Below are 144179 nucleotides of genomic sequence, written 5' to 3' on the forward strand. Positions count from 1 at the left end.
AGAGGCTTCCATTATTATCCCTCCTTACAGAAAGCAAACCAAAGTAGAGAAGGGTAAGTGTCTTGCCCAAGGTAACACGGTAGGAGCCAGCAGAGCCAGGATTCAAACTTTCACAAGACTTTGAATCTAGAGCTTGGAATCTGAATTATTGTTCTTCTGTCCTAGTTTCTTAACCCAACAGTCTTTTCCAAAAGGCATTTCTATTAACTTAGAGGACGTGGGGCAGACTCTGGCCATCTAAATCTAACTAGGTGAGTATAAAGCCTAGGTTGCCTCAGTGGTTAGACATTCAGGCTCTGGAGTTGGAAAGCTTTAATTCTAGCTCCATCGCCTCCTGGTCATGTGACCTTGGGCAAGTTCCTTAGCACCTTGGTGCCTCTCTAAAATGGGGGTTAGATTAGTTTTGTATCTCTCTCAAAGGCTTTTTCCTTTCTTTTCTTTTCTTTTTTTTTTTTTTTAAGATTAAGTGAATTAATGTATGCCAAGCTCTTAGACCAATGCCTGGTTTGTAGCAGATACCCAATAAATGATAGCTTCTATCAATGCCATTGTATAAGCCACTGCTTTCTGCTTCCAGTGTTTGCTTCTCCATCCTTGGTAGGATCTCAGGTGCGTAACCTTTGAGCTCTATTTTAGGTTGTCATATGAAATACGTACAAGATACTCATAAAACACTATCAATTGGCATTACTATTCTTCCTGAATTTACAGATGAGCAAATAGGCTCAGGATGCTTAGAAATTTTCCCAATGTCTTGGAATAACAAAATGGTAAAGCTGGGATTTGAACCTAGATTTGTCTGTCTCCCTAATGCTGAATGTTTCTACCTTTCTATATCATCAGACACATGGAAATAAAGGCTTGAATTTAGTTTGAAATTCCAATGGTTGTATCTTCAGGGGACTAAGAGATAAAATGTCAGCTGATGTTGAAATTGGCATCTGTTGAATTCTTGAATGCTTGAACTCATTCAGGTTCTTCCCCTCTCTCTTCTCCCAAAACAGGCACAACTAAAAAACTTAGAATTGTAATCAAGCTAACACTAAATTGCTTCCTTTCTGGATGATGGCCAATCCTTTCCCTGATAATAAAAAAAAGTCTTTCAGTCTCTGATTTCTCATTCTTTGTTTTTATGCTGTACGATGTGGCGGCTGTTAATATCATTATTCAAAATCCAGGTCTATCAATAATCAAACAATTACATTTATTATGTACATATTATGTGTCAAATGTGCTAAATTACCCATATATAATTTCATTTAATCCACTCAACAATCTTGGAAAACAGTGGTTCTCAACAGAGACAGTTTGGCCCCCCAGGGGATGTTTGGCAATTTCTGGAAAGAATTTTGATTGTTCCAACTGGAAGATGTACTGACATCTAGTGAGTACAAGCCAGGGATGCTGATAAACATTCTACGATGCACAGGACAACTCCTTACAACAAAGAATTATCTGGTACAAATGTCAATAGTGCAGAGCCTGAGAAATCCTGCTGTAAGTATTATGACCTCTGTTATAGATGAAGAAAGCTCACAGAGGTTAAGTAACTTGCCCAAGGTTATACAGCTTGTAAATGACAGAGCCATGCTTGGAACCTAGATGTATCTAACTCAGAGTCTGGGTTCCGCCCATAGAGAGGCAAAGAGAATTTCAGTTTAGAGAAGGTGAAGATTAGCACATATGTACCAAAACCGTAAAATTATTTTAAGGAATAATTAAACAAAAATACATCATTGTCAAATGGAATGTTTAGCAAAAGCTTCTGACCTTGCTATGATACCTGAAGTTAATGTCTAGAGTACTTGATATAGAGAAAGAAAATTGTAATCATGTCAGAAAAAGGGGGTCATTTTTTCTTTCATTTAATTGCTTTTTTTTTATTTCTGAAAATGTTGTTGCTGAATGTTAAAGCTTGAAAAAAGACATAGGCAAGCGGTAAAATTATTCAGGTTTCTGGGAAAAGAGGATCATCAAAAAATGTTCCATAATGGCTGCACTAAAAATAGACACATTATAATGGAACTCAAATTGATACCAAGAAAGTGTTCACATTATAGTGGTAAACTGCCTAAAATGCTAAACAATCTTTTAAATGAGTTAATCGCAGTTTAGAAAATATAAATAGAGCCTTTGACTTGTTAAAAAACAAGACTGCCTGCTTAGTGGGCTTATTTTAAAGAAACCGCTTTGCATTTTATTCCCGATTCAGTGAAATATAATGTACTAGGGCATGTATTTACAATCTTATAAATATTCTCATGTAAGCACTTTATAGAGACTGAACCCAAATATTTTAGATTTTTGTCTGTGAAGAGGAAATAATACTTCCTCTGAACTATACCCATAGTATTTCCATAGTAGAAAGTGTTAGAATATGGCAATGAAAGTATATGGAAAGTGAAGGACAAGTCAGATGTTACCCCTCTAATTTGAAACTTGGGGGACATATGGAAGGGTGATATTTTTAACTGCAGGGCTGGGTGAGGCTTCGAGGATGATGTATTTAGACCAAGAAGACTTGAAAAGTAATTCCCTGATCTCCTAGACCAGTTTATGGTGCCCCTATCAAGCACTTCTAGAACACCTGATAACTTGCTTTTCAGAGCGTTTACCAACATCGTTATTTTTGTTTATTATATGTTTCCTCTAGACTGTAAGCTTTGTGAGGACAGGGTTTGTGTCTAACTTCTGCAGTATTAGATATTTCCTTAATGAATTCCTGAATGTACAGGAACTTTCTCTTTTGATACAGGTAGTTTAGTTAAATAAGATCTATGGATAATACAAGAGCACCTAGATGGGAGAGGGAGTAGATGGATAGTTTGTGTACACAGAGAAGTAGGAATGGAGAGAATAGAGGAGAAAGGATGTAGACTGAAATCAGAAGTGGAATAAGAAGCTAAGGACAGATTCCCAAGGAGCATTCAGAGGGAAAGGCCACAAGAAAACAAAGGGCCCTATCTGAATATGTTTTGAACCCAAGGAAGTCCATAGAATGAGGTGAGCTGGGATCACAATGCTTTTCCTTTCCTCTGCCTAAAGTATGCTGTTCTCACCTCCTCTAGTCGAGATGTACTCAAAAAAGAGAGAGGACTCTCATCTGCCTCCCTCCTCTGCTTTTAAGGATCTTGTGATTCCATGGAGCCTACCTAGACAAACAAGGATAATCTCCCCATCTCAAGGTCTTTAACCTTAATCAAATCTGCAAAGTCTCTTCCTGCCATGTAAGTTAATGTATTCACAGGACATGGTCATCACTGGGGGGCCATTATTCTACCTACAACTGTCCTTGTAGTTAATATTACAAAACAGTAAAAAAAATTAATTGGATCTCTGGTGGTACATTTAAAAATTACTTCAAAGTAATATATGCGCATGGCTAAAAAAATAAAATGGTACTGAAGGGTTCACCCTACCTCCCAAGATCACCCTCTAGAAGTGACCACTTCTGCAACTTCAATTTTTAGTTATTCTGTGGTTAGCTCCACATCTGCAAACATTTGATGTTATTTCTTGACTTATCAACCTTGAAACTTTCTAGCGATGCTTTCCTATGAGTGATGAGGGTTTACCTCTCACTACTCTCACACCTGTCACCATTGCTCTTGCACCCTCCTAAAAAAGGGTTTGGGGAAGTAAATTTGTCAGTCCGTTAAGACTGGAAAGTTCTTTATCATTTCCTCCCGCTTGATTAATGGTTTGCCTGGGTAAAGAATTCTAAGTTGAAAAAATGATGTAGGCAGGAATTAAAATCACAAGCACTGATTCCTTTTTATTTGCAACACCAAATGGTTGGGCAATGCCTTCAAGGATCTGTGGGAAGGTTTTTTCAACTTTTCTCTCATATTTTCCTCTCTTTGTTTTCTTTTGTTTTTAACCTCTTGAAGAGTACCTGTTTTTATCTTTCAAATTTTTGATTAATTGTTTGATTTGGGAAATCATTCAATTAATTTCCAAAAGCACACTTTTGTTTCTTGCTTGTTCTTTTCTTATAACTTTGTGTTCTTGGTCTTTGGATACGATATTTTCTACCTAAGGATACTAAAGTTTTACTTAAAGGTCTCTTCTGCTTCCTGAATATTCTTTCTTTGTTTGGAGACAATTTTTTAAATTTGTCTTTGTCTTTGTTTACAGCCTTCACTCAGTTTTCTGGTGATCGTTCGTTGTCCATTTATATTTAAGACTGTGGGAATGATAAGGTTGATGGTGAGTTCTGTGTGTGAAAAAGACTTTTTGGCTGGAAATTTTACACTATAGTGAGAAGGATGTGAGCCAGCTGTCTTTTCTTTAGACAAATACCAGAAGGGGAAGGGCTTTGCTTTCTGGCACCAGCAGGAAATTCCTGACTACTGGTTATCCTGCATAAGAAGATAGGTGTCTGACTTTCATATACAGGTCTTCAATTAATCCCATTTTCAGCTCCACTTTCTCCTCCCTTTCTTCTACCTGCAGTCTCTAATCTCAAGAATCTCTATATTTTCTGCTTGGCAAGTTGTTTCCCTTATCTGTTGTATCCCCTTCTCTCTTATTTTGGGCTACAGCTTTAGCAGATGGCGTTCTTTCTCAATTTCCATGTTCTAGAAATGTGTTGAAGTACTTGTTTTTGGATGGTCCTACTCTTGTTCTTTTAATTATTGTGCTTTTGTAATTTTACATAATACTTTATTATAGTCTTATTGGGGTCCACAGAGGAAATGAAGATGAATAAATGGGCTGAATCTGCCATTTTGTGGTGGGGGAAAGTATAGGACTGTTAGTTAAAATTGCTTATGATTCTATTTATTCCCCTCCTATTTCATTTATCTTAGATCACTATCTTTTGGATTTTATCTGGAAAGGAGAGAAAGGGATGAGAACACATATAAATACCATCCTTAAGTCATTTGGAGCCATTAAAATTCATGGGTGACACCTTGCTTTTCAGTCATGCTATTGCCCTCACTTCCAATCAAATTAAAACTTTTTGAACACATCTAAGAATATAAAAGTTTCCTTGATTCTAATTCTTTGACCTTTTAAAACCTTTTATTTTTTCTGTAGAAATGTCTCAAATCTGGTGTTACAGTTTGATCAGGGAGAGAGAACCACTATTAATGATATGGAATAGATTTATTAGGGGGATTAGATCATACAAAGCTGTGGGAGCATCTGGAGACACAAAGGTCCAAAAGGTGATAGTTGGAGAATCAGAGAAAAGTCACTAATCGTCAAGAAGGGGACCTGCTGAAGTGTTTTCTGGAAGGCCTGTCTGCATATGGTGGTGGGCCTGAAGTCACTGTCGGTCAGCAGGACAAGTAGTTGAGCAAGAAATCTGGACCTGAAGTGGGGGAAGGAAAGTGCAAACTGGAATCCATGGGGACAAAGTGGAACTTGATAAGATAAATTGGAACTCATGTGGGCACAGGAAACCCTGTTTGACTCTCATGGCATCTAAGTTGGACAACACAGGTGACCTGAAGATGAAACTGGTGCTTTTCACCTGTTCTTGCACATGCACCTTGTCTCAGAAAATCTAGAGGAGCTCTGATGGGAGTTGAGTTGCTGTGGATCTGCTGCTGCTCCTTGTCAAGGAGGTGAGCAAGCAGGTCAGGGACAAGGTGCATGAGCTACAACAGAGTCTGGAGCACAATCTTAGCTCAGGCTGTCATTAGTTATCAGTTAGACATACTGACCTTGATGTTTCTGTTGGTTGTCCATGTGGACATGTTGGTTGGAAGTTGATGATTATGAACAGAGAGTATAATATTAGAGTCCTAAGGTTTTGAAGTAGAAGTATTCTGTATTGATAAGATTCAGAAAATAGAGAGGGGATTAAGATTACTAGATTTTAGGAGATTAAGAAACTACGAATCTAGCACTTTAGGCTATTGGGCAAGTCATCCGAATGCACATTGAGTCATACAATATGTTGATGAATATTATGAAAGACTGGTACCAAAACCATCCAAGTTAAGTATTGATCAATGGCAGTAGATGACAGAGAACAGGGGCTAGATAGCATGTCTCAAAGAGGAGAAGTTTGTTTGCTTTTATTAGAGGAAGATAGAGAAAAGACAATTTAAAACTAACATGAGGTGCTAGGAGAATGCCATTTCTCCTGTGGTAGGTATTCTATTTTGTCTTTCTTTGATGTTATGAACTTCATGTGGTTTAGAGGAGCTATCAATTTCGGTGTCCAGTCTCTCAAATCAGTAGAATGTATTGTCATGGCCCAGGCTGGGCCAACAGAACAGTATCCCCCAGAGATAGTAATTGAATCAAAGAATCATTATCCTATGCTATTTCAGCTAGAGCCCTTCTACACTGCAGATGTACTGCCTGTGAAGAGGGTAAAGATGATGTGGTAACAGGTTATCAGCAGCCATCTTGCCCACTGCCTAGAAGAAGATTGCAATAGGATCCTGAGAAAGCTAATTCAAGTGGAGACAAGTGGAAATGATGGCTGAAAGTTGGAGGGATATTTCTGATGTTTGTTTGTGTCTTTGAGAATACTTCTCTTCTCTTTCCTCTCCAGTTTTGTAAGTCTGTAAATAACTTTTTAAAAAAAATTTTACCTTAAGCTACATTTAAGTTTGGGTCTCTATTACTACCAACCAAAAGAGTATTAATTAATTACTTCTTCCTATACCCCATTACCACAGCCTTGGGCCATGTGACTTATGAGAGAACAAAGAGCCTCCTTAGAAGACTGTAGACAGAGGGGGATCCTCCAGGGAAAGTGAAGTTTCAGTTAAGACACGGAGCTACAGGAAGCTTGTTTACAGTGGGACGAGGCTTTAGAGGCCATGATGGAAAGGCTTGGAAGAGTGGGACGTGTGAGAAGGAGGGTGACAGATGACAACGTTCTCAATAAAGAGGGGCTTAAAATATATGAAACTTCTTTGAAATGATTAAAGTGCTATATATATAAGGTATAAAATCATCACTGTCATGACTTTTGTGACTGCATACATAATAAAAATGTAGTTCAGATTTTATTAGAATTGCCACTTGAATGAGGTATTTAAAATAGTCAAATTCATAGAAACAGAAAGAACGGTGGCTACCAAGGCCTTGGAGGAAGGGGAAATGGGGAATTATGTTTAATGGGTTATAGAGCTTCAGTTTTGCAAGATGAAAAAGTTCTGGAGATATGCTGTGTAACAATGTGATTTAAAATGGTTAAGATGATAAATTTTATGTTATTTTTTTAAACCACAATTTAAAAAATAATGAATTAGTTGAGCCAACGAAACTTGTATAACACTATGAAGAGTTAAAATATTGAAGAGTACCTGGAAATAAAGAAAATAATCAATTGTACCTAAAAAAAATACCAATGAGAAGAAGCTACATTTTCAGAGCAAGTACAATACTTGTTACTAAATATTGAGTTGTAGGTAGATTCTGCCTCAAGGAACTAAAATCTAAATTAGAGATGGAACTAGATCAAAGGTCAAGGAAGGAGACAGGAGAGAAAATATCACAGTTAATGACTAGCTGATGCCTTAGTAAAACAATAAAGAACAGACAATTGGAATCAAAGAAGTTGGACTCACTCTGGAATTTCAATGAAGGGGAAAGGAATGAATGGTTGAATGAATAATAAAACAGAAAAAGTCAGCTCCTGAGAAGATGATTGCTTCTTCAATATAATTGTCTCCATGAGAGTGTCCCCTTAGCAAACTCTAAGGGGAAATTTTGGGGACGATGTGCTGGATGTGAAGAGTGTCTGATTGCTAATCTTGCTGAGCCAGATAATATGTATTTTTTGCTTATAGTATTAAAATAAACTTCAAGAAATTTCTAGATTGTTTGAGCTGGATCTGCTCCAAGACGTCCATCTCCCTGTTTTACAAGTGAAATTTTACAGAACCTTGACTTGCTGTGATCTGGCCTTGATTTGTTCAAGTTCACCCAGCTGATGAATGACATAGTTAAATCCCAAGTCTTTGGATGTTAGTCTTGGTACTCTTCCCAAGTGTGAGTCTAGCTATCTGCCATGTTGTATTCCTGGAAATCGTTGTTCATCTTAGCACCACCACCACCGCTACCAGCAGCAGCAGTAGCATCATGGTCCTTGTTATCAAAAATTGCCAGCAGATGATAGTACAGGGGTTATTATTAAAGTTATAAGTAACCTTAGCACAAAATTAGGTAATCATATATCTTTTAATTTTCATATATTCTTGGATTAGAAGGAGTATTATAAGAGAAAGGGTACTATCCAAAATGATGAGTGTTGAATATCACTTCAAGAATTTATCTCAGAGATTCTCACAGTTTCGCTCAGTTCCAAATACCTTCTTACTCTATGTGTTATTTTGATTCTTGGAAAATATGCCATATATTATTGAACTGCCAGATTAGAAGCAGGCATGTAGCAGATTGAGTGATAATGCAATCTCTCCTACCTGATGGTTACTCTCTTTTCATGAGCAGGAGACCAAATATTCTTACCTGCCTTTCTGCCCTTCTCCCTTTCTTGACCCCTCTACCCTCTCCACCTAAGAACCCAAGTTGCCTGAGTTTAGGTTGAAGAAGCAAAACCATTCTATTTCTTGTGTTGTCTCCGAATTAACCTAGTGGATAGGGTGACCATATAATTTACCACTTACACTAAGATATTTTGAGTGAAATGGGAGCACTAATAAAATTACACTGTAATTATTGGCATAAGCAGTGATTGTCCTGGACAAATGGAATGTATGGTCACTCTCTTTGTACAGCAAGACAAGGTTTAATCTAACTCTGAGAGCATCTTTTCAGATCAAATCTAATCGTCTGTAAACATATGAAACAAAATGATGCAATTATGTTCAGAATTCTCAGAGATATAATATTCAAATATTTGGCAGTGGGTCTGTGAGCTGAGTTGTATTTCAGAGCCACCATTACTTCTAGAGATCTGGATGAAATTCACGTGGACATCATTAGTTAAGGTTTTTAATGTTTGTTTCGGATGAGCATTTAGATGTTTGCTTGTTAAATATTGTTATTGTATTTTTGTACAGCAAATAAGTGAAATAATTTGGGAACATGCTTAAGTATAAATAAGCAAGTAATACTTCTAATTCTGATATGAATTCATATCAGAAAACCTACAAATGATTATTGAATTATGTTTCTTATATTTACCTAAAAATTCAGATATTCAAAAATATTCAAAATAAGATTATTCAAATATCTTTCGAAAATCAGGTTATATCAGAATTATCCTTGGAAATGACATTTTAGAAATTATCTTTTGCCTTTGAACCCACAGATAGAGTAAATTAGGTTTTGTTAATAATTCCTAAATTTAAATCTTGTTGAATAAGAAACTAAATATTTTCAAGCTTCCATAGTGTAACATGTTTTTAATCCACTTTGGATCCAGAAAAATTACAGTTTAATCTTCAGTGCTTACTGTGATATTTTAATTTAGGGCATCTTTGGTACATAGGGAAGGAAGTCTTCCCAGATTCAGAAGGAATACCATTGACTTTTGGTTTTATTTGATGTTGTAGATGTGCCAAAAAGTTTAAAGAATAGAGGATTTTATATTTAGTTTAAAATTACAGTAACACCTTGCCAGTAATCTCTTTGGAACAGAGCCCTGAATTGGAATTATGTGGAAAAGGTTTCTAAGTTCTCTAAACAATTGTCACAAAACCTCTGCGCTAAATGTACGCCCTTAACAATTACTGATTCCACAACACTAAGCTTACTGACTTTTGCTTTAATATGTGTGTGTGTGTGTACCTTTACACACAAAGCTTCATCTGTTTTCTCTACAAATAGAAAATTAGGAACAGAAAACTAGAAGGCAAGGAAGAATAACAGTTAACAACGGAGACAGACTTAGTCTACATGCATTCTTAATGAGATCTATTCTTAATGAAGACTCTGAATCAGCAAGAAAAAATTAAATGATATCCACTAACCACTACTTAATAAGGGTATGATGTAATTTCTCTTAGAAAGAATTTCATTAAAATCAGCATATATGTTTTAAAAAAATGTTGGTATTTAAAGTAGTAGGCTTTACTATTGGGCAAAATTCACTGCCATTGAACACTTCATTCTTCCCTAAAGCTAAATAAATGAAATGGTTTTATAATATAGTTTATTTGAAAGATAGCATAAAATTATGCATACTATGTGATAAATGAGTATATAAAAATCTATCCTGATATAATTTCTCCCCAGAATGTTATTGCCTGGTGGGGTTCTCTGCTCACTGCAAGACATGCCAGTAGTCAGGAGGCAAGGTGGTAGGAGAGAAAGGGTTTCTTTATTATAGCTTGCTAGCAAGAGGGAAGATGGCCGACTCATGACAGAAAAAAACTGTCTTGCAGAACAAAGACTACAGGCCAGTTATATAGGGGCTGGTCTCCAGGTGGGGGAGGTGGTTGGTCTCTGGATGGGGCCTCCATGTGATCTCCAGGTGGGGGTAGACATCTGGTCCCAGTTCCTGATAGTCCTTTCTTTTACTGGCTATGCATCAGACACTGGAGCAACACTTATACCCGGCTCTTTCAGTTGTCATTGATGATGGCTGTCAGCATAGACTCTCTGCCTAGGGGTCATCACATTCCTAGAGAACTCAAAAGAACAAAGTTAGCATCTTTTTGAAGCTGGGAGGGGCCATAACATCTACAGAGCATGTCTGGGCTAATTAATCAGAGGTCGTTTAAAGCTACAATATAGTTTCTTTTCTACAATATGGCTTCCCTTATGTCAACCTTGTGTTGAGCTGGTATCAAGAACAGGTCTCTTTGGACTTGAATACTTAACACTGTGAGTCTGAGTGAGAGAGTGGGAAAATACAGTGTAATTCTGGTTCCCTTGACCCCAGTTTTATAGGACTGTTTTCAGCTGCTGCTTATTTGATGTGATATGTAATGTCATTCTGTATTACAAGATTCCAGAAGTGCTGTTTCAACATCACGTCCAAGTATATTTCCTCGTGAAGTTGATGAGGTTGAACTGGAGAACAGCTGTAGGTATGTGGAGGAAGTGGTAGATTAGCTGTTAAAAGGTAATAAGGAGACTGATGATTCATCTAGGTTTCAGTATTAAGAAAAACAGTACACTCTCCAGAAACAAAGAAAATAAGGAAACTGCTTTGTAAGAAGTAACAAGAGATTTTCACATATTGAGGTATATAGGGTCACTTGTCAAGTTCAAAACTGATCAGCTTGAACTAAAAAGCCCAATTTATAGCCTATCAAACATACATTGTACATCTGCTTATCCATTAAAGCAAAGAATGTACTCTCTCACGATAGGAAGGCATGCTTCCTCTCCCATGCCCTTTTGGTTATTGGTAACGCCTGGATTACTCCCTTTCCTGACGTCAGGGTCATGTTAATTTGCAACTGAATACCTCTTAGAAATTTCGGTGGAAACGTATCCTGGGTGTGTTTAATGTATGTTCTTTGTTCTAAAAAGGTATAAGACTGTACTGAAAAGTATACTTCTCCAGAATGCCTTTTAAGGCCTTCCCGGGTAATAATCCTCACTCTGGCTCATAATAAACTCACCCCAATTTTGATTTATAGATTGGTTATGGATTATTTGTGTCTACAGAAGTAACATATTACTGTATTATCCTCCCCATTCCCCCATTAATTTATTGTATTATTAAAATTGAGTTTTTAAAAACATTCATCTTTGAGATGGTGAAGAGAACAAGACAATATTGAAATAACTCTGGCCTGGGGCTAACACTGCCAGGATTCCATACTCCACACCAAACACTTTCTGGTTGACAAACCTCTTTTCTCACTCAAATTATGAATGAGTCATTGAGTTGTTGGTATACAACACTCTGAGTCATTTTGCTAGTGTGGAAATATGCAGTTCAGAGTTGTTTACGTTCTCTCCCTCCATTTCTTTTGGAGACATAAGCAAGCTGGACCGGGCTGGGAGGAATCTGTGGCCAGACATCTGTTTCCCTCTGCTGAAGCTAATCGCCTTGTGCTAGGATTGTTCCTTGGCTTTATTGCTATTGAGGTTTTAGCAGGAGATCCACTTGGCCAGGTGCTTGAGATTAATGAACACGGTCTACACGAAAGATGGAATATGCTTCCTTCTTTCAAGTGCGTCAGGCCCTGGGGAGCTGTGTGTAACCTAAGTGCCAGACTTCAGTCTCTGACGTAGAGGTGGTGGTAATTCATTGACCTCCCAAAGCGCTCAGCACTTCTTTCAGGTCTTAGGTCACAGAGTAGGTGTTGTGACCTCCCTGTTTTGCAAGGTGTGGTTCTTGCCATCATTTGTCTTTCATCTTCAGGACACACAAAAAGAGAGGAGTAGGAGTGAGGGGGTGGGGATAGGAAAGAGATTGCAACATATAAAATAACACATTCCTCTCTCATCTGATTCTTCATGCGGTAGGGGTGGAGCGATCTGAGAGGTTCATTTGTGGAAGTATTTTCAAATCCAAAGCATAACTCATGTCTTTGAAATGATAAAGTACTGCTTTGTAGATTATTCATTTATTTATTTTTGGTAAGGCACAGGGCATTATTGCTAATATTAGCCTCTTTCTCACTTGCTTTCATTTCATTACCATTTCTTGAGTCAGGAGGAAAGGAATATAGTTACAGTTAATACGCTGGGAATTTCACTTCTTGTTTTATCCATGTCGCAATCCTTAAGTGACTAACTGTTACATAACTTTGCCTGAGATGTCCTTCACTCCTTCTGTGTCTGGAAAAAGAACGTCTTTTTATCCTTTAAAGCAGAGACCAAGTGTCATTCTCCCAACCGGGGAGAACTTTGCTCTCACTTCTCGGCTCTTGAGATCACAGTGATGCTGCAGGTATGATGTTTATCACCTTAAATTTCAGTTAGTTACATTCAAATCCCTCCTTCTTACTAGAGAATGAGTCCTTCAAAGGTAGAGGCTCTGTTTTCTTCATTTGTACATCACCAGGGCCTCGAAGAATATCTAGTGCTTAGTAATGCCCAATAGATGTTAGTGTCAGAACAAGAACTGGTGTTCAGTTCGATATTAACACTAATTACACAATTAATTAACGTTAATTACACCAAGTTATTTCTGATATAGAAACCAACCGACAAAACGAAAAACAAACAAATAATTGTAGTCTTTATCACTTGCCTAATCTGCAACCTTTACTTAAGCATAGTTTTGTGTGGGGGTGAATGGAGCAAGACGGGATAGCACATGTTTCTGAGTTTACTTTCTGATTGTTCCTCAGACTTCAGTGTAAGTCTCTTAGGTCACGGACACCTGCATCATGGATACTGTGAAAACTTTAAATGTAAAAAATACAGGAGTTTCGGATGGAAGGTGTGAGTTGTTGGGATATTAGTGAGATAAACGGAATGAATAATGAATTTTGAAGGTGTTATGTGTTTGTCAAAACTCTGGCTAGAGGAATCAGAAAGAATTTTTCTCTGTCTTTATATAAAGCTATCTACTATTTATTGTATTTCTTCTCCTTTCCCTCCCACCCCTCCTTCTCCTTCTGCTGCTCTTTCTCCTCCTCCCTCTCTTCTTCCTCTTCCTTATTGTCTCTACATCTGTTTTATATGCTCCCCTTTTTATTCCTAGAGGTTCATTTTTAAGAAGTTAGCAATGGTGAGGGCAAGTCAGCGAATCAAATAAGGGAATGATTATGGGGAAATTAGTGCAATTCACATTACAGGAAAGAACTATTTCTCACTTGCTTTTATTTTTCTTGTTTCAAAAAATGCATTTATTTATTTTGACTAGACAATATGGTCACATCTTTCAAAATTCAAAACTAGAGAAGGGAACATAGAGAAAAATTTTCCTTCCGTGTCTGTCCCCTAGCCACTTGGTTCCCTTGGGACAGAAAGACAAGCTCAAGTTTCTTCGGTCTTTCCAGAGACATTTTCTGCATATACAAATAAACACACAAACACAGACATTCTTTTTCTCCTCTTTTACATAAATGAAAGTACATATTTTGCACTTTAACTTTTCTACACATTACTTATTTTACTTTAGTGGCTATGAGGCATTCTACCATATGGATGTACTGTAATACATTTAACCAGTTACTTATTGATGAATATTTAGGTTGTTCCCAATATTATTTTGTGACAAATTATGCTAAATAAATTACCTTGTACCTATGCCACTTCACACATGTTCAACTATTTCTTTATTCAAAAATGAAGGACCTATTCTAGGTCAGAGGGAATGAATGCTGATAATTTTGATGGATCTTGCCAAATGCCCTCTGCTAACCCTGATCCGTGAGTGGTGGGTTTTTAAGCTTCTTGATAGCTCCCAGTCTGATTCACAGAGTTTCTTTGAAGCATGAGTATAATTCTTTTTCTATTAAATATTCCATTAGCTAGTTATTAAGACAAGAAGCATTTGCTTTTTATGCTTTTATGATGTTTATTAAATTTTAATAAAGTAATCAAATGAAAGAACTGAATGTATGCTGGAGACTGTGTCCAAATGAACAGTAAAAAAAGATAGGATTCAATGGGTTCTTTTATTTATATGATATGGAACCGCTCATTGGAGGGTTTCATTTTACTGACTTGGCAAAATTAACTTATCATTTAGGCTTACACGGAAGTTCTTAATTTCAAAGTGGTCCAGAAAAAATATTATTTTATGTAGGTTTATTTTCATAGTTGTTTTCTATTTAGTTCAACAAGCATTAACTACCAAAATGTGCTAGACTCTACAAAGTTGGGAGAGGCAGAAACAAATATGACCGTCCCCCAAATTAGGGGCTCGTGGTCTAATAAATGGCATTTCAACAGGCTTCTAAAACTTACTTTAGTCAGAAGATATTGGAAGGATTTGCTTGTAATTTTAAAGATATTATTAAGACTATCTTTATATCTTTCAATGTCATAATGAAGTGAAGAAAATCTCAACCAGGAAACTCTCTCTGTTTCAATCAACCAACTGATAATTAGTCATGATTCTCTCCTTGGCATTTTGCAAATTGGATTATCTCTTTCAGTAGAACAACATAAAATGTGAGTTATAAAACTTTTCACTCCTTTTGACCTGGTAATTGTTACAATTAGGCAATTTTCTTATAATTTTGAAATAGTCAGTTGGTTTAGCTCAATCAATGAAATTAGCTACCTTTGAAGACAAAACAACTAGTTGAAAGAGCAATGTTTTTAATTTTTATGTTGTAGCCTTGCTCAGACCCTGCATCATCCTATTTATGAATTGATATTTATTGTATGATCAGATTGTAAACAGAATCCATGGACACTTGAAATTTATATATTACTTAATGTAAATTGATATTGATCCACTTAACTTAAAGTTTTTGTGAAATCCCTGTCTCTTGATTATGCAACGTTAGATTTTAATTTCTTATTCGATGACCTGTTTCCTCCATACTACTTAGTATCAATTTTGTCTCGCATTTACCTTGTAAATAGAAATCACAATATCATGATTTTGATTGTCTGCCGTTGTTATTGTCTTCCAACTTTGATTTTAGTACTATGATCTACTAGGGCCAGTTCAGGCTTCTTATTTCATAGTTAATTCATGCATTGAACAAATAATAATTAGGACTTACTATATGTCAAAATGATATGTGGATATTGAGATGGTAGCTAGATCTTGGGTTATAGAGCTTTTGTCATAGTGGAGAAGACAAAATAAACAACTAGACAAATAAGATAATTACAGATTTGAGTAGCTATTATAAAGGCACAACTATGAGATAAGAAATAAAGTACTTGAGGAAGCCACTAAATGGTCAGGGAAGACCTCTGAGGAGTTCACAGTTGACCACAGACCAGGAGTTTGAGCATGAACGGGCTCTGCAATTATCAGGAAGAGTAGTTTAGGCAGTGTAGACAGAGATAATAGATGTTAAGTCAGGAAAAAGAACTTGGCCCTTTCTGGGAAAAAGGTGAGAGTAAATGACTATCTGGAGACACACGGTTAGTTAGTGTTAGAAGTTGTAGGTCTCAGTCTGTATAATGTGGTCAAACACATCTGATAGAATGTAATAGTGATTCATCATTCATTTATTTAGTACACTCCACTGGAAATACAAAAATCAGAATAGCAAAACCACTGCCTTGACATCTGATATTGTCAGTAATTAAATTAATTTTTTTAAAGTTTATATTCTTATCATTTTCTTGATATTAAAACATTCACTTTGCCAAGGATAAAACACAAGATGAAATATTTGATCTTTGAATAGTATTTTTCCTAGGTACAAATAAGATTCCAATTGCCAATAGGTCATACACTTTGACTTTTAAAAATGCTAATGTATAAACTGGAAATCACACTATATATTATGCTTTACTTAGCCCCAGCTGAATGAGAGGTGGATATCTGATCCATGATGTGCCAATCAGATTGTTTAAGACTGAGAGACCATCACTTACGTGATGAAGGAGCTTAAACTGAAAGATTCAGTAGAGTGGGTGAGAGCCATTACATGCCAAAGCAGCAAAACTAGCTGAAATTTGGGGGGTAGTAGAGAAACCATATAAAGCACATAAAGCCAATTTACAGAAAGAAGCAAGATAATACAGCAAAAATGCAGAGAAGCAGCAATAAGACCATGTGGCTCATTGAGAAATAGAGTTGTGTGCTTCCAGATTTTCTAATCCTTATGTTGAGGATTGCTGCTAGATGCAGGCAAGAGGGACTCCTGCCACAGACCCTTTAAAGTACATGGGACCCGCATATTACAAACTCACACAAGAAAAATCAATTTGCTAAAGAACACAAGGACACCTCTGTCATTTGATAGCCAGTACTCCACACTGGCACAGCAAGACCCCAAATTCTGAACATCAACTCTTGTGACTCAACTCAATCCTAAGGGAAATGCTTCTCCACATCTCCTGCCCTATATCCTCGAAACTGTGTGAAAGCAGCTGTGCCGGTTGTGGTTGTTCCTCCTTGGTGTCAGGGATGGGTATTGTTTCAGAGTGTAGGGTAGGATTGGGCAAGTAGAAGCTCTTGGTAAGAGAAAAGACCAATTTACTTGTTCATTGTTTCTCTCAGTCAGCATGAGTGCAATAGATGTTTGCACAATAAAACGTGATTTACAATAATGTAAGATGTATATTTTCTTGTTTCTCTTCAAATGCTCCAATTTGTGACTCCCAAGGAATTCACAAATTAGTACAGTACTAGAAACAGTTGTGCATGGTGGGAAAGGATTATTTAATAAAATTAAGCAATTCATATTATTTATAAATGTATATAAATGTGAATTGTAACATACATGATACTGATTCTTTACATGACTGAGAGCTTATAGGTATTATTGAAAAAGATAATAAAAATCAAAATAGAAATGTTATGGGTTGACATTATAGAGTTAGTATGTTTTATAATATTTTCTGTGGAATTATAATTTTCATAAGCAATTCTATTACATTTTAAATTATAGTAGATGAAATCCTTGGTTATTTCTGAGTTATTGACAGTTTTTGTTGTCTCTGCCTCATAACAACAAAGTTTGTCCAAACTGAAATATACAAATATTTTATTTAAGAACTACAGTGACTTAAGTGTGGTTGTCTAATTTAGCATTACATTGATAAAACACGAATTAAGTGGACATTTTGACTGTAACAACATAATTAGCAATTTTGCTGAAACGAAAACAAGAATAAATTTTGTGGAATAAATGTATTATTTATTGCTTGCATGTGTCTCTATTTTATTAGTCATCTAAATGCGTGCCCTATCAGCAGGATACCCAGCTATGTACAATAATAATTAAACTAATTTGTCCATGATATTTTGCTAACCTTCAGTTATAACGAACCATAGGTTTACATTAAAAAAAAAGATCGTTTGTTAAGTAGATGGATTGAATATATTTTATTTACCAATTTATTATCTTATCACTTTCTCAATATTTGGTCCCCTACGGTATCTAACGTCTCCACTGTACTCTTGTGCCAGGTGCTATGGCTATCAGGGCTGGGCCTGCTTCTGTGACCTGCTTTTACTTTGTTTTTCGTTGAGATTTCTATTGTGTCCTTTTAACAATTTCCCATTTTTTTGATTTGGGCTGATTCGAGTGGGTTTCAACTTTTTGCACTAAAAAGTTTTATCTAAGACAGTCACAGAGGCACATACAGTTTCCCCTGTAAATGAAAAAATAAATTAATTCCCATTTAATTAAATTAAAAATCATGTAAATCTTAATCTACCAAATTCTGATTTCTATGTCCTGAGCCTTTTTAGAAATCACAACTTTTGAAAGAGACTAATGATCCTGTCAAGTTTATCAGTATACATGCTTCTGCTTCTCTGGATATTTAGACTTATTTTGAGTGTGCTCTAGGAATGGAGCAGATACAAAAAACAATAATTTTACTTTGAATTAAGCTCCATCAATTTAACAGAAGAAAACAGTCAGCCTCATGTATTAAGCGCATGAAGGAACAAATTGATGTTAGTGGTATTTCACTAGTACTTCAGACAGAAAACTAAACATTAGTAGAAAAGAACTTCATGTAAAACGTTAATGCTATTCAAAAAAGAAATCTCAACTCTTGTTTTTTAAAAAAATTTAAGCACTAACTTCAAGGTGAAAATCCAAGAGAAACATTTGTTTTATTTGTTTTTCTGGTCAAAAGCACATTGCTCATTGTTTGGAAAATATTCTCTAATTTAGACAATTTAGAGTCAGATAATTCTTAGACCTGGCAAGGTCTTTATTCAGGTCTGTGAGTCCATCCCCTCCTCTTATAGATGAAAAGATTGAGGCCTGGACTGCTAGACTGATTTGTCCAAAGTCACTCAGACCATGAATGGCCGCTTAAAGTCTCCTTTTGTTTGGGTCATTAGTTCTGTTTTCTTTCCCCTACAGAATACTTTCTCTGTAGCTTCTTTAAATAAAAGAAATTGAAAAAGGAAGTGATTACAATACAGAAGAAACAGGGCTAATGACCAATTTTAGAATCTATTCTGACCTTAATATTCATGAGGGCATTACTCTGAAACAGAAAAAAGAAAGTTTAAACAAAGGTACCTGGCATTAAATTCAGGTTTAATTATATTTTGATTCCACCTAATTCTATGCATTCATTCAGATGCGTTGCAGATATTCAGATTCTGTCATTTGGTGCCTGAATGCACGGAGAGTCAATCCTGATATGAAGATAGGATAGAATTTTCAAAGTTCTATGAAGTTTTGTTTTCCTGTGAAGTCACTATTTCAACCTCTTTCTTTTCCCTTCCTTCTCAGGGGAGTTGACCATTTTCTTGAACAGTTTTATCACGTCCTTCTGTCCAAGGTGACTCCTTGCACTTACACTTTGAAAGCCATTCACGTCTATGTTTTCAGGGACCTCATTTTTTTCTACTTTCTGTTTGTCTCTCCCTGGAAGCTCTTTCTCATCAACATTTAAATGTACTTACATTTCTCATATCATTAAATGCAAGCAACCAACCAACCTCCTCTATCCCACCAAATGGATATTCCCTCCCATCCATCTTCACTCTCCCCTTCTCCTGGGACCAAGCTATTCTAAAGACCAATGTCTAATCCCTGACTCTCCTTTCTCATGCCCCGTTCACTCCTTAATGCATTTCATCTCAAGTTGGCCCTCTCTCACCTAGCTCTAACCACTTATCCCAAATTCTTCATAGAAATTGCTCTCTACTGTTAACACTGGCTGCCTGCTTGCTAAATCCAAAAGAGGTTTTCAGTCCTTATCTTTCTTGATCTATAGAACCACAGAATGTCACATCTGGAAAAAATCCTCCATCTTCCATCATCTACTCCAGCCCCCTCAAACTATGGAGGTTAAAACTGGTGAGCAGAGAGTCAAGGCATTCTCCTTCCCAATCACTCTCAGCAGTGTCTCCACAGTCAAGGGAAAGAAAGGAAATGTCATTTTGCCAAAATACTCTTCATTCTCCATCTGCCCATTTCTCTACCGGGATAGCAATGAAAATTCATGATACTGAAGTGAGATGCTTTCAATAAGCGGTCAGGGTAAAAAGGACTTGTCTTTTGCATGTCTCATGAGTTTCATTTGTGAACCTCCTGGTAGCCAGTACTTTTTAGAAAGTGTGCCAGTAATTCTAGAATTTTAACATTATTTATTTTATGAAGAAGAATAGATATTGAAGAGCCAAGAAAAGTTTGACAGGAGTCAAACCTCTTTCTTAGAACTGATAACTCTCCTAAGTGGGTAATGCTGATATATCTGCATGAGCTAATTTTAATGATTTACACAGTAAAGAAGTAAAGATGCCTCTTGTTGCAGATGCGATCTCTCAGCCTGCTAGATAGGTTTCTGCTAGAAGAGGAAGAAGCTGTCTTCTCTGCCTCCTTCCTCCCTCCTCATAAAGAAGAGAGATGCTATCATTAACCTCTACTCGGGCCAGCCGGGATCTCTTCCTGTTAAAAGTCAAGTGCTTTTAAGTTCCACACTCATCTGGTGTTTCTCAGCTTCAGAAATTAGGTCAGCATTTAAATATAGAGCAACTCACTATTTAAAAGTTGAGAAGCTTTGGGGCCACGTCAAGCCTCGTCTCCATGAAGCATTCTTACTAGTTCTTACTAACATTATTTGATTAATATTATTTGAAATTTCCTCAGCATTCATGTATTCAGTTTGTACCACATATCAAATGTCAGCCCATATGTTGTCCTGGAGCTGCTTTCTAGTTTTTTCTTTTTTTTTTTCAGGTATGTTTCTTTGCCCACTTATCTGGTTGTATCCATGTAGAATTTGGAGTCCTTCCAACTAGGTGAATAAATATGGGCAATTTACTTACCTTTCCTAAAGCTTAATCTCCCCAGTGAGAATACTGTCACCTGCTTCACAGAGTTGTCAAGAGGATTGTCTGTTTCCAGCATGCTTGGCACATGGCAGGACTCTAACACATATTGATGTCCTTTCTTATCTCCCTCATTTCCCCTCTTCCCTCCCTTTCTCTCTCACAGAACCTATAGCCAAGTCACCTGTGGTCAGATGCTTCTTTTTACATCCTAATTGAGTGAATGAGTGTTACCATGGGCAGGTTAAAGTGGGGACTTACTTTGCATGGTAACATTGATAACTGCGTGTGTAACTTGGGACGGCTTGTTCTTTATGGTTCAACTGACTAGTTATATTATTCAATGTTTTCAAATAATATAATGAATTATTAATCTAAATTAGAGAGTGGTAGACCGGAACCCTGGATTTGTGCCCAGAGAATAGCTCTGCCACATTATAGGCATATGGTCACCTATCTGGGACAATGACTTTTTGTACACGTGCCATATGAAACTTTACAATTTCTGTTGACGTTCTGTCCTTCCTTTGTTTCTCTATTATTAATGACTTTTCTGCTCTTTTTTTTTTGACATATTTTACCTTAACTTATGCCCAATAAAACATTGCTGGAAAAATGAGCAAGATGAAGGAGTAGGTATATCTTGTTAGATGGTTTCATTAAGTGTTAAAGCTGGAGCCCTCTAAGGGCTGTCCACAGTCAGGATTCACAGCCTTTTACTGAAAGCCCAGTTTTGTCTCCATTCCTGTTTATAGAATATGAAATACCCAGTAAGGTAGACTTTGGGCATATATGGAGTGTGTGTAATCTCAGGGGTTCAGGAAGATTCTATATGTCCTTGAACACAATAAATATTTGCCATTCAGCTCCTGCAGGGCTGCCTTCCGTATATATCTGGTTTGAAATTCCTGGTAGTGAAATCCTCAGTAAATTCCTAATGATAAGTAATTTGTATCTATAGGGCTGCCTAAATTTGAGACACGACTAGTGATCTAACTTCTAGGTGAAAGCTTAGAAAGCTGTATTAATCTTCTCAAATATTCCCAGATACTAAAATTTTGTTGGTTAGAATCAATGACACTTCCAAAAAATATTTGTCTACTTAATAAATTATGTAATATGATCTAAATTATGAGAATATATATTTTGACCATTGAAGGTAATTCAGTTATTTTCAGACTAAATGGAAAAGTAAAAGGAGTCTGTAAACATTTTTTATTCAAATGAACCCTCATGCCAGTTGCTTACCACGGGGCTTAATGATAACAGGCCGGAGATTACTCTATGAAGGGTACACGGAAACCCTATACATATGGGGAAATTTATTTAGGACTTTTTCTGAGCACATTTGCCTGGTTAATGGATCAGATAGCGAGCTGCCATTTTGGACTCCTTGGCAGGATCAGATAAAGGATTGGTGAGCTTCAGTGGGGAAGGAGAGAGCAGGACCACAGCAGGGAAGGGGTTCGGTGAGGTCCTGGGGGGGGCATCAGAGGAGCTCCAGATGCTGGAAATTGGCCTATGGCAGTGCACTAGCAGAGTGGGGAGGAAAATTATCTGGGAGACAGGAATTATGGCTTGCTCCGGGCTCTGCATTAACCAGCTGTGTGATTTTAGATAAGCCACTAGCATTTTGGATAAAGCTTCCATTTCCTCGGTTATAAAATAATAGAGTCAGACCACTTAGACCATCTGTTCTACTGGTAACAATCTATGATTTTAAGAGTAGCTAATCCCTAGACCATATTCTCTATGTAACGAGAATGTTTCTCAAATGCCTAGGTGGAGCTGAGGAAATATCTATCTGTTGTTGTCTTATGAATATTGATCAAATTTACTTTCAAGTTCTGATTTTGTGTTTCTAAGTTGACTAGTAGCTCTATGTCAGTTTCACTTGTATCTACCTCTTCGTTGATGAGACATGATCTGAGGGTATTAAACATGACATAAATATTTTTGGAAATATACTGCATAATATTAAAACCTCCCTGTTTGGTAATTAGAAAATGCATATTAGAATTCTATTAACAATGATAAATTCTGGCCTCCATATTCTTAAAAAAAAAAAACTTATGTTGTTTTTATTGTGCATTATATTATACTTTCTTTTAACCTCATAACGCATGTTTTCACCAAAAGTGATGATAGAATAATAAGTGGTACAATATTATACCAGAGAATTTCAACACAAACACTTTTTCCTATTTTATGGTTATTAAATTTCTTGTTCTTTCTGTTTGGTTTGATTAAATACATATTACTCATATTAAGAATTCATATGCAGTGCCCTGGCTGTTTATATGATATGATTCCATATTAAAAATTATCCCTGAATTGAATAAGAAAATTCAGAGTACACATATCAAATATTAACTTAGAGATGAAATGCATTAAGTATGAAATTCAATCAAAAGAGATGTGAAATAGATATAGAAATCTACATGAAGTGAACATATGGAAGATTCTGGAGGAAAATGCTATAATTTCCTAAGCTGGAAGAAACACCAGCAGCTGGTTATGCTACTGGCACAGATGGAAAGAGATGACATTTTTCTAATAGATTGAAATATTCAAAGTCATAGAAAATTCCAGTAGATGAAGGAACCTTATAACCCATAATCTAAACCTGGTTAGAAACCATTACAGAGCTTTGAGAGAGAAAATGCAAAAGGAATTGGTCATAAAGAGTTACAGAAGCTGTTAGCCAAGTTTCCGGGCTCCATGGAAGATATTTCCTTTGACTACACTCCTGAACAGAAATGATGGATGAGGATTTCAACTGAAATTGAGCTCTACCAAGGGAGTGTGAGTGAGAGTAGGGCAGAGTTTTTAGGAGTTCAGCCCTCTTCTCTCTGTGGAATTAAGAAAAAAGAAATTGCAAGTGACCTGAAATTCAATGAGACAATGTGACTGTTTCAGTGAAAAAGTTCATCTGGTTCACAATGGAAAATAACTGAAATGGGATTTTTGCTGAAACAAGCAACGTTTATAACCACACAAGGTATTTAAAAAGAGCAAAAAGAAAAGCATTTTAAATAATTCTAGGAAAGTAAGATGTAACCGGAAAACCCAAGGCAATTCTTTGCGCGTTCCTCCTCAGGATGAGGAAGTTGTATTGCAGCAAAGAACAAGGTAACCAAGAAGGACCATTGGAAAGTGTGGAGGGCAGAGGTGCCGAGCCCTCTGCTCCTTTCCTGACCGTGACGCTGCAGCCTGGACGGAAGGGAAGCAGTTAGCCCAGCAGACATCCGGTTTTAGAAACAAAAATAATAAGACACAATTATTTTGAACTCCTTCTAGTCCAAACTCTTCTGAGGTCAGAGATTAGTGTTTCACAGGTGTCAGGAAAGGCAGTTCCAAAGCGTTCAGGAACTGTTGGTTAGAGCACGAGAGATTTAAAAACAAACAAACAAATTCCAACAGTCTACTTAACATAATGAGGTTATCGGCAAAACCAATGTTTTTCTTTCTTTAAAAATTATTGTATTGAGGTCATATTGTTTTATAACATTATGTAATTTCAACTGTACATTATTATATATCAGTTTCTGTATAGACTGCCTCTTGTCACCACCAATGGTCTAGATTTTATCTGCCACCATACACACGTGCCCCTTTAGCCCTTTTGCCCACACCCCAAACCCTCTTCCCCTCCGGTAACCACTAATCTGTTCTTTTTGTCCGTATATTTATCTTCCACATATGAGTGAAGTCATATGGTGTTTGTCGTTCTCTGTCTGGGTTATTTTGCTTAATATAATACCCTCAGGTTTCATCCATGTTGTTGCAAATGGGACGATTTTGTCTTTTTTACAAGTGAGTTAGTCTTCCATTGTATATGTGTATACCACATCTTCTTCATCCATTCATCATTTAATGGGCACTTGGGTTGCCTCCACGTCTTGGCTATTGTGATTAGTGCTGTGATGAACATAGGGGTGCATAAGTCTCTTTGTATTGTTATTTTCACATTCTTTGGATAAATACCCAGCAGTAGGATAGCTCAGGGATATGGTATTTCTATTTTTAACTTTTTGAGAAACCTCCATACTGTTTCCCATAGTGTCCACACCAGTTTGCCTTCCCACTGGCAGCGTGTGAGGGTTGCCTTTTCTCCACATCCTCTCCAACATTTGTTATTTTTGTCTTATTAATAATAGCCATTCTGACAGGTGTAAGGAAATATCTCATTGTAGTTTTGATTCGTGTGTCCCTAATAATTAGTAATGTTGAATATCTTTTCAAATGCCTGTTGGCCATCTGTATATCTTCTTAGGAAAAATGTTTGTTCATATCCTCTCCCTCTTTTTTTTTCTTTGGTGAGGAAGACTGGCCCTGAGCTACTATCTGTTGCCAATCTTCCTCCTTTTGCTTGAGGGAGATTGTCACTGAACCAACATCTGTTCCAGTCTCCCTCTATTTTGCATGTGGGACACTGCCATAGCATGGCTTGATGGGTGTTGTGTAGGTCTGTGCCTGGGATCCAGAATCTGTGAACCCGGGGCTGCCGGAGCAGACCTCACACACTTAACCACTTGCCACTGGGCTAGCCCCATCCTCTGCCCATTTTTCGATAGGGTTCTTTTCGTTTTCTTGTTGACCTGTGTGAGTTCTTTATATATTTTGGAGATTAACCCCTTGTTGGGTATATGATTTGCAAATATTTTCTCCCAGTTGGTGTGTTGTTTTCTCATTTTGTTCATGGTTTCCTTTGTCTTGCAGAAGCTTTGTAGTCTGAAGTAGTCCCATTTATTTATTCTTTCTTTTGTTTCCCTTGCCTGAGTAAACATGGTATTCGAAAAGATCCCACTAAGACTGATGTCAAAGAACATATACTACCTATATTTTCTTCTAGGTGTTTTATGGTTTGTCATCTTTCATTCAAGTCTTTAATCCATTTTGAGTTAATTTTGGTGAATGGTGTAAGACAATGGTCTATTTTCATTCTTTTGCTTGTTGCTGTCCACTTTTCCCAGCATCGTTTATTGACAAGACTTTCCTTTCTCCGTTGTATGTTCTTGGCTCCTTTGTGGAAAATCAGCTATACATAGATGTGTGGTTTTATTTTGGGGCTTTCAATTCTGTTCCATTGATCTGTGTGTCTTTTTGTGTCAGTACTATGCTGTTTTGATTACTATAGCTTTGTAGTATATTTTGAAGTCAGGGATTGTGATCTCTCCAGCTTTGTTCTTTTTTCTGAGGATTGCTTTGGCTATTTGGGTCTTTTGTTGTTCCATATAAATTTTAGGATTCTTTGTTCTATTTCTGTGAAGAATGTCATTGGGATCCTGATTGGTATTGCGTTGAATCTATAAATTGCTGTATCAGGTATGGACATTTTAACTATGTTCATTCTTCCAATCCATGAGCATGGAATATCTTTCCACTTCTTTATATCTTCTTCAATTTCTTTCAATATTATCTTATAGTTTTCTTTGTATGGGTCTTCTACCTCCTTGGTTAAGTTTACTCCTAGATATTTTATTTTTGTTGTGATTGTAAATTTGATTGTATTCTTGACTTCTCTTTCTGCTTGTTTGTTGTTAGTGTATAGAAATGCAACTGATTTTTGTAAGTTGATTTTGTACCCTGCAACTTTGCTGTAGTTGTTGATTATTTCTAACAGTTTTCTGGTGTATTCTTTAGGGTTTTCTATATATAGAATCATGTTGTCCACAAACAGTGAGGGCTTCACTTCTTCCTTGCCAATATGGATATCTTTTATCCCTTTTCTTTCCTAATTGCTCCGGTCAAAACCTCTAGTATTATGTTGAATAGGAGTGGTGAGAGTGGGCACCCTTTTCTTGTTCCTGATCTCAGAGGAATGGCTTTCAGTTTTTCACCATTAAGAATGATGTTGGCTGGGGGTTTGTTATGTGTGGTCTTTATTATGTTGAGATACTTTCCTTCTACACCCATTTTACTGAAAGTTTTTATTATAAACGGATGTTGGATCTTGTCAAATGCTTTCTCTCCATCTATTGAGATGATCATGTGATTTTTATTCCTCAGTTTGTTAATGTGGTGTAGCACATTGATTGATTTGCAGATGTTGAACCACTTGGTCATGGAATATGATCCTTTTAGTGTGTTACTGTACTCCATTTGCCAATATTTTGTTGAGTTATTTTGCATCTATGTTTATCAGTGATATTGGCCTATAATTTTCCTTCTTTGTGTTGTCCTTGTCCGGTTTTGGTATCAGGGTAATGTTGGCATCATAGAATGAGTTAGGAAGAGTTCCATCTTCAATTTTTGGAATAGTTTGAGAAGGATAGGTATTAAATCTTCTTTGAATGTTGGGTAGAATTCTCCAGAGAAGCCATCTGGTCTTGGAGTTTTGTCTTTTGGGAGGTTTTTGATTATTGTTTCAACCTCTTTACTTGTGATTGGTCTATTTAGATTCTCTATTTCTTCTTGATTCAATTGAGTCTAAGAGCTTAGACATTTCTTTTAGGTTATCCAATTTGTTGGCATATAGTTTTTCATAGTATTCTATTATAATCCTTTGTATTTCTGGGGTATCTGTTTTCATTTCTACTCTTTTTTTTTTTTTTTTTTTTTTGCTGAGGAAGACTTGCTCTGAGCTAACATCTGTGTCAATCTTTTTCTATTTTTTAATATGTGGGCAGCCAGCACAGCATGGCCACTATTAGAGAAGTGTAGGTCAATGCCTGGGAACCAATCCCAGGCTGCTAAAGTGGTGTATGTTGAAGTGAACCACTAGGTCACCAGAAGTGGCCCTCTCCTCTAACATTTTTAATTTAATTTATTTGAGCCTTCTCTCTTTTTTTTGTTAGTAAGTCTGACTAAGGGTTTGTTAATTTTGTTTATCTTCTCAAAGAATCAGCTCTTAGTTTCATTGATCCCTTCTATTGTTTTTTTAGTCTATATTTCATTTATTTCTGCTCTAATTTTAATTATTTTCCTCCTTTTTCTGACTTTGGGCTTTGCTTGTTCTTCTTTTTATAGTTCTGTTAGGTTTAGTTTAAGATTACTTATTTGAGATTTTTCTTGTTTGTTGAGGTGGGCCTGTATTGCTATAAATTTCCCTCTTAGTAACCACTTTTACTGCATCCTATAAGAGTCGACCTGTTGCATTTTCATTTTCATTTGTCTTCAGATATATTTTGATTTCTTCATTGATCCAATGGTTGTTCAGTAGCATGTTGTTTAGTCTCCATGTATTTGTGACTTTCCCAGCATTTTTCTTGTAGTTGATTTCTAGTATCATAGCCTTATGGTCAGAAAAGATGCTTGATATGATTTCAATCTTCTTAAATTTATTGAAGTTTGCGTTGTTCCCAAACATGGTTTATTTTTGAGACTGTTTCATGTGCACTTGAGGAGAATGTGTATTCTGTTGCTTTTGAATGGAATGTTCTCTATATATCTATTAAGTCCATCTGGTCTAGTATTTCATTTAAGGCCACTGTTTCCCTGTTGACTTTCTGTCTGGATGATCTATCCTTTGATGTAAGTGGGCTGTTGAGGTCCCCTACTATTATTGTGTTGCTGTTAATTTCTCCCTTTAGGTCTGTCAATAGTTGCTTTATACACTTTGGTGCTCCTGTGTTAGGTGCATATATATTCATATGTGTTATGTTCTCTTAATGGAATATCCCTTTTATCATTATATGCTGCCCCTCTCTGTCTTCCATTGTCTTTTTTATCTTAAAGTTGGCTTTGTCTGATATAAGTATGGCAACACCTGCTTTCTTTTGTTTGCCATTAGTTTGGAGTATCATCTTCCATCCCTTCGCTCTGAGCATACGTTTGTCTTTAGAGCTGAGATGTGTTTCCTGGAGGCAACATATTGTTGGATCTTGACTTTTAATTCATCCAGCCACTGTGTGTATTTTAACTGGAGAATTCAATCCATTTTCATTTGAGTGATTATTGATATATAAGGGCTTAAAATTGCCATTTTATCTCTTGTTTTCTGGTTGTTATATATTTCCATAGTTTCTTTTCCCTTGTATTTCTGACTGTCATTTCAGTTTGGTAGTTTTTTGTGATGGTTTTCTCAGTTTTATCTTCATTTATGGCTTGTGGCTCTGCTCTGATTTTTGTTTAGTGATTTGGTGACCATGAGGTTTGTACAAAAGATCTCATAGATGAGCTAGTCCATTTTCTGGTAGATCCTTGTCTCCATTAGCCTAAGTAGGTTCTATTCCTATCTTCTTCCCCTTCTGAGTTATTGTTGTCACAAGTTGTTCTTTTTGTGTTGTGAATTTGTGACTAAATCGAAGTGTTTATTGTTATTTTTGATGCTTTTCTTCCCTTTATCTTTTATGTTATAGTAAAGTGTTTATTAACTTGTTCTGATAGAGAGCTGCAGTCTTCTGATTTTGCCTGTCTATTTATCTCCTTTCTCAAGGTTTTGTAAATCTTTGCTTTTTAGTTTCTAAAAAGGGAGGGCTCCTTTCAACATTTCTTGAAAAGAAGGCCTAGTGGCAATGAACTGCCTCAGCTTTTGTTTATCTGGGAAAGTTTTTATTTCTCCATTGAATCTGATGGATGGTTTCACTGGATAGAGTATTCTTGGCTGGAAGTTTTGTCTTTCAATATTTTGAATATATCATTCCATTCTCTCCTAGCCTGTAAGGTCTCTGCTGAGAAAACTGCTCATAGCCTGATAGTGGTTCCTTTGTAGGCTATCTTCTGTGTTGTGGCCCTTAATATTTTTTCTTTGTCATTGACTTTACAAGTTTTACTATTATATGCCTTGTAGAAGGTCTTTCTGAATTGATGTAATTATAAGTTCTCTCCTCTTCATGTACTTGTAAGTCTACTTTCTTACCCAGGTTTGGGAACTTCTCAGCTATTTATTTTAACAAGCTCTCTGTTCCTTTCTCCCTCTGGAATATCTATAACCCTTATGTTGCTCTTCCTAATTGAGTCAGACATTTCTCGAAGAATTTCTTCATTTTTAAAAAATCTTAGTGCTCTCTCCTGCTCCATTTCTATATTTCTATCTTCTAATTCACTAATTCTGTCCTCCATAAGGTTAGTTCTACTTTTTATGGTTTCTAGATTACTTTTTGTCACATTAATTGTGTTCTTCATATCCAGAATTTCTGTATAATTCTTTTTAAGGTCTTTAATCTCTTTGGTGAAGTATTCCTTCTGCTCATTAATCTTATTCCTGAGCGTATTGAACTGTCTTTCTGAGTTTTCTTGTAACTCATTGAGTTTCTTTATGACAACTATTTTGAATTCTCTGTCATTTAGGTTGTAAAATTCTATGACTTTAGGATTGGTTCTGGGGACCTGTCATTTTCCTTCTCCTCTGAAGCGTTACTGCAGTTCCTCCTGGTGTTTGATGAATTGATCCTTTCCTGGCACATTTGTGGTAGTATCAGGTAGCAGATTCCACCTGCCACTGCTGGGGGGTGGGGCAGGAGCTGTGTTTTATGATCCACCCTGTCTGCTTGTACTTGTCCCAGTTGGGCCACTGTGCATTTGAGTGGGCTGGCTGCAGCTTCTCAGCAGGCTGCACTCACGTGGGCAAGGCTTCTGTGCTTGGCAGGCAGGTCACACATGTGCCTGCAGGTCCTCTGTGCTTGGCACGTGGGTTGCTCTCTTGCTGGCAGGGCTGGTGTGCTCTGCAGGGGACTGGCTGATCTGCTGCAGTGGGTGGGAAGGGTGCTTTCTTTCACATGGGCCGGCACTGGGGTCATGGGCAGTTCGGCTGAACTGCTGTGCTTCATGGGTGGGGCACCTTCACCAGGGCTGAGCTGCTGCTACTCAGTGGGGAGCGCTTCCCTGGGCGGGGCTGCTGCAACACAGTTGGTGCTCCTGCGGCCCAGCTACCACTCAGAATGTGTTCATGTGTTGGCTGGGCTGCTCCACCTCCACTTACAGTTGTGCCAGCTGCTGTGTGCGGATCTGCGACTTGAAGTGCTGCTGCCGGGGGGGCAAGGATTCATTCACCTAGTTCCACTGCTTCCCGGGGATCCAGTCCACCCACCTTCAGTTGTATGGCTGTGTGGATCTCTCAGGCATCCTGTTGTGGTGTGTAGGGAATTCTCTGTTGGTTAACGAATGTCTGTTACTTGTAACTTAGAAGGGTGAGACAAAGGGAACCACTCACTCCATCATGGTGCTGACATCATTCTTCTGGCTTTCTTTCAAAACCAATTTAAAAAATTTTTTTAGAATAACTTAAATATTCTCCCTAGTAAGTAGAGGAGCTGGGACTTAAACCAGGTAGTTTGGTTCCAAAGGCCATACTCATTACACTGCCTACCTTTTACTGACCATCTCTTAAACATCAACCTTCCTCAGGGTCCTGTGCTGGGCCCTACTTTATTCTCTATCCAGACTCTTTCTGGGAAATCCCATGCACCCCAGCACTTCAGTGACCACATGCTGATCATCTTCATATCTATATTTCTCTCTCAGATCTATCTCATGAGCTTTAGAGCTAAACATCCAACTACGTACTTGACAGCTCCACATGAATGTCCCACTGGCAACTCAGACTTAACCTGCAATAAAACAAACTCTTCATTTAACCCTTCCAAGCCCGTTATCAGATTTATAGCTCCTTCTGTGCTGCTGTGTGGGATCCCTGGTTATCACTATTTTGTTTTTCTTCCTTGTTCCATATATTCCTTTCCAATGTAGTGTATTTCTCTGATTTTGTGCTTTTAAATTTAGTTTTTACTTTTCTATTGTTTGGATATTTTGAAAGTCACCTTAAATCTGTTATGGAACAATAATAAGTGAACTAATAAATAAAATAAAGAACAAAAGCGAAATCTCCATGCAGAAGTGAGGGAGGATACATCCACAAGTTGTTATGATCTCTCCAGGAGATGGCGCTCACAGCATATTTTTGCTTTTAGGTTTTCAAACTGAGAAAAATTTCACAATTTCCTTATATGGATAATTCATTCAAAGCAGTATGATGTTTCATGTTTTATCATCTTTCAGATGGTCCTCTGGGCTACCAAAACGTGACCTAAATTCTTTGTGCTCTTATTACAGATGAAGATAGCGTTTGGGGGTAAAATTGCTAGAACAAAGTTTATGGTGAGAGGGTTTGTGTTATGAGGTGAGAGGAAGCACATACCTCAAAGCCTTTGATACTAAAATTCCAATCAACAGAAGTAATAACTTTATTATTATAGGATGGGAAACGTATAAGCCGGAAAGTAGAAGGGAAGATAGAGATTTTGTGGAGAGAGCTAACAACTGGACATATGTCTAGGGTTATCTGAAAAAACAGAGGTAAAACCCCATTGTAAGGGCCAGTACATAGTGTAGTCCTGGCACTTCACTTGTAAGATGTGTGATCTTGGGTAGGGTTTCTTCCCTCTCTGGAGTTTAGGTTACATCTCTTTAGAATCACAAAATTTAGCTGGATAATCTCTATGGATACCACAGTTTTAAAATTCTATGTTTACCAACAGAACTGCAGAGTAAGGGGGAAAGGTAATTGCAACTTCAACTGGTGAAAGATATAGGCTAAGAGAGCTTTCATGGCCATGTGAAAAGTTAGCTTACAAATTCTCGCACAGAACCAGTTTGTTGATGGATAGTAATTCTGGGTCAGTATTACTAACCCTGGCTTTATATAATGTTCACTGGGGAGAATTTTAAGTTATAGTAATGGCTGGGCCCCACCCAGAGCAACTACACAGAATCTCTGGAGGGTAGGGCCCAAATCTCAGTAGTTGTTAAAAAGTGCTCTTGGCACTTCTAGCCCACAAACAAGACTAAGAGCCACTGATTCAGATAATTTGAAAGACCATTAAAGCTTAAAACCTTTATTAGGGATAAACAATATTCTTAATACTAGCAAAAGGTGTAAGCACAAGCCTGGAGGGGAAAAGGATGCAAATGAAAATAAGAGAGTAAAAGAAGAAAGAGAGAGTAGAAGACATGGGGTATAAATCTGGGAAGAAAAATATACAAGAACAGATGGTCACATGGTAGGGATACTGCCAAACTCAAGTTGTTATTACATTTTGAAAACTTACTCCAATGAAGACAATTACTCCATTATAAAAAGAAGAAGAAACATTTTCCTTCACCCTTCATTCCATACCTTCGACTCCATTGTCACTGCTGGGAAATGAAAATCCTGAATGCGAGAAAGGTTGGGAGTGAGAAGTAACACAATTGCATTTTTATAACTTACATCATGTTCTCTGAAATCTCTCCTCTCCTCTTTCCAGATGGAAAAGGCTAAGTTTAAGGCACCTCTTTGCAGACAGAGTGATCTACCTATGGTCTCCTCCTTATTGAACTCTTTGTTGAATTAGATTGCAGGTGACTTTATGGTTCTCTAACTGATTTTAGTGTTATGTCCCAAATAAGTCTGCAAGGTTTTTGAGAAAAAGGATCATTTTTTTGGTTTCCTTCTCTCAAATTGCTTAGTTCAATCCTGGGTGGAGAGAATCTATTTGCTGCTTCATTCATTGAACTTGGAAACCTTAATAAAAAAGAAGAATCATATTGTGTGTGTGTGTCTTTCCTTGTAAACACATAATATTGCTCTGTTGGGGAATCTCATGCTCTAGAAAGTTTGTACTTGAGTGAGAATGCAGGGGAAACCTGTAATAATTTCTCAGAGAAAATAAGGGAAAATAAAAATTCTGTGTAAACTACATACTCACCCAAACACAGAGTTTTGTATATAATTTTTAAGGGGCTCATAATAGTCTTGAAGCCCATCTGTGGACTTCTATTGGGCCCTGGGTCGCAGGGTATACCCAAGAGGGATCTGGATTGGATGTACATACAAGTTTAGTGGCTGTCTTTGACTTGTTGAGTGAGTATACACTTAAGCGGTTTTGTATGTTTGACTGAATTTCTGTTGTGAAAGACACAGAAGCAGATTTGGACAAATGAAGAAAAATCGCCTGTTCTTGGGCAGGATGACTCAACATCATAAAGTTTGTCAGTTCTCCCTAAGTTAATTTAGAATTTTACTGTAATCCAATAAAAATACCAGCAACTATTTTTTAATGGAGCTAGACAAATTGATTCTAAAGTTCATATAAAAATTCAAGAATAGCCATGAAAACACTGAAAAGGTAAAACTACAAGAAGGACTAGCTCTACTAGACATTAAAACACACCACAAAGTTGCTATAATTAAGTCAATGTGATACTGGCTCATAAATAGACAAACAGACTAGAGGAGTAGAACATGAAAAAAAAAATCCAAAAATAGACACAGCACATGTGGAAATTCAGTACAAGATATATGTGGTATTTCAAATTATTGTAGGAAAGATGGACTTTATAGTAAATGGAGCTGAGGCAACTGGGTAACAACTTGGAGAAAAAAATAAAACTAGATACATACCTCATACTATACACAGGAATAAACTCCTGTACTAACCTAAACATACTAGAGACAAGAATACACGTGACAGGAACATAAATGTAAAAAAAACCCCACAAACCCTACAAGTAATGGAAGAAAACATAGGTAAATTCCTCTTTATCCTCAGTGTAGGAAAAGGCTTTTCTACTATATTCAAAATCTAGAAACAATAAATAAATTGGTACATTTGACTACATAAAAAGAAAATTATTTGCATGCATAGAATACCATTAACAAATTAAAAGATAATTGAGGGTGTTGCATGTAAGGAGATTGGTTGTTGATGCTCGGTCCTAAAAAGTAAAAAGCTGAACAGGGTGAAAAATCAATCACTCTTCTTGAATCCTTCAGAGAAGTGAGGACACAGGGAAAACTGCTTCTCCCATAACTGGAGAGACAGACAGGTGAATACAAGGAATCATAGCTTACTGGAACAGACTCACAGGACTCAGTTTTCTTAACAAGGCCTTCCCTCAGGAGAAATTAGTTAGCCAGAGGCTCAGGTTAATACCCTACTGGGGTATTATTAGAGACTAACTGACTTGGGGGAAAGGAAATACCCAAGTCCAACCCACTCTAGCCATCCTCTGCTACCTAAAAGAAGGGGGAAAAAAACCCTGAGAAACACTTGTGAAGTTCACAGTCCAGAGGCACATGTTCACTAAAAGACGGACCTCATCACAGGATTATAGAACACTTCTTTTCCCTTCACATTTTACCACCATAATACTAAATGCTTATTTACAGCAGTTCCTTTTATCCAGTACCTCATGTCTGGCTATCAAGAAAACATTACAAGGCATACCAAAAGGCAAAAAAATAGAATTTGGAGAGATGGAGTAAGCATCAGAACCAGTCATGGCAGGGATGTTGGGGTTATCAGTAGGAAACGTAAAATAGCTATGATTAATATGCCAAGGACTCTAATGGATAAAGTATACTGCATGCAAGAACAGATGGGCAATATAAACAGAGAGATGGAAAAACTAACAAAGAACCAAAAAGAAAGGCTAGAGATAAAAAAACACTGTAAGAGAAATGAAGAATGACTTTAATGGGCTTATTAGTAGACTGAATATGACTGAAGAAAGGCTCTCTGAGCTTGATGATATCTCCACAGGAATCTCCAAAACTGGAAAGCAAAGAAAACAAAGACTGGAAAGAAATAGAACAGAATATTCAAGGACTGTGAGACAACTACAAAAAGTATAATATTCATATAATGGGAATACCAGAAGGAGAAGAAAGAGAAAGGAACAGAGGAAATATTCAAAGTGGTAATGACTGAAAATTTCTCCATTTTAATGTCAGACATCAAACCACAGATCCAGGAAGCTCAGAGAACACTAAGTAAGAGAAGTGCAAAAAACTGCAGCTAGGCATACCGTATTCAAACTAGAGAAAATCAAAGATAAAGAAAAATCCTAAAAGAAACCAGAAGAAAACAACACCTTAACTGTAGAGGAATCAAAATAAGAATTACATCTGACTTCTCCTCAGAAACCATGCAAACAAGAAAACAGTGGAGTGAAATATTAAAGTGTTGATAGAAATAACCCACCAACCTAGAATTCTGTACCCTGCAAAGTTATCCTTCAAAAGTAAAGGAAAAATGAAGACTTTTGTGGACAAACAAAAATTGAGAGAATTTGTTGCCAGTAGACCTGCCTTGCAAGAAATATTAAAAGAACATCTTTAGAGAGAGGTAAAATAATGCAATCAAAAACTTGGATCTGCATAAAAGAAAGAAGAGCATAGAAGAAGGAATAATTGAGGATAAAATAAAAACTTTTATTTTTCTTGTTCTTATTGATCTAGCAACAGTTTGTTCAAAATAATAATAGCAACAACATATTTAATTATATACTTATGTATATATCATATATAGGTTTATATACGTTTATATCTAAGTAAAATGAATGACAACGATGATACAAGGGACAGAGGGGAGAATTAAGATTACTCTGTATTATCATAAGATGCTCACACTGCCCATGAAGTGGTATAGTGTTATTTGAAAGAGGACTTTGATTAATTGTAAATGTATAATGCAAACTCTAGGGCAACCAGTAAAAAAAATAAGGTAGAACTGATATGCTAAGAAAGGTGAGAAAATTGAATGATATAAAATGCTCAATTAAAGCAATAAAAGCCAGAAAAATATTGGAAGACAGAAATAGGAACAAAGAACAAGAGCAACAAATAGAAAACAGTAACAAATATGGTCGATATTAATCCAACTACATCAATAATCACTTTGAACATCAATGGTCTACGTGCACCAATTAAAAGACAGAGGTTGTGAGAGTGAATCAGAAACAGGACTCAGCTGTATGTTGTCTACAAGAAACCCACTTTAAATATAAAGACACATATAGATTAAAATTGAATGGGTGGAGAAAAACAAACTCTCGGTTTTGATAACTGTACAATGGTTATGAAAGTGCTAACATCTGAGAAACTGGGTGAAGGGCATATGTAATATGTTGTAATATTTTTGCAACTTTTTCTATGAGATTATTTCAAATTGAAAAATTAGAAGATAAAAATAATTAATGAAATAATTAAATATATCTGCATAACATGAAAATTTTTTTAATATCCTGTTGCTTTTTGAAGCTTATTAAACTGTGCTAACATTTACAATGGTTCACTTTAAAAATATTCTCAATTTTAAACGAAATAATTTAGAAAGCTTCAAGCACTTATCTGCAAATAAAAAATTAAAAAGGTGAATTTTTGAAACATGTAATCAATTAATTAACAGGTTGAAAACAAAGAATGTATATGTTCTGAAAGAAACCTGAGGAACTTGGTAAATTTCGGAAAAAAGATTTTTGTCTTCTAAAAGTATCCAGTAAAATCAATGAACTACATGGTATAAATAAATGTTTCAAAAATGTCTTTTCTTTTAGCCAGAAAATAACATTTTGTAAAACATTTAAATGACAGTTTGAACACCTCTACTTAGGCCATTTCAAAGGCTGTTTTCAATTGAACATAGCTGTTCAAATGGTCCCAATTAAAAAAAAAATTGCAGCTGAAATGAGCCAATTTAGCTCTGATAAATATTGTTTTCAACCCAAGACGTGTTAAACTTGTCGATTTTAACAGCAGATTGCCAAACTGATGCAATTATGTGGTCACTGTAAACTACTTATAAAAAAAAGAAAAACAGAGGTGCATTCGCTGGGAGAACATCTCTGAAAAATCCATCAAAGGATTTTCATTTTTCTCTGGTATGATATTTGGATGCCATAATATGCAGTTATTTGGGAGTTTTTTGGATTATCAAGTATAAAGTTGTTCTGAACAGCTTTGCCTATAACTAGAATTTATAAGCTCTGTCTTGACATCTTTCCTGTAACACATATTTATTTGAAGACAGAGTACACTATAACTAGCGACTAATAGGAGGCTTTGTCTTTCTTCTGCTTCATTCTTTAATTACAGAAATAGTTATAATTACAGGTGAACATTGGAAACTTAACAAATAGTGGTTTTATTTATCCTAGAGGCACACTTAGCCTTCTACATCCGTGCAGTAGTCCTAAGGGTGAATTATCCTCTTTTATTTTACTTTCTCTCCTCCTTAGTGCCTCAATTGTTGCTGCTTTTACTATTTCATGGCTCAGTTTTAGACGTTAAAGACTGTCTTTAACCTATGACTCCTGCCCTTTTGACCAGGCATTTCCACACGTATTCTGTCTTTGCCCTTTAGTTCCCTGTGAAGGACTCTGGTTTGGCTTCATGTCATTGGCTATCTTAGAATTTATTTGGATTACATACTTGCAGTACTAAACTGCTCCTTGAAGTCCAAGTTGGTCTACCTTAGCCATGATAAAGGGAAGATTCTGACAAGCAGGGTGATTACGGAACCATCTAAATAGGACTTTCTAGAGCACGGATGTCAGGTTGGAAAAAGTGGATCTTCATTACATCGTGAGCCTCTTCACTAGGATAGCCTCAGATTGTGTAACCACTTTAAAGGCATAGCCTTGGTACTGCTCTATCAGCCCTCACAAAGCCAGATGCTCTATAAAAGCTATGCATTTTCAAGGCAAAAGGTAGGAGGCCCCAAACTCCAACTATCAAAGTTCCCCAGCTGGCACTTTTGAGGTAGACAGTGCCATTGCTGCAATGGTACAATGTCAGTGGAAGCCACTCCAGATCTTCACTCCAGAGCCAATGCATTGTCCTGGAGAATCCATATCCCATTTAATGTTGTCTTAGGTCAGCAGATCTGTATTCCTGGAATTCCTAAGGGCTAATGAAGGAGCCAAAAGGTATGAACCAGAATAGAGACTCATTCACTCTGGCCTAAGAAAATGCAATTGAGATATTCACAGTGTAAAAGAAAAATTGCACTGGATACTTGTTAAAAACAGCAGGAAACTTTCTATTCAAGACTATTGCAATGGGGGTCAATTGAATTCAACCCCAGGCCATTTGTGTTTGCTGATTTACCCAGGTAGGCTTCTACTCTCTCAGAGACTGGGAGACAGAGGAACTATCTTCCCAGATGTTTACATTTCTGTGAAAAGATTTACATTTCAAAGGCACAGAGAAAGAATTTACAATTGCAAATTTTCTAAAGTAAATGCTCTAAGTAAAGGGAAGTCAAGGGCCTATAGTCAGGAAGAAAGTGTCTAAAATTAAGTCAAGCTGAGAGGATCATTAGGCCATCTTGGTCAACAGGGGAGAGGAGTCTCCAGGGAACCATGAAAGTACCCAGGAGAGAGGAAGTTTCACACCCTTGCTAGGCCCAGAGAAGACCAAGCACTAGTCAATTAAGAACTTCTTGCCTGCTTTCTTCTTCTCTCTTGAGAAAGAGTTGATGTTTTAACTGTTTTTATCCAATTTTGAAGAGTCTGGCCCAGAAGGCTTCTCAATGGAAGAGGAAGTGGAAAATCATGCCAAGCATCGAGTTTGCTGTGGGCCAATCCTAAAATGTTACCCGAGATTGCTTCTTTCTCACTTCCATTTATACATTTTCAGATTGAATCTCACCTCTTTGTTCTTCCAGCCATCTTACTTGTCCTGGAAGTCATCCAGCATCTCTCCCTCAGTCCACTCTGTCAAAAAGAGAAGGGGACACAATTTGAATTAATTATTTATTAAGGGTAAGAATTCAGTGATGACAATTGAAAAATAAAGATAAGACATCACAACGCTAAGAACTCAAAGAAGCTTCTGGGAAGCAAGACTGGCAGCTTGTTATTGCTGGGGTAGAGTGTGAGAATTTGGTGACTTTCAATTCAACATCACATGTTAGATCATTAGCAACAACCACCTCCTGTGTTTGGTCTTCTGGCTGTTGGTAGTTCACCCTTCTTTTTCGAGGGAGCAATACTGGATATTGAGAAAGCCTAGTAAAATATCCAGTGCCTTCTGAAAATAGTGTAGCTTGTCAAGTAGCTATCAGGATATTAAAAGAGAAGGTTATTGATCCTTGATCCAGTTCTTTTCTGAAGAAACAAAGGCCAACTCTGGGCCAGACACAGGAATAACTTTATAAGAATCCTCTCACTTAGTCCTATCAACAATCATATAATGTTGACTTTATTATTATTCTTATTTTATGGGTGAGAAAATTGAAACTTGGCAAGGGAAATATTGTGTCCAATGCAAATGCTGTAGTTGGGGTATGAATCCAATCAGATTATTTCAGAGCCCCAAGAGTAATCATATCACCATCCTTGGTCAGACACTGTCAAAGAAAAAAATTGTACCATACCCTTGTAAAAATGACAAGGAAGATTTTATTCAAGACTATTGTAGTAGAGGAGACAGATTGAACTCAACTCTGAATACAACAGGGACAATGGGGATGTATAGCCAATGGGTAGGGCAAGGGAGTGGAAGGAAAATTACTAAAAGGAAGTTGGTTAGGTGCCAAAGGTAAGAAGGAAGAGGTACTTGTTGAGATATCAGGAGGGAGGAAAAGGAACTTGAATGGATATCAAGAGTGGAGAGTCTCGATAAACTGGTTTATGAGAGTTCTTTGCCAGAACTGAGCTCCCAAGGCCCTGGGACAAGGGAGTGGGGAGAGGGAAGGACTCAAGGAGCCTGAAAAAATTTTAGTCAAAGAGAGAGTCCTTGTCAATGCTGTAGTGAATTAAATGGCTGAAGACATTAGAGTTTGGAATGGGAAAAAATATACATAAAATTGTTTTTGAGTTTTTTTTAGATAGAAATTTGGTTAATTTGTACATTCTGGTTTATGGTGATAGGCTTGTGAAAACTCTTGGGCCTCATTTCCCAGTGGTCTTGTGCTGCTTAAGTTACTCACATTCACAAGAAACCCCAATATATCAATGTACATTCTGATATTCAGGAGGGGGGTAAAGAGGAATAATGTGGAAATTTCACATTTTTCATTGCAGAGTTTAATATTTATTTCTTTCATTTAGGTACGGCTTCATTATTTGGATTTTGTGAGTCTCTCTCACACTTTTCACTCTCCTTCCTTCCCATCCAACTCAATCCTTTTCTTTTTATGGTGCCTTCATTTCCTAAATAGAGGGAAAAGGACATTTTTTTTCTTTTTATATCTGGAGTCCTACTTTCAATTTTATTTTATTTTTTTTCTCATAATTTTTGTGTCCTTAAAATGTTGTTAGTTACTTTGCCTCCTTAAAATGTAAATGCTCTAGCAAGAGATGAAACATACTCAACTATTTTAGGATATATGCAACCCAAAATTATCTCTGAAAGCCACATGAGTTCTGGAAACATTGGTATGCAGGAGCATAGACTTGAGACTCTTCGGTTTCCAAAGGTCCTTCATAGCATCCAGTCCTGAAACAACAAACATCCTTTTGCTCTTGAAACTGGTTCAGAACAGAATAGAAAGAACAAGGCCTGCTGGTCCAAGCTTTGGAGGTAAGCCGACCATTTGCTTAACAAAGCAAGGCTTCACTCCGCCTCTCCGAGGCGCTTTCATCTGAAAACTGGGTTTGGAACCAAGTAGAAACAGCTCTCTCCAGTGGGATTCATCACTTCCTGGTTTCAGCCCAGTGCAAAGAATAGACTCTTGTGTTTGCCTGCTATTCACATTTTCAGTCGGATATGAAACTAGAGGTGTGCCTAAATAATAACAGCTGGTACACATTTCCTTTTCCCCAACTGAAGATTCAGATTCTTATTTTCCCAGAGCAAGGTGAAACTGCTTTTCAACTTGGCTCACTCAAAGCTGGTGCAAAATAATATGAAAGGAACAGTCTTTCATAATGAGAAAGATAATTGGAAACATCCAGTCTCTGCTGCCCTCTCTCAATGCCCTTTACATTTTTTTTCTGGCCTTTAAAAACTGTGGATTTCTTTTCTGAGGGCAGGAGGTAGGGAGGGGAACTCTTTAACTGTACAGATACTGTCAAAACCAGATAATTTGGTCTACCGTGCCTTTCAGAAAGCCATTTGTTCCCTATATTCCCATTTTTGTGGGATTAATGAGAAGATTGAATCGATTTATACCTGCACACACTAGAAGTTTGAACGCAGTGTCAATCATGAGCACAGACAGTTTCATCTCTGTTGTCTTTTAAGAGCTGTCAGTCTCTTTTGAAATAGAAAAAAAGAAAAATATAAACTAAAACCAAAACCAAACCACAGGCAAGAACTGTTTTTGCCTCCAATGTCCATAACTGTGAAACTACATTTATTGATCTGACTCACCCTTTCACCAAATCCTGGATGTTACAATCACAAACGCACATTGTTGAAGTTCAGAAATGAGTCTGGTCAACTGTCCTTTCTTCAGCCACCTAAGCTTATGGGGAAAATGTGTGTGATAAGAAACTAAAATGTTTTGGGCTAACTCATGCAAGGACACTTTTAAAGACCATTAAATTTAATTTTCTTTGTAATGTAAGAGCATAGGAACAATATTCTTCCATCTATGCAAGGCCTCTTCTTAAAAGACAATAGTTGAAAAAAGAAATACTGATGTTGCAGGTGGGCATTCACTTCTTTCTTATCACAACCTATTAGAAATAAAAATCTAAAGACTGGGTCTGAAGAAGAAAACAACCAAAAATATAAGAGTGAAAATATTGAAGGACAGACTGGTAGGTAGGTAGAAATCTAAACATTCAGTGAATAAGCATTTTATTAATTGCTGTGTAAGAAGGTAACCAAGTCAACAATACATTTGCTATCTGTGAGGACCTGTTGCATTCTAGTTACTAGTACAGATCAGAGGAAGTAAAAGCATAGCCTCATTTGCTATTGTCAAATGACAGAATTAAAACAATTCAGTAACGAGTTTGATGTCCTTTAATTAAGGAAAAACAATCCATGGATTGGGGAAGTACGATGCCTCACAAGCAGTGGCACACTCTTCCCCAGAGATTTTCGATGAAAGCGACTTTTACAGAGCATTAGAGAGGCAATGAGAAAGACGGCATGATTGGCTAAGAGACGGGGTCAGGTCAACTAGCTAAAACTGAGTTGGAGGATTGTGATTGGTGTGTGTTAGGTTTTCTTGTCAGTGAGGTGTTTCCCATAAGTGCAGTCTGACTTGGTTAAGATTTGTGATGTGGGCTTGGCCACTCGGATGGCCTCCATTTTGTGGGTCTCCATATATGAATTACCTTTATCATTATCAGTCCTGAAAAGCAGATAAAGAGTAAACTAGAATTGTTCATTCTCTCTTTATCCCTCTCTCAAAATCTAGTTCCCTGCACTCTTTGGCCAGAAAAATCACGTAGCTGAGCTCAAAATCAAAGAGAAGGGAAATACATTTCAAATGTGGTGATAGGGAACAAAAATTTAAATGACAAAGGGCATGGATACAAACAGAGGTGACGAGTTGAGGCAATTACACACTCTACTACATTCTGTTAATGTAGTGAATTACATTGATTAATTATTCATGTTAAATCATGCTCACATTCCTGGAATAAACCCAATTTTATCCTGAAAGATTACATTCTTTGTATTTTGCTGGGTTTGTCTTGTTAATATTTTGTTTAAGATTTTGAATTTATGTTCCTGAGAGACTGACTGGTGTTTTTCCTTTTATATAAATCTTTGGTATTAAGATGTCTCTGGTCTCATAAAAGGAGTTGGAAAAGTTTTCCTACTTTTCTATTCTCCGAGTGTGTATAAGGAGTGTACTGTCTCTCTCTTAAATGTTTGGTAGAATTCTTAAATAGGCTATACATACCCGGAGATTATTTTTGTGGGAAGGCTTTTAACTACAGATTGAATTTTTTACTACTTACAGGATTATTTATATATTCAATTTCTTCTTGTGTCAGTTTTGCTATTTGTGTTTTTCTAGAAATATTCTATGTAAAATTTCAAATTTATGGATAAAAGTTGATATTTTCTTATCTTTTTGATGTCTGTAGGATCCATATTGTGTTCCCATTTCCATTCTTCATATTGATGTTTTCTGCCTTTTGTCTCTCCTTCTCTCTCTTACGCTTCGCTGCCTCCTATGGTTAACTAGTCTCTTTGACCTTGGTGTTATGCATTTGCTTTACAGAGGTACTGTTTCAGCCAGTGTTTTACATTCAAAGCAACATATTTTGTCATATTTTTCATTTGCTCTATGGCAATATTTTTGTGGTGAGTGTTCTTCATCTGTCTTTGTTTTTCTTATTCTTTTCTCCCAATATTCTTATAGTGTCCTTTTAAAAAAGATTTTCTGATGGCTTCGTTTTGATCACCCATCTTTGAATAAGTGAAATTGATTTCCTGTACCAGTGATTTGAGGAGTATGGCCTAGAGCCATATTCCAAGATTGTACACATCTTCCTTATGTCCTTGCATTTTTATAAGCAAATATTCCTGGTCTTTACTTTTCCCCAGTCAAGAGACTTCAAGAGCTGGAGGTCTGCTTATCATTCAAAATTTCTCTTCTCTCCTTACAGGAGGTCACCTGCTCTTGCAAATATGGTTTATCTATATGATGCCATATTTAACTCTCTTTCTTCTGCTTATTAGATCCAAATTGGCATAACTGAAGCTCTCATCTCTAGCATGCTTGCAGTTTTGCTAATTCTAGTTTTATACCCAAGGGTGTACACATCAAGATGCACTCTGGAGATGTCCATCTTTTTTCTGCAAGGATTAGATTCTTGTCGTAACTCTTCCTCATAACCCAACTGCACCTTACTGTCTTTGACACCTCTTCCACTTTGTTCATCTTGTTAAATTTGGGGGAGATTCATTGTTTTGTCAATTTTCCAATGACGCATATTGTTTCTCTTTCCTTGTTCTTCTCGTTGCATTTGGCCTTCTTTCTAAAGGGGTAAAAGAAAAATACCAATTTTACAGAAGTAATAAAAATTATGGACTGTGATGATATGTTTCTGATTTTGTCTAAAGTAACCTTTTGTTGGTGCCCTTGAGGTCAAATCCTGTGCTCTTTTCTCATTAAGGCACAGTATTTGGTCTCAGGTGGATTAGGGAGCAACTGTTTGTGAGGATCTGAACAAATCCAAATCCATTTTTGAAAATCAATTTAAAACGAGTGTTCCAATGATAAGAAACATCATTTTTGCATTTGAAGAATTCTCTCAATCTCTAACTAGCTACAAAATATAAAAAGAACACAAATCTTTTACAACCATGTGGTAATAAAGAAAAAGAAATGGGTGTTCATGGATAAATCATTAAATATATATTGGTTGAAATCCTAGCGTATACAAGAAACTATTTGCTGTAAACTTGAGGAGGAGAAAATATATAGAGATGGTACCCAACCATCGTAGAGAAATGGTATGGAGTAGCTCTCAGTACTAGGACTAGGCTATCTGGGCTCTAATTCCATCTCTGCCCTTTATTAGCTGGGCAGCTTGAGCAAGTCACTTACCCTCTCTGTGTTCTCATTTGTAAAGGTGGAGAGATAATAGGATCTCCTTGATAGAGTTGTTATAAGAATTAAATGAGGGGCTGGCCCAGTGGCTGAGTGGTTAATTTTGCAAGCTCTGCTTTGGCGGCCCAGGGTTTCACCAGTTCGGATCCTGGGCAAGGACATGGTAGTGCTCATCAGGCCATACTGAGGTGGCATCGCACATGGCACAACCAGAGGCACTCACAACTAGAATATACAACTATGTACTGGGGGTGTTTGGGGAGAAGAAGAAAAAAAGAATTAAATGAATTAATACATGTGAAGAGCTTTGAATAGTATCTGGAGCTACTACGCATTCAATGCTTCCTATTATTTTGTGACAGTTGACCTTATGTAAAGCTTTCCACAAGTCAGAATAAATTCTTTTTGAGATATGTATACATTTTCCTCAGCTAGATAGCAGTTTTGTTTGCGTGAAATGGAGAATAAATTGACAGACTTTTATAATTTTTTCTTTTATTATACTTTTGCTTTGTATATTACTTTAGAGATATTTGCTCTCAGTCTCTCACAACTTAAAAGTAATTCTGATTTACATAAAAATGGCTTTTTTAAGTTTTCAAGAATAGAGATCTTATGCCAGTCAGTCACCGTATATGAAGAGTTTATTCTCTAGTGTTCAGAGGGTCAAAGAGTCTGTTCCCTAGTCGGGGCATACCCACCCTGACATTGTTCATTGACAACTGCTTCCACACCCGAGAGACCCAGCTCTGTGTTTCTCCTTCAAGAAACTTTCCCTAGTTCCTGCAGGCTTGTGAGTCTCAAAATACTCGTCACACTTACTTATAGGACTCCTCTAGCTTTCAGCTGCAAATAAAAGAATCTCCTCATAAAGTAGATTAAACCATGGTGATACTATTGCCCACAAAAATTCTGGAGAGATCCCACTCCATATTTGATTCAGCAGCTCCCTGCTATTATTGAGAACCCATCCTCTCATCTTGTCATCCTCATAGTATTACATGGGTCTAAGGACCCTGAGGAAAATGGCTAGGTGCCAAACCCAGATTGTCCCTACTCTATTTCTTTTTTTACTAACAGAATGACAGTTATATATGTAGAGGTTACGTACCCAGCTTAAAAAAATATCAGAGGGTGTGGAGAGAAGGGAACCCTCATACACTGCTGCTGGGAATGCAAACTGGTCCAGCCACTATGGAAAACAGTATGGAGATTCCTCAAAAAACTAAAAATACAACTACCATATGACCCAGCTATCCCACTACTGGGTATCTACCCAAACAACTTGAAAGCAACAATCCAAAGTAGCATATGCAACCCTATGTTCATTGTAGCACTATTCATAATAGCCAAGACATGGAAACAATCCAGGTGCCCATTGACTGATGATTGGATAAAGAAGATGTGGTATGTATATATATGTCATGATATATATATATCATGGAATACTACTCAGCCATCAAAAAAGACAAATTCATCCCATTTGCAACAACATGGAAAGACCTGGAGAGAATTATGTTTAGTGAAATAAGCCAGACTGAGAAAGACAAATGCCAGATGATTTCACTCATATGAGGAATATGAACAAGCACAGGGACAAAGAAAACAGTTCATTGGTTACCAGGGGAAGGGGGGTGGGGGGGTGGGCACAGGGGTTGAAGGGGAGGCCTGTGTGATGACAGACAAGAAATAACGTACAACTGAAATTTCACAATGATGTAAACTATCATAAACTCAAATAAAAAAAAAATACCAGAGAACTCCCCTTGAATGCTACTGCCATGCAAACAAATTCTGTACATAGAACTGCGTTTTTTGAAATGTCCAAAGATATTCCTTGGCACATTTGGAGGGCTTTGACTTCATTATAAAAGTGATTCATGCACAGAGTTAAAAAATATTAGGATAAAAAGTCTTAAAGTAAAAATTAAAAATTTTCTCCCTCATCTACCCCCACACTCCTAATTTCCACCCATCAGAAAGACATATCCTTTAAAGCATTTTTTATTTACTGCATCATTTCCCTCCTAGCCTTTTATTTTTCGATTAAAACCACCCTAATTCCTCACTTGTCTATGTTTTCTGAAGTAGGCAGACTAGAAATTACTTTAAAAACCCTACAGAGAAATTAGCTTTCTTCATCAAAAATAATATGTTCATTTAGGAAAAGAATTTGAGTTCACAAGACTCCCTTCTGAAGCACTAAGCCATGTGACCATCATAGTCTGAATAATGGTGGTCAATGATGGTGTGCGTATGTGCATTTTTGTGACTACACCACTGTTGTTTCACCCCAAGATTCTTCAGTGTTAATAACTATGGCAGTGAGATGTGCCACATATTTTGTAAATGGTCTGCCCTCTTCAGTGGTAAGTAATATTTTATATCTTATTTTAGCACAAAGTACATGATATCTTTTCATTGAGACACATAGAACAAGGTACAAGATTTTGAAAATGCTCAGCATGTCATGGATACATATGCTGGAAGATTATGAGAGAGAAAAATGACCGAGGCTAATGCATTTGAAGCTTGCTATAAAATACAGTACCCTTTAAGATAGGACTATTTTGGATTTCTTCCAAGCCTATAATTTCTAAAGAACCATAAGAACCTTATTAAATAAGACTTACGCTGGACAATGTTATGATGTCCTTTTGAGTCTCTCTAACCTAATTTTCCACACAGTTCTCCTTTTCCCTCTGAGAATATTTTATCCAATCCTTCAGGATCTCTCATACTGTTTCTCCTTCCCCTTACTCCAAAGGTACTAGTATTCATTTACATCTTGAGCCACTATGTTAGGATCCTATCTCTAATTCCAAATAGACAAGATGTCTTTCACTTTAATTAAAGGAATATAAAGCATTCTTGAATGAATTGGGAGTTTCTGAGCCCCTTAAATTTTACTTCATAGGCTGAGAAGAAGAATGATCCTTAATTTAATATGATGTCATCTCAAAGAGAATCTCACAGGTAGCATTTTAGTGAGGTTCTTTATTGATTTTATAGGTCTAAGAAATTTTGGTTATAATCAAGTAACTTGGTAAAGAACACCAAGGATGATATCTTTTTTTTAAAGGCAGGATAGACTTTGGTTTTGAACATTCCCTCACACCAAGTCTCACTGTGGTTGACTACTTAACTTTCTGTGTCCTACTTTGAAGAGATGAAGTCCTCTCTGCCACAATTTGAACCTTAAGTTATTAAACGTGCTATATTAGTGACTTGGTGGTAAAGCCACATCCAAAAATGCTAAAGCCTGGCACTGTGATGACTCCCAATCCTGACACCCTGATCTAGTCTTTCAGACTGTGAAATAATTTACAATTTAATTCACAAATAAGAGGCAGTGGAAAGTAGTGTCATGAAACTAGAGACATAATGATAGGGTGTCTCAGCTCCTCCAAGGAGAGCTGTCACTGCTGTCATGTATCTATTCTGGGCTTGAGATACACTAGGTATTTCTTTAGGATCTATAATTCCATTGATGACATTTATGATTCTTTCAAGAACTTCTTAAAGTACTTGAACTAACTGGTAAGCTGACTTGTGGGAAACTATTTTCTTGTTATCCATCCAAAGCCAGCCTGATGCTCTTTCAATATGTATCTTTGTGATTATGTTTTGAGAATTTAAAATGCTATTTCATAACTCTTATTATTATATATAAACATTCAATTGAGTGTCAGAAAGGTATTTAAAAGGAGAACTGATGATATAAAAAGGGAGTTAGACAGCTGAGTGACTCCACCAACTTTTAACATTTGGTGAAAGAGAACACCCCAGTGTTAAAGTGTGCTTTACTCAGTGTTAATGAGAGAGGCTCAATGACAGAAGCTGTATGAGAGAAGCTCACTCATTAATCCTATCTTCTTATCTGGTAGATTGTACATTGAGATGCTAAACACAAATACTGTAGTGTGGAATTCAATTTTAAGTACAAAAAATGCCATTGAGAAAATGTGTTTATATGTTGACCCACTTTTAAGTTCCTTTATTCAGAAGCTTCCTTTTACTTTTAGAATAATAATCACTCATTTGTGAAACCAAATTCATTGCTGAAGACAACTTCAGTATATCTTTCATTGTCAAAAATCTCTTTTTGTGTATGAAGGTAATAAAAGTGGTTAAAATAAAGATTTACCAAAAAGAAACAAAAGAAGAAAGTTCCCATGCAAAATCTCCATTAGACTTACTTTTTTTCAGTTTATAATTATAGCAGATGTTACCCAGAAAATATCAGTTTTTGTATTTTAATCCAACCAATATCTTTGGGAAGAAATGTGGCCTCATTGACAGCAAAGAATGCTAATGGTTGACTGTAATGGCAGGTTTGCAGGATGTTTCCCGATTTAACCTTTGCTGAGTGAAGAAGCAGCCATGTTTTTCTGTCATCCTGGAGAGCTGACTGATCCAAGACTATTAAAGCAACCAATGAGTGAATATTGGCCTTCCTAGAGAAAAATCTGTGTCTGATTCAAACAGAAGATTACTTGGACTAAGAAAATACTAGCAGTGGCCAGAGTACCATTTTTTAATTACTTCCCCACAAAGTATCTCATTTTTCAGCTGGTAGAAGGCCTATAGCTAAGTAGTTGTTACAAGAAACAACTTCAAACTACTGTTAAATTAATTAAATGAGGAGGCCAAGAGACTGATGTGGCTCTAATGCCATGGCAGCCTACACAAGCAAATAAAAATCTAAGCCTATAAATGCCTCAAGGTTACAAAATCAAAACACTAATGACAATCAATCACAAATATCCAATTAGCCTCTAAGCTATAGCCAATTAAATAACTTTCTTTGCTCCACACCTTCTCTGGATAAGTCTTCCCCTGGCTCCTGTTGGCAGAACACTCCTAACCACTTCTGGTTTTGCGCTGCATGTTTGGAATCTGTTTTTGCTCAAATAAACTCTTAAAATTGTTAATATGCCTCAGTTTATCTTTAACATTACCTTAAATCCAGGAGGGTTTGATGGGGACAATTAAAAATACAGGGATTTTCTAAGACCCAATTGCAATAAGTGCAGCTGGTCCTCACAGGAGCTGGAAAGGAGGAAGTAATCAAGCTTCTTTCTGTCTCTCCCTGTCTCTGTCTCTCTCTTAGACACACACACAAACTCACACACATCCTTCACCTTGGATGTACATCGGCTTCATTCTTTTGTTTTTACAGATTGGCTGTTTATGCTTAATTCCCAAGTCTGTTTGATCTTTTAGTTCAAGTTTTCATACTGGCTAATGAAATTTCTGTCCCTATTTTTAGCTTCCAAGAAGAATCATTTTGACCCTGGATGTGACAGCCACGCTGAGTCCAGAGCCCCTCAGTCTATAGTGGAAAACAAACTGAATTCTGGCACAGACGACCAGCTGTGTGGTCTTAAACATGTCACTTCAACCTCTTCCTCTTTCCTCCATCTGCCCTTTAACAACAGCCTGAGGAGTGCCAAAGATAAACTCTGGTGCATATAAGAGACCATGAGGAAAGGCTGAAGGGCAGGAGGAGGGTTAGAGGCCAGCCCAAGCCTTGAAGTCTGACTCACACCACAGGGAGAAGCAGCCTCGTTGCTCATTTCTCTGGTAACTTTTATTAGGCTTGTGGAAATGGGCAAATGCCAGTTTTGACCAACTCTGCTTTATTATTCTGGTGAATAACGTAACTCTACCTAATTTCTAGGCTATACTAATGGTGGTGTCTAAAACAACCAATTTAAATTATTAGTCAAAATGAGCAATAAAATAAATACCTCTTACTTGTTTAAGAAATATAGTAACCCAAGTTGATAATATAGTATTTTTGACTGAGTGCTGTTAATTATAAGAATTCCATCATTAGGAAATAAAGTCTACCTGTAGTTTGAAAGACCAGACTATCTGTATGTATATTCTTTGATACTCTTGTTTAAAAAGAAATTCATCTCATTCTTTTGTAACCGTACTCTATGCTCATTTGCCTGGGCCAGAATCAACCTCAAAAGTCAAAGCTTTGTAGGTAGAAGTGATTCCAAAAACAGGACTTACAGAAGAGTCAGGGAGTAGCAGAACCATTTACGTTTGTGTCTTTCTCTTCAATGTCCAACTCCACAAATTTAAGGCGCTTTAAGAGTCTGACCCGTATCTCCTTTTCCAGAACCATTTCTCCACTTGTGTTCAACTGCAACCAAATGCATGTTCTGTTGTCTTGCTGTCCTTCACTTTTATATATTCAATTAAGAGCATCTGGGTGGGAAGGGATATTAAGGGGTAAGGATTGCTTAAGGGGGTCTGGAGTCCTTGTCAGCATCCCTCCCCAACATAGAAGGGGCCAAAGCAAGCTCCAGAGCACTAGGCTTGACTTTCTCTCCTCTTTTCAGACTCTCTGGATCTATCCCGTACTTGGTTCTGTGTCTCTGCCCTGTGGATTTCAGGTGGACTCTCCATGGCTCCACCTGTGATGTCATCCACCTTTCCTCTTACCACGTTGTAGCTATTTCTGAATTCTCCATCTGCTGCTTGATGGCCACGCACCCGTCTTACTCCACAAGTGTGTTCTTCTGGGCCCCCGGCCTGGGTAGGATGAGTTTGGGCCTGAGGCTGACAGAACCTTGCTTTTTTTTTTGGTAACTGCACATTTCCTTTCTTTTGTTTTTATTTTTTTTATTTGTGCTTTTGCCTTTTACCTACTTATTAGCTAGTGTTCAATTTGCTTTTAACAGAAATGGCTTATGATCCAATTTTATCTGATTTAAGTTTACATTTTTGAGAGCACAGACTAATGGCACATTTGCAACAGAAAGAAATGTAAGTTAAATGTCTTATAGATCTCCCGAAAATGTTTCTTCTAGAAAATTCCCTATGAAATCTAATGACATCATATTAACACTTGATTTGATTTCTCACCGGAATAAAACATCAGTGGTACCTCTCCCAGACTCATGGCTTGACGATTAATTACTCAATTAATAATGCAAAGAAGCTCATGTGCTACTTTCTTTATTAGATGTTCTTATTATGGTATACTGATATAGACCTAATTTATACTGCATTCCAGGCTATGTTCACTTCTGTGATAGTGAGACTGCCATACTTTATTTATTCTACCAAGTATTTATAAGATATTCATGTTTATATACTGATACATATACCAAAGGAGTCTATATTCAGTGCTAGTATTCAAAACCTAGGACACAAAACGATTCTCTTAGTATTTCATTTTTTAAATGGTATATACTAATTAGTAGATAGTGCTATATGCTGTTTTGTAAGCAGAAACTGGAGAAAACTGGGTAATGCATCCCTTTTGCTATTGCATTCATCCATGTAGAATGTGAAATCAGCTTTAGTGTCTCATATTTATTCATTTATTTAAAAGAAAAAAAACAACCCTGTGATCTGAAACAAGTTTCTTCCTGGCAGGGACTGGATTACAGTAAATAAAGCTTATTATGCTGTCCAGTCTATCTACAGGCAGATAATTCATAACATTGACTCTCTGATGATTAGAATGATCTGAATTTTCTATGGCCGGAATGCAAATTGCTTCTTTGTAACACTAGGTGGTGATATGTGTAAAGCCACTTAGGATTGGTGGGTGCTGACTTGAATTTATTATGTGAGATTATTTGTTCAAATTATCTTTGAATGAGGACAATGCAAACAAATGTTTTAACTGCCTATGAGACTAAGGCCTATCAACCATAACAACAAGGCAATTAGTGTGACTTTTAAAAAAATGAATCTATCTGTATTAGTCTAGTACTTTGCAAGGGAGTATGGATAAACCACTTTATTTCAATAATTTACAAAAAGAATTAAATTTCAATGCTAAGAGTAAATGATATTCCAAATTGGTGAAGGAAAGCATTCAATGTAAATTCCTTTTTGTTTCGATACACCAGAAGAGGCCGAGAAAGGAATAGGAAAATAGCCACGAGTTGTGAGCTTCATATCCTCACATGTGTAACGAAGGAGTTGGACCACGAGGTGATCCTGAAGGCCTTACCAGATGTTCTCCTGTTCAAGGGTTTGCAAAGACCCCGGGGGCTTCTATAGTCAGCTTCCATTAGCAGATTCTTAGAGGGCCTGTTACAGAACTTGAGCAAAAGAAGTCTGGCTTTGAAAGCCTTAGTCCAAAAACAAAGTTGCCTTTTTTTTCCCTTTGATTGGAAATGTGATGTGATGAACTTTGGCAAGGAAGCTTGTTCTTCGCTAGAGAACTTTGTGGACGCATCTTCTTCCATTAATGTTTCAATACAGTAGCATGAGTATCATCCAAATTATTAAATAAATGAAAGCAATTTCCTAAGGGCGCTGCCATCTGCTTTGTCCACTAGTCCTGGGGGGATTGAGTGTGTAAAATCATGCATTGAATAATACCTGAGAAAATGAATCAAGAAACTGCCAATCATAGAATCCAGACCATTGACTTCTTATGCAAAATACTGAAATATATTTAAAGTTCTTTGCTTTAAACCTTTGCAAATAATTTAAAAAGTATTGACTAAACAAAATGGAGTTTTTTTTTTGTTTACTAGACAAGATATGGATTTCTGATTTTGTGAGAACAGAAAAAATAATGTAAAACCATTCTTGGCTGTAGTTTTTCTCCCTTGGCTTTCTTGAGCCTTCTTTAAGGCCAAAGGATGGATTTCTCACTCAATACTATAGGTTGTCTTCAGGGGCTGCCATCAAAAAGAAGTACAAAATGGCTACAAAGCACTTTGTGAATGTGGAGGCTGCCCAAAGGCTAAACGAAAATCTATAGCAGAAAACAATAAGAAAGATTGCACTGCAAGTGGTAGGCACATTATTTTTATAATTGAATAAAATTGTAACACATAAGTAAACACGTTACTTTTCTAATTTATTGATGGTCACATAATAGCTGCAATAGGAATGGATGATTTAAGAATTCATGAATTATTCTTCTGCTTAGTCTTTAATTCCTGAAGCTAAATGTTTAAGTCACGCTTTAGGCTTTCAATCGTGGAGTTATATAAAAAGAACTCTTCCTTCAGGCCTAAAAATCTAAGTGTAATCCAAACACAGTTTTCATCATTAATAGCCACAATCAGTCAGTGATGAAGGCACAATTTGCTATTTAAATACACAATTCAATGTACATAGGTCGTCTTTTGAGTTGGAGAGTTGTATGTTAATTCAAGGAAATTACCATTGGATTGTAGTCCTACCAACTGTTATCTTTCTTGGAAATATGTTTTTCTACATTTGTCTTATAGGATTGTTTTATATAGTGACCATATCCACCACTCAGTGATTATATAGTAATTTAAAGTCAGTTACTCACATGGCATATGTAAGTCATGGATACTGTGGTATCCACGTAATCGATGTTTACTCGGCTGTCCTAAGTGTTACTAAATGAAATCTGAGTTCCTTGTTTGACTTCTGAATGCAAAACACAGGCCCTATGGGTGAGAGAAAACACCTTCATTCGCTTCTATTTTAGGTGGAGTGGAATGCTCTTGACATTCTACTTTAACCCCATCTTTTCTAAATCCACTGAGGGTTCGTTACATCCTGGGCTCAAGTTTGCTTACTTGAGCATTGTGCTCCTTGATAAAATGGATCAAGTTTTAAGGGGCTACTTCTAGACACATCATGGGAAAAATGCTAGAAAATGATTGCTAAAATGTAGGTAACAGGCTAGTGAGCTCACTGCTAAGTTAACGCTAATTTTTCTGAATAAGAAAACTTTAATAGTAAATAAAAAACTATGCATTGTGGAAAACAATAAAGATATAAATGACTCTGCTACAGAAATGAAATAAAATCCTGGCTGATCACTTAATTTACTGGGTGACCTTGTGAAAATTACTTAACTTGATGCCTGTACTTCATTGTCCTAATCGGCCAAATGGGTGTAACGATACATCCTTCATAAAGCTGTTGTGAGGAATAATTGAGATTATCCATGTAGAGACCTTAGTACAGTGCCAAGCTGATAGACATCCCTCAATATTGATTAATAGTAATAGTAATGTGGTATTAGCACAGTGCCTAGCATGGAGTAGTATTTTAATAATTGTGCAGATGGTGCATTAAAGCAGCATGATGGTTAGTCCGTAATCATAATGAAAAGTTATTTTCGTCTCCGACTGCTCCTTTACAATTTACTCAGCAGGAAGAGCTTTTCTCTTGTCACTATATGAAACTGAGCCACTCCATGATCTTCATGTTCATTCTCAGTAAAAGTAAGAAAAAGTAAGCACAGAATTATGGTAACTTCATGGTACTAAATACTCCGTCAAGTCATAAATCTAGTATTCTGTCTAAGGTTTGCATTAACATTTTACTCTTCCATCAAAGTTACAATTTCACCTCCTCTCTTTTGCTCCTTCAGGGGTCTGCGTCGGTGGACCATGCGCCTGAGGACGGAAAGGGTTTCAGAGACATCGCAGTAGTCTTTTTACTTTCCCATCTGCCATGTGTCAGATCCCACACCAGGGATGACTCAGGGGAGGGAGGAGAGAATAAGGGACGGAACAGCCAAGTTCTTGCTTGACTGATAACTGAACCTGGCGTGAACTAGTTTCTTTTCTGGCTCCAGGAGATGTTTAAGCCTGGTTCTTTCTCCAGTGGACTTCCCTTCGGCTGGCTGCTACTCCCTCAGCCAAAGTCTCTGAGGGCATATTCTGTACATGCCTTCTCCCTGTTGGAGTCCCCATCTCACTTTCCCAGGTGGTCATCCTAGCAGAATTTGAAATGGCTCCAGGCACCAAATTTCTCTTTCTTTTAGCCCACATTTAATCTATGAGGGGAAATCACTGACTTCTTTCCCCCACCATCCATGGGAGTGTAGTTACTTCCCAAACGCTATTCTCTACCTTTCCCTGTCTAGTGCACCTGTCAGGTGTATGCCAGGAATCACAGTCTCCCAATTGCAGGCAACAAATTCCAAGCTCTCCAAGTGGTTCCATGGGAGTCTACTCTCTTTAGGCTGAATGGAAGGAAGAAACACTGGTCCTCGGTCACTTCCTCCCTCTCACAGTGCAACTTGTTGCCCTCTTGAAGAAGGGTTGAGACCCACTCAGGGGAGCGGCTCCCTCCAGGGGATCTCTTCACAAATCTCTTTCAACACTTCTATATTTTTAAAATAGATAAGGAGAGATTAAAAAACCATGGGGTAGTTTTATGTTATCTACTTTGGAATTTCTGCTGGTGGTAGAATGGCTCTATATTATTCTGGAAATAATGGTACTCACTACCATAATAATAAATAACATTTATTGAACGCTTACTATTGCCAGATAGTGTGCACATGCTATTTTATTTCATCCATTGAAAAGAAAATCCTGCCATAAAGCAGATTCTAATCTCTAATTTTAAAAAAAAGGATATTGAAGCATAGAGAGTTTTAGTTACAAGTGCAAGGCCACACAGCTAGTGAAGGGCATTTTAATTCTAAGACTTAACCACACTACCACTTGCTTCTTCATTATTGTTAAATGAATCAGTGGTTATATTAGTCTCACTTTCCATTATGCGTTAGTATAGTTCCTGACAGTAAACAGGCTTCAAGTTTTTATTGAATGAGTGAAAAAAACAAGTGACAAAAGTCTAAAGATTCTATAAAATAGATTATAGTCTTTCTTAAGGTCAAAACCTTTTTTCCACAATTGAGTCCACATATGAAATTTGAGGGGGCACAATTTGGCCTGTAACATGGTAATAACGGTTAACAATTTCACAACATGGATTGACAACCTCTATTTATAATATCCTCCCAGATTTGTGTTGTTAACTGACTGGAGGAAAGGGTGATGGTGTTTTTCAATGCAAGATGTTTAACTGCAGTTCAGCTTACCTGGGAGAAACACATGCTCCAAATCAATCGACCTTGTTTTATGAACAGGTTTGTCTGTGGAATCTGCACTCCTTCTAATTTTCAGGTGACTAACAACACTCGCATAAGAAATGAGATCAGAGTCTACGTATTCCAATCTTCTAGGACAAATTATTCTCCAGGAAACTGAGGGAGCAGCAAGTCTCAGCAGGGTCAGCAGTGGACAGAGTTCCCCACAGAAATGAGAAAGGAGACTTGGAATCGGACTTATCAGTCCCTTCCTCTGCAGATTCCTTATTCGTTTAAAAAGAGGTCAGAGGCTCAGCTCCGTTTTTCAGTTCTGCTAAAGCTTACTCTTCTTTGCAGAACTCTTCTTTGATTTCTAAGTTTTCAGAATTTTCTTGGCAGGGTTTGCTAGAGCTGCTCTTAACATTCTCCTTAATAACCAGTTTTGGAATTTTCCATGATAAGTGCTTTTCACAATTGGTGATTGTAAATACCATATGCCGTCTGTTTATTTAATTCTTCTCAAGCCTTTGTCAAATCCACATTTTTACTTTAAAGAAAAGTTTAGCACTATGGAATTTATACTTGTTAAAGAAAGATGAGGCATTTTCAGAGCCTGGGCTCTGTAGCCAAACTTCCTGGGTTTGAAATCTGCCTCTCCAATTTATAAACAGCATGCCTTGGGAAAGTTATTTAACTTCTCTGTGTCTCAGCTTCCTCCTCTGTCAAATGTGGATAAAATTGGATGTTGTTAAGATTAAAGACATTGGTTTATTGGAAATGACTTACTTAGAATGCTGCTTAACACGGAGAAACACTCAGTAAATGTTAGCTATCATTATTCTTGTTATTCTTGTTTTTATTGAGTAGTTGTGGATGTCCCTTGGGAATGCCATGTTCCCTCTCCTCATTATTTAGAACCAGCTGCCATTGGAGCTCATGGCCAGGTTCCAGGAAGACCCAACCTCTGAAGGGCTGCACAGGTGGACTCTGGGCTCCTGGCTTTGCCCTTGTCCATTCCTTTCAAACTAGGGACACAATATAAGCAGTGTAAGATCACCTTTCAAATCCCCTACGCCAGCCTACTCCCCACCCACTAGCTGGTAGTAAAGATAGCAGATTTGTGCATGTAGCTTTCTCTTCACGTGTAGGAACATGGGCTACTTTGGGAAGCACTGGGAAGCCATTAAGGTTTATTTTAGCTAATGTCTTCTCTTCTCCTTTTGTACTTTCTGTGACAGTTCCATCCACCATCAAGAGATCCCTGAGTGTCCCACTGCCCAGCATTCTTCATGTCCTCAAGGTGCTCAGAGCTATCCTAGGGGAATCCTCCTGGGCTAGTCTCCTCAAAGAGCATCAGAAATTATAGCAAGTTTTAAACTTGAGAAACTGCCATGATGGTGAGACGATAAACAAAAACAGGGAAAAAACACAGGAGGAGAGACAGGTTGGAAAATTAAGTCAACCTGCCAGGGAGATGCTAGCTTCACAGCTGGAGACTTTGAGGGTATTCTACTTGACAGCACAGACTTTGGGATAAGTCAGAATGATTTGAGCCATTGAGCAGGTTTCTCAACTTGACTAAGCTTCAGTTTCCTGGGTGTAAAATGAAGTTAATTATAGTTCTTACTTTATAGGTTTGTTGCTGTGAAGATTTATTATGTTTCCATCTATTGTCTCTATCTCTATCTATCTATCTATCTATCTATCTTTTTATTATCTCTCTAGGTATAACTTCATCTGGGCCCTAACACAGTGTAAGTATTCAACACATATACTGTAAAAAAAAAAAACAAAAGAAAGAAAGAAAGAGCAGCATATCTCTACTCATAGCAGCTAGGCTGGCTTGTCTCTGTTCTCTCTTTACTTACACTAAGCAGTGGCCACCAGACATTTGTGCCTACACCAAAGCAACAAATCTGGGGAGGTGGGTGGTCTCCCGGTACTGCCCTCTTCTAGTTGAGGGGCAGGGTGCAGGCTGGGAGGAGGAAGGAAGCGGAGTGGAACAGGTTGAGGGTGAAAATGATGAAGTGATTTGTGTTCATGGGAGAGGATTAGACATGGTCTGCAGGATTCATTTTCAACTTCCTGAGAAAATGTGAATGTTAAGAAGAACATTTGGGAGATAATGCTGCTCTTCAGATTCTGATTCAACTCTGAGGGTTATACTCTACAAAGTGTTAGATACATTGTGAGGGACGTTTGTCTTTGTTATGTCATTTGTAGTCTGATTAAAAACAGTGACGGAGATGGGGCCCATTTTAAGGCAGACATTTTCCTGTGGTGTCCCCTGCCATTACCCTGACAGGATACTTAACTGCTTTCTTGCATATATAACCAGCCCTACTTTATGACTTTCCAGATGCTGTAGCCTGTGAGCATTTCGACTATTCTAGCCTTACCCCACCCCAATTCTATCTGTTCTGCTGTTTATCAGTTCGTGTGTGTTCAGTGGCCCTGTCTTCCAGTAGCACTTATTACTGTTATCAGTGATAAAATCAGGGTTTCGCTGGTTTTTTACATGAGAGGGAGCAGGAAAAACATCAATGTCAGTTGAAGCTGATCACAGATACTGGCCAATTATGGAGTGTTTCCAGGAGCTCCAGTCTAATCTTTGAGCGAAGAACCCTGATAAATTAGTAAAAATTGGCAAGAAAGAATGAGAATGGTTTCAGAAATTCAAGAAAAAAAAAGCTCAGTTAGGTTGTGTGTTTTCTGTCTTGCAGAGACGACTTCCATCTTCTTCATCTTATATCTTTGCCTTTTTCTTCTTATTTTTCCAGCCCCCTTTTGCCCTGGCAGCACCTCCTTTCAGAAAAGTTAAGAAACTCATTCTTGGTTGTAAATTCAGTTATCTATTGAGTTGCCCAATTTGTGTAGAGCCAACATCCAGCAGGTTAGTGACACCTTTTTCCTGCACCCCATAAATGGACATTACAAATTTAGTGGGAATTTGATGAATGAATTACATAAACTTAGAGGGATTTTCTAGCTAATGGGTTTACACTAATTAGGTATCCATGCCTTATACAGAATATTAAATAGAATTTCAGGCTACGTTAAGCAGGTAAGATCTATCATGGAGTTGGGAGGATCACCCTAAAGATCCTGGAATCAGTGAACCTGGGTGCTCTGTGATTCCAAGAGGGCCGTGATGGCTCCTGGGACTGATGGTTTTCCTGGACAGTCAACTCCGTGAGAATAGGCACTGTATCTGTTTTGTTTATCACCATATCTTGGGGTCTACTTTAGGAACATCATGTGTTTTTATTGATTGATTGTCTTGGGAAGACAAAGAATTTTACAGGCTGTTCTTGCAAAGGAAAACAGGGAAGGAGAAAAAGTAACTCCCTTTAAGGTACATTAAGAGGTTAAGCACAAATTCATATATCTAGTGACCATGAGAGTTTGTTATTACCAAATACTCCACGTACATGTGTCACCAACTTTTCCTTTTTGTTTTATAAAAAACCACAATGGCAGTTGTATAGTGACTTCTTCTTCCTCTCTTTTTCTCAAAAGGACTTGAAACAGATAATCTTATAAAAGTGGAGCATCATAGAGCAGTCTCAGAAATCTTGGTTTGGGCTATTGTTGCCTTTCCAAATAGTTCAAACTCTCACTGAAATCTCTAGTGGTTTTTCCTGTGGTCTCCCACACTGTTCTCCAGGTCAATGTATGGAGTTAGGGGCATCAAATGTCAGAGACACCCTTATTCCAGGGTGGTGTCTCGTCTCCTTTGTCTCTGTTTTATTTATTCTGTTTATACTGCCTCTATTCCATGGTCTCTGAGCAAAAGGAATCCATCCTTCTAGAAGATGCCCTTCATTTGACCCTCAAACTCATATACAGATGGCCATATTTTATGGTCAAATAATTGTATATCTAGTTTTATTTGTTGAGTTATTTATATGAATGTCACTATATCAGAAAGGTCTTCCTTGACCATGTGATCTGAAACAGTTGCCCATTCCACCCCACCATAGCACTCACTATCCCTTATCCTGCTTTAGTTTTCCTCTTAGCGTTTTCAGCACCAATGACATGTATTTATTAGTTCATTTGTTTTCTATCTATGAGCTTAGTTTTGTATCCTCAGTGCCCAGAATAGCACTGGGGGAACAGGTACTCAATCAGTACTGAATGAACAAATGAATGAATGAGTGAATAAAATATAAAGATATAAAATTTAAGTCATATTTTAGGCAACTATTCAAGGTATTTATCACTGTAGATAATAAAAGTACACTATACCATGCTGTGGCTGTTGAAGACAATGGACTTTGGAAGCATGGGGACCTGAGTTTAAATCTCAATGAAACCATTTACTAGCTCAGCCTTATTAATCCTTTACTTATTTAAAAATGAGGCTAATAATATCTTCTTTTCATTAGTTTTAATTGTTTTAAAGATTAGAAATGATGTATACAAAGTGCCAAAGGCTGCTCAGTTCATGATAATTGCAGTAATCACAAAAGAGAGAGTTGTAATTTCAACAGCTAGAACAACCACCACAACTAGAATGCCTAGGATGTTTATTATAGTTGTGAGAAGTTCTTACAATTTTATGAGATCATTTTTCAAGTGGTGTCAGGTTGTTGGCAACTTGTTGCCTGCTACCTCTTATAACGGACCTTTCAACTCAAAAGTTAATGCTATTAAACATATCAAAAAATAAAAACTTTTCAGGCTTATGCTGTGTGTACATATAGAAGATGAACAGTGAATCTGTTTTTTTCCCTCGTTTTAAAACGGCATTATAAACATCAGGATACCCCAATCTCTTTTGAGTAGCTATGTTCCTTTGGGATTCTGAGATTATACAGAGAAAGGAAAACAAAAATTCTGCTTTATAGAAGTCCTAGTGGTTAAGAACCAAATTAGGGCCCAGCTGGAAGTTACCCTGCTAAGGGAATTGCAAGTGAGAGATTCCCCAGATCAGCGCTGAAGGTGTGGGTGTCTCCAAGTGTCCAAGAAACAAAATCTCAGATTTAAACGTTTCTAAAGTCCAAAAAGCTGACACAAGATCACCAGTGCTGTATCGGTTAGAGAACTTTTCTGTTCTCTTAACTCTGTGCTTACCCCAAACTTGAACTCTTAGGACCAGGCGTCTTAGTGTGCAATACTGGGAATGAGGAGTAGAAGCTAAGATGGGAACAAGAGAGAGTAAGTTGATATATATATATATGTATATATATATGAGCAAATAAGATCCCCATGTGCTCTCTTCCCCAACCATAGCTTCCTAAGAGGCTACGTCTTTTAAGTATATGGCTACATGAGGGGGAATCCCATTGGCCTGTGTCCCACAATGACCAGGTGGAGCAGATTCTCCATGTGACTGTTGTTGGTTATGTAGTTTGAGTGGGAAACAGACCTTGCTGTGTTAAGACACTGAGCTTTGGGGATTAATGTACTATCATAGTGTAACCTAGACTTCTGAATTATGAATCCACAAACGTATCATTTTTTGTGCTCTTCATTCTATCTTGCATCACAGACCTTCCATCTGGGATTGTTTTCCTTTTCCTTGAAGTACATCTATTAACTCCTTCTGTGTATATTTATTGTTGGTAACATCCTAGTTTTTATTTGTCTGAAAATATCTTTAGTCCTTCCTTGTGCTTGAAGGATATTTTTGCTGGATAGATATGTGTAGGTTGGCAATCATTTTCTCTCTGCACATTGAAGATACAGTCTCACCATTTTCTGTCTTTCCTTCTTGTTGATGAGATGTCAACTGCTCTCTGTTGCTCCTTTGAAGTGAATTTGGGTTTTTTCTCCAGTTGCGTTCTTTGGCTTTGTTTTGATTGATCTTTAATTTTCCTTTGGTTTTGTTCAGCTTCACTTTAGTATTTCTAGAAGTAGAGTTCCTTTCATTTATTTTACTTGAATCTTTCTGTCGGAATCTTTCATTAGTTCTGGAGAATTAACATCATTTCTTCAGTCATCTTCTCAGTCATCATCTCTTCAAATATTTTCTCTACTTCATATTTTTTTCTTCTCTTTCTGGAACTCCAATTAGATGCATATATTGCAATTTCTCACTTGATTGATTGATTGATTAATTCTAGTCAATAAATGTTAATTGAGCACCAAGCATTTGTGTTAAACCCTCTCGAGTTTTTAATTTTACTTATCACTTGTTTCATTTCTTGAAGACATATTTAGTTTCTTCTCAAATATTCTTGGTCATTCTTTATAGTTTATTGTTCATTTCACTTATTTTCAAGTTTGTTTAAGCATATCAATAGCTATTTTATAGTCTTTTTGCTAGTACCAGTACTTTAAGTCATGATTTTCTGTTTCTGATAGTTGCTTTCTTTGCAAGCTGGTGAATTTTGAAGGTGAGTACATATTTGGTTGATCTTTACATACAAAAAACCTATTTGACTAAATCGAGGATATTATTTGCATCCAGGTAGTATTTGAGTTTGCTTTCTCTGGAGCCAGGGGGCCATTCCTCATCTGGAGCTTCTTCAGTCCCTCTACCATCAGTGTTTCAATCCCAGAATTTTAGGTTTTGTGTTTTCAGCTAATCAAAACTCACAGCAGCATTTGCCTTCAGGGCAGCCCTGCTCTTTGCATGTTCTCAAAGCTTACCTCTTTGGTTTCAGTTCATAGATTGTGTTTATTTTATTTGCACTTAGATGATTTCCCTTACTTCTTGTGAAAAATAAAAATTATGTTTTATCCAGGATCTAGCTGTCTTATAGTAAGAGATTCTTCAAAAGCATCTACTTCTCCATGCTGTTTGAAGTACTTCTAGAAATTTTGTGATTAAAAAAATTATTTGATCGTATATCTTTGATCCATCTGGAACATATGCAGGTGTAAAGCTGTGCTTCCATTATAATGATCCAGCACTCTATCCTTCTCCTCTGTGTCTGTATGTCACTAACATGTCATACTTCTCCTTATATGAGCATGTGCCACTTGTAAATGTTTTAGATACATGGATTCTACAGAGTTACTATGCATATTTTTTGTGCTTTCTTAACCAGTAGCTTGTGTTGTACATGTATTTTCGTTTGTAACACACATCTAGCTGACTGTCATAGCAGTAATGAGATTTGAAATCTAAATGGACTAGAACATTTTTCACGAACTATTGTGGTTGCTGTCAGGGAAACTCTTTTCCAAACCACATACGGGCTTGTCAATATACACGTGCCTGTATTTTTAAATCCTGAAAATGTTCCAGAATTCCAAGATGTGTAGATGATATCTGATTTATACCTGACAAATTGAGACATTTCTGAAACCTAGTAAATATCACAGCTGAGATTTGACGCACATGGCATCAGACTTGTGGTAATGTTTAAGACTATTTTTGGAGTTCATTTTGGTGCCCAGATAGGAATGCATAGAGCACTATTTGGGGAATATTTCTAACTGCTTCATATTATTCAGGAACGTTAAGATTGTTGGATGGCATTTGCTCATTTTACATCAAGATAATATTTGACAGAACATGTTTAATATTTTTAGGAAATCTTTAAAAACCTGTTTGAAATTCAACATGTCGGCTCCATTGGAATTTGCTGGACAGGTGTGGACCGCACTGTTGCTAGATACAGCCTGCCAAATGTTCTTGGTTTCTGCCCATCACTTTCTCTCCCTCTTCCTTCCCAGTGTCCCCTAACTTGGCCTACTGACTTCTTTCCCCACAGACTCAACTCACCTCCAGTTCCTAGGCCAATTCTAACTTGAAGCATTAATATTGAGTGGCCCTCCTTCTTCAGAGGATTTAGGACGCACTGTTCAACACTGACCCCTGTACTCCAAAATGGTGCCTTGAATCCTCCTTTTTGCCAGCTTAGCTATTGCGTGATGTTTCAATGCTGAAAACTCAGAGCCTACCTTTTTCTCTAAGTGGCAGCCTGGGCTTCTCTCTTCTTGGACCCTGAGGGATTGCTAGTAAACACTGATGAGTCCTTTTGCTTGGCAAAGGCTTTAGTTTGCATTCTAAGAAATTTAAAAACATACATTTCTTTTAGATTAATGTATTTATCTTACACTTTCTAAATCATGTTTTACTAATAAGAGGAGTTTCCCAGAACCCCTCCCAAGACTGGTCCCTGCTTCTTGGGGACAGATTTCTCTAATGCTGGTACTGCCTGGATTTCTGAGCACCGCTCAGCACTATTCTTGTTGCCAACCTCCTATCACCTGCCCACTGTGCCTGTATTATTTACCTTGGATCCATCATGCCAGCTCTTTACTGGACTTGAGAGCAGAGTTTGCTGAACATCTTAGGCTCTAGATCTTTGTCACTTTAGTGGCTGGGTCAATTACCAGGCTCTAGTTTTTCCCTCTCCTCACTTTACCTTTATCTTTTTGCTCTACATCTTTGAGGAGGATAAAATATGACTTATTTCTGGGCCCCACTGGAGAAATAACTGATTCAAAAATTGATAAAACATGAATTTCTAAAAACTGAGAACTGAAAAAGTAGGGATTTTTACTTGCCCTGGTGCAATATCATATGCTAATTCTCTTTTGATACATTAAGCCCCTTGATTCCTTTCTTCTTGAAAAATATGTAATAGGTTAGATGAAGGGAATTCGGAAATCATTTTGTAAAGTGCTTTCAATTTACAGGTAAGGAAATATGGAATTGTCACGTTGAAGTGGCCAAGATCCCGTAGAGAGAAGCTAAGGCTTGCTATGTCTTACCTGAGAGAAAGTTAGAGAGACTGATTATGTTGTACAAACTTTAGACTTTATTTACCAATGAGTAGCAGCCTTTTTATTTCAATGCTCAGCTGATTGATACCTGAAGGGTTCAAGTAGCCTTTACATTTCAAAGGAACAGACCATTGAACTAAATCAATGCTGGAAACAAGCTTCAGAGAGTTTCAATTTTGCAGACTTAATTGTTTCAAAAACTAAGAGAAGTCATCAGCTTTGAGGCTTACATATTAGTAGTGACTAAGACAATGTCAGTAGGGGGCAGCCAGCTACTAAAATTTAGAAACATGCTTCCTTTTGGCTTTTCTATTCATCTTAAAGTTTCCAAATCAGATTTTGTAAAATACCTATATGTCTGACACAGCAGTGATAATTTTCATTAAAAATAGTAAGAATTTATTCTATTTCTGCACCAAGTGTTCCAATGCCAACTGACATCTGCAAATCAATTCTGACACTAACTATCCAGAGGTAGTGTCAGACTCCTCAGGCTTAGGGGCAAAGTTCCCAACAAGGCCATCCCCACTTCAGGTGACAGCCACAAGTTCAAGGTGGTCCCTAGGCCACTCACATTTTTGACTGACTGGATGTAAAGCTGGGGGTTCCCACGGCTCCCTCGGGTTTGATAATTCACTAGAATGACTCACAGAGCTCAGGAAAGTGCTATACTTACCATTACAGTTTTATTAGAAAGGATACAAATCAAGAGGACCAGCCAAATGAAGAGATGCACAGGGCAAGGTCTGGGAGGGAATGCAGATCTTCTGTGCCCCTCCTTATGGAATCCAGGTGTGTCATTCTCCTGAAATCAATGTGTTTATCAATCAGAAAGCTCTACTGAGCTTTTGTGTTCAGAGTTTCTGTGGCAGGTCGGGCTGATATCACTTGGCTCACAGACCCAACCCTTTAATTATGTGATTGGCCTTTCCAAGACCAGCTCCCATCCTGAAGCTATGTAGGAGTGCACCATGAACCATCTCATTAGCATAACAAAGATACTCCTAAAACTGGGGATGTCCCAAAGATTTAGAGTCTCCTTCCTAGGAGCCAGGAACGAAGGCCAGTCAAATTTTCTTTATTTTACAACAGAATCACACACACATATATACAGCCAATTTTGTCAAAGAACACTAGGGTTTAGTAATAATCTCCCAATTATCATTATCATTCTTATCTCTTGTTGTTTGTTACTAAGGGACTAAAGAAGCACAAGTCAGTGATACATTGTAGACTTTTTTGTCATGAAAATATATACGGAGAGAAATAAGAAAAACATTATGTTATTTAGACAATAAGAATACTTCTTTCCTGATTAAATATTTTTGAAGTTTTTAAATTATGAGGGAATGTATTCTAAAGTCTAGATTCATATTCAGTTCATGTTGATGATAGATATTGGGGAAAAGTGAACAAATTATAGATAAATCAACAGAGAATACTGGAGGAAAATGGCTGAGTGAGTGGGTAATGTGGTGATCTTAATCAGGCACAGAGAAACCAGAGTCATGTCACTTTGGCTCCACCCCTACTGGCTGTATTATCTTGAAATTCTAGATGCTCTGAACCTCTCTTTCATTTTTGATATGTAGAAATCATATGTAATTATATTATAGTTAAAAATACACTTTCCCATTTAAAAAAAAAATATGTCTTTTATCAGAAATGGCCAAGCCCATGCTATCAAAGTGGGACTAAGGCCATTACCACACAAGGTGCTGACACTTAGAGCTGGCCGTGGGGGTCCATATTTCAGTGCCTCAGGGAAAAATAGACTGAATATACTCCATGTAAGGCAGGGGACTGGAGAATATATTTGCGCATCCATAAAGGGAGGCTGTAAAACCTTTATTTTCCTGTGTAATGTTGCATACAGATACAACCGTTGCACGCATGGTGAAGGAGAAAGCAAAGAATCCGAAATGATTAAAAACTAGATAAATGGTATGTATTGGCTTCAGTTCTGAAAGTGTGAAGCCCCTGAAAAGATATAAAATATGCTTCTGATTTGCAGGCCCCTCAGAGCTGAGTTGAGACTACTTAATGCCCAAGAAAAAAGGAGAAATTGGAGAGAGAAAGAAAAATAAATCCACGGAAAATAAACATACCAACAAAACTTACAAAGCACCTGACAAAATCCAGCTCCATGATATGGATTGTCCCTCACTGCAAGCACACAAACACACAAACGACAACAAAAAGCAAAACCAAAAAAATAATAATTCACTCATGAAAATATAAAAGTCATTAAATAATCTAGGAAGTACTTTAAATGAAAGTTTAAAATCCTTGAAGAAATATCCATAAAACAAAAATAAGGAGCACTGAAACAAAAACAGGTACTTGTGAACCATGAGCCAATTCTATTCTTTGGATGAAAAAAGTAATTAAAATGGGAACCACAGTAAATATCACGCTTGGGTCAGTTGAATAGGAAAATTCTAATGGAGAACTTTGAAAATGATCTAGAACATAGCTTAGAAAGATAAAGAAATAGGGGCTGGCCCAGTGGCATACTGGTTGAGTTCGTGCGCTCCTCTTTGGCAGCCCAGGGCTCACAGGTTTGGATCCCAGGTGTGGACATAGCACCTCTCACCAAGCCTCACCGTGGCGGCATCCCACATAAAATAGAGGAAGATTGGGACAAGATGTTAGTTCAGTCGCAGTCTTCCTCAAGCAAAACGAAAAAGATTGGCAACGGATGTTAGCTCAGGGCCAATCTTCCTCACACACACACACAAAAGATAAAGAAATAGAAAATATAAAGTAAAGTTCAAAGAAATAGAACATAAATTTAGATGCTCTAATAAAATCTAAGAGAGAGATAGAGAGAGGCCAACAATTTACAAAATTGGGGAGTGATATAAATCTTTACATTGAAGAGCTCCCTAAATTCTGTGTATACCAAACAAAAGATCACTTAGATTGGATAGATTAGATCTTGTATCATTAAGATTACAAAAATCTATATCCAGCTAAACTGTTGAACAAAACGATGGTGAAAGAAAAGCATTCTTGGACATTTAAAGACTAAAATATATTATTTTTGTCCAAGCCATGCTGTTGATAAATATCAAAGGGATTTTTCTGGCATGTGAGTCTGACCATGTCAGTTGTTTTCTTCAAGGCTTTCAATGACTTTCACTTTCTACAGGATGATAATAAAGCCAACCAAATTCACAGAGCACTAGCTACATTTCGGGAACTCCCTGACTATTTTTTTTTTTAAAGATTGGCACCTAAGCTAACAACTGTTACCAATCTTCTTTTTTAAAATTTTTTTCTGCTTTTTCTTGTCAAATCCCCCCAGTACATAATTGTATATTTAGTCATGGGTCCTTCTAGTTGCGGCATGTGGGACGCTGCCTCAGCATGGCTTGATGAGCAGTGCCATGTCCGCACCCAGGATCTGAACCGGTGAAACCCTGGGCCGCCGAAGTAGAGTGCGTGAACTTAACCACTTGGCCACAGGGCCGGCCTCCTCTCTGACTATTTTATATGTGAATGTAGCTCATTGAGGCCTTATGCAGCATTATAAGGTGGGAACTATTTTAGCCCCATTCTGCAGATGATAAAATGAGGCACAGAGGAGTATTTGTCCAAGCTTATACAGCCATTGAGTGGCAGAGCGGTGATTTGAACCAGGAGCATATGGCTCTAGAGGTCATGCTTCTGACTAATTAATTACATTGTATCATCTATCATAAGAGACATTTTGATTTCCAAAATTTTATTTTCAAACCCCTGCGTATGCTGTCACTGCATTTCTTGTCAACCTCCAACACACACTGTAATCTCCCCACAATAAACCATTGAACTTACAACTTCCCTTTTCTTTTTTCTTTTCTTTTTTGTTGAAGAAGATTTGCTCTGAGCTAACAGCCACTGCCAATCTTCTTCTTTTTGTATGTGAGGCACCACGACAGCAGTGGCCACTGACAGATGACTGGTGTAGGCCTGTGCTCAGGAACTGAACCCGGGCTGCTGAAGCAGAATGCACTGAACTTAACCACCAGGCCACGAGGGCTGGCTCTGGTTCCGTTTTCTTAGGCTGAAATATCTTTCCCATCTAGTCTGCTTTTGAACGACCTTCAAGATTCAGCTCAGATGTCACCTTCCCTGAAGCCTTCTCTAGTTTGACCAATTAGAAGCAGTGCTGGCCACAAATGGAATGACTCTGTGGTGCTTGTGGGCTGAATAGCAGACCAGCTGGCTCACTCCATCCCACTTCAGGCAGAGGCGGCTCCTCAGTTAGCTGTGCCCTCCATCAATTCATACAGAGATGTTATAATGGCGCCAGGTATCAGTCTTCCCCTGGAGGTTGTGAACTTCTCCAGGACAAGAACACTGTCTTATTCATATTTATATTGCCAGTGACAAACACAGAACTTGGCACATACTTGGTGCTCAAAAATATTTGTTAATGGCATGGAAGAAGTAATGAAATCACTTAGCTTTTCGAGAGTCTCGATTTCCTTAGTTGGTACATTAAGAAATTTAGACTAATTGAAATATAGGCTTCTTCCAGGAAAAAAAATCTATAAACTAAATGAATTTTATGAATTATGTCAGCTGACAAATACTGATTAAATAGTTTCAGTGTAAAAGCATCTCAAAGAGAATGCTCTCTAATTAGACATTCTGCAATATTAAATATTTTCAGCAGAACAATTGAAACTTTATTATATCTACATTAAAGGCCAGTTAAGGGGCATATACTAAACCTCTCATCAGCTCGTAGTATCTTATTACTTGAAAGAAAAAGATAGTGAAAAAAAATCCACGAAAATATTTGGTTAGCATTTCATAGAACAAACCTATTTCATTTTAGTAGACTTTGAAACATTGCTGGCTAATTAAGATAGCAAGGAAAATGGAACAGGAAGTGCCCAGAATTGAGACATTCAGATCTACAGCACACTGGGTGAATGGTAGGGGACATGAAAACTGCTTCTTCCTTTTCTTTTTTGAGGCTCATTTATTTGTCAGTTTAATGAGAGTAGCTTCTACGCATTTGATTTCCAGGAACATCAGGGTCAGAATTTAAGAAGAGAAGACAAGGTTCAAGTAGAGAAAGTGATGGGAAAAAGAAGAAAGCAAGACTGGGAGTAGAGAAGGGCTGGGTAAAAAAAAGAGCAAAAAAGTGTTTATGATTGGATCTAAAATAAGGAAGGAGTTAATTTTCATCGAAAAAATGCAGACGAGATGTTTCTACCATGGCATGAGGGTGACATGAGAGGGCAACAGGGGAGAAGAAAGGCACAGCCTTCACAGTGGGAATATCCTGTCTTGTATGTTTATATAAATAAGAATCTGGCTGATTTCACATAAATGAGTTGCCAAATATGCAAGTGGAATTAAGTAATGTATATACTAAGATATGAAGAGTTGGGATCAGAATACACCTTCCTATTGGAGGGGAGAAAAAAAATTCTTTTCCTCTAATCATCTTAGGTTCTCCAGCTGGGGCCCTGTAAGTTAGACTGGCAAAAGAGATTGATGAGAGAATAACAAATAGAAATTTATTACCATGAGCTTCACAAATGCGCATGGGAGCACCCAGCGATGAGTAACCCAAAGGGATGGTTAGAATTTGGGCTTATATACACCATCTTGGGCTAAAAAGGAAAAGAGATTTTGGGCTTTGGGGCAGGAGAGAGAAGTTATGGGAAGGTGATCAGGAAAAGCGTGGTAAAGAAGGATTGTTTAGTAAGGTTTATTGTTCAGATTTAACTGCTAGTTCTCAATGGCCTTTAGCTCAAAATAATCCATATGCCAAAGAGGCATATTTCGGGGTGGCATGTTCTGGTATTCTGTACTCTCTACCCTTGTTTGATTGAAAACTTAGTGAGATGAAATCTCCAAAGATTTACTACTACCCATTGTATTCTTTTTGCCACCTTACACAAAGGAAGGAAATTTCCCAATTCTGTCAACAAACTAAAACAGAATGGGGGATGATTATCATTTAACTTTTGCACTATAGTCCGATTTTACAAAATTGAATTTTTAGGCCCATGACATTTTTGTTTGCATGTGTTTTATAACTACTGCTTTTAAAATTCTCTTTTAAGTACCAAATTATTAGTCTAACTCTTAATTGCCAGAACCAAAATTAAGTCACCAAATTACCTTTGGCAGTTCATGTTAGATTAATAATTTGATTCTTAGAGTATTATGTTGAGCTTCAATTTGATAATTACATTATAACATTGAACCTATTAGATTATTAAGCTTTGTTTTTTTAATTATTAATTGGTAGCTGTTTGATATATTCTGTGGTCTTATGTACCTTGAAAAAAATCTTATTTAGAGTAACAAACTTTCTTCTCTTCCAGTTCGTGGCTTTTCACATGAATAAAATAGAATTAATATTCCAAAGTTGAATATCTCCTTCCCAAAGTTATACACCTTTCAGTGCCACACAGTGGAGAATTGCTTCTTTACAGTTTACGAATCAGTTGTTTTTTTTACCCCATGCCATAATTTGTTTCTTGCCACATTAATATTTTCAATGTATTTACATAAAACATTAATTTAGTTAAGTTGAGAACAATAGGGGTCATTGAATCATTTGTGTTAATTTGTAACCTAAACATAGCCAAATCTGAGATGTGGATTAAACAGATCACAGAGAATATTTACATTTGGCCAAGTCACCAATTTTATGTTGAAGTGTTTAAAGGACATAACTAGTCTGTCGAAACAGAATATTATTTATATGGTACGTAGCAAATGCTGTAGATGATCTTTTGTTTTTTTTTTACTCAGTACATAAAAGCTACTTCAATGAAAAATCAAAATCTAGACAGGGGCCAGCCCCATGGCCCAGTGGTTGGGTTCGAATGCTTCACTTCCGTGGCCCAGGGTTTCACCAGTTCAGACCCTGGTCTTGGACATGGCACCGGTCGTTGGGCCAGGCTGAGGCAGGATCCCACATGCCACAGCTAGAAGGACCCACAACTGAAAAAATATACAACTGTGTACTGGGGGGATTGGGGGAGAAAAAGCAGGAAAAAAAAATCTAGACAAATTGATAGTGAATTTCAGTGCTAATTAATCAAATGGACCACTTCTCCATTATGTGAATTGGTTGCCAGACTGTTGTAGAACTCTGAACTGAAACTCTCCAATATTCATATCCCATTCTGGAGAAGACTATCAAGATAGCATTGTTCAACTTACATTGGGCATGAACTCTAAGAATGGGTGTTGGTTGTAGCTGCATTTGTGATGCTTCCAGGTGTCAGGCAATGATATCCTTGTAGCCGTCAGCAGTGGAAGACCAGAAGCTGTCTGCTTCCTAGGTGTTCTTGTTTTCATTTTATTTTAACAGCAATCTGCTCACTCCTTCTAATTAAGATGCCATCACCCAGTGCAATTTGAGAAGCACAAATTGCGTCCTGTGAGTTGTCTTGTGCAAAGGTTGCAGTATAAATAAAAGAGAAGCAGCCTTTTTATTATTTACTTCAAGTGGAATAAAACAGAGACAGTATTTGCCTTGTTAATATTACAAAATAGACTTTGCTCTCATAATACACATGACATCAAGATATTTTCTTTGTTCTCAGATTCCAGGAACTCATATGTAGAATAAATCATATATAAAATATGTTGTAAGCCCCAAACAATTAAAGCTCACTAGAAAATTTCTGAATTATACGCTCTTCATATTGTAGCACGAAAGACTTAAAGTAGTACTGTTATGTTGTAGGATAAGATGGTTAAAGAAAATTTCAGGTATATTAATTTGGAGTGGGCATTTTTGGCATCTGTCTAAGGGAGAGTTAAATTGATAATACATTTAAGGTTGGGTTTAATGAGATTATTTTTAGGATGATTTATAGGATGATTTGGAAAGTGGACCGACTGGAGTCAGGGAGGTAAATTAGGAAACTGTATGAAAGTTTGCTGTGGAGTGACACTTATGGTTATAACATTTTAGGCTGAGAAAAGGACTTTAAGTGATAATCTAGTGAGGCCCTCCCTTTACAGGTGGGAAGATTGACCAAAGGTAATGAGTGGCAGCATGACCTAGCAATCCAAATTCTCTGACACCCACTTCTGTCCAGTACGTATTTTTATTATAACACAAGCAACTTCTAAGATTTATTGCTGAGAACTAGCAGAGTCTCAAAACTCTAACATTGGGACTTGGGACTGGTGGTGAGATTTCTGCATTGAAGAAATTGTTTGCTTTTTCCCAGGTTAAAAAAAAAGGAAGAAGAAGGAAATTATGGAGTAGGAGTTAGGCCACTTGAGTTGACTCTCAGATTTTTCCAAAAGCTTGGTGATATTTGACAGAGGTTTTACCATGAAGTTAACACAACATGAGCTTCAGGAGCATCACGTCCCCAGGCCATTTCAAGAGGCCCTAGCAATGTGTTCACATGTTTGATAATATTTATAAAAATAAAATATTTGAACACAGTCAATACCATAGTCTCTATTAACAATTCTGACCTCCACTCAGTCGTATGTTGTCTTATGTGGGTGGCATTGGAGTGACCGTGGGCATTTTTGGCATCTGCCTAAGGGAGAGTTAAATTGATAATACATTTAAGGTTGGGTTTAATGAGATTATTTTTATGTAGTTTGCAGTCATATTGCATACAGGTGATTTTTAGCTGTCCAGATAAAGGAATGGCTTCCAAGAAGTGTACATTCCCACTAAACCAATGAATTTCATGACGCCAACGAACTTTCCATGAGTGCAGTCAGAGTACTTAAAAGTACTCACAGCACAACAAAACTTGATATGCCCTAAAATATTACAGCTTGTCTATTCTTTAGAGTTTTGTCCTGTATATGAAAGAAACTTGATAGAAGATTCCCCAAATTTGACAACAATATTAAAAATTTATGTGACATGAGTTGCGAAGCTAAGCTATCAATAATAAATAATAGGTAAATTTCCATCAACCATGCTAGAGGAAAAATTGAATTACTTTCCTATTCTTTTTGTAGAAAACAATTTTACAAAATTGATGTCTATGACGAGGTAATCAAAGAGCACGTATGCCCAAATGTAACATAGAAGTGTGTAAGGCAGTTAATTAACTCAAATAGTACATTTCTTTTCTAGATATTGTGACATTTGTGTTGTTTGTCGACTTTTTCAAATTTGTAATTTTTTATATCTTCTCCACAACACATATACACTCATTCTAAGACCCAATTTTGTATCAGTTTTCTTAAAAAAGCATGCAGAAATTGTATATGACTAGGGTCACACAAAATCTGGATTTCTCTCCCCTAGTTGAGTCCTTAAGCATCCTGATAAAGAGAATTAAAAAAAGAGAGACGAGAGATACTGGGCATTTCGTCACCTCAGCCCTTTGGGTGGTGGTCTTAGGTAAGGGCGTACATGGTTAAACATATACAAGATTATCTATTGGGATATAGGAAGAAAGTACTTCAACTTCTGTATACAATTTTTTAAAAAACTTTTATTTACATATACATAAGTGTGCATAGACTTAATGTAATATTTTTATTGTAACCATTGTTTTTACCTGTTTCCAAGTTCTTCCCCTAGTTTCCTATTAAAGGGAGTTGTATCAGTTAGAGTTTGATCAGGGAAGCAAAACGACCATAATTGATACAAAAAACCATATTTATTACCGGGATTAGACCCAGTGCATTTGTGGAAGCTGGTGGAGAAGTCAGTGGAGGGCTGTTACTTCTGCATACGGTGAGTCTGAAGTTGAGGTAGGTCAAGGGGCCAGTAGTTAAGAAGAAATGTTGGAAATGAAGCAAGGGAGAGTAAAGAAAAACTGAAAACTGTGAAGACCAACTAGAATCTGTGAGATCGACCTGGAACCCACATCTGTCTATCGTTGCCTTTAACCTTGAATTACTTTCCTATTCTTTTTGTAGAAAACAATTTTACAAAATTGATCTCTATGAAGAGGTAATCAAAGAGCACATATGCCCAAATGTAACATAGAAGTGTGATAATGAGCTTTCCTACTCAGAGTTTGGGCCAAATTACCCAGTCGGCTATTACCATTGCTGGTGCCTGGATCTGAAATTTTAATGGCACTCATGCTTAGAATGAAAACATTATCAGTAACACTGGGGTTTCTGAGTGGGTCTTCCAGAAATGGCATCCCTCTCCTCCCTTTGGGATTAACAACTTGAGAAATAAGACCAAGAGTGAAAACTGGGTCCAAGATAACTCCCTTATTAATAACAGAGTCAACGTTGTAGGGATAGCTTAGCATGAAAGTCAGCTTGGCCTGTTAAATGAAACCCAGAATCAGGCACATGGACCCAGCCAGTTACAAGCCATGCCTCACAAGGCAGTCTCTTCATGTTCCTGTCCTGACCATAGGTTGAGCAAGAGACAACTTTAGCTCTCGACGTGCCGGCCTGTTTTCTGGTCAGAAATGTGTCAACTACTGAAGGTGGAGCAAAAGAAGGACAGAGGTGTGATGGTGCTTGGGAAAATCCCTCCTTGTGGACCCCAGAAACAGAGAAAAGGCATTCCTTCTTTAAAGATAATCACAGCAATTTAATTCCACTAATTGAGAAAGATTCTCAAGACGGCTAATATTTCATATTTATATATGGCTTAGTATAACCAGCTATGGGCTTTTGAATGGTTTAATATTCCTAAATACCGAATACACCAATACTTGGTACTTCGATTTTTTAGATTGTGTGACTTTGGACAAATCACTTAACTTGTTTGAGCCAATGTTTCTTCATTAGTACAAAGGGGATAATAACCTCTTTTTAGCTAATGGTGTTTTTTTGTCTTAAAGCCTAAATAAGATGATGTGTTAAAGTACAATATGAAGAGTATAAGGAAGTACAAGGTCTGCGCTCAGGTATAAGGAGATGCTCTTAGTACTATTTTCTGTGTGTGCTTAGTATTTTCAATGTTTTCTGAGGGCTGTCTCCTGGGCGATTCTTCTTATTAGGATGTTTGTCCGTCCTCTGTCCTCCTGTCAGTGCTTGGAGGGGCCCCTCATCTTTTCTTAGTGCAGTGCACATTCACACCTTTAAAGCCTGGCTTTTAATTTTTTCCCCAAGCACAGATGAATGGCAGGTGTTACAGATCTTTTCTAACTTAATATTATGTTTCTGGTGAAAAACACCTTTCCATTTGAAAACTTCTCCCAAACCCTGAAGGTTATTCCCTTCTCTCAAGATATATTCTTGAGTTCTCAGGTATGCTAGTATTAAATTGCAGCTCGGCTCCACGTGCTCCAGTGGAGAAAAAACTGCCAGCTTTCATTTCCTCTAATATATGTCTCAGGCTTTAATCAAAATATAAGCAGAGAAGTGTCAGAATATATAATACAATATAATGATAATAATATGATATGGTATAATATAAATAATTTTGTGTTACCCCTTACTGCAGTCAAACCCAAAATTTCCTCTTCATGCTTCTATAAATGTCACAGAGAATTTTGAAATGTGATTGAGATTACTACTGGGTTAAGTTTAGCAGAGATTTTTTTTTCTCCTAGGAAATTATTTTGTCATTACAATCTAAGACTTTAGTAGAAAACTTTGGTATGTTAGCTCTCTTAGCTTATAAATTATGGAGAGAAAAATGCATTTTTTAAAGATTCTGTTGCTTAAAGTTAAAATGCTTTCTTCTAAAATCCTAATGCTAAATTCAGTTCCATTATTAACCTTGGCTCGTGAGATACTTTACACAGCTGGCTTATGAAATATTTGATTTTTCCCTTAAGTCTGCTAAGTATCCTCTAAATACCATCTCATTTTTGGCAAGCTGCTGCTCATCCATCCCTGGCCATTGCTGGTTTTATACCCTCTTTCTTCAATTGAGGTCTCAGACCTTTTTAACTCCAGAGATGTCTCCTGCCTCATTCTGGCATCGTAAGCATCCTTCCACTGTGTTCCATCACTAGCATCTATATTCATTTAGTACCTGAGAAAGCTCTCCCATTCCTAACTAGAAATGCTTTCCCCATCTAACGAGGGTTGATTAATCTCCCAGAATTCTCTATTCCCCTATTAGCAAAAGGAACTCTGACCTTTGGTTAAAAAATATTTAAAATTATTTAAATGTTTTATTTAAATATTTAAACTATTTAAAATTATTCTTCCAAAATGAACAATTCTGTTGGAAATGTTTCAGACTAGGGCTGCCTAGGGTTTTCCTCTGCTGGCCAGCATGCATTTTTCTCTGCTGAATATATGAAATTGTCCTTTAATTTTTATTCTTGAACCATTTATTTTTAGACTGATGCTGCTCAGTGCCAAAGTACCATGGTTTTCTATAAAGTAAATGTCATTTGGACAAATGAATGTAAGCTGTGGTTTAAAACAACAAAACCAAGACCAACACCTGTGCCTCCTGATAGGCCTGGCATGGGGGAGCATCAGATTAACTTTTGTATTTGTTTCTTGGCAGCGTGGGCGTGAATTTTTCACTTTCATGTCTGTGTTGCATAGACAAGATCTGCGCTCATGTCTCTGCTCATTTACTTGACTTATCACACTTGAGGTGTCATGTGAGACTGTCCATCCGTCACAGAAGAATAAAGATGAAGTGATAGGGGAAAACCCCCGTGCTGTATCCTACTTGATTATTTTAAAGAAAATATATGAAGATTTTGGAGATGCTTTATACTTTAGAGTTACCTTTCCTTGAAATCGATGAATTGTGTTCAGAAACGATTTCAAGTTTTATATGCATCCTTTTAGTGGCTCTGGGGGCTTCCAGATTCAATGTTGAATATCCTATCATAAGGCATTTATTTTCTATATGTCTATTCTCCACATTTCTCAGGTATTAATTCTCTTTGAAAGGATTAGAGCATATTTACTATTAAATGCCAGGCCCCTATGAAACTTGTTGAAGCTTAAGGAAACTTATTTCATTAATCTGCAAGTTTGAAATTACATTTAGCAGCAAGAAACATAGGTGTCACCAAAGCTTCAGAAACAAGCTTAACATGGAAAATAATCATAAACAACTCTCATATCTTCATTGTAGTATGAGGAAGGATATAAATCTACCTGTTTGCAAATTTTATTTTAGCTAGTAACCTTTTTTAAAAAAAAAAAGTCTGCTCGTACCTATTAAGACAGTAATCAGGAATATCCTCTAGTCTCTATTCCAGAGGTATTAATAAAATGACCACAATGCACTGCAGAAAGGAGAGAAAGTGTAGATCTCAACGTTTCTCAACATAAAGCCAGTAAAGTGTGTTTTGCTCTCTTTAACCCTTACTGTGATTTATTTCATTTCATATAATTTTAGAGCTAAAAAGAGCCTTTTAGTACGTGTACTGATGAAGCGAGTGCTAGAAGTTGCCTTAAAGTCCATCTGCTCATCTTCCTCTTTCTGTACCAAGTAAACTGAGATCCAGAGTTGTGACTTGGCCAGGATCTCCAACCTCTTAGCAGCAGAGCTAATACTTGGGTGTTATGAGTGATAGAACAGTATGTTGTCCGCTAAATCTCAGTGTGTCTCTTTGCCTTATTCTCCTTTCATTTTTAGACATATGATCTGGCTCAGCTGTCATGAAGGAGAATTGAAGAAAAACAAAATCCATAAATATTAAGGTTGAGAAATTAGAGTTTTAGTTTTGAAAAAGTACAGACTAGAAGGCGTAGTCTATTTAGATACAGGCAAATGTAGAATTTTAAAATGTCATCATCTAATTTTTTATATATCTGAATCAAAGTGACAATTCTACGTTGGACTTTTAATCTAGATCAACAATTTCAGACTATGATTCAGGAGAAAAAATTTTAATGGATATTCTCCCAAATGGGGTAAAAAAAAAAAAATTGAGAATTCCAAGTGAAACAAAGCTAATACTTTTCTTTTTTGTAAGACTTTTCAAAACCATTGCCTTGATAATAAACGTGAAATGTGAACCCCCCCCTCAAAGCGGGTAGAGGACTCAGTGTTTCCCAAAATCCATATAACCAGGAACTGCTTTCTTCAATTAAATATGTTATAATACCTGTGGGACCTCTAGTGTGTTTTCAAGCAGTTTGGGAGACCCTTTCCATCCAGTTCCATGACTTTAAATTCTATCTGAATGCTGATGATATTCATATTTTTATCTCTGGCTCTGATTTCTTCCTTGAGGTCCAGAATCACATAGCTAACTGTCTTTATATTCCTATTTGGATATCTAATAGGCATCTTCAAACATAACATAATCAAACAGACTCTTCCTGTCCATCCCCCACATTCATAGCCTCAACCTGTTTTTCTCAAAGTAATTCTCATCTCAATAAATTGCACCACCATCCATACTGTTGTTCAAGCCAGATTTAAACTAGCTGTCATCCTGGAGTCTTTTCCTTTTGTCACAGGTTGGATTCTCTGGAAGCATATGCTGAGATGAAGTTTGGCATGCAAGATGTTTATTAGGGATCAATACCTGTGAAAGAAAGCGGGTGGAAGCAAGATTAGGCAGAAGGGAGGTTTAAACGTGCAAATGAATCCCAACAGTGCTTCAGCCAAGTGGCAGGGAGATCTGGAGTGAATAATGCCCGACAGAGATGTACCACGTTAGAGAAAAATAGCTGCTCCTTTGGACTCCTGCCTCAGTCGTGTCAGTCATCATATCAGCTGCCCAGGGAAAGGCCTGACCCAGCCTCACAAGCCTGTGCTAATCAGCACTCTGCTGAATTCTGGAGGTGGACTCTACGTATCTGTGGAGTTCTCTCTCTGGGCAGCTTTCTTTGTCTTACAAACTCCGTCTGCCTTGGTCTTCCAGGAAGTTCAGCTCTGTCTGCTCTACTCAGGTTACTCTGTGAGCCTCTGCCTGGGTTCCCTTTTCTTGATCCATGACCTGGGATCTCTTTCAAGCTGTAACCTGGGGCAACTGTAGGATTTACTTCCTTTATTTGCTAACTTTCAGAAATCTTTGTCTTTTGTTTTCTGATGTCCAGTGTCTTGAAAATAGTGGTTTCATATATTTTGTCTGGTTTTTTTGTTGTTTGCTTCAAAGAGGAAAGTGAGTCGGTCCCTTGATACTTCATCTTGGCCAGAAGTGGAAGTCCTTGGAGTTTATCTTTTAAACCTGTCTTTGTACAGTTGGTTTACTTTTACAAGGAAGTATTTCCTTGCAAGTTTCAATTATGTCTTGCATCACCCCCTCCATCCAAAACAAAGCCTGTGGTAATTACCCTTGTAGGGGTGCAGAATTTGCCACTTCAAGATGTTTCTCTTTGGTATCAGGATTATTTTTGGCTGCTTATTTTTTTAAAAACTCCAGACATGGGAAAAGCTCTGAAAACCAGGTAGAAGTTACCATTTGTAAGGGAAATCTCCATTTGTAAAGATGTCTCCCTCTCTGTACCAGGAAGAAGGGGATGACCATATCTCTAGAAATTCTTATCAATGTGAAAGGCAAGGACTTAAATCTGCATAATAACCTTACTGTTGTTTACTGTGCTTTTTCTGGTAACCTTGTTACCAAACCAGGTTCATTTTTGCCCACCATCCAGAAAGCCAAACACCAAGACAGTGAGATTGCAGCAGAGAGAGGGTTTAATCACAAGGCAGCCATGTGTGGAAGCAAGAGCATGAGCCTCAAATTTGCTTCGCTGAAAATAGGGACTCAGGGATATTTATGGGATAGGGGGCAACGTGGTCTGAAATGTGGAGAGAGGTGATTGGAGGTGAGGCAAGGTGAGGCAATTGATGATCTATGCAAGTATAGTCAGACTTCATGCCTCTTCATGCCTAGGACCCATGTTCACAAAATGGTGGCATTAGCATGATCTGAGGGTCTTTAGCCTCTTGATGTCAAAAGGTCACTTATCAGACATCTCCAAGGGCCCAATTGATGAGTTGGTGGTCTCAACCATTCTGAAGTGGACAAGGAGTTCTAATTCCTGAAAAACAGTTCACACACCCATTATCATGGTGACCCAGGCTCCAGGAAGATGTTATCTATAGGAGCCTAGTGGGAGTCAGATAGCATATTGCCTAAACAGCACAGTTAACAATGGGTGGGTTAAACAGCTAACAGCTATAATCAGTAATTGCAAAAAGGACAAAGCTTTGGTTCCTAGCTACTTAATCATCAATAACTAACTCCTTGCCGGTTTAATCTCCCATAACCAACTCCCCCCACCCCTGAAATCCTCCTTTGTCTTTAGCTGAAGATGGTATTTAAGGTGGCAACCTCAGCCATTCTGGCAAGTTGTTCAGTTTTCCTGGGTTTCTCCCATGTACACATGTCCTAAAGCGTTGTTTGATTTTCTTCTGTTGTTCTATCTCATGTCAATTTAATTCATAGCCCGGCCAGAAGGACTTAGAGTGGACAGAGGAATTGTCTTCCTCCCCTGCACCCTCATTATAGTTTGAAAGGCTCTTCTTGCTCTTCCTCTCTTTTTTCCCTTTATTTCATCCCTCCTCTTCTTTTAAGAGAGAAAACATCACACACACACACACACACACACACACACCCACCACTTGTTTTCATTTTGGTATTGTTATAGATCTTTAAAACTGAGAGTAAGAACATATCTTACTTCATCTCACCCTGTCCAAAATAGCTTAGAGGGGCTCTGTCCAACTGAACTTTCTGTGATGGTGGAAATGATCCATATCTGTACTGTTCAAGGCAGTAGCCAGTAGTTACACATGGCTATTGAACACTTGAAATGTGACTAAAGCCACCAACAGACTACATTTTCCATTTTATTTAATTTTGATTAATTTGCATTTAAATTTAGATACCCATGTGTAGCTAGTGGCAATCGTATTGAACATTGCAGGTCTAGAGATTATTTTTTGCCAGAGGTAAATATCAGTTTAGAATGTTGTAGCTCATATCTCCCTTATCTACCAATTTTTTTTCTAAGCAATTCACCTAATGATAGGTTGAATTGCCATGGTGTAAGGTTAAAAGCCTCACTCTTCTATTTACTTTCAACTGCTAATACTTACTAATGTTGACACAAATAACCCATAATCAATCTACAAATCAAAATTGAGGTGAGTTTATTATGAGCCAGATCTGAGGACCATATAGCCTGGGAGAGTCCATTCACAGAGGAATGGAGCAATCCAAAGAAGTGGGGGTATACACAGTGGTTATATACCATCAAAGAGCATGTGTCACATGTGATTGTAATGTCCCTTCTACAATATTCATGAGATGGCCTGCTGGCACAGCATTTCACACAGCAATTGATGAACACAGCAGGTCTCAGGGTCTGTGGTCTCAAGGTGAATGCAGCAGGCCAGCAATCAATTCCTAGCCTGGGGAGAGATGCTTATCCTTAAGGAAATGTAGGTGTGGGGGAAGTTACATCTTTATCTTAAAGGGCATTGTTCTTGTCTTTGGGACACAGGAAATACTTAAAGCAGATATACAAAGTATGCTCAATGGCCACGCCAGGCCCTTTTGGAAAAACAAGGTCAGGCTGAATTAGTTTTACACCAAATGGCTTCCTTATATACTCCAGGATATCCTATTGCTTGCCGTTTATTTATCAATAACAATACGTGTGATAACATTTAACCTCCCTGAATTTCAATTTTCTGGACTAATGGGGTTAATGACACCTCCAAAGAGGTCCTAATAAAGTTTATGTAAGATAATGTGTGGTGCAGTCATTGCTCAGTAAACGTTAATCTTTTTCTTTCCCTTTTCTGATGTATCTCCTTTTAAAAATAAGAATATTTCTGAGGGCTACAGGATATTAAACCACTCAAACCTAGTGTGATTATGTTTAATAAACACCTTTCATCTGGTTTTATTTGTGCACAGGGGAAATACTCTCAAAGAAGGAAGGAGAGAGGTCATTAGGTTTTCTGAGAGGGGGTAGGATGCACCCAGGCAAAGTTCATCAATTTGAAATGTCAGCAGAGAGGGACAGCAAGAGAAAACCAAAAATAATTCAGCCTCAACAAGAGAGCTAGTGTCTTTTGACTCCCAGGTTATATGGGCACCTCTGTAGTTACTGAGAGTCAACAAAATTTCTTTCAACCTGTTGTTCCCTGAGAACACTTCATTCACAGCGATCTTTTACCTCCAACACTCCACGTTCAGTTAACGAGGCTGGATTAATGAACTGGTGTAGCAGCTTGCAGCTAGGAGCCCCAGAGATAATATTCAAACCAACAACAATGACAATGACAACAAAACATATCTAGCTTGTCTTTTCAAAATAACACCACAGGCACGCTAGAGACAATTTCGTTGTTCTTCCCCTGTTCAACTCATCTGGTGTAGAACTTGACAGAGAGCTCTCGACCAACGAGGAGCTTCTCTTTTCACAATGTGACCATTCTACAAGACTGTTTTTCTGTTAAGTGTGAAACCGTATGCCAAGTTTTCTAGTGGCAATCACAAATGTCTGTCACATGCAAACCCAGGACTGCATGTTTGCAAAGTGTTAAGACGATTTTGGGGGCATGAAACCACGTGTCAGAGAAGCAGGAAGGAAGGAAGGAAGAAATGAGGAAGGAAGGAAGGAAGAAAGAAAGAGCTAACATGGGGGCTATAGAACTGTTCAGGGTTGTTGTGTGGATAAATGAGATTAAAAAAAATGAAAAGGGAAATCTGAACGGGTTATGCAGTTCTTATTTTCTAGAACTATGGCATTCATTTAAGCTGAATTCCCAGAATCTCAGATGATTTGAAGTGTCTATAACATGCCTGATTATTTATTTTAAAATCTTTTTTTTTTTTTGAGGAAGATTAGCTCTGAGTTAACATCTGCTGCCAAACCTCCTCTTTTTTGCTGAGGAAGACTGGCCCTGAGCTAATGTCCGTGCCCATCTTCCTCTACTTTATATGTGGAACGCCTGCCACAGCAAGGTTTGGCAAGTGGTACATAAGTTGACACCTGGGAACCATCGAACCCCGGGCCACCAAATCGGAATGCGCAAACTTAACCACTGTACCACCATACTGGCCCCTTAAAAATCTATCTTTAAACAATTTTAAAAGTTTAATCAAGATTGACACTTTCTCAATAGGTTCTGTACCAATTTCCTAAAGTTGGAAACTACCAGTGCATTAGTTTGTAGTGTTAGGCTAACCGGTTTGGGGGCAGATCTAAATAAAAAGAAGACTTTTCCTGCCAACACTGAATTACAAAGACTGTAGCTGTATTAGAAGTCTTAAAAAGTCGAGCCTCCACATAGCCACTGAGCCAAATTTGTACTAGCAAGGACCCGGGAGGGCACACACCCAGTGAACTTTTATTAAAATGTCAGACAGAGCTCAAGGGCATCCTCTGGCCGATGCCTACTTTCTGCTCCTGCTGCTGCACTGCGGACCACAAGCCACATGCAGAAACTCACAAGGCACTTGGAGATGTGAAAATATAATGACATTTATTGGTACTTGAGATTCAAATTTTATAGCAAAAAAAAAAATTACTCAAGTCCTCGATGTATTTATACAGTAAAATTTTATAAAATGTTTCCGTTCTCCCTGCTAAGTTATAATATCATCTTGAAACACAGCACTGTAAGCATATAAAAGAGGTCCTCCATTTCTTTTAAAGATAAAATTCAGGGAAATAAATTGAAATCTGACAATGAAAAGGTACTTTTAGCATAGTTAAATATTACCACTTGGTAGTTGAGAAAATGGAACACACCAGTGAGGAAAATCTCATTAAAGTGTGTGCTAGTGACACTGAAGCAGGTATGTTATACGAGCGTCCATTGAACAGCAATTACTATTGTCTCGTAAATATAGTTTAGAGAAGCATCTAAGCATGCATGGATGGTGCTGATGGCAAATTGTCTTCTCCACTCTCTCTTCTCGTCCCTCCTTTGTCCTAAGAGAGAAACATGGCTCCTTGCTGGGCACGGACCTCCACAAACAAAAACTGCACTTTCCAGCCTTCTTTTAACTAGATGTAGTCATCGAAGCAGAAACGTTACATGGCAGATTCTGGGAGCGCCTCTGCCCTTTCTTGCCCCTTTTTCCCCTCCCACTGGCTGGGACATGAATGTAACTACTGGAACCCTGGCAGCAATTCTGCTTGACTGAGGAATGGTGGAGCAGTGTCTCTGCTAGTTTTCTGGAGCCACCTTAGCAGCCCTGGGCTGACTATTAATGGATTCTTTAGTATGAAACAAAATAAATTTCTGTGTTGGGAAGCCACTATTATTTTATTTTTTTTTTTGTCACATTCAGTTATAAAAAATACTAGCTAATATATACACCTACTTACTTGAAGACAGAAATTATGTAACATTTTTACAGTTCTAGTGACACCAAAAGCTGTAGATTGTGCCACTTGATTTTGATGCCATATATTCTGGGGAATGAATACAAGGAAGACTTGCTACTTTTAAAACATGTGACATACATATACATAATAGGAGAAAAAAATTTAAAAGCTTAATATTAATATTTAACACACTATTAAATAAAGTGGCGTCTAGTGACCTCTGTGCTGATAGAGTAATTGCAATAGCAGAAAACCCTTCGGGTGAGGTACCTCTTATAATGTAATAACCAAAATGTTTTCAAGAAGTTCTTGCAAAGTACAACAGCGTCTCCCACAAGAATTAGGTTCACAAGTTAACATCTCTGGCAAAAATCCCATCTAGTCAGTATTACCCTTAGGATTCTCAGAAAGTTAGAATGTACATCGTTTTGGGATAGAGCCCTATTCAGATTTCTGGACAATCAAACATTCTTCATTTGTATTAATGGTAAATTCCCTAATTGTGAGTGGACTACTGGGGAGAAAATTCCAAACTTCTTTGCTTTCCTTCAGAGTTTACTTCTGATTTATATATTATACCTCTAAATTCCAATATACGCTAATACATTTGTTTGTTATGGTGGTGATTAAATAAGATAGGGGAGTTGAATTTCAAACTGTACTCGATTTCAAAGTCAGCTTGTGATGTTACCTGTTTAGGAAGTGTCAGCGTCATAGGCTGTTTGTCTATCCTCCAGGTGTCGAGCAGGTACCAACATCTTTCAAGATATCATTGGTGAATTTTCATACAAAATGTCAATTTTTCTAAGATACGTTGATTGTAAACTTTTCAAAATTATTTGTAATTACGTGGGCGATGAATTCCAGAATTTTACTTTTTTTATGTTCAAGTTCATTTGCAAGGTGTTGGTATGAATAATTCACCATATATGTGACTGATAAGAAAGTATATTCACTAAATGTTTGTAGAAATATATTTGCACCATTTTTGTATCTTGCTGGTGCTTTTAATCTACTGAATGAACCTAATGTGTTGAGGCTGGATTGTAGCTATATTCTGTGGATACAATCTCAAGGGTGAAATAAAACTAAGTTTGGACTGCCATGAAAAATAAAGCAAATAGGATTCATTTGTTGCTTTAAAGGTTTGACAGAAGTGAGCACTGAAGAATCTTTTAATTTTAAATTAATTTTTATTTGTAACAAACTATCATGGGAAAACAATTTAAAAAGTCTTATAGTGCCAAGAGTCATGGAAAGCATCAGTCTCCTGTTCCCTTCCGATGCCTAAGCGACTCCCCACAGGCAACTCTCAATTCTTTGGTTGTTCCTTTTGATATTTATCTCTAGGTACGCCAATTACATTGATTGTTGCTACCTGTTGATTCAGCGATTTTAGACACATCATTTGATTTCCATTTTGAGAGATGAGGATTTGGATTCATTTAGTGCTTTCCCTGCCAATCATGCTTAAAATAAAATTTTGGTAAAACCCACACATTTTTTTCTTGTTACAATATAAATATTATTTACTTTGAGCAAAATAATATTCTATAATTATATTTTGGTCCCTGAACAACTTTCTATTTGTTTCCTGGAGATAATTGGTATTTTTACATTTACTTAATTCTCTTGGAATATTTAAGCTTTATGCACCCTTGAGGAACTTGGAAATTGTTTTCTATGCAGTCCAACCTCTCAGACCATTCATCAGGTGCATTTCTGCTCTAGAGAATCTGCTTCTGGAGGCCTCTGCCGTCCTGCTACATCAGAATTCTTTGCTCCCTGGGCTTGGCACAGCGCTGATGACTGTGCTGCTAGACAAGACTTCCTTTTGACTCTTCCATGTATCGGGTCCCCAGGTTCCCAATTCCCAGGTCTTTCCTTTTTTTTTTTCCGATTTAACCCTGCATTTTGGTGAAGCACATCTTCCAATAGCTTCACGAAAAATGGTGCACGGGAGAGAACTTTTTTGAAATTTTGCATGCTTCAAAATCGCTTTATTCTACCCTCATATTTGGTTGACAGTCCTGTGGTTCTATAATTTTAGGTTAAAAGTCATTTTCTCTCAGCACTTTAAATGGAAAGCATTGTTTACTGTCTTCCGGCTGCCAGTGTTTGTGACGAGCAGTCCAATGCCATTCTTACTCCTAATTTTTGTTGGCTTCCCTGTTTTTCTTTTCTGGAAACTTTCAGTATTCTCTCTTTATTTGGGGGGAATAAGATGTCAGTATTATCTGTTCAATGCAACCTAACTAAGATCATATAGGTTAATCTTTATTTGTTTCTATCAAAACTGCTTTGCCAAAGAGGGAAAGGCTAAGAGTGTCACGTGGAATTAATTCACTTTCCAAGCTCCAGGTCTCTTCTAGGTAGTTAGCATTATGTGTCCTTCTGAGTTTTATTCAGAGAAGTCTCTTCGTCTGCCTTTGCCATGACCCAATCCTAGGGAAGGTGGGTTGTGACCTTGAGTGTCTACTAAGGTCGTTCGAGGACCAGGCAGCTACTTTTCTTTTGCAATGCAGGGTGCAAGCATCTACAACAGCCAAATTATTGTGACATTATTGAGATAAGCTGCACTTATCCTGGCTGAGATTCAGTATAGATGGCTAATGTCTTACAATGGGAAAATTTACATACTTTGTTTTACTGTATTTTGTTTATTTTTCATTATATTTTTAAATTGTTACAATAATACATATTGAATACAGAAAAATCAGGAAAGAAAATTTACTCACCATTATAGAGATTGTAGATATTCACATTTGAACACTTGTTAGAGAGAATTGTATGTGTTGTTTTTCACTTTAACAGTGTATCAGGAGCATCTCCCTGTGTCAACAAATATTACCGCACATATTGTACAGCATGATTTTTGATGGTTCCTTAGTGTTTCATTGTATGAACTTGCCATAATGTATACAACCATTTTCTTAGAACTCAAGACTTCAATCTTTTGTTTTTGTTTTTGCTGTCTTAAATATGGCAGAACCCCAAATGGCTCAAGTTTCATCAGCCTATAAATGAAAAAGGAGCCACTCTAACATTAATTTTTGAATTAAGATGTCTCATAGCCCCTTTCTGCATGATTCAATCCCATCAGTAATTTCTAGAAGGCCCTGGAGAAGTCTTACTTGTGGACAGGGGTAAGTCAATGTCTACTCTTTCCCTCATGCATCTTCAAGGGATCCTCAACCACAGACATTTGAGGAGGGGTCTTGACTCCAATGCTAGTGCTGGCACCTTCTAGGGCGAGGCTGCTTCTCAGCGGGCCACACTGAGCCTCTGTATGTGCTTTGCAGTACTCTCAGACTTTACTACAACAGGGATCTGCCAAAGAAATAGGCAGAATCTGCCTTTCCCCATTTAGAGCTGGAGTTGTTTTCTAGGTTCTAAGGCAGCAATGCTTATGCCCAGAGTCTCACCAGGCATTTCATGAAAACAGTCTTTCAGCTTCTGACTCAAATTCCTCCCTCTCCAGGGCAGTGGTTCTGCATCCTGGCTGCACATCAGAGCCACACGTGGGACTTTTAGAAGATGTAGATGCCCAGGTCATACTTCAGATCTGATGAAATACTTTCCCGGGTGGAGCCCTGGGCTGTGCATTTCAAAGTTGATCAGATGGTTTTGCTGTATGTCGTAGATCTTTTTGGTGCTCTGTCTAGATCTCATCTCCCTCTGAGTTGTAGCCCTCTCTCAGCTTCTGCAAATGTTGTGCCTAACGGCTTGTGCTTGCAATCTTTCCCAGAGGACTGCATTTGCCGTTTTGCCCAGAGATGCCATCAAGGTTTCACCAGCACTATAGAAATGTTATTGGAGAGCACCCCAAATTCCTTTCACAGTCTCTCTTTCTAGGAAATCTGACCTAAGACAATGTGAAACCCAGCTACTCTTCCAGAGGCTTTTGAACAAGGGACAGACATCATGTTATTTCCAACACTGGTCTGTTTTCTCTCCTTCTGCTCTGGGGTACACCTATTCATGAACATGCACATGAACACATATACACACATACGTACACAAACACACACACATGGGGAGAACTGTTCTGTTCTCTTTTTAACAGAAAAAGAAAAGTCACATGTATGTCAACTCATCTACTACTGCCTGCTACGACATTTATTGGTCTGTCTTTGGGCATATCTTTTTAAATTTCCCGAGTATTAACAATTGTAACTGGAATTGCTGGGCTGATCGTAAGGCTTTTGATTCATACTACCAGTAGTTTCTCTGAGAGTTTATTCTAATTTACTCTAGAACAAGCAATGTACAGGTTTTCATCCTCCTAGGGCTGCCTGGCTTTCTACCCTGGTTTCCCTGGGAAAGGGAGGCGTTAGATGGACACAAATGGTGACAATATTCTATGGTTGGTAAAAGTGTAACTGAATATAGATCGGGATCAGCCTAGAGGTCTGGGAGAGAGAGGATGTGGAATGAGATCGCTTTACGACAAAGACGATAGCATGTAAAATGACCTGGATTCTCAGCTTGAGAAGGAGAGACTTGGGTGTTATCTAAGCCACGACGAAGAATGTGTGTTCTTTGAGGAGTATTTGCCTAGAGGTTTTTCAATCATTATATTCCACCTCTATAAGGAGGGAAAGGGCTGATGCAGTTGAGTTCTGTCCAAGGACAAGAACTCCGTCATGCTATTATGGAATGCACTGGCAAAAGGAAGACAGTGACTAGCCTTTGCATGGATCAAAACTCTTTTCTCCTCCTTCTTTGGAATACTTCCCCCTGTATTTATTTTTCTTGGGCATTGAGCTGTAAGGACACTTGGAAATATGAATTTGTGATTTTGTGAGATTTGGGTGTAGAGATAAGAAGTAACTTTATATATAAATCTATTAGCTCTATAGGGTTTCAAGTCTGCCAATAATAACATTCTACTTCTTCCATTGGTAAATGAATAAAAAACTTCCAAACACTCATTCTGCTAATTACAGGCACCTTCAAGGGAGGTCAGGAACTAACTTGGTTCTCTGATATTAAAGGCCCTCGATTCTGTATTCTGATTATTTGAAGATTTATAGACCTAGATTTTTGAGAAGAAGGAAAGCACAATCCGAAAAAAATGTTTTTTTGAAGTAATACCAATTCTAGTCATCTTTGCCTTAAATCTCCTGAGGGCCGAAATCTGGGAAAACTTACACATGAGTTACTATTCTTTTAGGTCCTGGCCCTGAAGGCATATGAATCAATTTATTAAAATTTATCTTGGAAGTAGGTTAGCATAGAAAGACTTTGGTCATTTGTATATTGTCCCTCTGTGATCTCTTCTTCCAAAACATCTTTTTAAAAGATTTCACATGACCTGGCTAAGAATCAGAGAGGGCCAGATGCATGTCCCCAGGTAACACTCCCTGCTCAGAAGTGGCCACAATCAGGGCATTGTGTATAGCAGGGACCTCGGATTCTGTGCCCAAATGTCTTCAGTGAGGCGCTGAATGGTCCTGGAGAGCCAGAGAGGAGCTTTGTGCCAGCAACTCCCGTAAGCTGTCTTTGAAACTGCCCTTATTAAATTTCTGCTGGGGTAATTTGCTCTGGGGATCTCCTAAGTTACTTGAATGGATAAAAATAAGCTGTCAATCTTTGACCTGACTCTAGTTAGTAGAACAGGGGTCGTGAGGGGTTGGCAGGGCTTCTGTGTCAGGCTCCAGGGAAAGCTGACGCAGGGTTAATGCGATGCTAAAGTCTTCTAGTTCCTCCTGCCTGAGCCACAGATTCCTTCTCATCTGCCCCCTCCTGTTATCTCCTGTCCCCATTTGAAAATGCCAATTTGTGTTAATAGAAATAAGAAAAAGTGACTAATATATTATTTTTTCGCTCTTTTGCCAGGGAGCACATGTGTTGGGGACCCAACTTGGCACAACTTCTTTCCAAAACTTAAGACTGTGGCTGGGTTTCCTCCTTTGTTTTGACCCGAACATATTTACACAGAATATTTCTCAGCCTCAGTCACTGACATTATTCTAGCTACTCACCCAGGATGCCCCTCTTACCCTGTGCCTGTCAATGGCTGTAATGCACACTTGATGGAGGCAGGTACTCTCTGGATTCACACAGAGAATCTGCAATTAGACTGAACCAGGAGAAGATCTGATTAAAAGAAAGCATAATTAAGGATAAAAATGTGCCTAACAAGATGTGGAACAAGAATAAAACAATGTGTGAGCACACAGCCCTTGGGCTGACATTCCCATTAGGGTCAAATGAGTATCACTAGATAGAGATTATGGTGGATATAAATGGCCATGTCCTCTACAGGCCAGGCTCCCCTACAGGGCTCTCTGTAGGGATACCTGGAAGGATGCCCAGGTGAAGACACCTGGAACCTGGAAGTGGTGAGGACACCTGGAAGAGAGACCAGGTGGAGAGTCCAAGGTCACTCCCATCTGGGAACATGTACAACTTAAGCAAGAACTTGCAGGAGCTGTCCCAGAGCCACTCTGGACCCTGTGAAGCCAGGCCTGAGAGCACAACAGCAGGCCCGTGGCAGGCCCAGTGTCTCTCCTGTCCTGCCCTACTTGTGGATGGGCATATAAAACCACATCTAAATCAGTTGGTGGGCACAGAAGATTGGGGAAGGAACCAGGCTGACAATTATGCAGTTACTGGAAGGGGGCTTAAATGAGGAGAAAAGAAAGTAGGATGGCTATCGTTCTGCCATCATCCTAATGAACATTTCTTGGGTTAGAGGAGAAAAGGGTAAGAGGAAAGAAAGAGAAGAGAGGCAAAGCAGTAAAGAACAAAGAATAATCATAATGGCACAGTGAGGGGCATGGAAGATGGTTCTGGAGAGTCTTTTCCCCATCAGAGGATGCAGAGTAGGGAGAAAGCTATTTAGCTCTGCCATTTAGCGTTTCTGGATCTGGGGAAGCAGTGGCATAAAATTCAATCGAATTAACAAGATGAAAGGGGCTTTGATATATGCCAGACACTATGTTTCATTCTGTGAGGGGTAAGAAAATGAGAGAACAGTCCCTCCCTTTTGAGGGTAATGCAATATGGCAAGGGAGATGACACATTCGGAAGAAACAATCATTCACATCCCACTGAAGTAAGATCTAAAATAAAGATGCGAACAGGTAGCAGCAGGGAAACAGAAAAAGTGAATGCTTCCTTAGGAAGAGCCTCAGAGAGCAGACGTGAGTATAAAGGACACCTGGGACGCGGAGCAGACACAGAGCAGGGAAATGGCCTTCAGGCTGAGGGGAGAGCTTGAACGGAATGAGGCATGGAGCTGGGGAAGCCTGCTTGTGTTTGGAGAAGGGTGAACTCTCTCATGACAGACACTGGAGCTAAGGGTGAACAGTGAGTGGTGAGCCTGCATGGGAAGGCTCGATAAAGAGTGTGCAGATCCTATAATGTCAGGGTGAGGATTTGATGTTTGATTTGATGATGTGTGGGATGGGGATTCCTTGACAACTGTAAAAGAAGAGACTGGTGAGATCACAACTGTGCTTAAGGAAGATGCATCTAGAGATACTATGCTCGAAGTGTTAGAGCTAGAAGACTGGAGACAGGGAATATTGCACAGCAATCTCTCAAGTGTCTCTTGGATTTATGCATATCTTCCAAACAAAGGCACTGCCTTTGTTCTGAACTATCTTTTCAAGAATTTTTTTTTTTTTTTTTTTTTTGGTGAGGAAGATTGGCCGTGAACTAACATCTGTGCCAATTTTCCTCTACTTTACATGTGGTACTCCACCACAGCATGACTTGATGAGCGCTGTGAGGGTCTGCGCCCAGGATCCGAATCTGTGAACCCCAAGCTGCTGAAGCAGAGCATACGAACTTAACCACTACACCACTGGGACACCCCCTTGAAGATGTTTTTTTTAAATGAGCAGCTTTGGAAGATGGAGTTAGTGTCTCTCTTCAGAGCAGAAACAGGCAGGCCTACTGTCTGTTACAAAAGATTCAGTTTCCCTAAGCTCAGGGCTTCCTCTCATGCAATGCAAACCACTGTATATGCAGGAATCCATCTGGGCCCATCTTCAGTGCCCCTGTGGTACTTAGAAGTAAAGACAACTGACATCGATGCGTTGTTTATGTTGCTTGCTGTGCTGTGAGAAATAAGGTACTTTGTCTCTGACCCCACAGTCTCATGTCTTCTGCCATAATCCATGAAAGCATGGCAGGCTAATGTGTCACTTGCAAGTAGTGTAAGCATCTCAAATTCGCCATAATTTTTGATGGAGAGGATACTGTTAAGAAGCTATTTCAGCAATCTTAATAGTAAAAGCTTGTTTTAGGGCAGAGATATAATTTTGTTTTATTTGTTTTTTACACAGGTGCCTGGCTTTTACATATGACTGATTTTATAACGTCTAGAAACTACTGTTTCTTTATTTCAAAGATAACATGAGCACCCTGGTAATAGACACCCTGACCCAACATCATCCACGAGCATCAATTCATCCCTCACTTTTCTCCGGAGTCTCAGCCACTAGAGTCTCAGAGGGGAAGCAGGGCTCCTGGAGGGGTTGGGTATAGTGTGAGCCCTGACAGTTGGCTTTTCTTTTTGTAATGTAGGTGCCTGACTTAAGCTTTAACAAAGGCTATCTTGAATCAACACATTGCCAGCCACGTGATTCCATAAAGAGCCAGGACACATGCCCCCAACACCACCCAGGAGGCTCCTTTGTTTTAGAAATCTGGTTGATTTAGATAACTAGTGATTTGGGCCACTTGCTTTTTTTTTCTTTTTCTCTCTCCCTGCGCTTTCAATTCCCACTCTTATGTTTTAAATTTGCCAATAAAGAGTGAGCCAGCAAACCCTAGACCCTCGCCCTCCACCTCAGTAAAAGCAGGACCCCAGGATCTGTAAGTGAGCATAAGTGAAGTCATCTTGTTACATTAAATGACCCCAGCCCCTCCTCTGTGTGACTACTCGCTGCTATGCACTTATTCTAAAAACCTTCATATGCTCTCCTGATTTATGCCCTCCACTTACATATGTACTCCCCTATAGCTTGATAAATTAAAACTTTGTTTTATGAGTTTCTCTCCAGGAACGAGCTGACCACAGGTGGGAAACACACCTACAAGGTATCCTTCACTGTGACAGAAGAATGGAAGAATGTGATGTCTGGAGCCCATCATGGCTGGGTACCAACATCCCTGGACCCTCTCCTCACTGCCCATTTTCCCTGTATAACTGCCTCAAGATTCTGTAATCCTTGAAGACGGTTTTTTGAGACATTAGTCTGCCATCTTCCTGATTATGCCAGGAATTGAAATAAAACTTCCTTTCTCGATCCTTAACTTGTGATTAATTGGCTCAGATCATGGTGAGCAGAGCAAGCTGGGTAACAGCCCATGCTTTCTCTCTCTTTCTCCCCACAGACCTCGCAGTGTGGTCCCAGATGTGCTTTGTACACTCCAGGGCTTGTAAGCAATAAACTCTTTTTTTCTTCAAAGTTTCGTAATGGTTATTGCTGAAGGGCATCTTGCAATCATAGTAAGAACCAAAAGGGTCAGTCCAGTCTAGTTGTACGTAACATTGGTTTGGAAAGGGGAGATGTCTGTGGGAAGCTCGCTGTGATGGGGGGCGGGGCGGGTGAGTGCTCCCAGGCATTTCTAGCTGATACAATCGATAGGCTGAGAGTGGCATAAAACAGTGGGTATTAGGGGTTCCTATTATGTGTAGAATACTTTTACACTTTGAGTTTGCTCTTTCAATCTGCCTAAATGAAGCCAAAATAGCTATTCCAAAACATCTTCCTCATCCTAACTATCCAGGTGTTTAGCCAGTAGAGCCTGAAAGAACAAGTGAAATAAAGTCATTGAGATTCAAAAATAGAACTAGTTGGGAAATTCTTGTCTTTAAATTGCCTACCCCAATTTCAAAGACAGAGTTGTGTTTAACTTTATTTAATTCAATATCTTTATACTATGACCAATACTAGATATTTTTTAGGAGTGGCTCTACCACTTACTATTTTTGTGACCTTAACCCTCAGTATTCTTACCACGAAGTGAGAGGGTTGGGCTTGATTATCTTTAGGCTCTCTTCCAGCATTGGATTCCAAGAAGCCTAGTTCATGGAGCTGAGTAGGGATGTAATTTCCATCTTCTTTTTCCTTGAAAAGCATGGTCAGAGAAGTTATTTTAATTGGAAAGAAGGAAAGATGAGCAATTTGAGTATGTGAGTATGTTAAATAAGCTTCTTAGTTTCTTTTGCTAATAATAGCTTTCTGGACCCCTTCTTCGCTTTGAAGAAAACCCAAAAGAAAGGGCAGCAATTTTTTAACGTTTGAATAGGTACTTAGTACAGTTCTTCCTCAACTTACATTGGGGTTATGTCCAATAAACCAAAGTTAAGTTGAAAATATTGTCTAAAATGCATTTAATACATCTAACCTATGGAACATCATAGCTAAGCCTAGCCTAACTTGAACATGCTCAGAACACTTGCATTAGCCTATAGTTGGGCAAAATCATCTAATACAAACCCTATTTTATAACAGTGTTGAATATTTCATGTAAATTATTGAATACTGTACCGAAAGTGAGAGACAGAATGTTGCATGGGTACAGAATGGTTGTAAGTGTATTGGTTATTCACCCTTGTGCTCGAGGGGCTGACTGGGACCTGTGGCTCTCTGCTGCTGCCCAGGATCATGAGAGAGTATTGTACCACATACTACTAGTCTGGGAAAAGATCAAAACTCAAAATTTGAAGTGCAGTTTCTACTGAATGCGCATCACTTTCACAGTATTGTAAAATCGAAAAATTGTTGTCGAATCATCAGAAGTTGGAGAAAATCTATATCTTTAATCTTTTCCAAAGATAACAAAGAATGGGTTTTGATAAGGATTCTTTCACATGGGCATAAAAGTGGTGATATTGTCACCAAAATGTAGAAGCAGTTTCAGTACTGAGACGTTAACTGTCATCCTTATTATTTTCAACTAGTAATTAGCTTTTATTATTTGCTAGAGGTGTGAAAAATCAGATAGGAAAATTTTTTACTGTCAGAAGGAATGACCTATTGTGATTGCGTAAAAAACACCTCAAGTGGCACTGTTTCTCCTGCCAACTGTAAAGATGAACAGATGGCTGGGTAAACTCAATTGGTTGGGCCACTGTGTTAAAGAGAGCAAGGTCATGAGTTGAAGTCCAATATGGGCCAGTCAGCTCTGCTCTCTTCCGCCCTGCCAACCATCTTACAAACAGAAACCTAACTGGAAGTCAGACACTGTTGATGGCATGTCAGTGATGACTTCACACGTGATGAATAGTGAAAGATTATCACTTTTCCGCAGTCCACTCTGTTCTGTCTGCTTTGAGTTCATCATGTCTTTATATGTCAATGCAATTTAATTCAACAATTATTAACTGCTTTAATGTGCTTGCAAGAGAGTTTGACCTGACAGTAGTGTATAAAATCTATTCTGGAGAAGCTTATAGTCTTGAATAGAAATAGACACTCATGAAACAGTGAATCAAATCAAAGCAAATCAAAATAAACTAGAAATAGTATAGAATAGTACATGGCTAAATCTCTGGAGTAATAGTTTACACTCACATTTTCTTGAAGTAATTTTATTCAAACTATTCATATGCATGTTCAGCATTAGTGACTGCAAATTTGTAAAAGTGCTTTTTGAGTCAACTAATGTTTACCCGGAGCAAATCATCTTCACTTCCAATTAAGCTGTTTGCGATATCAGACTAAAAGAATCTGTGCATGATTCTGTTCATGAAAATGTTATCCTGAGCATGAGCACTTGTTTATGTAACATTCGGACATTAAGACAGTCTCTCTCCCTCTGCCATTCATCCTGTATTTGTACATTTTTATCTTCACAATGCAATCACTTACCATATTTCTTTTTAAAATGATCTTTAGAAGGTTGGTTTTCAATGATATTCAATACCTGAAATTGTGAAATCACACCTTCAGGAATAATGATCAAATCTTCCTATCTCTTTTTTAATAAAAACATTCATTCTTTACTCCACGTATTTACCTGAGCTGACCTGACTTCCTTAAATTTTCTCCCCATTCCTTTACTTCTCCACACACATCTGACTTCTTTATTTTCTGGCTTACTCCAAAGAACGTTCTAAGATCTAACCCAGACTTGTACATAAATTCTTTACTTAGCAACTTTAGCTTTTTCCTGAAAATTCTGCTACTAAGTGAAAAGTTGTTAAATTAAAAAGCATACCTTTAATTTGAATGAGAAAGATCATGATGTATTCTATCTCAGCATAAAATAACCAAGCAATTTTCACAGATAGAAACATTTAGCAATAAAACAATAAAAGCAAGCTCATATAAGCAAAACATAAGTTTGCAAGTAAAGAAATGTAGATTGTACATGAAATGAAATGCGCTGAAAATTGATTGTATGCACTAAATGAGGAACAGAAGACACAATGGTGTTGGAGATGGAAGGGTTTGAGACAATCATTCTTTGAATGTAGATTCCTTTTTCTGCACTGTTTTCCTCATCAATTTCTCAAACTGCACTTAAAAGAAAAGTTGTAGTGCAGAAATATCTCTTTTAGAGCAAAATAAAGGTTAAACACAAGAGTGCTTTGAAGTCTACGGAAAAAGTGCACGTACACATTTTCTATGAAAAGTTACATAAAGTTAAAATTTTTCATTCCACGCATTTGACCTACATCCCTCCAAACATGTTTTGAGTTCACCTAAAGATGGCATACTATTCAAATTTGTTCCATATGATAGTCTCTGGCTACAGACTTTTCTGTTGAGTAAATATGTGTGTCTTTGCCTGAAACTATAATTTTAAACTATTACTTCCTAGAGCACATTTATTTACTGTGGTTTTGGATGAAAAACTCATTATGAAAAAGGAAAAGAAATCATCTGAAAGGCAGTATAACTTTTTAAGAGTTGTTATTATAAAAACTTACTAATGTAAGTAACTGTGTGAAATGAGTCTCTAGTCATGGTCTCAGAGGCCATCTGTGGACGTCCAGCTAGGTGAAGCGTTCCTTCCCTTTATTCTTCTCTGTGGAGCCCTTTTCCATCTCTTCAACATTGCTTTTAAAGATCTCTTTGTATATTTCCCCTACAGTATCGCTTTTTGAGGGAAGACCATGATCTTTTTGTCCCTAACACTTAACAGTATACCTGGCCCATAGTTCTTGAATAAATCAATGAATATGTAAGTCTCCACATTCACTTTAACTACCTGCCCCCAGATGAAGGCAAGTTTCTGTGGTACCTACTCAACAGACTACTGGAAATGGTTGTCAATCTTAAATTATCACAGATCAATAGAGCATTTCACGTCTGAGAGAACATTTCTCTCTACCAAAATCATGCCTGATAACTTGGGTGGAAAATTACTCTAGTGATCAAAGATTTATCTTTTTTTTCTTTGAATTTGCCTAAAGTTTAGTTGGAATAGAATACTAAGTTTCTCTTTTAGTGATCTGAGACTATTCGTTCTGGGTACCAGATGGATTTCTCTTCACTTGAGAATGAAAACATCTGACAGACTTTGTTAGGGCATATGTCTGTAATGTTATTCATGGGGAAAGTCTTCCAAATGACACGCTTGTCTCTGAGGGCGTTTATCTGGAGCATGTGTTATGTCTTCAGACGCTTCAAGTTCACACATTAAAGACATTAGTTCAGTTGTAAATTGTTTCAGGTCTATAGGCTCAACGCCTGAAAGAAATCATATTCTCGGAAAATGAACATTTTCACTCTTCTTTTTCTTTTCTAGGGTTCTAAAATACATTTATAAAGTGTAAGAGAGAAAAATTCATACTTCCTTAAAAACTATTCACCTTGCACTGATTTCTTCTCATACTGACAGCCAATCAAATTTTCCTCTTTTAGCATCTGCTAAGAAATTGTGCCTGGGAGGACATTAAGACTATTTTCTGCCAGGCCCTGCCCCACACTCAGTAATGGACACCCATCAACACATCAGGTGGTGCTGTGACAATGAGTTGATGTCTAGCATACAGACATCACTGCTGACAGTGCCATACAATGCTTTTAATAATGAAAATAGGTTTTGGTTAAGTCCTCTTTCTCTTCCGCCTCATATGACAGCTGACAGCCATTAGAAAGACAAGTGTCTGGAGGTAGAGATTGTGATCCTGGAAGAGTTTGTCTCTACAATTCTGATAACCCAACCTTGGCTTCATTAGCACTGCGTTTATCCCTCAGGGAAATAATCATTTGACAAATCATCCTTTCAATGTCTAACTCCAAGAAGAAGAAAGAGGAAGAGGAGGGGGAGGAAGAGAAGAAAGAGGGAGGATTTCTTCTTATGGAAATAAAGATTTATTATAACACTATAATAATTAAGATAGTATGAAATTAACAAAGGGGTCAAGAAACTGACCAATTTTTAAGAAAAAGAACCATGTATATATACAACACTTTGCTATACAACAGAAGAAGCATGGCAAGTCACTGGGGAAAGGAGGGACTGTTCAATAAATGGAGCTGAAAAATTTTGTTATCCATGTGGAAAAAATAAATTTGGATCCTTGTTTCAGAGCATTCAAAATCTAAACACAAGACATATTGAAAACATAAGTATCAAAAGCAAGGGAAGGGTCTTATCCATAGGGCTTAAACTTCAAGGGGTGGTAACGAGAGTCCAAGGATTCTGAAGAGATTCCTAGTCCCACTTCCACTACCACCTGGTGCAAGTGCCATGGGTGACATGATAGCACCCTGAAAATTCTTATAAATAGCCTGATATTTGCAGAAACGTGACTGTGGTGATTTTCTCATTGTTTGTCCGCTTCAGATGAGGGAGAGTAGAAATAGCTGGTGAGGAGATGTAGACAAAGACCTCTCACAAAAGACTCCAAAGTTAGTAGGGGGAAAGACTTGAACTCCAAGAGTACCCTGGACATTTCACCCACCCCAGAGAGGAGGGAGGCAAGTTCCATCAACAAAAGTTTCACACAGCTTCAGAAGAGCCTTTTCTTCTTCCCCATTCCCCACTCTCACTTCCCAGAACTACAGAATACAATACACCAGGAGTATTATAGCCCAGGGGCGATGATAGATAATTTACCTATATTATATTGGAACAAACGGGAATTTTAACAAAGAATCCTGTATTAAGCTTGGGCAAGATAATAAGAAATGGTATGAGTAATGTGGAAAATATATGGTAACAAACACAATCCATGTGCAAAAGAAAGTTGTAGAACTTTCTGAATAAAAGTCAACATAAAGAAAACATTTTTATTTTTTTCCAGCTTTGTTGAGATATAACTGACATATACCATTGAGGAGGTCTAAGCTGTACAACATGATGATTTGATGCAGCTGTATATTGTTATATGATTACCACATTAAGGTTACTTAACACCTCCATCATCTCACATAATTACCCTTTTGTGTGTGTGGTAAGAATACTTAAGATCTACTCTCTTGGCAACTTTGAAGCATATAATGCAGTACTGTTACCTGTAGTCATCATGCTGTACATCAGATCCCTAGAATTTATTCATCTTATAACTGGAAGTTTGTACCCTTTGTTGACCAATGTCTCCCTATTTCCCTCACTCCCTAACTCCTGGCAACCACCATTCTACTCTTGGTTTTTATGTTTTTTTTTTTTTTAGATTCCACATATAAGTGAGATCATACAGTATTTGTCTTTCTTTGTCTGACTTATTGCATATTTTACTTAGCACAATGCCTTCAAGGTCCATCCATGTTGTTGTAAGTGGCAGGATTTTTTTCTTTCTCATGGCTGAATAATATTCCATTGTATATATACACATTTTCGTTATCCATTCATCTGTAGATGAACACTTAGGTTGTTTCCGTACCTTGGCTTAAGAATAATGCTGCAACGAACATAGGAGTGCAGAGATCTTTTTGAGATAGTGATTTCATTTCCTTTGGATATATATCCAGAATTGGGATTGCTGGATTATAAGATAGTTCCAGTTTTATTTATTTTTTTGGTGAGAAAGATTTGCCCTGAGCTAACATCCATCGCAAATTCTCTCTCTCTTTTTTTTCCTTGAGGAAGATTAGCCCTGAGCTAACATCTGTGCCAATCTTCCTCTACTTTGTATGTGGGATGCCTCCACAGCATGGCTGATGAGTAGAATAGGTGCACATCTGGCATCTGAACCTGCGAACCTGGGCTACTGAAGTGGAAGGCATGGGAATTTAGCCACTTGGCCATGGGCTGGCCCCTACTTTTAATTTTGAGGAACCTCCATACTGCTTTCCATAGTGGCCGCACCAATTTACATTCTCACCAACAGTGCACAAGGGTTCCCTTTTCTCTGTATCCTCAACATTTGCTATCTTTTGTCTTTTTGATGATAGCCATTCTATTAGATGCAAAGTGAGATTTCATGTGTTTTTTATTTGCATTTCTCTGATGATTAATGATGTTGCACATCTTTTCACATACCTTTCGGATGTTTCTATGTTTTCTCTGGAAAAATGTCTATTCAGTTCCTCTGACCATTTATTAATTGGACTGTTTACTTTTTTGCTATTGAGTTGTATGATTTCCTTATCTATTTTGAATATTAACTCCTTATCAGATATGTCATTTGCGCATATGTTCTCCCATTCCATAGGTTTCCTTTTCATTCTGTTGTTTCTTTTGCCGGACAGAAGCTTTCCAGTTTGTTGTAGCCGCACTTGTTCAGTTTTGCTTTTGTTGCTTGTGCTTTTGGCATTAGATCCAAAAAAAATCATTGCCAAGATTAATGTCAAAGAGCTTTTTCCTTGTGTTTTCTCCTAGGAGTTTTGTCATTTCAGGTCTTATGTTTAAGTCTGTAATCTATCGTGAATTCATTTTTTGTGAGTGGTGTCAGATAGGAGACCAACTTCATTCTTTTGCATGTGATTATCCAGTTTTTCCAGCACCGTTTATTGAAGAGAATACCCTTTCTCCGTTGAATACACTTGAATCCCCTGTCAAATACTATTTGACTGTTTATGCAAGGGTTTATTTCCTGGCTCTCAATTCTGTTTCATTGGTCTGTGTGTCTATTTTTATTCCAGCATCATACAGTTTTGATTACTATAGCTTTGTCACACAGTTTGAATTCAGGATGTGTGATGCCTCTAGATTTGTTCTTGTTGCTTTGGCTATTTGAGGTCTTTTGTGGTTCCATATGAATCTCAGGATTTTTTTTTCTATTTCTATGAAAAATGCCATTGGAATTTTGGTAAGGATTTTTTGAATCTATAGATGGTTTTGGGTAGTATGGACATTTTAACAATATTAATTTTTCTTTTTTTCTTTTTTTGATAGGAAAGAATGGCCTTGAGCTAACATCTGTTGTCAATCTTCCTCTTTTCACTTGAGGAAGATTGTTGCTGAGCTAACATCTGTGCCAATCTTCCTCTATTTTGTATGTGGGACACCATCACAGCATGGCTCGATGAGTGGTGTATAAGTACATGCCTGGGATCTGAACCTGCTAACCCTGGGCCGCCAAAGTGGAGCAGGTGAACTTAACCACTATGCCACCAGGCCAGTCCCAAAGTTAATTTTTCTCAACCATGAATACAGGATATCATTCCATTTATTTGTGTCTTCTTCAGTTCCTTTCATCAAAGTTTTATAGTTTTCAGTGTATAGATCTTTCACTGTGGTTAAGTTTATTCCTAAGTGTTTTATTGTTTTTGATGCTATTGTAAATGAGATTGTTTTCTTTTTTCTTTTTCAGATATTTCACTTTTAGTGTATAGAAATGCAACTGATTTATGTGTTTTGATTCTTCTTTCTGCAACTTTACTGAATTTGTTGGTTAGCTTTACCAGTTTTTTGGTTGAGTCTTTTTTTCTATATATAAGATTACATCATCTACAAACAGAAAAAAACTTTACTTCTTTTCTGATTTGGATGTCTTTTATTTCTTTTTCTTTTTCTTGTCTAATTGCTCTAGCTAGGACTTCCAGTACCATGTCAAACAGGAGTAGTGAGAGTGGGCACCCCTGCCTTGTTCCTCATCTTAGAGGAAAAGCTTTCAAGCTTTCACCATTGAGTATGATGTTAGCTGTGGGTTTTTCATAATGGCCTTTATTGTGTTGAGGTACAATCCTTCTATACCTAATTTGTTGAGAGTTTTTTCCTTGAAGTGATGTTGTATTTTGTCAATGCTTTTTTCTGCATCATTGAGATGACCATATGATTCTTTCACTATATTAATTTGTTATATAATTTTTATTGATCCGCCTATGTTGAACTATCCTTGCATCCCAGAGATAAATCCTGCTTGATCGTGGTGTACAATCCTTTTAATTTTTCTTCAATTCATTTGCTAGCATTTTGTTGAGGATTTTTGCATTTATATCCATCAGGGATATTCGCCTATGGTCTTCATTTCTTGTACTGTCCTTATCTGTCTTTGGTATTGGGGTAATGCTGGCCTCATAAAATGAGTTTGGAGTGTTCCTTCCTCTTCAATTCTTTTGAAGAATTTGAGGAGGATTGTCATTAATTCTTCTCTAAATGTTTGGTAGAATTCCTCAGTGAAGCCATCTGGTCCTGGACTTTTCTTTAAGAGAGTTTTGATTACTAATTCAATTTCCTTTCCCATTATTGGTCTGTTCAGATTTTGTATTTCTTCATGATTCAGTCTTGGTAGGTTATTTGTTTCTAGAAATTTATCTATATTTCCAGGTTATCTAATTAAGTGTTGTCATTATGAGTTCAAATTCCCAACTATAATATACTCCATGTAAAATTACAAAGTATTGGTCTAACTTTGCCCTGATTTGGTGGGCATTCTTCAGCCGTAATAAAAACCAAAAAGTCCTTGATATCTATTTTTATATAGAGATATTTTTTCTTTTGTTAGCTAAATTCTGAAAAAGGAGAAACCTAAGATATTAACAGGAGAGATTCCATTTCATTATTTTTCAGTAATACATTTATCTTTTGGCCTTGTTAGAGAATTACGCAATAAACAAGTGATTTGCTATTAATCTATTAAAAATGAAGGAAAATTGAAAAAAAATCATATTTCAGTTGTTGAGCATCAAAGATCATCTTGTGCTCAATGGAAAAAATGTAGAATAGAAATTGTCATTTTGTCTCAATATGCTTAACTTTATGTTTATTCATTCATGAGTTATATGTATACCTTATAATAAAAAATGTGAGGTTAAAAATACTAAATAATATTTATTGAATGAAAGTTGAATGGGTAAAGTCAACTCAGTATTCTTGTTTTTTTGTAAGGGATGATTCAGATTGCAGTTCAGCCAACATATTCATTCACTTAACAGATGTTTATTGAGCCCTCACTCCTCAGCAGGTACGCTGGGAGTAGAGCATTGATGAATAAGAGAACACTCCTGCTGCATGGAGCTTACTTTTCATCAGGAGAGAAGCCAAAGCAATTAATTGTGCTGTTTGAAGTTACTGGAAACTTAAATGAAATTGAAATTATTGATGTTGTTTACATCTAATGAAAGATTACATGGCAGGGAGATCTAAGGAAAAACAAATGTAAAACCAAACCCAAATTACATTACAAAATAGGACATATATAGAATAGAAAGTAAAACAAACAACAACAGCAAAACCTTTATTTTGCATGATGTTCTATATTAAAATGCTTTATTTTATGAGCTATTTCTTTGAAAAGTCCAGTTACAGTTATCTTAAAGATGATATGTTTATAGGGACTTACACAATAATTAGTTCCCGAACCATTTTCTAGTCGTAGAAATTTGAGGGTCTATCTTGAAACAACTAAAGATTCTAACTTGGTGATCATTTAGATTTAAGCTTGTGAGTATTTCAGAACAAAAATATGTTAAGGAAGGAAGGACCTCTACCAGCCACCTTTCTATGTTTTATTTCCATAGACATTGTCAGGAAAATTTGTCAGACTTGGAAATGGGCAAGAGATTCCCAGGTGTCCTTTTGGTGGATGGCTGGGTATTACCTGGTGGATCTTGGGAAGTTATCTGATTCTGCAGGGATGTGCAGCTCTGGCTGTCTTTCTATTCAATAGAGAGATTTACAACTCTGTGGGAGTAAAATATTAAGTTGTAGGAAACTGAGAGTATTGCAAATTATTCTTGTCCAGGGTGATTTATATTCTGTAGAAAAGATGACTCCAAACTTTATATTTTATTACCCTATGGGATATTAAACTGCTTTGCATTTATTAGCAAATGTATTTCAGCATTTCTAATTGCCTTTATACATATACGTCTGTTCTTCAAATTCTCTTTAAATTGGTTCTAAGATCTTACTGGTTTCTTCACTAATTAATGAACTAAATAAAATCTTTGATTCATGCTCATTTTATATTTGTATGAGAGTCATGACTTAACTGTTTTGGAAATCGTATGTAAGCAATATAAAAATTGACCTAAGTAATATCTGCATTTTGGGGAGATGGAAATTATTCTTTTTATTTTATTTTATTTTAATGACAACAACAAAAAAGAGATATTTCAGAAAAGTGCATGTACTGAATATAAAATTCACTTTAAAGGATTTATTTTGTGGGTATTTATATCTAAGTTTGTTTGAATTACTCTTAAAATTTTTACTCTATTTGAAAGGCAAATAAATGAGATCTTTGGCCTTCAGCTTTGGGCACATAGAAAAAATTGGCAGTAAATGATTAATAGACCCTCAATAATATGAAATGTGGTACATTCTTTACGATTCTACCCAAATAAGCTAATCAACCTTGAATAACAGTATCAGCACTGAAATAAAATTTGCAACTCCTTATTATTGTTATACAATTCTAAAAGCACTCCCAACTTACTATTTTATTTGTAATTTTAACACCATCAGAGGCAAATGTGGGTAACGTATCACATTCTATATTTTAAAAAAGCACCAAGAGGTTAAAAGGCTTGTATTCCCATAATTAAACAGTGAAGAGCTTGCCATGCTCTGAACAGATCTCTGGGCTTCTGTTACATGATCGGACTGTGCAGGTCTCTTTTTACTATAATATATGCTGAAATCATGGATGAAATATCACTCCCACCTTTTTTGGTTTTGCTCAATGAGTACAAGCTACTTGGCTCAAGTTGGTGAGAGGATTCTTTTTCACTAAATAATGCAAGAGTTGCTAGTGACACAGAAAAAAAGACAGGGAGCTTTTATTTTACCAGCATAGTTTACAGAGAATTTGGCTGTTGTGTAATCTAAACAAATTTTAAATTTAAATAAATTTCAAAATAGCAGCTTTGTCTTTAATGTGTTCCTCCTTTTGTGCACTTGGGGTCTTTCTGGATCTAATTCAAGTTTTAGTCTTTTTGCATTAAAGAGTGAAGCAAAGAGCAGGGCATTTCCAACAGCTTTGTGAAGAGAATCTTTTTTCATTCCACAAAGCCTTGAGATCTTTGGGTACAGGGGATAGGAGAAGGTTAATAAATAATATCTAATAGTTTCTTCCTTCTGAGCATCTGAGCAAACTTCAGAGGAAAGGACATTTATTATTCTATTGATTCAATAAATTATATTTTCTGAATGCCTTTGGTGTCAGCCATTGTGATAGGTCATGGTGGTAGGGAGTACGATATGGACTAAGATTTGCTTCTGGAGTGTAAGGAAATTATAGCATGGGAAACAGAGAACAAACAGCAAATAAGAAAGGGAGATAGCAGCTTGAGAAATGCCCCAGATAGAGTACTCACAGAGCATATGGAGCACAAGAACAGAGAACCAATCCAGGTCCTGGTGAGCCAGAAATATGATGTCTAAGAGGTAAGGGATTTGTAAGAAATGACTTTACGTTATTTGGCCTGTTATCTCATCTTTAAATTGTCAACTAATATGCTCCTGCATGGATCTGCTGTGCAAACCAAAAAGTTTATGTATAGTGCTAAGCACATAGAAGTGCTTGATAAGTGATAACCATTATTATTACTCTTATTATGACTAATAATAAAATAGAGTTTGAAGCATGAATAACAATATCCTTTAGAAAAAGGACAAGAAGTGATTTCATATGCAAAGGCCCAGAAGCAAGAGCAAACTTACTGTAAATTCTTCAACATGACTGGCTCTAGAGCAGATGAAAGAAGTGCCAGAGATGAACTGGAAGATCAGGGAAAATCCAGGTCATGTAAGGCCTTGCAAATCACCTTAGGTATTTGAATTTATACTTAAGTCCACGAGGAGCCATTAAAGGATTTCAAGCAGAGGTGTGACACGTACTGGTTTCCATCCCACAAAAATCAGTTTGACTAGTTTGGAGACCATGTTGCATTGGGGAAAGTTTGAAGGATATAGGGAGATAATTACAGAAGTATCTATGAAAGATGATATTGTCTTGAACTGGACTGGATACATTGAAAATGGAAAGAAGTGGAAGGATTTGAAAATCATTTAGCAGATGGAACCCACTCTTTGGAGACCAGAAGTTAAAGACAAGAGGGTGGGGATGAGTCAACGAAGAACTCAGTATCTTCCTTGGGAAAAATGAGTGGCTCGCAGTGTAATTCACTGGCTTTGGGATGCAGAAAAGGAAGAAGAAAAAGAAATGGAGGAAGAGGAAGAGGTTTTAGGGGAATTTAATAAGTTTAGCTTCGGACACGTTGGGTTCTGAGACAACTGAAGAAGGGTCTTCACAGGTGGCTGGATCTACGGTCTGGAGCTTAGGAAAGATATCAGGTTTGGAAATACAGATTTGATAGTTGTCACTATATATATATATAAAATATGTCTATAGATCCATGGACCATGTTACATATTCTTGGAAAGATGTGTCACTTGCAGAAATATAATCCAAACAGGAATTTCAATTTGTACTTGTGTCCATCCCAAACATTCAAATCGTCCAAAGACAAGTCCTCAGTAACTTCTTTTAAAATCTCTTGACTGGGTCTGTTCTCTAGAAAATATTGAGAGTTACCTATTTTCTCACTCCATGAAAGGCTGCTTTTTAATGGGTCATCCACACTGTACCATCCTCTTTGCCCTTACTGCATGTCATACTTTGGACTTGTCACATCCTTACAATGACATGCTGCTCTCCTAGAAATGTGGTTCTTCCTCTCTGACTGCCTGTCTCACAGACATTACGGACATGTATCAGCCACACTTTTGAGGTCTTCTCGCTTATCCCGACCTAATGGTCAAGGACCTTTTAACCACAAATGAATATCTTTAGGCAATAAGCTTTTTATTCTACGTCTTATGGATAAAGGTAGATTAAAAATGAAAACTCCAACCACAAGTAAAACCTGTGTTTGCCCCTGATTATTTTGTGGGGTGTTCTATGGAGAGGATTTTCTTTTAAGCCTCAGAAGGAAATTCAAGTGGCAATAGCAGTAATTCCATCTTCCTGAACCCCGAGTATTGGGAGTTGTACTGAACAGAAGTCCGTTTCAGGTTCTGGACCACAGGATATCATTGATTTCACTGGTAATAAGCACAGCATAAAAATGCCTGAGAATGCTGAGAACATGTCACTATACTAATGAATATGAGGTAAAATTTACTCTGTAGCCGTAATCCAAGTTACTGTATTTGAATTCATTACATAAATTATGCAAAAATAAACCAAAAAATTAAATAAACAAATATTTCTCTCTTCATTTATTGCTAATTTGTGGGGAAAATATTCTCCTTTTTCCCACTTTTAAATCAATATTTTTATTACACAACTTTGACTTCTTTTTTTATTCAAGTATAATTGACATACACTATCCTATTAGTTTCAGGTGTATATCATAGTGATTTGATGTTTATATACACTATGAAATGAACAACATGATAAGTCTAGTTACCATCTGTCACTATACAAAATTATTACAATATTATTGACTATACTTCCTATGCTGTACATTACATCCCCATGGCTTATTTATTTTATAACTGGAAGTTTGTACCTCTTAATCCTCTTTGTTTATTTTCCCCTCAACCTCTCCAGCCTCTGCTAACCACCGATTTGTTTCCTGTTATCTATGAGTCTGTTTCTGTTTTGTTTTGTGTTTTAGATTCCACATATGAGTGAATCATATGGTAGTTGCCTTCCTAGATCTGACTTATATCACTTAGCACAATACCCTCTAGGGCTATTCACATTGTCACAAATGGCAAGATTTCATTCTCTTTTTATGGCTGAGTAGCATTCCATTGTACATATATATCACATCTTCTTTATCCACTCATCTATCCATAAACACTTTGGTTGCTTCCATATCTTGGCTATTGTAAATAATGCTACAATGAACACAGGGGCGCATATATCTCTTTGAATTAATGTTTACATTTTCTTTGGATAAATACCCAGAAGTGGAATTGCAGGATTGTATAGTAGTTCTATTTTTAATTTTGGGGGGAATCTCCATGTTGTTTACCATAGTGGCTGCATCAATTTATTTTCCCACCAACGGTGTACAGGGGTTCTCTTTTCTCCATATCTTTGCCAACACTTGTTATTTTTTGTCTTTTTGATAATAGTCATTCTGACATGTGTGAGATGGTATCTCATTGTGGTTCTGATTTGCAATTCTCATCAAGCATCTTTTCGTGTGCCTGTAGGCCATCTGTGTGTCTTCTTTGGAAAAATGTTTGTTTGAGTCCTCTATCCATGTTTTAATCAAGCTGTTTATTTTTTTGGTATTAAGTTGCATAACTTCTTCATATATTTTGGATATTGACTAACCCCTTATCAGATGTATGATTTGCAAATATCCTCTCTCATTCACTATGTTGCCTATTCATTTTGTTGATGCTTTCCTTTGCTGTGCAAAAACTTTTTAGTTTGATGTAATCTCATTTGGTTATCTTTGCTTTTGTTGTCCTTGTCTGAGGTGACTAGTCCAAAAAAATATTGCTAAGGCCAATGTCAAAGATGTCTATATTTTCTTTAAAAATGTCAAATACCCTTAACTTCATACTTCCTGTTGTTTTAAATACTGAAATTTATTTGTAGCTTATAATCATCTATTTAATCATTTGAATTGTCTTTTGAGTGGTCTGTTTTAGAGCCTTTCCTGTGTATTTTGGATCCCGGATATAAAAAAACTTCAAATGCACCTTGCCATTCACTACTTAGGAATTCATTTCCATGGCAGTCAGTTGGTCATTTGGGTTGAAGTGTTTGGGAGTCTTCAGTCCTGGTTACTTTTATCTTTGTCAAGTGGGGAGAAGGAGCAACAACAAAGAATGTTGTCCTTATAGCAATTAGTCTTATGCTTTTGACATCTGTCCAACTTATTCTATGTAAATTTCTCCTGATGATGTACATACTAGGGATGTGGCCTGCAATTTCTGAATTTCCACCATGAAGTATATGTATGGGGATCAATATTGGTATGATCACAAGCTGGTTTTTACACTCTTGGAGACCACTGTGGTTACAGACCATAACAGCCCCAAGGTCAGAGACAAGTATGGATGAAATTAAAAGCTCTGGGTAGAGTGCTCTGGATATAACTATAATTTTTGATTCTTTGGGTTGTGGTCATTAAACAGCATTTAAATATGTGAGTACATTTGAGTCAATATGTGGAATTTCGTTCATTCATTCTCATTGATCCATTCATTTTTGTTGAATACAGTCTTGTGGGAAGTGTTTAATTGCTATAAGTAACATTAGTGTTCCATTGCTTTTCAGAGGAGAAATTTGTGCTGTCTTATTCTCTCTCATATTTAACAAACAATATTTATTTGTTGCAAGCCTTGATAATTTTTGATGTTGAGAAATTCATAAACCACCTAGAAGTAATCAGTTTGTCAGCAAAATTGAGGATTAACCCTGTTTTTTTTATTGAGGAAAATTAGCTCTGAGCTAACATCTGCCGCCAATCCTCCTCTTTTTGCTGAGGAAGACTGGCCCTGAGCTAACATCCATGCCCATCTTCCTCTACTTTATATGTGGGACGCCTGCCACAGCATTGCTTGACATGCAGTGTGTAGGTCCGCACCTGGCATCCACACTGGCGAACTCCGGGCCCCTGAAGTGGAATGTGGGAACTTAACCGCTGTGCCACTGGGCCAGCCCTGAGGATTAATCTTTGCATAAAGCATTCCCATTTTCAATTAAGGAACTTAAATTTTAATATTTTTAGCTTTTAGAATTTTTTACAACTCAAATAGTGTCTCCAGATCTCTCATACTGATTTTTATTAGTGATAAAAATGAAAATTATTTCACCTGAGAGACCAAATGAATGTCATGTAGTCAGAATTGTTGGGAATGGACAACCACATGCCCAGTTTTACTACTTCATATAATTCTCTTCCATTCACCAAGCTGTGTGACATGGTCTATTCATCCAGATTAATTTAAGTAGCAATTTGATAGTCTGGAATGAAAAAATCTCTAAGGAAGAAAAATAATCACCAAGAAGGGAACAATATATTGGGACTCTTCATCCCTTCTAGACCCTTAGGTTAGAGAAAGAATGAGAAGGCAACTGTGCAACAGAGGAAGATAATTCAACAACCTCTGCTTAGCACATCTTAGCACATCTGGTGCGAAGTGAAGAAGACGATGTCACCGGTGTTCCTTTTTTGATGGTTAAGATCAGTTTGTGTACTGAGAATCCTGGGAGGATTATGAACAAGCCTAGGACAAGACCTTGGAAATGTCAAGCTTTTATGCTGAAATGTCATTTTCTCTGCAGGAGGTTTTCCTCTTGGGGAGCCCAGAGAATCGTATTTCTCCCAGGTAGCAATGAGGCTCTCTTTAAACTTCTTCTTTTTAAATTGTCTTATTGCTGTAAGGTAACTAGTACTCAGCTTCTAGAAACAAGACAAAGATCGTTCAGTTAGTAAATAAAAATAATATTGTTTTCAGCTCGGCTCAGCTGAGTATCTTCTCTGACAGTATGTTGGATTCTCTTCTGAATTAAAAATAATCATACTCTCAGTGCATGATCCCTGATCTTAAATCAGGACCAAAGCAAGATACAAGTGGAAAGTTATTGATATTTATTTTGTATTTTATATTATGAAACTTTCTGTGACATAGGCCCTTGTGTATGAAATATGCTAAATATACATTTTCAGATGATGAAGTATGGTAGAGGGGCATTTCTCACTGTGCCTTCAGAGGCTAAAAATATACCCTTCCTCATGCGATTAGGTAAAGTCCATTAAGATATTCAACACAGCTTTTTTTTTTTTAAAAGATTTTTTTTTTCCTTTTTCTCCCAAAGCCCCCTGGTACATAGTTGTGTATTTCTAGTTGTGGCCTGTGGGATGCCTCCTCAGCACGGCCTGATGAGCAGTACCATGTCCTTGCCTAGGATTCCAACTGGCGAAAACCTGGGCTGTGGGAGTGGAGCGCGAGAACTTAAACACTCGGCCACGGGGCTGGCCCCACACAGTTTTTATTTATAATTAAAATTCCATAAAGAGAGAGTCTGTGGTTTAATCTTTCACTGGTAAAAAACTGAATAAATTGGTTTCATTTTCTACAGAATTTCTGTGTGGTAAGTGAACGACGGAAGTAAGACCACAGGATCTTTAATCTTAAGAATACAGATGATGTTCAGGGCTGGCTGGTGGTGCAGCAGTTAACTTCGCACATTCCGCTTCTCAGCGGCCCAGGGGTCGCTGGTTCGGATCCTGGGTGCGGACATGGCACCGCTTGGCACGCCATGCTGTGGTAGGCATCCCACATATAAAGTAAAGGAAGATGGGCATGGATGTTAGCTCAGGGCCAGGCTTCCTCAGCAAAAAGAGGAGGACTCGCAGTAGTTAGCTCAGGGCTAATTGTAGTCAAAAAGTAAAAAAAAAAAGGAATACAGATGATTTTCAACTACTTTTGATATGATCACTTATACACCCTTGATAAACTAATAGTTACACTATTAACTGAAACGAAGTCCTCACAAGGCTAATAGCCTAGGAACTACTTTTAGGAATCAAAGTCTCTTGAATTTTCTCATGCCCTTTCCTTTTAGCTCTGCTGTCTTCCCGAATGACAAATACATAAAAATGACATGCAGTTCAAGTTAAATACCCTCCGCTAAGCCCTAGTCATCATCAATGAGTATTGTTTATTTCACCACCTAAATACTGAAAACATGATTAAAGACCAAAACTGATGAGTGAATTCAGCTTGACAACACATATAGAAGGTTACGTTACGGTTTACATGTTAGCCTCTTTTTTCATTTGGACTATGGTGGAACATACTTCATTTAGCAGCCCTCTAATTGTTGGTTTTATTAAGATAGCCCAAAATGGAATGACTTAAGAAACTCAGCTAAAACACTGTTTATTGGCTCTACCATGGATGCGTGGAAAGATGGAGGATGGCCTAGAATGCCAAACCTTTGTATGTTCTTATAACATTACAAATTTAATTATTCAATAGAGTAATGTAAGAGTTACAAGCCAGCAGCACTAGATAAATAAATGTAGTCATTAGAAAAAATAAACAAACAAACATAGATATACCTTCTCTACTGTATTTATAATAGTAGAAAGGCTATTATCCACAGGGCATGAAACTACCAGAGCAGAGCCCTCCAGCACGGGCAATATGCTTTCTGAATGGTTTTCTTCTCCTTGACATTTGGTTTTATTATTAATTCTACTGTGTGACACCTATAAAACTATCAAAATTGTTTTTGTGAAGAAAACCAACTGTGACCAAAAGAAAAGTTGCATCACATTTTGTTAGAACTATTTATTAATACAGTGTAACTAAATTGTTAATGAAAAAAGCAACTTCAGACAACAGGTTAAGGTCCCTTCACTGTTTTTCACTATGGAAGAAAGTTATTCAATTTTCTCATAATGACTATTGGTGGTTCTTCCCCCAAACTCTTCTTCTGTCAATGCTCCCCATACCTTCCCAACAAAGAATACTTGCTAACTCCCTGACAATTCCAACCTTAGAATGCAAATTTTAAGAATCCTTCTTCTTCTTCTTCTTTTTTTTCGTGAGGGAGATTGGCCCTGAGCCAACATCTGTTGCCAATCTCCCTCTTTTAGCTTGAGGAAGATTGCTCTTGTGCTAACATCTATGCCCCTTCCTCTATTTTATATGTGGGATGCTGCTACAGCATGGCTTGACGAGTGATGTGTAGATCCACGTCTGGGGTCTGAACCCGAGAACCCTGGGCCACTGAAGCAGAGCACATGAACTTAACCACTATGCCACTGGGCTGGCCCCTAGGAATCCCTCTTCTTATTTGCAGATTATATTGTTTACTTACGTTCACAAAACATACTTTTTAAATCTAGTCCTCTCCTCCCCTAATACTGGTTTCGGGCTGACTCCTCTAGTTGGTCTAATATGGTTCACCTGGGGATCAAGAGCATGCCTTGATCATATGATTGGTGAGAATCCGGAGCATTTGGTTTAATGTCTTCACTCTCCTTCCTTGTTCCAAAATTCATTTAACACAACTTATAGAGATCCCGTACAGAACACCATGAGAACAGAAGGTTAAAATTTAGAGGAATCTAGGCAAAAGGAAAATAAGTTCAGAGAACTAAAATGAAGCCAGAAGCAAAGTTATTGCACCAAGTTTCCGGGGTGATATCCCACACTCTTCTTGAGGTAGTGCAAAAACCTGATTCTCACTTTTCTAGCACCCACAAAGTGGGGGAAAGTACAGAAATTACGTAATGCACAATGACTGTGACATAAGTAAGGCAGATATTCAGGAAAAGCACAACTGCATTAAGAACAGAGATGCATTTCTTCTTATGGGACAAACTGTGTGCCATATTAAATGACAACCACAATAGCATCTTGGAGTAAATAAAATAATGTCCCACACAGAGCTCTTCCTATCAGGTCCTATGATGTGACATCATTTAAACCACGGGTTAGTAAAAGCATTTTGTTGGGGTTGGCCCGGCGGCATAGTGGTTAGGTTCACATGCTCTGCTTCGGCGGCCTGGTTTGGATCCTGGGCACGGACCTACACACTGCTTATCAACCCACGCTGTGGCAGCATCCACATAGAAGAACTAGAAAGACCTACAACTAGGATATTCAACTATGTACCTGGGCTTTGGGGAGAAAAAACACAAAAAGAATAATTTTGCTGTTTAGGAGGATGGAGTAGAAGATGGGAGGGAGGGCGTCTCTGGCGCTCTGATCTCTCAATGATAGATCTTAGTGTGGGTGAGTCACACCATGAGTCCTATTTCTCTTAACTTAATTTCTGATAAGACCTGGGCCAGAGTAGCTTTGAGGTTATACCCCTCCAATTAACAAATGTCCTGAGTACAGCGACTCAGTGTTGCCAGTGAAGGGAAAGCTATAAGCTTTCACAATCAGGGTTGTCCTCCCAGACATAAGCCTTACTAGAAGGCTGCACCACTTCTGCCTGGGCACGAGCTGAGCTGAGGGAGATACTTATCTACTATCCCAAGGTATTCCTCAAGAGGTCATTTCGGATGTATTCTAATATGCATTTTCAAAGGAGCGATCCTGGTTTCAAGCTTTTATGCTCCAGTCTGGCTATAACTGTTTTAACCTGGAATATTTAAAAATGCATATAATTTGATGGGCATATTAACTACGGTCTTCTGTTTAGTAAAACATTCAGTGCATATCTGGCACTGAACCATGTCATTTATCGTTTAATCTCCAAGATAAACAGGTTATGATGTGTAAATTTCAGCTGCAATTACTAAATGTGACTTATTTTACTACTTACTAGGCATAGTGCAAATAGTTGAAAATGGAGACTACAACAGGAAGAGAATCTGCCGGGAAAAAAATTTTCAGAAAATTTGTCTATAATCTTTCCTTTTAAATTTTATTATTGTTTTGTTACAGAAATCATTTATGTTCTTGGTAGATAAAAAATATGAGTAAAAATAAAAGGCGCATATTCCTATCAACCAGAGAAAACCACTTATATTTTTGTCTGTTTTCTTCTAGGCATTTTGTATACTAATTTATACTTCACAGCCCATTTCTATTCACAGAACCAAAGCTGAAGGAAAAAGCACAAAATGTGTCAACTAGCTTTTTGTATTTTTTCCAGATTTTTTAGTGAATTGTTAAAAATATAACATTTTGATAGAAGAAATACTGTACCTGTAACTTAGCTCCCAATGCAAACCACTGATTGGAGAAGCCTCGGTTTTCAACTCGTCAAGAAGCAAACAGTATACGTTTTATATTAAATGTCTGGTAGGTTAATGACCTATAATTATGAGAGAGGAAAGGAATCCATTTTAGAAACTTAGATAAACTGTATTCTTTGTCTAAGCAGATGGAGACTTATCTGCAGAAATAAACAAGTTAGCAGTGATGAGGACAACCATTCAGAGCTGTCCTTGAATAATTTTGGGACAGGAAATATTTCTCATCTTTAGACAAACTGCTGTTTCCTCTAATTTTCCCTGAATAATGACTGCATTTTACCCTTACAGAGATTTAAAATTCTAGGTAAAATAAGGCATTCATCATGTAAAATAATATACGTAAAATACATGTAAAAATAAGTAGATTAAACATGGCCACAAACTCTTTGCTACTCCACCTATTGAAAGGTTGACTCTGAGCTGAATACATTACTTGATCAATAGAATAGAATAGAATAGAATGCAAGAGAAAATGTAAGAGAAATAGCATTCTGGGCCTTGTGAGACTAGAAAAAGCCTTGCAGTGTTTGCTCTGGTCTTGTGGAACACTCATTTGGGGGGAAGCCAACATCCATGTAAGAAGTACAACCCTAAGACTCCATGTTGTGAGGAAGCCCAAGCTAGCCTCAAGACAACCAGCCTCCAGCTGTTCATCTCTCTCAACCCGGGTACAAGACGTGAGTGAGGAAGCCTTCAGATGCCTCAACTCCAGCATCAGCTACTACATGGCTACAAGTTTATGAAGCACCCCAAGCTGAGCATACTAACCCACAGAATCATGAGTGATAAAGAATGAAGCTACTAAGTTTTGGAGTAGTTGGTTACACGGTAGTAAGTAGATAATTGGAACACCCAGGTTATGACTAAAAAGAACTAGCCCATAGTCTACTTACCAGTTTCATAGAAGGAACATAAAATATCCTTTAAATAAATTCTGGAGAGGAACCAGGAGACCCAGCACGTAGCCCTGGCTCTGAAACTGCAAGGTGTGTGCACTCGGACAAGTCAGTTAACCTCTCTGGGTCTTGGTTTCATTATCTGTAAAATGAACGAGTGGGCCAAAATGATTTCTAAAGTACGGCAGAGATCTAAAATCCTACGAGTTAATAAACTGGAATCAGTAACTAGTAGTCCTTGGTTGCTTCCACTTCTTAACTCCCTTAGGCTCTTAAGCGCCACCATGAGCAAGAGAGGAGGAAACAACAAAATGATGAGCCTCATTGAAAGTGACTCGACTGTTTCGTATATTCCCTCTGAGAAATTTTTGGCTATGTGAGGATAGCAGCCATGTGGTGGGAAGATATTTTGCTGAATCATAATACCTTAGTATCAGGAAAATTCACGAAAATTCATGCAGGACAGGCAAACCTACATTTCAGATGTTTTCCAGAATGAGGCTGTGATGAGAGTTTTTACTACAAAAGAATTAGGTAACAAATACGTTTTTGTCTCAGAAGTCTGAATGCTACATAGACAACATTTTAAAGGATAAAGCACAAAAGCCATGACTGAGTCAAATTTTGATTTGCTGCAGGTAATGTGAAATTCCCTTTTATGCCTTAGGCCCCATCACCAAGGACTATCTAAACGACAACCTCTGAGGACTTGAACATGAACAATTCTCTAATGAAGGCTTACCTAAATGTACCATAATCACTGAATGCAGCTAGATGAAAGTGTAAGACACATGTTTTCCTTTCAAATTGTTTCTAATCCCTCAGGGGAGACACGTGTAACAAGAAATATAAGTAACAATAATGAAAGAAAGTAAGGTGGACAATGCTGATAATGGTTAGTCATATAAATAACCATCTTTGGGGTTTTAGACTCAGACTCTGGTATACCATATTGTGGACTACCTTTAATTTATTCCAGAAGCATGTTTGATGGTAGATTCCTATATGAATCTAGAGGTAAGAGACTAGAGGAGGAAAGAGAAAATGGGAGAAAGTATGGGAGACACATTCCTGAGAAGTTTTTACCTGTTTAGAAGAAGTGGGAGCAGGATTACGCACACACACAGACACACACACACACACACACACACACACACAAATACATGCAATATGAATCTTCTTTTTCCTCCTATTTGAAATGTTGAATTGGTTATTGTTGAAGAATTCTGTTCCCCAATATTACTTCTATTACTGTTTATCTGGCAAAAATGGAATGGGAGTAGGGGAGTTTTTCCACTCTGCCCCAAATGATTCAAAATGCATTCACTCTTCACATCACCCATAAAACAACATAGGAGACCAGACTGGGTATTTATATAATGAAACAGGATTTTTAGCTCTCTCCACTCGGGTCTAATTTACAGCCAGCTCTACCTGAACATCTCTGGAAAGTTAGGAAATTAGGCCTACAGGAAGCCTAATCTGCATGAGGATCAAGGTACCAGGTGATGACTAAATTAAGGTGTTCCTGGAATGCCTTTTTATTTTGGGATGAGTCACCCTTTAAGCAAAGTGCATGTGCTGCATACCCGTGAGGCGTTGCTGAATGATGGGTATGCGAGCTTGAACATCTCGTAGTTCAACACTGCATAATTTGTATCTGAGCTCCAGCCATACGTGAGTTTAGTTATACCCTTTGCCTATATTACAGCCCTACATACTAATTATTTATGCTGTTGGCCTATACATAATTAATTCTTTACTTATCCCCTTCATCCTATACTTTCAACCTATAGTGTTCCAACTTTCCCACCTCATTCACTTCCCCCTAGTGTTTCCACTGCTCATCCTCAAAGAAACAGGTCAAGTATCATCTCCCCAAGCAAACTTTGACAACCCCACTGGCCTGGATGAGACACTCCACAGCACTATGAAAATCTTTCCTGTCCTTTGCTAAATTGTTCATGGTTGTTTCTACACCCCCACTTAACTGTGAACTCCTTGAGAGCAAGGGCTATATTTTTATATCTATGTGTTCAATATCTAATTCAGTTTTCTGAATAAATAAATGAATGAGTGGTAGACCTAGAGAAAACTGGAAGGGGATCTTCTGGGTGAGCAATGCTGGAGGTAATTCAACATGTCTGTATTAGGTTCCTACGGCTCTTATAACAAATTACCACAAACTTAGTGACTTAAAACAACACAAATTTATTACCTTATAGTTCTGGAGGTTAGAAGTCTTAAAATCAAGTGTTGGCAGGACTGCATTTCTTTCTTTCTCTCTCTTTTTTTGTTTTTTGCTTTTTCTCCCCAAATCCCCCCAGTACATAGTTGTATATTTTAGCTGTGGGTCATTCGAGTTGTTGGACTGCATTTCTTATAGAAACTCAAGGAAAGAATTCACTTCCTTGCGTCTTCCAGATTCTGGAGGCTGCTTTTATTCCTTGCCTGGTGGCCCCTTCTTCTTACTTCAAAGCCAGCAGTTTAGCATCTTCAAATCTCTCTGATTCTCACCTCCTTCTACCACTTATAAAGATCTTTGTGATTATATTAAGATCACCTAGATAATCCAAGATAAACTTACCATTTCAAGATCCTTAAATTAATCCTATCTTCAAAATGCCTTTTGCCACGTAAGGCAACATATCCACAGATTTTGGGGGTTAAGACATGGACACCTTCGATGGGGGCATTATTCCGCCTACCACTATGTCTATTTAGCATGTCCATTAGCAAAGGTGGTCTAGTGGAAGTTGCGCTGGTTAAGACTGGAAGGAAGAGGTTCATAACCTGACAAGATAAAGCTGCATCTTTCACTCTACCTTTAGAAGTTTACCTTCTAAATAGGGGATAAACACAGTTCTTCATAGATATATTGGAAAAATTCTTGACATAATGATCCCTGTCCTCATATTGAGGAAGCTTTCGTCTAATACACTAAATATGATTTTCCAGCCAAATGATAATAACAATAACAGCAATATCCATTGTTACTTCTCTCCTTGAAAGTAAGAATCATTGTTGCACCAAACAACCTTATCTATCCTAGAAGAGTGGCTCTCAATTGCACATTTATATCACCTAGGAAGCTTTCTAAAACGTACTAATACCTTGGATTTCAACCCCTGCAAAGATTGTGATTTATTTGGTCTGAGGTGGGTCCTGACTTTAAAAATCTATCCAGGTGATTTTAATATTCCAGAGGTTTCCATTGTCATGCACATATCGTAAGGGATGCATTATAAGTTATTAAGCTGGTAGTTACTCTGGAGTCATTGAAACGATGAGGAACTGTGCAACTTCAGCTTGACTAAACCGTATTAAATTCTTCTAGATAATTTTCTCACATTTCAAAAAGGAGCCATAGTTTGAAATTTGAGATGATATGCATTTATCTGTAAGTTCATGAATCTCACTTTACTGGTGATATAGACACCAGAGATATATTTCAGGAGGAATGATTTAAACGTATTCAGGATATGGTAGGGCCTGTGAACATATAAGCAAGAAGAAATTGAGCAGTGATCTTAGTTTGTTCTGAAAGTGGATAAAAGAGGGAAAGAATGCCTCATTAATTTCTTCATAATGGTTTTGTCCAAAAAGCAATGTAAGGCAATGAGGACAGGTGGGCTTTGGATACATCTGAGCAAACCAAGGTGATTATAAATCAGGAGAAAGGCTCAGACTATTTCTGGGTAAGGAAAAGGCTCCCCAATGCATCACTGCTTAGGTGATGTGGATGTAATTATCTTGTTCTTTAAAAACGCACTGCAAGATGCGCTACCTGTCACAATGGTGGCCACTTTACTGCTTAAATCACAATCACCAGCAATTTTATTTGAGAGGTACTATCTTCTAAACTAGTGGTTATAAAGTCAATATCTAAGTTGCAAGATAAGCTTATTCTTATCCAGTGCACCCAAATCACTGGATTCCAAATACAGTACCTGCAGATTTGATTATGTATCAGTATGACTTAACTTTTTTATTGTTGGTGATGATGTTTAAAGTTTTAATCCCTGGTTGGGCAGTTGGACATAACAGAGGCGATTCAAGAAATATTCTAGCTCTTAGTACTGACATTCCTGCTGAATGTGACTGCTTTAAGAGCTTGGATATCTGGTTCTTTGTTGACCGGGTGTTGTCAGTTCAGGTAGTTACTCCTGGCACACTTTAAAAAAAAAAATGGCAGCGAACTCCCTGGAAACTCATAGCACTGTAACGTTGTCATCTTTTGCAGGTGTAATTTTTAATATCCTTCAACATAGTCCTCTGAACTTTTCATTTCACTGTCTGCTATACTGCCCATGGCTCAAGAAGAGAAGAGTCACATCAATAATTTGAGATAACAGAACCTTAACAAATATTCATTAGGAATAGAGTGTTCTGTGTGCTAGAGGAACCATCTTTTTGATGTTCAGCATCTTTTGAAAAAAAACCTTTTGATTAGGTTTTTTGCCTATTTGGGTAAGTCACTTGGTTTAATTGCTGTACAAAGCATCTTTGCTAACCTGGATTTCGACATTTAACATAAACAATACCTCTGTGGGTTTTCCTATAAATGAATGAACAGATATCAGACAAGTGCCATTTTCCAGATTTAGCTCTGCATTGACATTCAAGAGATTTTTTTTTCTTTTAAGAATCTGATATATTTTAAAAGATGCTCCACTTCTCTTTCATACTCTCTCTGTTAAAAACATTGCTGAGGCATTTTTGCTGCCATTGCTCCTCAGGCAGTGAAGCAGAATTGCACCATAATTAATACCCTACATGTAGTTAAGTGAAAAATATAACACATGTCAGACACAAACGGCCCACCCCACAGATAAGATCTTTCATGTGCATTTTCCCTCTATTTCCAGTTCATCAGACTTTGGCCTATATTAAAAGGAAAGAAATGTTTTTATTTTCCTACAATGCAGCCACTCTAAAGGGCTGAAGTGGAAAATGGAATTGGTCTTGAAGCTGCTTTTATCCTTCTGCCTAATTGTAAGCCATAGTAGAGGTGAAAGCACAGGTCAGGGATGAGGGACACCTTCCGTTTCTCTAATGTGCCACAATTGCAGGACACGATCGTTTGCCACTCTAGTCTCAGTGGTTTTATCGGGAAGAAAGGAAAAGTGCTCTAATGGTGTCTCCCGGGCTTGAGAGTAAAGCTTGTCAAAAAGACAATGCCCTGTCTTCCAAACAAGGAAGGAGACTTTTTATTCTGTTCAGGAAGGGTCTTTATGCTTCCTTATGAACACATGGTTATTTATGTGTGCCCTTTCACTGTCAAAGGTTTAAAGCTTTGACACCAAAGCAAACACAGATAAAGGCACGAGGCCACCTCCTTGAACAAATAAAGGGAGGCAAACAGAAAAATGGGACTTCCCTAAGTTGAGGGGGCAGTTTCTGGAGCACTTCCCCCTACAGCATCACTGTAGGATGTACCTAGTCTTCAACCTTCAAAACTCCTATGGTTTTAAATTTTCTCCTGTTATTTTTTCCCTGGAATCCTTGTCACATATTCTGGCATTGAAAAATTAATGAATAAAGGCATTCTTAAACTTGGCTGCTATACTGCTGTGCATACTGAGACACATCCAGCTATGATCATAATATCAAGTTCTGATGCTTGTGTGTTGGCAGAACCATGTTATTTTAGAATTACAACAGACCTTGGAGATAATCTGGTTCTAGTCAATCATCTTATAACTGAAAAACAATGAAAAAGGGAGACCCTCTAGTGAAAGATTTTCAACGATGTTTGTAACTTCTGAATGTGATTTTTGGAAACATAAACTGAGCTAGGTGATGGCCTTAAGTGGCTCTCAGGGGTTCTTTTGGCAGAAACTTCTCTAAGGCAGAAAGGTGCAAGTACACTAAAAAGGCCCTTGGTCTGAAGCACAATGACTGGAACATGCATTTGTTGATTGAATTAATAAAACAAAGCATGATTCCTGATAGACCGCCTGAAATGGCTAACAATGGAGAGATTCTATTTTGAATGGAGACATTATATTTCCAAGCACTCCTCTGTAAGAGGTAACACATAAAATTAACAGATAACATGGCGGAGCATTATTCTGAGCCTGCTGCTATCAGAATCCACGTTGCTTAGAGTGGTGCTTCCCTAAAACTGTCGGAAGACTGGCATTAATTCACAACAGAGATTTTTGGGGAAGATTACCCCTGAGCTAACATCTACCACCAATGCTCCTCTTTTGGCAGAGGAAGATTGGCCCAGAGGTACCATCTGTGCCCGTCTTCCTCTATTTTACATGAGGGATGCCTGCCACAGCATGGGTTGGTAAGTAGTGTGCAGGTCCTCACTCAGGATCTGAACCGGCAAACCCCCGGCCACTGAAGCAGAGTGTGTGAAAGTAACCACTGTGCCACAGGTCACCCCTCACAACAGAGCTTTTACCAGTCCAAGGCTGAAGGAAAATTTCATAATATAGATAAAAAGGAAAGAATTTTAAATTCTCTCAGTTTAAAGTATAGTCCTTTTTTCTGAGATGAACTTCTTCCTATATTTCTGATATTAAAATATCTACTGTTTATGAAGTAATCATGCTACTGTATGGTGGGTTTTTTTTCTGTCATCTTTACTTGAAAAAAAAATTGACAACATTATATTTAATTAGCCCATGAGGCCAAAAGTTTGTAATTCTTGACTTCCATATTCTGAGTGGTCTTTGACCTGTTAAGGAAGGGGCTAGTCGGCATGCAGGAAGGCTGTGGCCTCACTGTGGGGGCTGACAACCAAGACACTACCACTGTAGAGAAAAATAGTGGGTCACTATTAGCTGCCACCCTTTGCCACAAAACTGTTGCCTTTGATTGTCCATAGCACACGCAATTCCCAGATTATTCCTCTTCTGCTACATCTTATGAAACATCATTTATCTTCCATACTCTTCATGCCATTCTGAGCAGTGGAGGTTAATGTCCAAGGTGTGAATCAATAGATAATTTTGTGCTGCCTGTCTGACTGGGACAGCCTATGTCTGAATTTCTAATTCCAGCTTCATTACTCAGCATTACTTATGAAACTGCATGAAACTCACTTAGCTTCTTTAAATCTTAGTTGCCTCTAATCTAAGTGGAAGTGATATTAATAACCAATTTATAGGGTTATGGAGAGGACTGAATAACATTATATACATGTTAGTTTCTGGCACATAGTAACCCTCAACAAACGGTAACTTTCTCTCTCTTTATAAGATTATATATAAGTATGTAGATATATATATATAACACACATATAGTGATACTGTCATATATATGTATATAAGACACTATACGTGTCATACATAAGTGCACATATCATATATAAAAGTTGCATATACTATATATCCTACATAGTATATATGTATTATATATACTGCACACTATGTATACAACTACATAGTATATATGTGCTACATATACTACACTCTATATATACATATAGTATATATATACTACATATGTTTTCCCTACATATATGTCTGTATATGTATATGTGCAAACATAAATGTATGTATGTAATGTATATAGATATATGACATGTTAAATGATAATACCAGAAAAATAGTAAATTGTACAGGATTAAAGGAGGGAGAGAGAATGTGACACAAGTATATAAGTATATAGGAAAAGTTTCACAGACTAGTAGGGGTTCTTGCTAAGCCTTGAAGGGTGGAAATCAGGAGAGAGGAATGAAGTAGACACTCAGAGACAGAGGAGACGCTGTAAAATGAGCACAGGAATTGAAGTTGGAGGTCTTACACTTAATAACAAATGGCTGACATTTACTCTTTACTAAATCTTGGCACAGCACGAATAACAAAGAACCTTTTCAAAACTAAGCTCTTCTCAATTACATTAGTGAAAAGTTTAAAAAGATAAACTGATTTTATGCCATAGATGTTTTTTTTTTCCTCCCAAACATTAAAGTCCACAGACCTTAGTATGAATCCAAAAGGCATGTTTTAAGCCCGTGTTATTAAAAGAACAGATGCCATATTCGTTGAAGATTTGTGGTAGTTAGTAATAGACAAATGCACCTGTTTTGCATTTCAATAAGGGCATCCAAGGCACTTTTGCAGGATTTTCTGATTTTTTCATTTAGCTTTTGATATATTAAAAAGCATTTGGAAATGAGCCTTTGAGAATATTTTAGGCTAAAGTGGTAGGATATAGTTAAGGTATTTCCTTGGAGATTGATTAGACTTTTGTTTGAATGATGCTACTTCAAGATCTTTTCTAGAGAGTAATCATAGTGTCAAACTTGATTTTGATTCCATTGTGTGGTGGAATCTTCTTGAATGTTTTCTCACCACTTGTATTTTGTGGGTTATGAAAGACCATCTCTTTCATTATATGTTTAAAGAGGTAAAAACTAGGAAATGCATCCTCACCCAACGCTGAACACCCACTCCTCTGCATTAAATACTCATCACTTTTAGAGCATATTCCTTTGCACAGGATCATCTACTAATAGTAATTTGAGGCCAGGAACCTACCACAGGGTCAGTCTACAGAACTCGAAGTTTCAATCATTCTGTTTCAGAATGAACAGCAGCTCTCTTATCTCTCACTCATTTTTATGCAGTTAGCTATAGCTTCTCACCCATTCACTCAAAATTGAACCTCCTGATATGACATATTATTTCTAGCCTTAATTGTATTTTGTATTACTGTCTTCTGGGCTTTTCTACTTGTTATTCTATTATCATTCCAATATTTATTGCCTAAAGCTGAATTTATATGTTCTCCTTTCCAGAATACCACCAACCAAACCAAACCAAGACAAAGAAATAACTCTAACTCTCCATCTTAATTATTCATTTTGTCAATAGAAACATATTTTTCACAGGCTAGAGACCTCAAATTCTTTGCTATTTCCCTCTCCTGTATAGTCCTTGGAAGTGCCTTTCCGATTTCACCTATCCTTCCAATAGCTTTACGCCTCCCTTACGTTTAATCCCTTAGAAGGCATGGTGGATCTTTTGAAGGCACACTCTTCAGCCTGCCTTGCTTAAGTGTTTAGTAACTCTTTCTTCATCCATAGATTCATATTCCTCTGTTTGATTTTAAAGGTCATTTTGTCCTTTTTTCCACCCCATGTATCAACTCAACTTACTCCCTGCCCCAGGCCATCAAGCTCACATACACGAATGCCAAACATCCTACTCCCTTCTTCTGTACACGCCACACTCAGCTTTCTCTCCATTCATTGATTCACACTGTTGATGATCTGGAAACATCCTCCCTTCCCTTCTGCTGTGTGAACATCATGACTCAGTTTGTGGCTAGGTCAAATATCAGGCCAGTTCTACGTCTTTGATGCAGCTTCCTTGAGTAGCCAAGTTCATTTTCATTTCCTCCTTCCTTGAAATTGGTTTGCAAGTAAAGACAGAGACCACAAACGATTACCTAATTGTTCTCTGATTGTTTTATGTACATTATTGAGTTCTGGGACCCATTTTCTAACAGGGAATAGTAAGTACTTATTTTTGCACATAGTAAGTACTGATTTTTTGAGGAGTTGATTGATTATGGCTCTCTTTCAGGACTTAAATACTATATTCAGGTTCTTGGTAACCAGTATTCTCACTCACTCTAAAATAATTTCTATAAAAAATGATTCCTTTAAAAAATTTTTCAGACTACGTTGATCCTTTGAGAAGCAGAAGTGAGTTTCAGCCTGGGTCTAAAAATCATCACATTCTTCCAAAAGTTATATACAAGAAATTCTGAAGAGAGTGCTTTAAAGGCAATGTAATAAAAATTCACATTTAAGCTTTCATCTTTATCCAGATACATCAGTGCTGAAGAGACAAGACCATAAATAGAAAGAGGCCCTGGAGGAAGCAGCTGCAGATGCGAATAAAGAACAATGTAAAGACAGTAAGAAAGGGACTGTGGGACCACATGCGGATCATTTGAATCCAATTTTCAGTTACAGGAGAGCAATTCACGTCACAAATACTTATTGAACACTTATATGAAGAGAACTCGCTGTCCAGGTATTATGGATTGCATAAAATAAAAGATTATGATAGAATGCAACAATAGAGACAAGTATCTATCTATATTTTCAATCAATTTCAATTGATTGAAATTTTTCAATCAATTAATGCAATAGCTACTATTTCTTGGGGACCCACCATGTGCCATGCACTGTGCTTCACATACATCATGACATTTAATAGTCACAGAAATCCCAAGAAGCAGATAGTTTTTCTCCTATTTAAGAGGCTTAGAAAATTTAGTTTTCTTCCCCAAAGTTACACAATAACTGGTGGAAGCCCGATTCGAGCCCAGTTCTGATGGACTTCAAACCCCACCATATATTGCCTCCGGAAGCAGCAGTGAAGGAGTTGCTAACTCTGGGAGATAAGGAAGGCTTCTCAGGGAAGGGGGCCCTTCTCATGTGTTTAGAAGGAACAGTAGTACTCTGGCAGATAGAGGTGGGCGTAGAGGAAGTATTGGAGCAGTTCTAGGCAGGGGCAGCAGCATGAGAGAGAAAGCAAAAAGGCAGGAATCCGTAGAGTATATGGGTCCGCTGTTTGGGGGTGGGTGAAGAGAAATTGAACATAAGGGCATATGTTCACAAGACCCATTATAGTTTGAGAGGAAGGAAGTGGAAGGAGAGAGGAGTGAATTTCAGGTTGGGAGCTTCCATTTGTGATTTTATCCTAGGCCCCACAGACATTAGGAATGAGCCTTCTCATAGGGTACTGGTTTGGGTAATTGGGTGGATTGTGAATACAGGAGGAGAAACTGAGCTGAGGGAAATGAACCAAATATAGTCATGCATCACTTAATGATGAGGATATATTTTGAGAAATGTATCATTAGGTGATTTTGTTGTTGTGCGAACATCAGAGTGTATTTACACACCTAGATGGTGCCGTCTACCACACACCTAGGCTATATGATACTAATCTTATGGAACCACCGTTGTATATGTTATCCATAGTTGACCAAAACGTCATTAAGCAGAGCATAACTGTAACTTAGTTTGAGATATGTGTGAGATATCCAGTAATGGTGCCCTCTAGGCATTTGGAAAAAAGGGTTTCGTGTTGCTATTTTTGTCTACCTTTGTTTGTATGTATAATAAAGAATGTGATTCAGGGGCCGGCTCCGTGGCAGAGTGGTTAAGTTTGTGCGCTCTGCTGCGGCGGCCCCGGGTTCGGATCCTGGGAGCGCACATGGCACTGCTCGTCAGACCACGTTGAGGTGGTGTCCCACATCCCACAACTAGAAGGACCTGCAACTAAGATATACAGTTGTGTACAGGGTGGGTTAGGGAGATAAAGCAGAAAAAAAAAAAAAAGATTGGCAACAATTGTTAGCCCAGGTGCCAATCTTTAAAAAAAAAAAAAAAAGAATGTGATTCCAATTTTGATGTTTGACTGATGACAGCTTTCAAGCCCAACTACTTCCCGTACTCCTTCTGCAGCATGTCTAGGTAAGCTGATAAGAAAGCCCAGGGTTCCCTCCTTTGGTATCAGCAGGAAATTCAAACCTTCCAAACTCTGGCCCACACAAGGAACCCTCACCCCAGTCCCCCTTCCAACCAGGATAAAACTCCAAGCCAACTGCCCCTCTCTACTGTCTCTCAAGCCATTTTAGGACTGCTTTGGGTCTTACTCTATTCTCCCAACACAGCTTCATTATGGTCATAATAAACCTTTTTATGCCCTCTTGGAGCATATGTGATGTTATCAATCTTGACGTCCAAACCATATTTTGAAGGGGGAGTCCATGCTGGCTCTGCGTGGTGGAAACAACAGTGTGTTTCTTCAAAAGTATTCTACCATTTCTCTGATGGAGCTTCCACTGATCTTCTACAAAAATTCCTACCTCTTTAAGAGTGTCTTAGTGCTCAGTGCATTGTTCTCTCTTCAGAATATTTTCTGCTGGCTGGGAGAACCATTTTAGAAAGACTGGAACCATCAAGAACCGAGGCTTTGCTGTTCTGTACAACTGTTTTCTGGAATGTTGTGCCCTATTAAGATTTGAAGATTGAAGTTAGGATCTTGAAAACCAATTTCAAGATGAGATGGTGATGAAAGAAGTGGGCATCACCATGATTAGTTTCTTAAATGCACAGGAGTCGAAAAACGTATCTTGGTGTTTGATATTTGATAACATAATCTACACCTCCCGGTGAAATATTTGGTTGAAGTATCACCTCAATTCCTTCCTTGAACTTAATTGGCTGACAGCATTCTTTCACAAGTATCCTTGGCCTTGTTTTTTGTTTGTTTTCTCTTTTTTCCTTATCCACAGGCAATATCTTATGTTAAAGGCTTTTAATATGGTTTTTAATCTTATGTTAATCTCTTAGTGGGAGCTTTATCAATGAAGAAATATTGGAATTTAGTTTCAGCTTGTAAGAGCCAGTAGACCAGGTAAGAAGTGGGGGAAGGGAGAAAAGGGGAGATGTTGGTCAAAGGGGCCAAAGCTTCAGTTCTGCGAGAGGAACAAATTCTGGAGATCTGATGTGCAGCCTGGTGACTGTAGTCAATAATTCTATGTTGTATACTTGGAATTTGCTGAGAGGGTAGTTCTTAAGTGTTTTCACTTAAGTTCTTCCACTCTTGTAATAATTTTAAAATTTATCCATGATGTAATGTGTATCGAAAGTTCATTCCTTTAGAAAAATATTTTTATTTTGTAATAATTTTAGATTTACAGAGAAGTTGCAAAGATAGTACAGTAAGCTCCTTGCACTTTACTCAGCTTCTCCGAATGTTAACATCTCATATAACTGTGGTACATTAGTCAAAACTAAGAAATTAACTTTCTCACAACACCAATGACGAAACTGTACACTTTATTTAGAATTCACCATTTTTCCACTAAATTTTTTGTGCGCAAGAATCCAATCTAGTTAACCACATTGCATTTAATCTTCTCATCTCCTTAGTCTTCTCTGATAGCTGACAATTCTCAGCTTTTTCTTGAGTTTTATGACTGTAAGTTTTTAAGAATACTGGTCAGATATTCTGTAGAAAGTTTATTTCTTTTTATTCCCGAGTTGTGTTCCATTATACAGACACATCACACTTTGTATATCCATTCACCCATTGATGGAATTTTATGCTGTCTCCAGTTTTTGCTATTACAAATAAAGCTATCAAGAACATTCATATACAAGCGCTTGTATGGACATATGCTTACATTTATCTTGAGTAAATATCTATTAATTGGTTAGATGTGGCAAGTGTATGTTTAACTTTTTAAAAATGTGCCAATCTGTTTTCCAAAGTGGTTATATCTGGTTAATGGTTAACATTTCTACCTGTGAAGATGAGTACCTGAGGGTTACTGTAAATATTCAATAAGAACATGATTACCTTTGGACCTTGTTAGCAACACAGACATTGATGAAAAGAAGTTAATCTTGCCAATTTTCTGTTTTCTTGTTTAACCTGAGGGTTGACTCAAGGATCACAAGGATTTATGAGCTTGTTTTACAGAAGAAAGAGAATGCCTTCAAGGAAGTTATGATCACCAGATAACCAGCCTCCAGCTGCCATTGATGCCCAGAAGTCAGATTGCCCAGGGGCTTATCTGGAGTGAAAGAAACATGGACTATCCCTTTGTTTCTCCAAAACTCCTCCTGCCAAGGCCCTTAGCTCTACACAACCCCTTACTTTCTTCTCTTGTGAAGGTGGATTTGAGAGAACCCATCCCCCTGCTTTCTCATGTTGGTCAACATGAATAAACCTTTCTCCATCTCCAAGCACCAATGTCTCAGTGATTGGTTTACTGTGCATTGGGCACATGAACTTGAGATTAAGAGGTTCAGTATCACCAGCAGTGTATGAACCTCCAGTTTCTTCACATCCTTGCTAACACTTGACATCATCAGACTTTAATTTTATCTATTCCAGTAGAGGTGTAATAGTATTTCATTGTGATTTTATTTGCATTTCCCCAATCATTATTAATATTGTGCATCTTTTTATGTGCTTATTTTCCATCTGTCTATCTTCTTTGGTGAAATGTCTATTCAAATCTTTTGCCCATTTATTTTTTATTGGGTTGTTTGTTTTTTATTGTTGCTTTTTGAGATTTCTTTATATATTCTGTATACTAGTCCTTTATCAGATATATGCTTTGCAAATATTTTCTCCCAGTCTGGTTTGTTTTTCATTCTTATAGCTATCTCTTCAACTTCACTTCTGTCTGTATATTTATGTGCCAGTATCACACTGTTTTGGTTAGCTTTATCATGTTTTGATATCTGAAGAGGCTTGTCCACTACAACATTCTGTAGTCTCAGAGCATTCTTGGGTTCTCTTTCTAGTTTAATTGCTCACACTAACATTAAAATTAACTTATATATAATTTAAAAATCTTATTGATATTGTTAGTGAGATTATATTACACTTTTGATTTACTTTAGGGAAACTTACATCTTCTTAATCTTGAGCGTTGTTTTCTAATAACACATGTCTCCAATTGTTCAGGTCTTCTTTTCATCTCCTCATAGAGCATTTTAAAGTTTTATTCATATTGATCTTACACATTTTTACATTATGTTTTATTCCTAGGTAAGTTATATTTTTTGGATGCTATTGTAATGGCATCTTTTCTTCCAATATATTTTCTTTCTTTTTTTTTTTGGAAGATTAGCCCTCAGCTAACTGTTGCCAATCCTCCTCTTTTTGCTGAGGAAGACTGGCCCTGAGCTAACATCCGTGCTCATCTTCCTCTACTTTATATGTGGGACACCTACCACAACATGGCTTGACGAGCAGTGCCATGTTCCCACCCAGGATCTGAACCAGCGAACTCTGGGCTGCTGAAGAGGAATGTATGCACTTAACCACTGCACCACTGGGCCGGCCCCCAATATATTTTCTAATTTCTTGTTTTTTGCACATATGAGAGGTATCAATTTCTGCATTTTAATTTTTAACCCATCCACTGACTGAATTCTCTTACCTTTTCTAGTAGTTTTTTAGTTGATTCTTTTGAGTTTTCCAGGAAAACAGTTTTACTTTCTTCTTTTCAATTTCTACATCTATAAATCTTTTATCTTCTCTAATTGTGCTATTACTTCCAGGAAAAATATTAAGTAACAGTGGAGATAATGGCCATCATTTCTGTTTTTAATAGACTTGTTTCAAATATTTGACTGTGAAGCATGATACCAGCTTTGAAGTAGAATTAGACATTTTTACCATAACAAAAATATTACTAATTTTTAACTTTCTGCTAAAATGCATGGTTTTGGGGTGGAAGAGAGAAGAGTAATCTGGGTCATTGTGCAGTTTCTTCTCAGAACAAGTACAGGGGACCAGCCCTGTGGCCAAGTGGTTAAGTTTGCGTGCTACACTTTGGTGGCCCAGGGTTTCACTGGTTGGGATCCTGGGTGCGGGTCTAGCACCACTCATCAAGCCATGCTAAGGAGGTGTCTCATGAAGCAGAACTAGAAAGATCTGCAACTAAAATATACAACTATGTACTGGGGCTCTTTGGGGAGAAGAAGAAAAAGAAAAGAGGAAGATTGGTAACAGATGTTAACTCAGGACCAATCTTAAAAAAATAAATAAATACAAAAGAACAAGCACACAAAATCTGTTATTTGTTGTTGTTGTTATTGAGGAGATAGTTTTTTCTTCAGTTTTTGGCATTCAAGAGTTGTAGCTTACACCAAAACTCTTTAAATCACAATATCTCCCATCATCTCTCCTTCACTGTGCTTTTATTCAACAGCCCCTTCACCTGGGGACTGGGTTGTAGACTATAGGAATGACATGTGGTCATGAGTTCTGCTTCAGTCTCACCTTTCCTGATGCTCTGTGCTATCACATTGGAACCTCCAGTGACATTTCTTGCTACACTCATGCTGGCTTATGACTCTACGTCACAGCATTCAAATCAGTGGATAGCTAGAGGTTCTTATTTTGGGCTATCTAAAAGTCTAAGTTGCATGTGTTGGTTTTCAGTTTCAGGCTTCATCTTCTTAGTTAGATGTGCTTTTCAGAATGAGGTTTGGAGTTCCAGCAAATGACTTATAAACCTTATTCATAGTATTTTTTTCTTTAGTTTTTATACTCTGTAGGTGTTCTCTGGGTATAGGATGAAGAGACTACATTTGTCTATATTTATTCTCTTATTTTGATTCAGAAATCTCTTGGATTAATTTTCAGGTAAGTAAAATGTACATGTTGCCCTTCAGAATAGTTACTTTAAAAGAGAATGTGCTAATACTAATGATGTCTATATTTTGCAAAGGCTTTTACAAAACCCCTCCTTTGGAAACAAGTTGAGGATTAACTTTTGTGACATATAAAATCTACCCAATTACTTAACAATCACACTGTAGTTTTTAATGTAAAATGATCCCACTTAAACATATGCCTCACTCTTCAGTCACTGAATAATTCTAGACCATATTTGAAAATTAAATTAATCACCAAACGCTGAAAACTTAACACTATTAAAAGATTTTCAAATAAATATCTGAAGTAGTCTCCTTCTTTGCTTTTTTCCTTAGACAGCTCAAAAGGTATACTGCTTTTTTATTTTCCCTCTGGGTACAACTGTTTCCCTTAGAATTAAAGTTAGGCATATTTATCCATTCCATTTTTATGAGTTATTCCGTTTCATGAATATTTTCTGAGTTAGAAACTTGTCACTTACCTTTAAAAATTTTTCAATATTTTCAATTTTACAAACTATTTCATCACAGAGCTGTATTGAGGGTAGTTTATAGATGATACATGAAAAAGGTCCCTAATGGTAAATAAGTTTGGGCACTACAGACAAACAAAGTTAAGCAAATTTCTTTGTTTGAGTACTGCTGAGGGTCTTTTAAATGCTAATATGCACTGGGAATATCCAAGACATACATAGTGCACAGCATTTCCCAGATCAGGCTGGCTAACTGGGTTTTCTCCTTCCTTTTTTATCATTTAGTTTCCATCCTTCCCAAAGTGTGTAATATTCAAGTGCATTAATATATAATGCAGCAAAGATATCTCTTGTCCTTCTTCTCTATTCGTTTCCTTCTCTTATATTAAATCATGATCTAGTACAGAAACTCAGTGCAGAGATAGAGAGACACAAATAGATGCTAAAGCACACTGAAAATTCACATCGGCTTCTTTAACGTTTTTTTAAAATTGCTCTATAATGCAAATTTGCTCCTACCTCTCTTCTGCTTAAAACCCCTCAGTAGCTATTTATTACTAAAAGAATGAATTCTATGTTTGCCTTTTGTATTTCTGGACTCATCTACCACAATAACTCATGTGCCCTGAATGTTCCAGCAGCACCAGACAGCTTGCAGATCACCTAACAGGCCAAATATGCCAGGCTGCTCTGGTATGACCATGTGAGGAGCTCCGTGGACCTGCTCTACAGTGAAACTGGTGAAAAATTTTTAAAAATCATTTTAAAGGCTCTAAAATGGCCCTAAGGGAAAACAGCAAATGAAGAAACATTTATTTATGAAAACTCAGTAAGAAAAGCATGAGTCTGTGGTATTTGAGCCAAGACTTCTCTCTTCTCCCTCCTCTCAGCTTGGTGAGGCAGACACTCCATTCCAGACTTGTGCAGCTGAGATTAAAGGGCTCTCTCATTCCAGCACCAGTCAAAGGGCTTTCTTCTGGGGAGGAACAGGACATGAGTATTTCTCATCCTGCCCCCAGCTACTTATTACCAAGATTAAGTTTCAAATGAGTCTGGTTGTGAGGTGGGGGCTCCCTTCTGCCCAGTCACCACTCATGCAATGAAGGCTCTACCTAGGGCAAAGAACTGCTGACAATATCGGGGTATCCATCACTGTTGCCCTGGCTCCAAGGAGATGCAAGCTGAGAAGAACTCAGGCTACTGGTACCTCTCTTTCCCCACTGAGTACTCAACTCCTAAAGTGGGAATGTTGCTCAGAGAAAAAGAAAAGGGCAGAAAAAGTATTCTAAGAAATAATGGTTGAAAACTCCCTAAATTTATTGAAAAACATTGACCTACACATCCAAGAAGTTCAACAATTCTAAGGAGGATAAACAAACTTCAAGCAGGATTTATAAACAGACATATCATGGTAAAATTGCTATAAGTCAAAAATGGAGAGAAAATCTTGAAAGCAGCAAAAGAAAAATGACTTGTCACTTATCAGAGAACCCCAATATGATTAACAGCTAATTTCCCAGCAGAAACAATGGAGGCCTGAAGGCAGTGGGGTAACATATTCCAAGTGCTCAAAAAAATCCCATCAAAGCTGCTGACCACGAATCCTATAAAGAACAAGGCTATCTTTAAAAAATGAAGGCTAGAGCAAGGCATTCCCAGATAAAGAAAACAGAAAGAATTTATTGCTAGCAGGCCTGTCATATAAAGAATCCTAAAGGAAGTTCTTTAGGCTAAAAGCAAGCCACTCCAAATGGTAATTTGAATCCATCCACAGAAAAACAAAGAATAGAGTAAAGGTAATTGTAATTATAAAAGACAGCATAAATGGATATTTTTCTCCTTTCTTCTCTCAACTGACCTAAAAAGCGATTATATAAGATAATATATATATATATATATGTGTATATATATAAAAAATATACAGTTGAGCCAATACCATACAGAAACGTAATGTATTTGCCAATAGCAGCACAAAGGAGGGGGGCAATTGAAGCTATAATGGGCTAAGAAATGACTACAGATGGCAAAGTAATAATCAGAACAATGTATTATTGGGTTTGTAACATTAATTGATATAATATGTATAACAAGAATATGACAAAAAGGAGGAAGAAGGAATAGAGCATGGAGAAAGGTTTCTATGTGTCAGTTCAATTAAGCCAGTCTAAAGCTGAAGCTGATTCTGATAAGTAAGATGTATATGGTAAACACTACAACAACAACTTAAAAAAAAACCCAAAACAAAAACATAACCTGAAAAGAATATTTTAAAAAATCATTTAAGAAATTAAAATGATACATTAGAAAATATTCGTTTAATGCAAAGAAAATAAAGGAAAAATAGAGGCACAAAAAGTAAAATGGCAGATATAAATTCAACTATATCAATATCTATATAAGTGGATTAAATAATCCATCAAAAGGCAGAGATTGTCAGACTAGACAAATATGCTAAGCTGTTTCACACCTGCATGTATATAAAACTCTACCTCAAATGTCCACCTTGTTCACCTCCCTCACATCATTCAAGATATAATAACAAGAAAGCCTATCCCTGGCATTTGCCTGGCCTAGGGAAAAAGTTGAAATGGAGATCTAAATGTCATATTAAATAGTTATTAAATATTTTTAAAAGATGAATATTATTATTATAAAGTATAATATTATAACATAATAATAATATAATAATAATATAATATAATATTATTTAATATTAAGTTAGAAACGAGGATGACAAATTGTCAGATAAAATATGACCTATCTTCCAACCATCATAACAACCTAGATTTGAATTTAAAATTCTTGAATTTCTTAGAGTTCCATTCCAGAATAGCAGTAAGACAAGACTCATCCCCCAGTCCCTGGTTCTTGGCTTCTCATTCCCAGGACAGGTTTTGGGGCGTCTCAGGCCCAGCCTCCTTTCTCTTTCCATCCCTGGTCCCATCCCACATTACAAAGGATGTAACCAGAGCCCCATCTTCAAGCCCTGTTTCCTGCTTTCCTGCACACAGTTGCCTCTTGCCACTCCGTGTGCCATACAAGCTGTCATGACCATTCTCTGGAAAGTAGTACCGCTGAAGATAACCACCTAGGCTCTGGAACTGTATGGGATGACGTGGACAGAGTGTTAAAGGGTTCAGTGCACTTGAAGCCTGCGAGTTATGTCTCCATGTGCCCTATTATCTTAGTCCTACAGCCTTCTCGTCCTGTGAGGTTGGATATGCCTATGAGGGAAGAATATGAACATCTCAAAGCACAGCACCAAGGAAAGGAGCACATCTTACCCTGGTAAAAGGATACTGATAATATGTTACCTGAATCAGTCTTAGGATCCTACAAGTTTCAGCCTAGGTGACATGAAAAGAATACATAGTGCACTTGATAAAGGCAATTTGTAATTCTCATCTTTCGATCTTTGGTGCTCCTTTTAGAACATTAAAAAGGTTCAATTGACAACACACACCTCTTAACATTTCTTTCATTGTTCCAACTGATAGTCAAATCTCTTACATACTACAGCTGTGCCTAGACCTTTCTGTCGTCACTCCTCATTTTCAACTCTCAGTTGAAAACTCTTCCTCTTAATTCTGCTTTTTCCTTATGCGTCTACTAATTTTTCTTTTTCTTCAGGAGCCTTCTCTCTTTTTTTTCGTTCTTTCTCTACAAAGTACTGAAATTATCACAACAAGGTCTAAGAGATATTAATAAGGGGGGAAATCTGAACAAATATTCTAGATATTTCCCTGGGATAAGCGTAGAAGTGTGGGTAACCAGGTTATTAAAACTAATTTAGGAGTCATCTTGGGCCCTCATTTCCTTTTACCTTGAATATCTGGTAAAGTACAACATCTTGATGATTTGGCCTTCTAAATGATGAAACATATATTCAAGAGTTTCAGGAAGAAATACTGTCATATAAAATCATAGTTAACCTTAGCAAGAGCAATTTCAATGGAGTGGTGTAAGTGGAAGACAGTGCAGTGTTGAGTAATGTGCAGAAGGATGAGAAAGCGGAGAAGAGTAGGTGAATGTAGACAACATTTTTGAAAAGTTGCATGAACAGTATAGGAGAATAAATAAAAGTATAAGTGAATGAATTAATGTACTAACTGTGTTGTGCCTTATTATAATTATAGAATGTTTTACTTCCAGAGGCAACTTTACCAGTTATATTAAGCTTATTGAATTCTTATTGAGGACGTATGTGCCAAAATTCTGGATTTCCAGGAATAATATCCTCAGTCCAAGTCATGAAATAGCTTTTTAAAATTTTTATTTTTTTATTTATTTTTGGGGGAAGATTAGCCCTGAGCTAACATCTGTTGCCAATTCTCCTCTTTTTGCTGAGGAGTATTGGCCCTGAGCTAACATCTGTGCCAATCTTCCTCTATTTTATATGTGAGACGCCTGCCACAGTATGGCTTGATAAGCAGTGCATAGGTCCATGCCTGGGATCCAAACTGGCGATCCCCGGGCCGCCCAAGCAGAGCACATGAACCTAACTGCTATGCCACTGGGCCAGCCCCGTGAATTTGCTTTTTAAGCCTCCAGTTTGGAATTATAGTTTTTTTTGAACAGACTAGCAACTTTATGAAGCGCTTATAGGGAGGTTAAAGCATCAAGTGGGTATTTTACGTAATAATAACCTTTATGATCTCCTTCAGTTCTGAGATTCTACTATTTTATGGTTTAAATGGTCATTCAGGCGTAGAATCAATTTTGCTACCAAAATTTATTGTCATGCTAATCACATTCCCAAGTCATAAAGTGGTAATACTGTTGCCTGATTTACAGACTATCTAGGTTTGTTTTACTTGATTGAATATATTTCATAAAGTGGAGTTTAAGAGTTCTAGTTTAGAAGCTTTAGACTTGGATACCTGAAAGAAAATTCCAGACTGTCTAAAAGTATCGTATAGTTCTTGGTCTTTAAAAAGCTTACATTGCATCAAGTTCTGCGGCAGACAAGATTATATTGCTTGAAACATTACATTAACAATGCATGAAACATTTAAGTCAGTAATTTTTGAACTTTTAAAAGTAGCACAGTTCTTTCTCAATTAAACATTATGTCATATCCTAATACATTTAGAAGGTAAAAGAGGAACTGTTCTAGTTAAGGCAGGGGAAATGGGCCCAGAGACCTTCCCACTTCACTCTATCATTTAAACTTTCCCTCTAAACACACAGTCACACTATATACACAAAGCATACACATATTCACACACACACCTCTCAAGGTTCTGTAGAACATCATTTGAAAATAACCAATTAACACTAAGTAAACAATGCAAGATAATTTGTGATTAACTCCCCAAATAAATGGTATCTTTCAGAGATGGAGGCATAGGAACATTCTATGGAATGTATATAAGTTATCTATTGCTGTGTAACAAATTGTCCCAAAACACAGGGGCTTAAAATAACATTTATCATCTTACAGTTTCTGTGGGTCTGGAATCTGAGCATAATTTAGTTGGGTCCTCTAAATCAAGGTCAAGTCTCTTAGAAGGCTCCAGGTTATAGGCAGGCCTGTAGTCATCTCAAGCTTCTGTTGGTGCAGGATCTGCTTACAAATTTTCTCTGTGGTTTTTGATAGAATTCAGTTCACTGCAGGCTCTTAGATTGAGGACTTCAATTCTTCTCTGACAGTGGGCTGGGGGCCACCCTCAGTTGTCTGTCATTTGGGCACATAGACAGCTCAGAACTCGGCAGGTGGTTTCATCAGGGCAAGGGATAGGGCAAAGGAGTATGAACAAGATGCAAGTCACAGTCTCAAGGAATATAAAAAGATTTATACATTTATAATCAATATTACTTAAGCTCTTAAACTTGAGAAATGTTTTTCTAGTTATACTGAATCAGATGTTTGGTTCTTTAAAAGTTTTTAGAACTTTTCTTCTCTTAAACTTTTTTTCTCGAGAAACTTAATGAGCATTAGCATTTATTTTTTAAATACCGCATTTCAAATGCCTAAGTTTATGAAATATTCCATAATCTCAAGTGTGTTTTTGGGAAGAGAAGCAGGGAGTTAATTGGACACGTGATGATGTCTCCAGACAAAACTTAACATCCTGATGTCTTTAAGATTAACCACATTGCTCTGTGTGAAGGCGTAGTTGATGACTTTACTCCTGCCACAACATTGAGCTCCACGATCACAGACAGATGAAGAGTCAGAAGCAATGTCAGAGGTACTTGTCACTTCAGAACAAATTACCTCAAAACCAGAAAACCAGTTGCTGTGAATTGTATGTTGATATGGCATTTAGTTAATGTGGAATGAGCAGCTGTGAGAAAGAGGATAGGTGATACGAAGTGATCTATACGAACATCATGCAAACAAGGCACATTTTGAAAGTGAGCTTTCTCCTGCATATCTCTTACTCAGTTCTACCCAAAGGAATTCTAAATGCAAGATGATGGAATTCTTTCAGAAGCGCTTCAGTAATTGTGCCTCATTTTCTCAAGGAGACAGAGAGCAAAGACAGAAAGTTGTATTTTCCTAAAATAAAGAAAAGAAAACCCCCGATAAATTAAGGTTTTGCTGCTTCTTATCTAATATTGCCCTAGAAACATCTGGAGTCACAAAGCTGGAAAGTATTGCTAGGCTTTAAAAGAGTTTTGCCTCTCAGAGAAGGAGTCTTTTTAAGAACAGGAAAGACGAGGGATGAGGAAAATCCAAAGCACAGGACTCCTCAGGCTGCCTCATGTCCCCAAGAGCTCTTCTCATGTTGTATGCGACCAGCCCACAAATTTTATCAGAAACACTCTAATCCCACTTTTTATCTGAGTTTACATCCTGTTTTCCTCAATTTAGGTCCTTATAATTCCATCATTCATCCCAAATACATCCTGGCTACTACTGATTCCACAGGCATGCTGCTGCTACCTTAATGGACGAAGCCCCACACTCCTTTGGCTGGAGACCACGTCACTGCTTCCTCTTTGCTACACCCATCACATAACACCCACTCCACCACCATCCACATCACGTCAAGGGCTCTCCATTGGCTTTCTGCGGGATTCTCCAGAGATCATTGCAGCTCCTTATATCTGCACCATACTGAAAATTGCCCAACTATGAAGGCTATTTCCCTGTAAGCCTGCTCTGCCAAGGACCAAATGAAGTCCCCTAAAAGAGTTCTCCATTTTTACCCTCCTTTGGAAAACTGACAACAAACTTTCATAGTCACTCTACTAATTTTGCCAGTGATGTATCTTCCCAGCTCTCTAAAATCTCCTTGCTTGAGAAGGCAAGGCCATTAAATGTTACAACTTTTTTGTCCCTCCCTGTGTGTACAAGGTTCAAGATCCTGTTTGGGGTGAGACTGGGGAAATGATTTTAACTTTGTGTACAATCACTTTCTAAGGCATGGCCCTCCAGTTGTTGGGATAGGGGACATGCCAGTATTCCCACCAATCTCTGGGTTCTGTGTATCTTACACTACAATTACCTAAATTCTCTTGGAGAAGAGTCCAATTTTAAGTTACTAAAATCATGCTTCCTACTGTCCTCAGAGTCCTACAATGACACTGCTTGTACAATTAATTCCTAGAGGATTAAGTCACCCAGGCATCTTCTATAAGCCTTAATGTCTCTCTTTCATCTTAAAGAATAAACCTACAGAATTAAAAACTATATTGAGTGGTTCAGGCAATTAGAAAATGCTGGGAGATGAAAAAGGAGTTTGAGAAGGGAGTTGAACATGAGCTGTAGCCAATAGGAAAACGTCATGGTCAAGGTGAGGCTTGAGATATGCTTCAAAGGAAGAGAAGCTGAATGGGAATAGCATAGGGACAGGCAGGAGGGATAAATAAGCATATACATCCATGTGATTTGGGTCCCCAATTATAGGCTAAAAACACTGATCCTGCCAATTTGTAATAAAAAGAAAATTTTCTGTTGTTGTTCTTAGATAATTAATGGCTTTACAATTATGCAGTTTGTTTACATTGTTGAGTTGAACACTTCATAGTAAGAGAAGATAAAATTAGTTCATGGGGCTGGAGCCATGGCCAAGTGGTTAAGTTCACACACTCTGCTTCAGCGGCCTGGGGTTCGCTGGTTTGGATCCTGGGCGTGGACCTACACACTGCCCATCAAGCCGTACTGTGGCAGCATCCCACATAGAAGAACTAGAATGACTTACAACTAGGATATACAACTATGTACTGGGGTTTTGGGGAGAAAAAAAAAAGAGGAAGATTGGCAACAGATGTTAGCCTAGGGCCAATCTTCCTCAAAAAAACAAAGTTAGTTCATGACTCAAGATACTAATTTAAAGGGAAATTCGATCTTTTTCTATACTTCTTGTTGTTATGGTTTTTGAAAGCCGTATCCAAACAATTAAAAAGAAAAAAAAAGTTTAGAAGGGAAGACACGATGTTTTTACCTATTCTTTCCACTTGTAGGTATATATAATTTTTGACACTCTATTAGTCAGGGTTCTTCAGAGGAGCAGACCAACAGGATGTGTATACATATGTATATACAGAAAGAGAGAGAGAGATTTATTTTAAGGAATTGGCTCATGTGATTATGGAGGCTGCAAGTCCAAAATCTGCAGGATGGGCCGGCAGGCTGTAGACCCAGGGATGAGCCAATGTTGCAGTTCAAGTCCAGCAGCTGTCTCCTGCAGAACTCACTCTCCTTTGGTGAAGTTGTCTTTTTGTTCTATTCAAGCCTTCAACTGACTAGATGAGGCCCTCCCACATTATGGAGGGCAATCTGCTTTACTCAAAGCCCACTTATTTAAATGTTAATCTTATCTAAAAACATCTTCACAGAAAAATCCAGAAGGACGTTTGACTGCATATCTGGGTTTGGTGGCTCAGCCAAGTTGACATATAAAATTAACCATCACTGACACTCAGTTTTTTTTCCTATGATCCTAGCGACAGTGGATAAGCCACTCATTTAGTCTTTCCAGCCCTGTCTTTTATAAAATGAGGAGAGAGGATTTCTAAGTTCCTTTTCATTCCAATCTCACAATATCCTTTTCCCTAATGTAGTGTCTTTCTCATTTTTCTATCCTTCTGCCCCACAAATATATTTTTATAGATATATAACTATACAAGCAGAAGCAATTGATGATTAATTGATCCATGACACCAATAATTGCCTATTTTTTCTCTGTAAAGATAGCATTCCCATACATGGTTATAAGAATATTTGAACCAAATTGCTCTTTACTAGTGCTGACAGGTTTGAGCTCTGTCATCTTCATTTTCTCAGCTGGTTTAACACATGATAAGAAAACTTGCTATTATTTCAGTGTGGACTGTTCCCTTAGGACAAAGGTAACTGGCTTCTGGGGATTTAATGACTTTATTCACATTAGAAATGTGCTCTCTAATCAACCAAGCCAACTAGGCTAATCATCTAAGGTTTCGTCTGCAGAGCTAACTCACTAGGATCCATGAGGAAACGTCTTGCTAGTTAAAATACCAAACGCAAATGGCAAAATGATGTTAAACAGACCCAATTAAGATTTCCAATTTAAGGCTTGGTTAATACATGCAAAGTTACTGGGAGGGCTTGGCTTTCTAGAAGGATGGAAAAGTGGGGTGTTAAGAAGTATAGGCTTATTAAAAGTTCGCCATTACTGATACATAGCTGTACCTTTCTAGTGTATGCAAATAAGTTTCTACTGTCAGAAATGGTCATAATCAGAATTTTAAGAAATAAAGTAAAACCTTCTTCGCAGAGTGCAGTGGCGCTCCAGAAGACTTGGTCAGTGATGCATAAGTACTTGGCTCTGGAGATTTCCCTAAGACTCAGCCCTGTGTGGACATCCTTGGATTCTCTGTCTTCAAAAACAGCTTAATTGCCATAGAGGGGAGGCATGTGAAGCAGCTTAAATGAGACCATTTCTAAAAACAGTTTATCAATTGACACAGATAAACCAGATATTTTAGAGAAGACTGATGTGGCCACACCCACAATACACCCTTAAGAAAATTACTATGACATGGACAGTTTCCAGTAGAAAATAATTTAAAAATGGATATGCTTTAATTTCATAAATAAGGAAATCCAGGCTCCAGTCATTATAGAATTAATTTAGCTAACTT

At 37.6% G+C, this 144179-nt stretch overlaps 1 long non-coding RNA gene across 1 annotated transcript; it reads left to right on the forward strand.

Annotated features, from left to right (window-relative positions):
- Positions 1 to 12639: 12639 nt before the first annotated feature.
- Positions 12640 to 94821, forward strand: LOC138923825 (uncharacterized). Its single transcript, XR_011437978.1, has 2 exons — positions 12640 to 12790; positions 94576 to 94821. It is a non-coding gene; the product is annotated as an uncharacterized lncRNA (long non-coding RNA).
- Positions 94822 to 144179: the final 49358 nt, after the last annotated feature.

This window comes from Equus caballus, chromosome 4, assembly GCF_041296265.1.
Source record: "Equus caballus isolate H_3958 breed thoroughbred chromosome 4, TB-T2T, whole genome shotgun sequence".
NCBI lineage: Eukaryota > Metazoa > Chordata > Mammalia > Perissodactyla > Equidae > Equus > Equus caballus.